The sequence below is a fragment of the Prionailurus bengalensis genome, chromosome E2 (assembly GCF_016509475.1).
Source record: "Prionailurus bengalensis isolate Pbe53 chromosome E2, Fcat_Pben_1.1_paternal_pri, whole genome shotgun sequence".
NCBI lineage: Eukaryota > Metazoa > Chordata > Mammalia > Carnivora > Felidae > Prionailurus > Prionailurus bengalensis.
The window spans coordinates 4,509,543-4,643,871 of record NC_057352.1 but is presented as its reverse complement, the minus strand read 5'-3'; the positions used below and the strand labels follow the sequence as shown (position 1 = coordinate 4,643,871).

General features: G+C 42.4%; 2 protein-coding genes and 1 pseudogene across 4 annotated transcripts; all 3 read right to left on the bottom strand.

Moving 5' to 3' along the window:
- Window positions 1-22,400: 22,400 nt before the first annotated feature.
- Window positions 22,401-107,129, bottom strand: LOC122494754 (zinc finger protein 708-like). Of its 3 annotated transcripts, XM_043600173.1 has the most exons (6): window positions 98,820-99,286; window positions 86,898-86,990; window positions 44,913-45,056; window positions 41,314-41,440; window positions 40,736-40,831; window positions 22,401-28,113 (listed from the first exon to the last, which is right to left on the bottom strand). In XM_043600173.1, the coding sequence occupies exons 3-6, from the start codon at window positions 44,925-44,927 to the stop codon at window positions 26,141-26,143; spliced, it is 2,211 nt and encodes a 736-aa protein (XP_043456108.1). In that variant the 5' UTR covers window positions 44,928-45,056; window positions 86,898-86,990; window positions 98,820-99,286; the 3' UTR covers window positions 22,401-26,140. The 3 variants fall into 3 exon arrangements, with proteins under 3 accessions (XP_043456108.1, XP_043456107.1, XP_043456106.1); XM_043600172.1 differs by lacking the exons at window positions 86,898-86,990; window positions 98,820-99,286 and adding an exon at window positions 106,932-107,129; XM_043600171.1 differs by lacking the exon at window positions 86,898-86,990 and having other exon boundaries at window positions 98,820-99,255.
- On the bottom strand, window positions 75,814-77,216 carry LOC122494759 (annotated as a pseudogene).
- Window positions 107,130-120,836: 13,707 nt separating the features above from the next.
- Window positions 120,837-122,021, bottom strand: LOC122494758 (vomeronasal type-1 receptor 2-like). The gene has a single exon (XM_043600180.1). It carries the CDS (start codon window positions 121,792-121,794, stop codon window positions 120,862-120,864), a length of 933 nt encoding a protein of 310 aa, XP_043456115.1. The 5' UTR covers window positions 121,795-122,021; the 3' UTR covers window positions 120,837-120,861.
- Between the last annotated feature and the right edge of the window lie 12,308 nt (window positions 122,022-134,329).

Below are 134,329 nucleotides of genomic sequence, written 5' to 3'. Positions count from 1 at the left end.
GGACTGTGCTCTTACCTGTAGGGCCTAACAACATCTCTGGGTAAACAGTGTTTAAATTGAGTTAAACTGCAGGATATCCAGGTGGTATTAGAGACTTGCTAGTTGTGGGGAAAGCTCCCACCCCATATTTATGACCAGAAGTCTAAGAAGTAAATTGTTCTGTATGTGTAGTAAGAGTAACACACAGGAGAGAAACGCAGTAGGGAAAGACAGGGTTTTTCCCTTCATGGAAAATAAACAATAGGTTTTTTCTTTTCTTTACAACTGACCAAAATAACTTAGTTCAAGAAAGATTTAGTGATCATCTAAATATTGGTAGGGTCAACATTTGAACCTGGGTACCTACAGCAACAGGAGGAATTGAAATGGCCTTCCAGAAAAAACACCTGTTCTTTGATTCTCTCCTCTGTTTGACAATCAATGCTTCACCCACAAGTCTTCACATGGAACCTCCATGGTCTGAGACTTGAGAGTGTACATTCCAGCCCTGGAAACACACATATGACCTGAGTGGGAATTTAATTGACTACTGAGGACCAGATACACAAGTCTGACTTCCAGGGTTAAAACACAGGAGAAGCCCAGCCTACATATGAGCCCACTTTCACATCTGTAGAACCAAGACCAGGGTCCCCCCCCCACAAATAATTCATGATCATCTGTGCTTTTAACTGCATTCTTGATGCACTCATAACTTTATTGAAGATGACAACCATAATTATGCACCCAGATTTTTATTCTCAAAGTACATTCCCAAAAACAGGCCCCACTGGCATCACCTGAGAACTTATGAGAATGGAAAATTGGGGGCTACAGCCCAGACTATTGAAATGGTGACATGGAGGGGAGCCTGGGTGGCTCAGTCGGTTAAGCGTCCGACTTCAGCTCAGGTCACGATCTCGCGGTGCATAAGTTCGAGCCCCGCGTCGGACTCTAGGCTGATGGCTCAGAGCCTGGAGCCTGCTTCCCATTCTGTGTCTCCCTGTCTCTCTGCCCCTCCCCCGTTCATGCTCTGTCTCTCTCTGTCTCAAAAATAAATAAACGTTAAAAAAAAATGGTGACATGGGAAAAATGGCTCAGAAATCTGAAGTTTTTACAAGTACACCAGAGGACCCTCATGCAAGATAAATTTTACAACCTGTGCAGTAACTGAGTCACAGGTCATCCATGAGTTAAGTAACTCTTTGAAACCATCTATTTGTGGCAATGTTAGTGATATCACACACACACACGCACACACACATGCACACAACATGCACATTTTCTTTATTCATAAGTATATCTGACCTTATCATAGGTTCTTCTGGCTTTTTTGTCTTCCATGTCTTACTTCTCTCAAGACCCTCCCTGAGCTTCCTGAGATCACCCCCCAAATACACTGGTCTTCACATTCTTTCCTCAAAATAATCCAACTTAGAGTAAATGGGAATTTATTCAAATATTTCATCAAATAACATTTGAAACACATATAGCCAAGCCTGAATAGATGCTATAACTTGTAATAGAGTTGAATATAGAGTTCTTCTCACTATTAATCTGCATTTAATGATTTTTACTATAACAGCATGACCAATCACAGGCTTAAGCAGCTCTTCACGCCCAGCCCTGAGGAATTAGTCCTCCATTTGCATACATGATAAAATTATTGTGAATCTGGGTAGGCCTGCTCTAAATTTCAGGTTGTTTCCGGAACATCTGATTCCAGTCCAAGGCATGGTGTCCTTTGTGTCAGATGCCTTGAAATACTTCAGGCAACACTGACCATTCCCAAAATTTCATGTGTCCACCTGTGTTACAGATAAGTTGTTACTTAGAGTTGTGACATGGCAGTGTTCTTCTCAATGAGATGAAGAGAGAAGTGCCTTAAAGGGAAGACCTTCCCTCTGAAAAAGGAGTGGTTGGAAAACACATTCCCTAAGTCCCATCAGATTTACACTCCGTCTTTGCTGCGTGCAACACAGTTTGGTGGCTGACAGTGGGGCAAGCATCTTTGGCCATGAGAGAGCAAGTGTGAGCACAATGTCTGCAGGTGGACAATACCACAAGGAAGAAATAGAAAAACTAGAGCACACCGTAAGGTGTATGAGCCACTTTATCAGATATAAGCATCTACCTACTCACTGTATACATAACCCAAATGATGCATCTTCTTTTCTATAAGTACACATTGGCCTTTTCATGGTATAGCTGAACACAAAGTAGCAATTACCCAAAAATGCATCATTATATTTCTTTTTTTAAGTTTATTTATTTATTTTGAGAGAGGGTGGGTAAGGGCAGAGACAGAGAGAGAGAGAGAGAGAGAGAGAGAGAGAGAGAGAGAGAGAATCCCAAGCAGGCTCCGGGTTGTCAACACAGAGCCTGACACAGGGTTAGATCTGACAATGGTGACATCATTACTTGAGCTGAAAGCAAGAATTGGATGCTTAACCAACTGAGCTACCCAGGAACCCCCATTATTATATTTCAGTTATGCCAATGTTAAATGTGAGCATAGCCTGCTGTCCAACTTCATGGTCTCAGTTTCCACAACTGACAGAAATGCTCCACATAGGATGGGATAAAAATAAAGTATGAGGTGAATGAACATAGGGGCATCTAGCCTAAAAACTAGGTGGACTGTCCAAGGCAGAAATGTGCGCTGATGAACTGCCCCCCAACTCATCAGTACCTTGCACAATCCTCACAGTAGAACACCCATCACGGGGCTCAAGCAGAACTGAGTTTCCTGCCAGCTGTGGATCAGCTTCACTGGAATGTCATCCATCTACAGTGGATCAGACTGGTGTTGGGGTTCTGTGCCTAAGATTCTAGTGCTTTGTGGAAGGACAGCACACACCTCCTGATCCTGCCAGCGTCCAGAAGGCTTCCTCATTTCCAGCATCTACTCTGCCATGTGACATGGGAAAGCTATGCCCACAACGTTTCCATCTTCCAGCAACCCCTCTCCATCCACTGCCACCGATGTTAGCCTGAAAAGTACAGTAATCTCTGTCATCCAACATCACCTGTCCTCAGCACTGCAACAGGGACATATGAAATCATGAAGAAAGGATCTGACTTCTCTGAAACCCACGTCGTTTCCCAAGTCTCCATCTCTGTCACATTTGCTGATCACACGTAGCTTCCTAAGCCCTTTCAGTGACTAAAAGAGACTCCCTACCATTTGTGTCCCACATTTCAATAGTTCTCCATATTTGCTTTCAGTAGACCTATGTTCCCCTCAAAGGATACCATCATTATGTTTCATCTGCCTTCATAACTGTCTCAGTGCCAAGTGCCTGAGTTAAACCTGTGGCCCATTGACACCTCTGTCCTCTTATCTCAATGAAGAGGTGACAACATTGTATTTAAATTTTAAATATGACCTCCAATGATCTGTTTAAAGATCATTGCTCAGAAAAATTCCAAACTACTCATGAGAACCTACAAGGACCTGAGTGACTGATGTGGAAGGGGGGCAGCTGAGATGCATAGGCTGCTGGGATTTGGAGATGAAGAGACATAGAAGAACTGGAGATGATGTGGAAAGAAAACAAATAGAATTTACCTTCCCAGGTTCAGAGTCAGTAGTGTAGCCCAGGGACAGATGTCCTGTTTCCACAAGCAGAATTCATGCCAATACTTCATCTGGATGATTTTCATCTCCGACCTGGGCAGTAACATTACTCCCAATGGAATACTGTTATCTTCCTAAGTATAGTATAGTTGCTACATATTCAGCACTGTCCCATGTTTGTTCACTTGAAAGAAATATCAAAACAACCCAAGATGAACACATATTATCTATATTATATGTTTTATATATGGTATTATGATAAAATAAGGTAGAGAAAAGAAAATGTTATTAAGAAAACCATAAGGAAAATAAACTTACAGTACTCTACTGTAAAAAATATGCCTGTCAGTGGACATGCGCAGTTCGAACCCATGGTGTTCAAGGGTCAACAGTACTTTGTCATTACAGTCTCTTTACTACAACCTTGTTTAATGTGTAGTGGGTTAAGGTTGGTACAAGGAAAACATTCATTACACATCAGTGTTAACACATGAAAATCCATTCGGGTTTACTAATTAAAATATATCAAATTTGGGGCACCTGGGTGGCTCAGTCAGTTAAGTGTCATCGGGCTTCAGCTCAGGTCATAATCTCGTGGTTTGTGGGTTCGAGCCCCGCATCAGGCTCTGTGCTGATGGCTCAGAGCCTGGAACCTGCTTCAGATTCTGTGTCTCCCTCTCTCTCTGCCCCTCCCCTGCTCTCTCTCTAGCTATCTCAAAAATGAATAAACACTAAAAAATGTTTAAAATTTTTAAATAAAAAAATTATATATATCAAGTTCATTGTGAGCTCAAGCCCCACATCTGACTCCGTGCTGACAGCACCGAGCCTGCTTGGGATTCTCTCTCTCCCTCTCTCTCTCTGCCCCTCCCCTGCTTGCTCTCTCTCTTGCTCAAAATAAATAAATAAACTTTAAAATATATATTATAAATATAAATAAATATGAATATTTGTAATATTTATATGCATATAAATCACTGCAAAATTACTGTAGGATCCTTGGTCAAAATACAGACTACAAGCATTCAACAACCAGTCTTCTTCCTCTGATGTAATGATCTGAGAGTTATGGTTCCCTTGGTTTTACTTTTCACATTCCAAATATGTGTTGATCAAACTATTTATGTTCTCAGTAAGGTTTCTGGTCAAGAGCAGTCTATAATAACAGTTAAATTTGGGGAAATCAAGTGCAATACACCTATTTCAACTGCACAGGGGTAGAGCCTCTAACCATGCATTTTGAAGACTCTCCTAAAAATGATCTAAGTGTTTTAACTTTGGGTTATTCTCTACAATAAATATTATGATTTAGATTATTGTCTTTAAAGTGGTAATAGGCTTAGTGCTTTTCACTATGAATTCTCAGATGTTTATTCAGAATTTCTTTTTCATTATATACAGTGCCAATTTTTTACATATTTGAGGTTTTTAATGCTATATGAACCTCTTCTATTCTGAAATGTATATTTAAAACAAAAGTATTCCCCTATTCATTACATTTCTAGGGTTTCTTTCCAGGATACACCCTCTGATGAGTTGATGTTGAGTTCCATGGAATGGCTTTGCCACATTCTTTACATTTGTAAGTTTTGTCCCCAGTAAGCACTCACTGATGTTTACTTAGGTTGTAGTTTTGGTGAAAGGCTTTGCTATAGCCTGTATATTGGTTGGATTTCTCCCAGGTACATATACTCTGATGTCAAAGAAAATTTAAGCAATGGTTAAAAGCTTCACGAAATTCCGTACATCTGTAAGATTTCTTCCCAGTATGTGTTTTCTGATGTTAAGAAAAGCTTGCGTGCTAATTAAAGGCTTTGCCACATTCTGTACATTTGTGAGGTTTCTCCCCAGTGTGAAATCTCTGCTTTTGAGTGAATTTTGAAAACCATTTAAAAGCTTTGCCACATCTACATTTATAAATCTTTGATAAGGATACAATGACATACAAAAAAGCTTCAGCTTTGATAAAAGACTTTCTGATATTTCCTTTTTTTAATTAAAAAAATTATTTAATGCTTATTTATTTTTGAGACAGAGAGACACAGAACTTGAGTGGGGGAGGGGCAGAGAGAGAGAGAGGGAGACACAGAATCTGAAACAGGTTCCAGGCTCTGAGCTATCAGCACAGAGCCCCACGTGGGGATCAAACTCACAGACCGCGAGATCGTGACCTGAGCCAAAGTTGCACGCTTAGCTGAGCCACCCAGATGCCCCTGATTTAGACTTTTGATCTTCATTTAAAATTTTCTGACATGAAGAAAAGTTTGAATAATTAATCCTTCCTGTATTTGAAATGGTTCAAATCATTACTTTCAGCATGGACCAGGTGACTTTCCAGAAGGTCCAAATTTCTTCTCAGAGAATATGTACATTTAAGAAATGGAGTTGGGTCTTTGTGTTCATAAAGACATTGTTCTGCAAACATACCTGTCTTAAAGCAGGGTTTTGCCCAAAATGTTTTCTACACCCCATCTCTTGTGGCAGTAAGGAGTCCATCATAGAAGTTTACTTATACCCATAATAACCTTCATTCTGCCTTTCACTCCCTTCAATCACTTTCTCTATCTTTCATGAACTGTGCTTTCTTAAAGTCACAGCTTCCATATCTTCCCAATAGCACTTTATGGAATAAATCTTCTTTGCCTGTCTTTGTCAAAACTCCCAGGTGTCACAGCACGCCTGGGAGGCTCAGTTGGCTTTGAGCATCCAACTTCTGCCTACGTCATGATCTCGTGGTTCATGGGTTCAGGCTTCATATCTGGCTTGGTGCTGACAGCTTGGAGCCTGGGGCCTGCTTTGGATTCGTGTCTCCCTTTTTCTCTGCCCCTTCCCTGCTTATTCTCAATCTCTCTCTCTCTCTCTCTCTCTCTCTCTCTCTCTCTCTCTCTCTCTTTCTCTCTCTCTGTCTCAAAAGTGAATAAACATTAAAAAAATTATTGGGGCACCTGGGTGGCTCAGTCGGTTGAGCATCTGACTTTGGCTCAGGTCAAGGTCTCACAGTTCATGAGTTTGAGTCCTGTGTCGGGCTCTGTACTGACAGCTGAGAGCCTGGAGCCTGCTTTGGGTTCTGTGTGTGTGTCTCTTTCTCTGCCCCTTCCCTGCTCATGCTCGCTCTCTCTCTCTCTCTCTCTTCTCTGTCAAAAATAAATAAACATTTATTTTTTAATTTTAAAAAAATTATTAAAAAAAAATCCCAGGTTTCATAAGAAGACATAACTGAGAAATTACCTAAGAAATTATCCCACTTACTACACCTACCTGTATATACTTTAAAATGCTAATGTAAAAAATTCATATCCATCATAGGACATCAGGAAGATGGAGAAAAGGGCAGCACCGGGACTTTCCTCTTCTGTGGAGATACAAACTCACCAAATTGCCTTTTTGAGTGCTCCAGAAGCCTGTTGGGAGAACACAGCACCTCCAGGCTGGCACAAATGAAGAACCACCAGTTTGAAAAAAGAAAGAAAATCTGTTACCCTTGCTCACCAAAGCTGCTCTCTCTCCCTGGCACTCTCTGACAAGACCATGAGAAAACTCTCAACTCTGCTCAGGAGAGGAAGATATGAGTGATGTGTGTGGGCAATAATCTGGCTTCATGGCGGCTGCCCATGTCATGCATGACGTGGAGGGCTGAGGGAATGGGAACACCCTCTTGATGCATTGTATTGTCCACCCTCAGAACAGGTAAGTACTCGTTCAAACACCAGCGAGACTGCAGAGCTGAGCAACGTCAGGAGAGGGATGCATGGTGTGCACCAAACAAGAAACGACAAACACTTCTTTAATTACACCCAGACATTACACATCCCAGCATATGTTTGACGGGCCCCAGACTTACTACACAGTGGCTGTTATTTCTGTTCTCCATAGAAAGCAAGTGCATATATCCTGGGACCAGAGGCCGGTTTTTAAATTCCCAAACCTCAGCAAAAGATCGCAAGGCATACACGGAAACAGAAGAACGCGGTCCAATCAAAGGAACAAAATAAAACTTCAAAACTGGCTCTCAATTAACAAAGAACTATTAATTACCTGAGAAAGGATTCAAAATAACCATCATAAAGGTGCTCACGAAGGAAGAGGAGAAAGCAGACAGGTAACTAAAATGATATCTGGTAAATTATGCATGACCAAAATGAGAATCAAAGAGACAGAAAGTAAGTATAAAAAAACAACCAAACAGAAATTGGGAGCTTGAAAGTACGATAACTGAATTTAAAAGTACACTAAAGGGTCAGCAGACTCGATCAAACAGAAGGAAGAATTAAACAACTTAAAGACCCCTTGGGTTTTTTTTTTAATTTTTATTTTAATGTTTATTTTTTGAGAGAGAGAGAGAGAGAGAGAGAGAGAGAGAGAGAGAGAGTATGTGAGCAGGGGAGGAGCAGAGAGAGAGAGGGAGACACAGAATCTGAAACGGGCTCCAGGTTCCCAGCTGTCAGCACAATGCCAGGAGCGGGGCTCGAACCCACGAGCTGTAAGATCATGACCGGAGCCGAAGTCAGAGGCCCAACTGACTGAGCCACCCAGATGCCCCAAATCATACGTTGAGGGGAGCAAAGTACATGTGAAAAAGGACAGAGTCTAAGGGACTTATGGGACACCAAAAGTGGACGAATATATTCTGAAAGTCCTTCCCTTTCAGAATATATATGTTAAAGGGACCCCCCTAAGGCGAGGAGAGTGAAAGGGGGCAGAGAACTTACATAAAGAGCTACTGGCTTATCCTTCTCACAACTGTGGAAAGAAAGACACATATCCAAGAAGCTCAGTGAATTTTAAGTAGGATAGATGTCAAGACATGGGCACAATGGCACATTATAATTAACATCAAAAATTGCAAGTGAGGGGCACCTGGATGGCTCAGTCGGTTGAGTGTCTAACTTCAGCTCAGGTTATGGTCTTGTGGTTAGTGAGTTCAAACCCCGCAGTGCACCGTCTGCTTCCAGAGCACAGTCCACTTCAGATCCTCTGTCCCCCTCTCTTCGCCCCTTCCCCACTTGAGCTCTCTCAAAAATAAACAAACATTAAAAAAAAAATCACATGGGGCACCTGGGTGGCTCAGTCGGTTAAGCCTCCGACTCCAGCTCAAGTCATGATCTCACGGTTGGTGGGTTTGAGCCCCGTGTCGGGCTCTGTGCTGACAGCTCAGAGCCTGGAGCCTCTTCAGATTCTGTGTCTCTGTCTCTCTCTCCCCCTCCCGTGCTCGTGCTATGTCTCTCAAAAATAAATAAAATCGTTTAAAAACTTTTTGTTAAATTTTTAATTAAAAAAATCACAAGTGAAAAGAGAATTTTGCAACAGCATGAGAAAAGCAACTTATCTTGTGCAACAGAGCTCCTCTAAGAATATGAATGGTCTCTCAGCAGGACTTACATGAAGAAGTACATGAGATAATATATTAAGTACTGAAAGATCAGAAACTATCAACCAAAGGTGGTGCATTTGGCCTTTTGTCCTCCAAAAATAGAGAAATGAAGAATTCCCCAGGTAAAAACCACTAGACCTGCCCTACAAGAAACATTAAAGGAAGTCTTTCTGGTTAAAATGCATTGACTCCAAACAGTAACTAAAACCACATGATAAGATAAAGCTCTCTGGCAAATGTAACTGTTTACACAAAGATAGAAACCTAGAATGTTTTATTGAGGGAACACAAATTGCTTCTTTTTATATGACAAAAATTTAAAAAATAAAATGAAAGTATAAAATGATGTATCGAAATTATAGACTACACCACATAAAAGAGAGAATTGGGGTTATTGGTGACATAAAGTGGGTGCAAGGATGGACAGGATAAGTAGTAGAGTTGGTTTTTTTTTTTTAATGTTTATTCATTATTAAGAGAGAGACAGAGTGCTAGCAGGGGACGAACAGAAAGAGAGGGAGACACAGAATTCAAAGCAGACTCCAGGCTCTGAGCTGTCAGCACAGAGCAGGACGTGGGGCTCAAACTCATGAGCCACGAGATCATGACCTGAGCTGAAGTCAGATGCTTAACCAACTGAGCCACCCAGACATGCCAAGTAGTAGAGTTTTGTATGCTACTGCCAATATCTGGTTAAAATGGTTTCTTACAGCTTTGGGAGGTTTTAAGTAATCCCCATGGTAACCAAAAACAAAACAACAACAACAAAAAACTGTAGAAGACATAAAAAGGAAATGAGAATGGTATCAAGTTATGTCATTACAAACATCAAAGAAACATAATGGGACACAGGAAGAAAAGAAAGGTGGGATAAAATAGCTACAAAAAGTACAGAAATCTATGAGAAAACAGCAGCCATAGTCCTTCCCTTTCAGGAATTACTTTGTACGTAGATTAAACTCCCCCACCCCCGCATTAAAAGGCATAAATCGGGGGCGCCTGGGTGGCGCAGTCGGTTAAGCGTCCGACTTCAGCCAGGTCACGATCTCGCGGTCCGGGAGTTCGAGCCCCGCGTCAGGCTCTGGGCTGATGGCTCAGAGCCTGGAGCCTGTTTCCAATTCTGTGTCTCCCTCTCTCTCTGCCCCTCCCCCGTTCATGCTCTGTCTCTCTCTGTCCCAAAAATAAATAAACGTTGAAAAAAAAAAAATTTAAAAAAAAAAAAAAAAGGCATAAATCGGCTGAGTGAGTAAAACACAAGATCCAACATCCTCCTGGCTATAAAACAGTCACATTAAATCTAAGGACACACATAAGATGCAAGTAAAAGGAGGTAAAAGCATATTTCTGGGGCGCCTGGGGGGCTCAGTTGGTTAAGCATCTGACTTTGGCTCAGGTCATGATCTCAGTGTCAGGCTCTGTGCTGACAGCTCAGAGCCTGGAGCCTGCTTCAGATTCTGTGTCTCCCTCTCTCTCTGCCTCCCCCCTGCTCACTCACTCTCTCTCTCTCTCAAAAATAATGAATAAACATTGAAAAATTTTAGTATGTCTCTCATGATGGCATCAGGTGTTGTGATGAACTTTCTGAGCGGTTCATACAGCGAGCAGCTTCCCCATAGGTAACCTGTTGTGGTAATTTTTTCTCAGCTTCAACTTGCAGAGCTTCAAAAAAGGAAGTTTTAGTTCTCATGATTCCAAGGCAAAAAGGAAAAAGTTCAAGACGTTAATTTGGGGAGTTGTTGCTAGATACTGGAAAAAAACTAGAATTCAGGATTTTTTAAGGACTAGCAGAAAGCTCCAGACAGAACCCACAGGGATGCTTTACCACCTTCCATTAAAAACAAATAAATAGGGGCGCCTGGGTGGCTCAGTCGGTTAAGCTTCCGACTTTGGCTCAGGTCACGAAATCATGGTTCATGAGTTTGAGCCCCGCGTCAGGCTCTGTGCTGGCAGCTCAGAGCCTGGAGCCTGCTTCGGATTCTGTGTCTCCCTCTCTCTCTGCCCCTCTCTCACTCGTGCTCTGTCTCTGTCTCTTAAAAATGAATAAATGTAAAAATAAAATTTTTTTAAAGGACAATTCGGGCAAATGGAAACCAAAAGAGGGCATGGGTGGCCATACTTATATCAGACAAATATACATTAAGTTCATAGAGTGTCAGAACAGAAAAACGACATTATATGTAGATAAAAGAATGAGATTACCCAGGTACTAGAACAATTATGTGTGTACCTAACACCAGAGATCTCATATATGTGAAGCCCAAAAGACAGAAGTGAAGCAAGAAATACACAGCATCAGCACAGTAGCAGAGGGTAATACCTCGATTTAACTGGATAGAAGGACCACATTCAAGTCCAAGAAGGAGAGTACTTGAACAATGTTATAGACCAATTACATATAATGGACGTAACACAGATCACTCCACCAGGCAAGAACAGAATACACAATCTTCTCAATCACACATGGAAAATCCTCTATTAGAGACAATCTGTTTGCCTTCAAAACAAGTTAACAAATTTGCTTAGACCTTCTTGAATTTTTTTTTTTTTAAGTAGAGGCTTGAACTCACAACCCTGATATCAAGACCTGAGCTGAGATTGAGAGTCAGATGCTTAACCAACTGAGCCACCCAAGTGTCCCCAAAACAAGTTAACAAATTTAAGATGATGAAATCATACCAGTGACTTCTTTGACCACCACATAAAGAAACTAAGAGTGAATAGCAGGTGGAAAACTGGAAATTCCACAAATACTTGGAAATTGAACAACGCACTCTGAAACAATCAATGGGTCAAAATGAAATTAAAAAAAAAATAATAACCAGTAAATACCTTGAGACTAAGGAAATCAAATGCAATATATTCACACATATGGAAACCAGAGAAAGTAATTTTAAGGAAACAGTGGAGTGAAAAGGCAACCTGAGAAATGGAAGGAAATTTTTCGCAGAGCCTCCAGAGCATAATGAATTAACATCTAGAATATACAGAGAACTCTTGCAACAACAAACACAAAGCAACTAGCATAATTAAAAACTGGACAAAGGATTGAATGGACATAATCCAAGGAAGGTACGCAAATGGACCAGCACAGGAAAGATGCTCAAAATCCCTATTCATTAGAGAAATACAAATCAAACAGTGAGTTGTCACTTCATACTTGTTCACCCCCACTATTAAACAAGAACAAAAAAGCTACATGTGTTGGAAAGGAAGAGGAGAAATTGGAACCCTATGGACTGCTAGAGGAAATGCAAATGGTGCGACCACTATGGAAAACAGACTGGAGTTTCCTCACAACTTTTGAAATCATGTTATCGTGTGATCCAGCCATCCCACTTGAGACTATATAATCAAAAGAATTCAGAATAGGATCCGCAAGAGATATTTGCACAAGCAGATGGGCAGCAGCATTATTCAGAAAAGCTAATAATAAATGCAAGCAACAGAAATGTTCATGAATGGATAAAGAAAATATAGCATTTAAATGCACTAGCATCATATTCAGCTTTGAAAAAAGAAACACATCTTGTCGTTTTATACAACATGGTTAAAAAGTGATGATATTATATTAAGTGAAATCTATGAGTCACAAAGAGAGATACAGTATGATTTCATTTAAGTGGCTAAATTAATGTCTTGAACCTCATGAAGAAGGGAGGAAGGAAGGAAGGAAGGAAGGAAGGAAGGAAGGAAGGAAGGAAAGAAGGAAGGAAGGAAGGAGGGAAGGAAGGAAAGGGAGGGAGGAAGAGAGAAAGAGAAGGAAGGAGGGAAGGAAGGAAGGATGGAAGGGAGGAAGGAAGGAAAAGGGGGGAGGTAGGGAGAGAGAGAAGGAAGGAAGGAGGGAAGGAAGGAAGGAAGGGAGGAAGGGCAAGCAAGCGGCTTAGAGTAGAGACAAATGTGGAAGTGGCTGCTTTAACAGATATGGAGTTTCAGTTTTGCAAGATGAGAAAATTCAAGAGGTGGGTTTTGCAATAATGTAAATACACTTAATACTTCAGTTAAAAACTGTTAAAATGGTAAATTTCATGGCATATATTTTGGACCACAATTAATAATAATTTATGACACTTAAAATTGATACAGAGATAAAAGTTTAACAAAATGACGTTCAATTCAAAACGGTGTTTCTCTCCCAAAGAGAATATGAATTCATTCCCAAATAGTTGACGACATTAATTCTATTATGACAACTCACCCGGGATAAAACAGGATAAAACAACCACCGACAACTAACCAAAAAACAAACAAACAAAGTTAAGTCATGAAACAACAACGTACGGGTAATATTTACACAAATAAATTTACACATAATTTTATTGGCAAGTGACATATGGCTGACTGCTATTTGAATTAAACCCTACACTGTCCTCAACTGCAATGAAAATTGTTATTCAAGATTACAAAACATAGATAAAAAACAAAAGCACAATTAATTAATGATGTGGCAACTATCATTAAAAAGGAAGCTCTGGGGTGCCTGGGTGGTTGACTCAGTTCACCATCTGACCCTTAGTTTCAGTTCAGGTCATGATCTCACAGTTCCTGGGATTGAGCCCTGTGTGGGGCTCCATGCTGACAGTGTGGATTATGCTGACAGTGTTTGGGATTCATGCTCTCCCTCTCTCTGTGCCCCTCGTCTGCTCATGGGCATGCGTATGTTCTCTCTCTCTCTCTCTCTCTCTCAAAATAAACTTTAAAAAATAGAAAGCTTTGTTATTGGATTGCAAAACAAGATTAAGTAAAATGTTAACTGAAAAAATTCTGAATAAAGCATACAAAGGATCCTTCTAGATACCATAAGTTTAAGATTTTTCTTAATGTTTGTTTTTGAGAGAGAGAGACAGACAGACACAGAGCGTGAACAGGGGAGGGGCAGAGAGAGAGAGGGAGACACAGAATCCTTAGCAGGCTCCAGGCTCTAAGCTGTCAGCACAGAGCCTAACGTGGGGCTCAAATTCACAAACTGCAAGATCATGACCTGAGCTGCAGTTGAAGGCTTAACCGACTGAGCCACCCAGGTGCCCCTAACCATAATTTTTAAACTGAGTGGGCACTCAAGAAAAGCAAGCATTTGAAACAGTAGCATGTTATATGCTATAAATTGCTCAGAAAATTCTTTTCACTGAATCATAAAATGCGCTAATAAAAATTTTACAAGCACTAAATGACACTATAGAATGTTATTAGAGACACTCCCACTTTTACACAGAATGCCAAGGCTGAAATTCATCCTTTACAAGCAACAACAGGGGCACGTCGGTGGATCAGTCATTTAAGTATCTGACTCTTGATTTCAGCTCAGGGCATGATCTCATGGTTCCTGGGATAGAGTCCTGTGTCAGGCTCTATGCTGACAGTATGGATCCTGCTTGGGATTCTCTCTCTCTGTCTGTTCCCTGCTCATGCTTACCTGCTCTCTCTTTCTCTCTCAAAATAAATAAACTTTTTTTTTTTAATTTAAATAGAAGTAACAGGGGCACCTGGGTGGCTCAGTAGGTTGGGCATCTGACTTTGGCTCAGATAATGATCTCACAGCCCATGAGTTCAAGCCCCGCATTGGGTTCTGTGCTGGCAGCTCAGAGCCTGGAGCCTGCTTCGGATTCTGTGTGTGTCTCTCTCTCTGCCCCTACCCTGCTTGCACTCTGTCTCTCTCTCAAAAAAAATGAATAAACATTAAAATTTTTTGAAAAAAAAAAAGGGAATGTGAGTTTTGTTACAGATTCTTTAATTTTCAATCCAGTATTGTCCTCATTAGAGAAGAGAGGCTATTATAGAATTCTAGAAAATAATTTCCCCAAAACATTGTTATTTGAGGAGTTTGAATGGAATGATGTTTTCTTAACATTTATTTATTTTTGAGAGAAAGAGAACACAAGCAGGGGAATGTCAGAGAGACAGGGAGACACAGAATCTGAAGCAGGCATCCCTTTTTTAAAAATTTTTTTAATGTTTATTTAGTTTTGAGAGAGAGAGACAGAATGTGAGCAGGGGAGAGTCAGAGAGAGAGAGAGAGAGAGAGAGAGAGAGAGAGAGAGAGAGAGAGAATCTGAAGCAGGCTCCAGGCTCCAAGCTCTCAGCACAGAGCCTGACGCGGGGCTCAAACTCACAAGCCATGAGATCATGACCTGAGCCGAAGTCAGACACTTAACTGACTGAGCCTCCCAGGCGCCCCCAAGAGCATGCAACTCTTAATCTCAGGGTTGTGGGTTCAAGCCCCATGTTGGGCATTGTGCCTACTTAAGAGGAAGAGACAAAGAAGGAGAAGGAGAAGGAAACAGAATCCCAAGCAGGTTCAACACTGTTAGCACAGAGTCAGAAGTGGGGCTCGAACTCACGAACCGTGAGATCATGACCTGAGTCAAAGTTGGAAGCTCAACTGAATAAGCCACCCAGGACCCCTTGAATGGAATGATTTTTATGGCAATTATGGGTTCTACTAGAATATGAAAAATGGAAGCTACAATCCTTTTTGAACATTTACTATTACTACATTAGTAGTGTAACAATTTTTATAAGTTAATGCAAAAAAAAAAAACCCACCAAAATAATTTGAGAACAACATAATACTTTTTCTCCTTTACGACAGTATTTTACCAAACAACCAATAAATTGAAGAAACTAGGTTTTAACCAAGATTATCTGGTCTAGAGTTTATCTAACATGGCACACACATCTATATACAGAGACTACCTTAAAGCAATGTTCTGTAGGGGGCAGGGGCAAGCTGCCCCAACATGGGACATTTTGGCATGAAAATTTTGGGGGGGGGGGATAAAGGCAACTGACACCCTGTGGGCCCAAGAAAACCTTTTTATCCTCTCCCTTTACTATGTAGAAGAATCTAAACTGGGGATCTTTCAAAGAATAAGTATTATCACCAGAGACAAATTTTATCTGAGTGACTGTGTGAAAGGGCAAACATCTAATTACCAAACATCTGCTTTTATTATAGCCCTGTGAAGGGCATTTCTCCACCGCGAGGTCCCAGACCCTCCTCCTTAGTTCAGGACGACATATATACCCCATTTTGCCTGATAGTCTTTGGGATTTCTGTGTCTGTGAGGGTTCCTTATACTTATGAAATTTAATTTGATCTTCTCCTGTTAATCTGTCTCATTTCAGTTGGATTCTCTGTCCAGGTAGAAGGACCTGAAAGCGGAAATAAATTCACACTCCCTGAGAGTATCCACACACAGTTGGTCCAATGAAGCCACCAGCATTGATCTTGTCAGTTCAGATGAAAGAATGCACAGGTCATACTGCCCCCAGGCACAGATGTACCAGCCAAGGAACATGTAGTCTCGACTCAAGAGATAGGAATGTAACCCCACTAGTTTACAAGGGATTAATCAGCACTACCTTGCAGATATAACTACCAGATGCATCCAATAAAACCTTTAACATAAAGAAAAAAGACACTTTTCTGATTCACGGTTTTTTGAGATGGAATACACCTCTATGATATCAGGTAAAGTGGCAGCAGAAGTTATCAAGCAACATCTCCTAACATGGCCTCAGGGGTCTCCAATCGATGGCATCCACCTTTTCAATGCCAATGAACCAAACTATGCCCTTGGGCTCTCTAAGCAAGAGAAATTGATCACAAACCAAATTGAAGTTTCAGGCAAGGTTTCATTGCATCTTGTGCCTGAGAAGAAGGGACGCAGCACAAAGGAAAGTGTCACAAGGGACACAGCACAAAGAAAAGTGTAGAGGTCCGGGAGAGTCCATCTTGGCGCACGCTGGTTTGGACCAGTCTTTGCCAGTGTTCATAGAAAGCATCCTCCCTCTGAAGTCCTGCAACATAAACTACTCGAGATGCAGAGTTTTGTTTGTTTGTTTGTTTGTTTGTTTTTGTTTTTTTCCCTAATGGAGGGAGTCAAACAATGTTGGATTTCATGGTCAATGTTAAGGGGGCCTGAATCTAGCCCATGCTCTGTCTCATCAGAGGACTATTGAACTCAATTTTCCCCTTAAAAGCCTTCACTTGCAAGCCACTGGGGAGTTCAAGACTTTTGAGCATTAGCTCCTCCTTCTCCTGGGTGGGTCCACACAAATAAACAGCTTAAATTGGTTCACTGCAAAAGGCCAGTGTATGATTTTATGGCTTGCTGCACATGGTGGACAAACTCATTTGCTTTGGTTACTATTTTGGTGAGCATAAAGGGAACCCAGTCCCATGTGGATGTTCTGCCCATGATCCATTGGCCCCTACCAGTGGGGGCATCTCAAGGTCCCATTGTGAGAAGGGAGATGAATCATTTTCAGAAATACCAAATAAAAGCTGTGCAGTCTAATTAATAATAGGTTTACAACCTATTGGAAATATGTACAGACTCCCCCCTCCCCCCACATTGGAGTCCCAAATGCTTAGACACTTCACTTCCTTGTTCTTCTTCCCCTCTCCATTTAGTGGTCTTATTTTTGTGGGTTTTGCAATAAGCATGAGCCAAAGAACAGAGGGAGGAGGGACTGAAAGTCCCTGTGTCACCTCAGAGAATGCACCCTTTTTTGAATCAGACTACTTTTTGCCCTACCTGGGCACAAGCAACTTTGGGTAAGGCTGTAACCTCTGTAATGCTCAGCCAATGAGGAACCAGGGGAGGGACTTACCTGTAGTGCTCAGCCAATGAAGAATCAGGGGAGGGACTTGCATGCTAGGAGATAAACTGTCTGCTGTGACTGCGCCCTGTGTGCCTATCCCACAGAAACCACTCTTGCAAGTACCTTGAGTAAAGCCTTTCTTCACTGTGATCTGAGTCTCCTCATCCCTCCTTTGACTGGGTTGACGGCTTATTTCTCACACCATCCAGGAACTCCCTAGAAACTTGTTCTGGGGACAGTTTTGAGACACTCACCACTGAGCAGATCTGGTTGATATATGGCGCTTTTTTTTTTTTTTTAAAGAGATCTGCTATCATTTTTCTATTCCTTTTTTTTCCACTTTCACTTTAGGCCATAAAATCATACCATTTCTATTATTTGTGATGAGCTGGGGGACAATAGAAGTGTTCGAATTTAACTTATCCTAATAGTAAGGCAATGAAGTGCAATGGAAGGCTGAATGCTAACTGTAAATGGTTTTTTTGTAACATAATATTTCAAACCTGCTTAAATCCAGAGAGATTTTCTTATTACACAATTTGATTTGCACAGCAATAAAATATTAGATATATAACAATACAGATGAAGAAACAAGAATTTAATTTGTAGTGAAATAATTATTAGATACATAAAGTACACATAGTGAAAACAGGTCACAGTAAAGTGAGACGTCATTTTGCTCGGTCACTAAAGCTCCTGACACGTCCAATATCGTACCATCAAATTTATCGTTCTTGCTGACAGAGCAGAACACAAAACAAATATGGATCCCAGAGCTGACTTTCAGAGTTTCCAGCATAGATAACTCACTACAGTGATCCAATTTGGAAATCAGTTGGGACCAACAAATCGCTGCATGAAGGAGTGAATGAGGTCCTTTATCCTTAATGTCACCAGCTAGGATTATTATGTTTCTTGGATTTTGTTGAAAGGATTTCGTATTTTCTCAAATACTGAAGAGAAATATATTTCACCTCTGAGCCCTACACTAGCATTTATGTGCTTTAGTCTTCAATATAGAAGAATAATGAATTTTAAATTTTATTTTATACATTTATATAGTCTAGATGGTATTGGCCTGAGGAATATAACTGCCCAAGCTGTACAACATTCAATCTTAAAAATAGGGCACCTGGGTGGTTCGGTCGGTTAAGTGTCTGACTCGATTTTGGCTCAGGTCATGATCTCAGGGTGCTGTGAGATTGAGCCCTACATCAGATTCTCTCAGCCCCTTCTCCCCCCTCTAAAAATAAATATTAGAAAACTTAAAAAACTAAAAATAATGGGGTGCCTGTGTGGCTCAGTCAGTTAAGCGTCCAACTTCAGCTCAGGTCATGATCTTGCGGTTTGTGGATTCAAGCCCTGCATCGTACTCTGTGCTGACAGCTCAGAGCCTGGAGTCCGCTTCAGATTCTGTGTCTCCCTCTCTCTCTGCCCCTCCCCTGCTAGTGCTCTCTCTCTCTCTCTCTCAAAAATAAACATTAAAAATTTTTTTCAACTAAAAATAATTCTAAAAACAAAAATAGATTCAAGAGAAGTTACTAGGAAATGCTGACATACTATATATATATATTTTTTTTTTTTTTTTTTAGTTTGCTATATCCCATCATATGGAGGAACAAATGTAATGCGTTTATAAAGGAAGGGTTTTCTTAGGACTCAAATATTAATTTGTAACCCTTTTGCATTTGTTCTGAAATAGACACACCAGAAAGGTCACCTTCCCAAAATTGTGTCCGTTTGGCCTCAACCTACAAATATGTACCTAAGCAAAACTTTAAGCCAGAAGTAATTGTTCTATTTTACAAGTACAAGATAAAATTTATAATTAAACCATCACAAAACAAAACAAACAAAAAAAAAAGATTTAAACGGACTATGCATCAAAAATTTAGTTTTAAGGAGACCATGAAGGAAGATGCGAAATAACTTGACTATGGTGCTTTCATTGTCCAGTGAGAGAAATAAGGCATCGGACTGGAAAAACCTCTTTTGATAAACAGTTAGTATGTGATGACACCAGACATTTTTTATTAGAGTTTCATCATAAACTCATTTTGGTGAGGACTTGTACTCTTCTGGTTTCAGAATCTAAGAGGCTTTGTGGTTCTGGGTCTGTGCTTGTGTTGTTTCTCGACTGGCAATGGGGACTGTTTCTGATGTAACTCCCCATGTGCAGTCTATTAGCCGCATGTTACACAATAGGCTGGTGTTCAGTTAGGACTCTAATAAAGGATGATCATTTTCCTTTGGAATACTGCATGGCCGCCATACGCTGTAGAGTCAGGAAAGAACAGATTGCAGGTCTGTGGCAGAGATGACTCTTCCTCTTAGAAATTTAAAAGTCTTTGGGCGCCTGGTGGCTCAGTTGGTTGGGCGACTGACTTCGGCTCAGGTCATGATCTCACAGTTTATGAGTTCAAGCCCTGTGTCGGGCTCTGTGCTGACAGCTCAGAGCCTGGAGCCTGCTTCAGATTCTGTCTCCCCCTCTCTCTGCTCCTCCCATGATCCTGCTCTGTCTCTCTCTGTCTCTCAATAATAAATGTTAAAAAAAAAAAAAATCTTTTTAAAGAAATTTAAAAGTCTTGGCGTGCCTGGGTGGCTCAGTTGGTTAAGCATCCAAAATTGGCTCAGGTAATGATCTCACAGTCCATGAGTTCGAGCCCCACATTGGGCCCTGTGCTGATGGCTCAGAGCCTGGAACCTGTTTTGGATTCTGTGTCTCCTTCTCTCTGCCCCTTCCCCCTTGTGCTCTGACTCTCTCTCTCTCTAAAATAAACATTAAAAAAAAAGAAATTTAGAATTCTTCAGTCTTGCCAATGTAAATGCTTGATGCATTCTGTACATGAGATTCTGAATGAATCCCAAGACAAAGGACATTAGCTCTTCTCATTAGACAGGGACAGAGTCAACAGCACCCAGCAGCCATCCCACAGGGATTCCCATTCATGTCACAAATAATTTAGTTACTCTCTCAGGGGAACCATAGAAGAATCAGCCACTTAACATGCTGAGCACTTTGAATTTAGGCAGGCTAAGTGCAGAGAAAACCAAGACACAAAATATAATGAACCAATTCCAGGAGCAAATTTTTGCAGGAGCAACATCACTCTAGTTAGCACATTCATTCACAGCTAAAACCCCTTAGGTAGTGTTGAGCACCTAAACCCACTAGGAATCAAAATAAATCACTAAAATGGGGAAAAGGATGGAGACAATTGTTGGAGACCTTCCAACAATCTGGTGGGAACTCGTGTTTAACACACATGGAGAACATGTTTGCAATATCTAAATAGAGTTGTACTAAGGATGATTTGAATGCTCAAGTGGCCTGAATGAGGACCCTTGAAATACTTAATGTGTGTACTTATGCATCCACCTCCAGAGAGCCATCTATTCAACTAAACAAATCGAATGGGACACATATTTTGACTGCTTCTTGTAAGTTTTTTTTAAAAAAAAAAACACTAACAAGATAGTATCAATGCAGTAAACAAATAAGGAAGCCTCTGAAATCATGGCAAAAACTGAGCTCAAAAAACCAACTCCTCTAGAAGTACTTCCTACTGCTCCACCATGTTTTTTTTACTTGAAAAGGAATGTCAAGAAATGAGGCATTTAAGTCAAATCCTGCCAGAGAACAAGGATTCTTGTTGCCTCAAAGATCCTTCTAGCTGGACTAAGAATCAAACTGACATGAGATAGGTTAACAGACCATCAAATTTAATAGGTGTATATACAGGGAATCCACAGAGGTGGAAATTCCAAAGACTGTCAGGCAAGATGAGGCACATATGTCATCCAGAACTAAGGAAAAGGGGGTAGGTGTCTGGAGCTTCCTAGGAAAGGAATGCACTTCACAGGGTGATAAGAGTATATATTTGGTAACTAGAGGCTTGTCCTACCTCACAGATGTGTCACTCAGATAAACTTTATCTTGGTTAGTAACTCTTACTGTGGGAAAAGCCATACAACTTAGACTCTTCTGTGTGGTTAAGGGAGGGGGAAAGTTCTCTTGAGCCCACAAGTTCAAAGTACCTTCACCTCAAATTATCAACGGGACAAAGTGGCATATTGTGGCTGAGAGGAGGGGTGAGGGCAGGCGGAGCAGGTTGTCCTAAACCACTTCAGTTCCCCCATCTGCAACTTCTATGGCAGTTCACATATTAAAACTTGACCTGGTAGATTTTTCACACCCTCGATCTGGTACTTTAGTCCTGACAATAGGTCAGTTTAATTAGTCAAAGTTTCACGAGGCAAGGATTCAGCTGTATTTTCAAACTAAGCCTTGTAGTTTCAAGTAGTGTTATTAAATGAGGCATTTATATGAGAACAAATCAACTATTGCTAATAGTCACTGAGAGTTTCTGAATTCTGGAGGCATCCCTTAGGGAGAAAAGATAAATGTTTCAATTTGTTTACAAGGTAGGTTTTGTGAAACTCCTGCAAGTCAGTTAAGAGAAAATGTTTGCTTAAATGTGCAAAAAACACAACTATTTTTTAAAGGTTTTATTTAAATTCCAGTTAGTTAACATACACTATATTAGTTTGAGGTGTACAAGTGATTGTATAATTCCATACAACACCCAGTGCTCAACACAAGTGCGCTCCGTAACTCCCACCACTTATTTAACCCGTGCCCCCACCCACCCACCTCTATTCTGGTAATCATCAGTTTCTTCGATATAGTTAAGTCTATTTTTTGATTTGCTTTTTTCCCCATTTGCTTGTTTCTTTATCACACACGACTGAAATCAGACGGTAGTTCTCTGATTTTTTTCGTTTATACAATACTCTACCTCCATCCAGGTCAGTGCAAATGTCAAGATTTCATTGCTTTTTATGGCTGGGTAATATTCCGTTGTGTACATAGACGGTATCTCTCTTATTCGTTCGTTAGTCAGTGAACACTTGTGCTGGACTGTTTGAATCAAAAATGCTCACTGCCACTAATTCTCCAACTTCAACAATTCTGTGCCTTAGAAAGAATCAGAACACAGAACTATACTCATCACGGGCTGACTGAAGACAGGAAGGTCCCTCACAGCAATGCATCAGCTTCCCTAAAACGTCACCCTCGTAGAGTGGATCTAACCATAAATGGGCTTATATACCTGGGATATTAGTGCTTTGATGAGACCAACCACAGCACATGACTTGCTGATCCTATTAGTGTCCAGAAGGCTTCATCTCCAAAATTTACTCTTATATGTGACATTTTATAGCTAGGCCCACACCTGTGCACCATTCATTACCCCCTCCTCCATCCACTGTCACTGATCTGTGTCTGGGCAATCACAGTAATCGCCATCCAAAATCTGTTCTTCAGTAACACACAATTCGACTGAATCATGAAGATAAAAGATGAATTTCTTAATCCTCAGAAACTCACCCCATTTCCAAAATCCTCATCTCTGTGACATTTACTCATTAGATGACACCACCAAGAGCTGCCTATGACTTTGGTGACAAAAGGGAGCCACCTCCAGTTCCCTTGCCACATTGAAAGGGTACCTCACATTTTCATTTCATAGGTCTTATCTCTCTAAAGATGATGTCATGGTCACGTTTTACTTATGTTCTCATTCCACATCCCAGTGCTAAATGTCTGAATTAATACTGTGTCCCACTGGGGGCACCTGGGTGGCTCAGTTGGTTGAGCAACCGACTTCGGCTCGGGTCATGATCTTGCAGTTTGTGAGTTTGAGCGCCGCATCGGGCTCTGTGCTGACAGCTCGGAGCCTGGAGCCTGCTTTGGATTGTTTCCCCCTCTCTACTCCTCCCCAGCTCACGCTCTGTCTCTCTCTCTCAATGATGAATAAACGTTAAAAAAATAATTTAATAAAAAAAAAAGTACCACGTCCCACTGGCCAAACATCTCTATGATCGCATTTAGGATTTCAGTGAGGACGTTCTAGCCACCAACACAGGGAGAAAAGGTTTTTGATGCCTATGCAGCTGGAAACAAAAATGAGGAAAAACAGAACTGGAGATCTAGAGATAACTAGGAAATAAAACAAAATAGAAGCTTTATTTTTTGAAATGCAGAGAGTCAGTTGTGTAACTCAAGTGTCTTCTCTCCACAGGCAGAATTTATGCCAATTCTTCATCCTGTTATCTAGCTCTTACCTGGGGCTATATCACTCCCATTGGAATGTTTCCCTACTTATGGGTATCTACTACTCAACCAGTATTGTCATACATACATGCTTACTTCATGTTAAGTATCAAAACATTCCCCCCTTATGACTGAGGGCACATACCTTTATTTGGGGCCATAATGTGGTGCTTTAGACTCCCTGTGCAAGGTCCAGATTGGGTCATTGACTACAATAGGTTTAGGTAAATTCTGTGGGAATCTTCTCTAAGGGTCACACAAGGGGAAAAGTTGAGGGGGGGGGGGGGGAAGAAGTTATATCAGAAGTTACACTACGGGTCGCCTGAGTGACTCAATCTGCTAAAGGACTCAGATCATGATCTTAAGGCTTGTGAGTTTAGCCCAGGTTGGGTTCTGCCCTGCTGGCACAGAGCCTGCTTGGGGTTTTCTGTCTCCGTCTCTCTCTGCCCCTCACCCTCTCTCTCTCAAAATAAATAAATAAACAATACAAAAAAAAAGTTACACTAACTTGTGACTCTACAGGGTGTTATCTAGGGACCATACTAGTGAGAAAAGGCCGGTGTTAGTTCAAGTCCCTGCGAAACTACTGGCTATACAAAATGGCTGCCAAGTGGCACCAACATGGAGTCCTTGAGCTAAACGGTCTATAATACCTCTAAATAATCTATAATATATCCGTGTACTATCCCACTAGTCCCGAAAAGGAGAAAATGATACAATTGAGAAACTAGGGAAAAAATAATCACACATTATTTAAACTTTAAAGCCACTGAGAAAATGGATTTCTAGGTGTATTATTCCACTCCATTACAAATACGTGATAGATATCATCAGTTTCCTACAACCTTAAATAAAAATGAGATAGGTTAACATTGGTGGTGGGATAATACTTCATTCATTACACGTCCATGCGAACACGTTAAAAACCATTATGTTTTAGTAACTAAAATATATTAAGTTCACAAATAGACTAAGTAATGCATTCCAAATCCACTCTATAACCCTTCTTCAAAATACAGAATACAGGCATTCAAAAAGCATTGGTCTCCTGATATAATGATGTGGAAATAGTACTTTCCATAATTTTCAGGCCTGAGGTCCTTCTTTAAAAATGTCTATCTAAAAATCATATGCCGTTTGGGGGAAGCATTTGCTATCCTTTCTGACATCTGCGAGGATTGATCCATTTCAACCACATCAACTGACATTCTCTACATCGAATTTTAGCTGTTAAGATATGCCAGTATTTTACAAGACTGCCATGTCTTTTTTCTTAAATACCAGTTGGTAAAATGAAAAATACTTATCATATTCGGGAAAGGTTTTACTTTGAATAAATGGAGAAGATTGATGTTCTGAACACCTATCTCATTATAAGCATAAATAGCATCTCCATTTAGATTTTCTTCATATTGTACATCAGACTGTCCTCCATCTTCCATGAAAATTTAGGTATGCAGGAGTCCCACCTAATGAAGGACATCTCATATCTTTGATGCATCAACAACCAGCCACATACTTTCACACACCCACTAGGAATGAATTCTGCGATTTGAGAGTAGAAATACAATAATACTTGCTAGTCAAATATCTCAGGGTCAATGTAAGAAAAAAAAAACACATTGAAATTAATTATACCTATGCAAAAATCCATCCACTTAAGCTTTTGAAGCATATTAGCATATATATTATCTAAGTGTTTAGCTTTGTATTTTTACTTATAATGAGTATTTTGATGTAATGTCTAAATAGGTTGACTGACATAATGCTTGCCACTTGATTTGTCACCTCTATTGACATTTGATATTCAATTAAATATTTTCCTAAATATTTATATCTTTCAAGTCACTTTCCTCTATGCACTCTGGTGTTTGCTAAAATGTACATTAAAATGAAGGTCTTTGCTCATTCATTACATTTTCAGGGATTGAATCTGGTGTGCATTTGGATTCCGGTTAAAGGCACTGCAACTTTCTCTACATGTTACGGTTTCTAAACTGTTAAGATAGCTATGATGTTGAACAAATTGTGAGTTTCGGCTACAGGATTGCCACATTCTTTACTTCTGTAATGTTTCTCCTCAGTATAAAGTCTGTGATGCTCAGTAGGGTTGAGCCTAAAAGTCTTACCAGATTCTTTACATTGGTAAATTTTTCCTCCAGTATTAATTCTGTGATGTTGAATGAGGCTTGACCTCTGATTAAAGGGCTTGCCAAATTCTTTGTATTTGCAAACTCCTCTCCAGTATAACTTCTCTGTTCAGGAGTCAGGGTTTAGCATTGCTTAAAGGTTGGGCTACATTCTTGACATTTGTATGGTTCCTCTCCAATAGAATTCTCTGATGTGGAGTAAGGGCTGAGAAGTCCTTAATAGTTTTCTCATTCTTTAGATTTGTAAGGTTTGCTCCAGTGTGAATTCTGTGATAATGAGTAAAGGTTAACCAGAGATTAAATGTTTTGCCACATTCTTTACTTTGGTAAGGTTTCTCTTAAGTGTGTATTCTGTGATGTTGAATAAGATGTGAATACTGGATAAAGGTGTGGCCACATTCTTCACATTTGTAAGGTTTCTCTCCAGTATGAATTCTGTGATGTCGAGTAAGGTTTGAGTGCCTGTTAAAGGCCTGGCCACATACTTTACATTTGTAAGGTTTCTCTCCAGTATGGACTCTGTGATGTCGAGTAAGGTATGAGTGCCTGTTAAAGGCCTGGCCACATTCTTTACATTGGAAAGGTTTCTCTCCTGTATGAATTCTGTGATGCTGAGTAAGGTTTGAGTGTCTGTTAAAGGCCTGGCCACATTCTTTACATTGGAAAGGTTTCTCTCTAGTATGGATTCTGTGATGTTGATTAAGATGTGAGTGCTGGTTAAAGGCCTGGCCACATTCTTTACATTTGAAAGGTTTCTCTCCAGTATGAATCCTGTGATGTCGAGTCAGGTTGGAGTGCTGGTTAAAGGACTGGCCACATTCTTTACATTGGTAAGGTTTCTCTCCAGTATGGATTCTGTGATGTTGGGTAAGGTATGAGTGATGGTTAAAAGCTTGGCCACATTCATTACATTGGTAAGGTTTCTCTCCCGTATGAATTCTGTGATGCTGAGTAAGGTTGGAGTGCTGGATAAAGGCTTGGCCACATTCTTTACATTGGTAAGGTTTCTCTCCAGTATGAGTTCTGTAATGGTGAGTAAGGGTTGTATGCTGCCTAAAGGCCTTGCCACATTCTTTACATATGTAAGGTTTCTCTCCAGTGTGAGTTCTGTAATGTTTACTAAGGATTGAGTGCCATTTAAAGGTCTTGCCACATTCTTTACATTGGTAAGGTTTCTCACCTGTATGAACTCTGTAATGACCAACAAGGGTTGCATGCTGGGTAAAGGCCATCCCACACTCTTGACATTTGTATGGTTTTTCTCCAGTATGGATTCTGTGATGTTCAGTAAGATGTGAGTGCCTGGTAAAGAGTTTTCCACACTCATTACATTTGTAAAGATTCTCTCCAGTATGAATTCTGTGATGTTGAGTAAGGCTTGAGTGGTGGATAAAGACCTTGCCACATTCGTTACAAATGTAACTTTTCTCTCCAGCACCGATTGTCTTATGTATATACAGTCTTGATGACTGACTATACATGTTCCCAGGTTTATTACGTCTGTAGGAGTTTTTTCCCACATGCATTCTCTGATGATCAATAACATTGGAGGTCTGGTTAAGAGCTTTGTCACATTCATTATATTTATAAGGATTCTCTCCCATATGCATACTCTTATGTATAATAAGGTTGGAGCCTTGATAAAAGACTTCCCATTTATTACACTCAAAATGGTTCTCTGGAAAATGAGTAATCAGATGTTTATTAACATTTGACCCCTGGATAAATATCTTCTCAGATTCACTGTATTGAGCAATTATGTTTTCATTGAAAATGCTCTGGTAGTTTTGCAGGGTCGACTCCTCGGTGAAGGAACTCTCAAACTGATACCACAGAGCGCTTTTTTCTTCATTTTTAAATCCCTGATTTTCAGAAATATTGGACTGAAAGGTCAATGCAAACCTATTTTCAAAATGGTTCAAATAATTATTTTCAGCCTGGACTAGGTAATTTTCTAGATTTTCCAAATTTGGATTCTGCATATACGTATCTTTGATCATTGGATTTGAACCATTGCCTACAGAAACACAAGGCTTTGCAGAAGTCGTTGACTTAAAAAGGGATGTCGTCCAGAATGTTTTATATCCTTCACCGTCTGGGGCAGTGAGATTCTCATAATGGGCAGTTATCTCTGTTTGGATACGTCCTTCGTATCTCGGATGCTCTGCACTCTCTCCATCATTGTCCCAGTCTATCATTAAGTGTAAATTCTCAAGGGCACTCTGTTTATATCTACCCAGTGACACATTCTGAAAACAAGATTCTATGCACGGCTTTGGCAGCAAGCTCTGGGTGTCATTTGAAGATACGGCTGAAAGAGATCAAATAACAGAAAAATAAAATCATTTTTATCCAACTACTGTCAGATAAATACACTGACCAGTTCTAACATGCAAAATTAAAATCGATCGGAGAACTTCAGCAAGACGGTTGAGAAGCAATCATCAGGACCTCATCCTGCCGGCACACAGAAATTGGCATATAACGTGCTGACCACGTAGCCTAAGAGATCATTCTGGAGTACCGTCACCTGTAGTACACGTCGCTTTTCTGTATGGCAAAAAGTCAGAAGGACCGTTTGAGAACAAAATTAGCAGAAGGAAGGAAGGAAATCTAAACATCAACCACAAATGAACAAAACAGGATATAGCAAAAAGTGGACAGTGTCAACAAGAAAAGGAGCTGCTGTTCAGAAAAGATCAACAAACATGACAGACCTGTAACTAAATCAGCGAAGAAGGACAGAGAAGACCAAGTACAATCAGAAGTGAAAGCAGACACATCAAAACTGATGACAGAGGGGCGCCTGGGTGGCTCGGTCGGTTAAGCGGCCGACTTCGGCTCAGGTCATGATCTCGCGGTCCGTGAGTTCGAGCCCCGCGTCGGGCTCTGTGCTGACAGCTCAGAGCCTGGAGCCTGCTTCAGATTCTGTGTCCCCCTCTCTCTGACCCTCCCCCGTTCATGCTCTGTCTCTCTCTGTCTCAAAAATAAATAAACGTTTAAAAAAAATTTTTTTAATAAAACAAACTGATATGACAGAAACAAAAATAATTATAAGAGGTGACCATGCCCACAAATAGGTATCCAAAAAAAAAAAAAAAAAAAAAAAAGAAAGAACCTGTGTATATGGGGTGCCCGAATGACTCAGTTGGTTAAACATCTGAAATGGCTGAGGTCAACATCTCAGGGTTGTGAGACAGAGGCCCACCTGGGGCTGCCTGAGGAGTGTGGAGTCTGCTTAAGATGTTCTCCCTCTATCTCTGCCCCTCCCCTGCTCTCCCACCCCTGTACTTTCTCACTCTAAAAAAAAATTAAATTAAATTAAATTAAATTGACTTCTGGGGAGCCTGGGCGGCTCAGCCAGTTTAATGTCTGACTCGGTTTCAGCTCAGGTCATGATCTCACAGTTTGAGGAGTTCCAGCCCCATGTTGGACACCATGTTGACAGTGCGGAGCCTGCTTGAGATTCTCTTGTCTTCCTCTCTCTGCTCCTCCCCAAGTTGCACTCTCTTTCTCTCTCAAAATAAATAAACTTAAAAAAAAACTTACTTGTAAAAAAATAAGTATAAATTTCAAAAGATGTAACATACCTGACTCCATCATGGAGAAATATATAAAAATAAAATAAAATAAGAAATATATATAATTTTTGAGACAGGGACAGAATGCGAGCTGGGGAGGGGCAGAGAGAGAGAGGGAGACACAGAATACAAATCAGGCTCCAGGTTCTGAGCTGTCAGCACAGAGCCCAACATGGGGCTCAAACCCACGGGCCGTGAGATCATGACCTGAAGTCGGACGCTTCACTGAGCCACCCAGGCGCCCCTATATATATATTAAAAAAAAAAAAATCTCAACCTGCCAACAGCTAAGTAGATTAGATTGATAAAGAAATGTTATTTTTCTTTTAAGCTTATTTATTTGCTTTGAGAGGGAAAGGAAAGTGGGGGGAGGGGGCAGAGAGGGAGGGAGAATTTCAACCAGGCCCCAGGTTGTCAACGCAGATCCTGATGCAAGGCTCGAACCCAGGACTCGAGATCATGACCTGAGCTGAAGTCTGATACTTAACCAACTGAGCCACCCACAAGTCCTACTAAAGAAATTTCCACAAACTTTCAACAATGAAAGGTCCTCTGCCAGATGATTCATTTAATGAGAAACAGATGAAACAATGAGAAAGTGCTTCCAATCTCCTCCAACATTTCCAAGTGAAGATAAATTATCAAAACACTCTCTGTGACACAACAATCACCTGGTTATCAAAGCCAAAGGAAGACACTACAAGTACACAAGATTACAAAGTACTACCTGTGAGGAATATTCAATACAAAGTCCACAATAAATTAAAGCAAAATGAATCAAAAGCACACTTCAATATTTTACAACATAATCAAGTGGGAATTCTTCCTGTAACTCAAGGGTGTTTCAACTTACAGAAATCAAGAAATTTAAGACTGCACATTAACCAAGAGAAGATCAAACAGGACACGATGCTCTTAATTGTCGCAGAACAAGAGTGTGTGAGCATATTGGAAAGCGTTTCATGATTTACAACACTCAATAGTAGGAACAGAAGGAAACTACCTCAACCTAATAAAGAACACAAACGTACAAAAGTTGAAATCTAACATATTCAAAGATAAAAGACTGAAAGTTTCTCCTGTGTGATCATAAACCAGGTAAGGAAGCAACTTCACCACTTCCGTTCGACAAAGTACTGGAATATTCTAGTCAGTACAGTTAGGCAAGAAAACATACAAAAAAGGAATCCAATATAAAAAGTAAAACTATCTGTTGACAGATGACATCATCTAAGAAAATCCTCAAGAATCCTTATTTCTTTTTTTCTGTTATTTTATTTTTTTTTGGTCATTCCTTGTATTGTTTATTTCTGCTAATTTTCCCTGCTAGCAAATCCATTTTCAAACTTTTTTATGCTATAAATGCTTATGTTAAGAAAAATTTCAGCAGCACCTGGGTTCAGTCAGTGAAGCATCCAACGTCAGCGCAGGGCATGATCTCACAGTTCATGAGTTCAAGTCCCGCTCCATGCTGAGAGCTGGGAGCACGAAGCCTGCTTCAGATTCTGTCTGTGTCTCCCTCTCTCTCAATCAATCCCTCCCCAGCTTGCGTGCTCTCTCTCTCAAAAATGAACAAACATTAAAATAAAAAAAAGAAAAATTTCAGATAAACAACGTAACACTACACTACAAGGAAGTAGGAAAAGAACAGAGCTGAGATTTAGTAGAGGAAGGAAATGACAAAGAAAGATTAAAAATAAATAAAGATCAGAATAAGCAAAAACGTAAGACTGAAAGTAACACGATTTCCATCAAAATCCCAACGCCATTTTTGGCAGGGAGATCAAAGTCTGTCCTAACATTTATATGGATTTTACAGAATGACACATACACAGAGCAATCCTGAAAATACATCGAGATCATGTTGCTGGCAGCACACTTCCTGATTGAAAGCAACTACAAATCCGTACCTATAAAAATAATGACCTACAAAGATAAAGAGAAGCATAGAGTAACGGAAACACGTAGGTGAGTCACATGCGTACTTCTCCAGTGTTAACGTGTATGAGAACAAAGTGGCAATCTTGTTAAAATTCATATTCTGCTTTGGATTTGTAGGTGGGTTCCAAGTCTCCACATTTCTTATAAGCTTGAAAGTGATGCCAACCTTTGGCTCATGAGCCATATTTTTGGGGGAGGGGCAGAAATAGAGTCCAAAGCAGGCTCCAGGCTCTGAGCTGTCAGCACAGAGCCCAACGCGGGGCTTGAACTCATGAACCACGAGATCATGAACTAAGCCAAAGTCGGATGCTTATCGGACTGAGCCACCCAGATGCCCCAAGAGCCACAGTTTTAGGTTCCAAAAATAAACATAAAAAAAGAAGAAATCATGGATGACTGTGAACTTAAAGACTACTGTAGAAATTACAAGGTTTTTTTTGTTTTTTTGAGACAGAAAGAGACAGAGTATGAACGGGGGAGGGTCAGAGAGAGGGAGACACAGAATCTGAAACAGGCTCCAGGCTCTGAGCTGTCAGCACAGAGCCCGACGCGGGGCTCAAACTCACGGACCGCGAGATCATGACCTGAGCCGAAGTCAGACGCTTAACCGACTGAGCCACCCAGGTGACCCTAGAAATTATAACTTCTAACGTCGAGAACAGAAACAATGGTTCTCGAACATTTCCTACACACTGTATACCATTATAACACTTTTTCATAAACGTACCCATGAATCCACAGTAACCTATGAGAACTGTTCATCTTTCAAAAGACTCTCTTGACAAAACTTCAGTAATAGCAGAACCTGAGTTTTAGCCCAGACTGCCTGCCTGTGAATTCACCTAAGAGAAATACGCAGACCGTTGTACAGACACAATCTTCAAGGAGATTCACAGGTTTCAAAGTGACCGTGGGAATGGAAACACAATTAAACCACAGAACTGATCCACTATAAGAGGTAATTGAGGATAAAACATAAAATACAAAAATTACAAATTTCAAGAAAGGAATAAAAATGGGGTGCCTGGGTGGTTCAGTTACAGCTCAGGTCATGACCTCAAGGTTCGTGAGTTCAAGCCCCCACACTGGGCTCTGTGGTGATGGCTCAGAGCCTAGAGCCTGCTTGGGATTCTGTGACTCCCTCTCTCTTTGCCCCTCCCCTGCTTGTGCGCTGGCGCTTTCTCTCTCAAAAACAAACATTAAAAAAAATTTTAATAATAATAAAATAAAATAAACCATGTTTTTAAAAAGAGCATGCTCTAATTTCTAGCTAAAGCAATACGTGACTGAGCACAGTGTTCACAGAAAAGAATTAAATGTCAAATTAGTTTCTTAGTATGAATACAGGAAAACATAATAAATAATAAAAAATAGAATATAAGGAGGGGCGCCTGGGTGGCTCAGTCAGTTGGGCAGCTGACTACAGCTCAGGTCACGATCTCGCCGTCCCTGAGTTCAAGCCCCGCGTCAGGCTCTGTGCCAACAGCTCAGAGCCTGGAGCCTGCATCTGATTCTGTGTGTCCCTCTCTCTGTCTCTTCCCTGCTTGCTGTCTCTCTCTCAATCTCAAAAATAATAAACGTTTTTTTTTATTTTAAATAGAATATAAGGAAAAATATAAAAAATGGAATACAAGTAAAAACATAAAAATCTTGGTAAATCCAAATCCCAGTATCTACATTAGACTATTAATTCTTCACCTAATCAAATTGTTACAGTAAAGTGTGAATAACTTGGATGATGCCACTTCCAAGAAGCAAAAACACCAGTAACTAAAGAAATCTTTTTTTAATGTTTGTGTATTTTGACAGAGAGGGAGAGAGGGTGGGTAGAGACAGAGAATACCAAACAGACTCCATACTCAGCATAGAGCCCGACGTGGGGCTGGATCTTAGGACCCCGAGATCACAACCCGAGTTGTCAAGAATCAGAGGCTTAACTGAATGAACCACCCTGTCCCCTAAAGAAATCTTTCTTAGTGTTCTTCTCCAATTCAGAAGGAAGAAGTGAAATGTAGCAATTAAACTATATGGAATTGGATATACTCCCTGAACAATTATTTCCATATTCAAATTAATTTTGAACACGTCATTTTGTGCAAACTGTTCTAAAAATCCCTGAGCAAGTTATATGAGCAACAACTAATATACAGCCGAACAAGGAAAACAGAGATGTTATACAATTAATAGCTAGGTAGACAAGACAGGATTTGCCTGGAGAGATTCTCAAACCAAGATACATGAGATTTAAGAGAGATAACTTCAATACAATGTAGAGAAAATTATTCCCATTAGGGATCTCTTAACATTTTTGTTTGCTAGAAAACCATCAATTTTTTAATATATTTTAGAGAAAGACAGAGAGAGCGTGCAAGCAGGGAAGGGGCAGAGAGACAGAGACAGAATCTGAAGCAGGCTCCAAGCTCTGAGCCATCAGCACAGAGCCTGATGTGGGGCTTGAACTCATGAAAAGTGAGATCATGACCTGAGCTGAAGTCGAACACTCAACCGAGCCACCCAGGTGCCCCTAAAATCATCAATTTTGAAATTTGGAAATTATCTCTTTTGATGCAATATTCCCTTTCTTACTGAAGATCTAGGTACAAACACCCACAAACATAGGCACACGTGAACTTCTTTCTAGTTAGTTCTGGGACTCCAAAACCTATCTTTAGCTTAATATAACCTATTGCATTCTGCGCATATCAAAATCAGAAAAATCTGTGTTCTCTATGCTCACAGAAACAAGAGCAAAGAAAAATAGGAAAATTTTATAAATAGCGATGGAGAATTCAGTCGGTATGGCTTAGAATTCTTTTAATTTCAAAAGCACTCTCAACAAACCACTACAAGATCACAGTAGGAGTCTTGGTCAAATACCCATTATAAGCATTCAAGAGTCTTTCTTGGGGTGCCTGTGTGGCTCAGTTGGTTAAGTGTCTGACGTCGGTGAAGGTCATGATCTCATAGTTTGTGACTTCGAGCCCTGCATCAGGCTCTGTGCTGTCAGGGGAGAGCCTGCTTGGGACTCTTTCTCTCTCTCAAAATAAAATAAACTTTAAAAAAATTAAAGAAATAAAAGAGAATCATTCTTCTTCTGATAGAATGATCTGTGAGTTCTGCTTCCCATGCTTTACAAACGGAGGCTAATAATCAAGTACATGTGGATGTACGATAATTTCACACCCTTTTACGGGAAGAGTTAGCCAATCTTTCCTCAGATATTTGTGAAAATTTCTTTATGTCAACCACATAATTAATATTCTTGACTTCCACAAATGGCCATTTTGAAGACATCCATATTTTGATGCAATTCCCATGTTTCCTACTTAAACAGCAACTGGCAAAACTATTTAAAATTCTGAGTTTCTTGGGGCGCCTGGGTGGCGCAGTCGGTTAAGCCTCCGACTTCAGCCAGGTCACGATCTCGCGGTCCGTGAGTTCGAGCCTCGCGTCAGGCTCTGGGCTGATGGCTCAGAGCCTGGAGCCTGTTTCCGATTCTGTGTCTCCCTCTCTCTCTGCCCCTCCCCCGTTCATGCTCTGTTTCTCTCTGTCCCAAAAATAAATAAACGTTGAAAAAAAAAAATTAAAAAAATAAATAAATAAATAAAATTCTGAGTTTCTCTGTCTTACTTTAGCGCAAAGAACGATGCCCTGAACACTTACTTCATGCTGACTTTGTCACTCTTACACGTCAACCACAAACAGGATCCCCATGTGGACCCCCCTTTGTACAGTCAGTATACACGACAGCCTCCTTGATCTTTCATGGAAAAGTAGGTACGAAGGTGCCTGGGTGGATCCGTCAGTTAAGCATCTGAGTTTGGCTCAGGTCATGAGTTCAAGTCCCCCAGTGGGTGAGCATAAACCCCACTTCTCTCTCCCACACTCTCTCTGCCCCTCCCTCACTTGTGCCCTCTTTGTCAACAAAAAAAAAAAAAAGGAAAAAGAAACGAAATGTAGGCATGAGCGTCTTCCTCAACATAAAAGAGCCCCTCAACAATCAAATCATTTTGCATGCACAGAATTAACACAGGCATAGCGTGAGATGATTTCAGAGTAAAAGTAGGGACACCTGGCTGGCTCAGTGTGTTTAGAGTCCAACTCTTGATCTCAAGCTCAGGTAATGATCTTGGTTTGGGACATGGAGCCCAAGGTAAGGTAGCTCCCCAGGATGTTATTACCTCTTGTTGAAAACTTTTGATCAGGAGTTAACAGCTTTGCCACATTCTTTGCAGTTTAGCGTTTTCCTCCATTATGTGTTGTCTCATGTTCAGAAAGTCTGTAGTTCTGTTTAAAGGCTTTGTCACATCATATTTTACATTTGGCAGCCTTCTCCCCACTACGTTCTACTTCGGGTTGGAAGTTTTGAGAAGTACTTTACTGCTTTGCCACGTTTTGTAGATGTGTAATATTTCTTCCCATTATAAAATCTGTGCTGTCGGGGAGCTGGGTTGGATCTGATGGTAAAGTGTTTGAATCTTGATTTCAGCTCAGGTCATGATCTCAAGGTCCGGAGATCAAGCCCCACAATGGGCTCCATCTTAAGACGCTGCTTAAGATTCCCTCTCCCCCCACCCGACTTGCGCACACGCTCTCTCTTTAAATGAATAAACGAGTAAGTAAAATCTCTGCCATTGAGTGGGTTTTGAAGTTAAAGGCTTTGCCAAAGTGACTATATTTGTAAGTCTTCTCTTTAGTAAGGATACAGTGGTACATAGTACGATTTGAGCTTTCGTAAAAGACTTCCCCACATTTATTATTTTTATGTGGGCTCTTTGCACACTGAGTTCTCTGATGTTTATTAGGATTTGACCCTTGATTAGCATTTTCCCAGATTCACTGTATGGGTAAGTTATGTCTCCATTATAAATACCTCACTAATTACGGAAGATGCAGTCCTCACTAAAGATCTCCCTATGTTCACAACACACGAAAACTTGCTGCAAATTAAGTATTATGTGGTAACTATTTAGCAGTGAAATCTGGTTAAAGATGCTACCACGTTTACCAAGATTAGAGACTTTGGAACAAGGGATTATGTGTTAGTGGAAGAATACGAAACCCACTGAAGAGAATTTCTCAAATCAATCATATTTAGAATTTTTATCTTCATTTTGAAATGTCTAACATTTCAAAAAAAAAAAAAAAGTCTAACATTTCAAAATGTCTCAGTGAATGATTAATCCAATTTTATGTTTGAAATGGTTACTTTCAGTACGGATTGGGTGCCTTTCAGATTTTCCAAATGTCCTTTAAGAGAATGTGTATGTTTAAAAAATGGATTTTGGTTCTTGTGTTCAAAGACATTGCTCTGCAAATATAACAGACTTAAAGTGCAGTTCTCCCAAGTGTTTTACACCCTTGATCTCTTCTGGCAGTAGGGATGTCATTATGGATAACTGTCCCAGCTTGGTTATATCCATCAGAACATCCTTTGTTCCCTTTCCCAACCCCCATCATCATCCCTGTCATTAAGTATAAATACTCAGGCAACAGCTTCCATATTCCCAGCACTCTATAGAACAAATCTTCTTTGCCTGTCTTTGCCAACAAGCCTAAGAGGTTATAGAGAGACACAATGAAAAGATACAAAACAGGTTATCTCACTTACTAAACTCATATGCATGGTCATTAAAATACTGATGTGCAAAATTAACCCCCATCATAGGACATTAGGAGAATGGAGAAATAGGAAGCATCAGGACTTTGATCCTCCATGGAGACAAAATTGACCATATTACCTTTTTTTCAGTGCTCCAGAAGCCAGTTAGGAGAACACAGCACAAGCATTCAAGTATGAATGAAGAAGAACCACACTGAAGGGACAAGGAAAGTTTTTGACAGTTGTGCACAACAGCTGCTCACTCTCCCTGGCACTCCGTGGGCAAGACCGTGAGAAAAGTCTCAACTCTGCTCAGGAAAGAAAGACGTAAGTGGGAGCAATAATCTAGCTGCTTTGCAGCTGCCCGGGGGACTTGTTTTTTTGTCACGCGTGACATAGAGAGAATGAGAGAACCCAATGATACACTGTGGTGGCTGCTGAGTCCCAAGGCGAGCATTTGTCCAGACATTGGAGAGACTACAGAGCTGAAGACAGAGAGGGGAAGGTATCACAGGCTCTAAAGAAGTAACTCCACCTCTGTAAACTGAAAAATTAACAAAAACTCAGACAACACAAATGCCCAGAATACATGTGACAAGCACCAGGATTATTGTGATTTGGGTTCTCCTGTACAAATCAAGTTCAGGAGAATGGGCTCAGAGGCTATTTCTTTAATTCCCAAATGTGAACAAAAGATCACAAGGCATACAAAGTAGAAAAACTACTCCAATCAGAGGAATAAAATAAATCTCCAAAACTGGCCCTAAATTAAAAAAGAATTCAAATAACCATCATGAAGATGCTCGTGGGAGGAGAGAAAACAGGGAACTAAATGATGTCAGGAAGACTATGCATGGCCAAAATGTAAACCCAAAGAGATGAAAAGTATAACAATCAATCACCCTAGAAACTGGGAGCTGAAGGGTATAATCACGGAATATAAAAATACACCACGGCGGGGCGCCTGGGTGGCGCAGTCGGTTGAGCGTCCGACTTCAGCCAGGTCACGATCTCGCGGTCCGTGGGTTCGAGCCCCGTGTCGGGCTCTGTGCTGACAGCTCAGAGCCTGGAGCCTGTTTCCGATTCTGTGTGTCTCCCTCTCTCTGCCCCTCCCCCGTTCATGCTCTGTCTCTCTCTGTCCCAAAAAGTAAATAAACGTTGAAAAAAAAAAAAATTAAAAAAAAAAAAAAAAAAACAACACCACGGGGTCACCAACAGATGTGATCCAGCAGAAGAAAGATCAGATTAACTGAGAGACCCCTTGTTGTCAATGATCTATTGAGAGGAGCTAAGAACAAGGTGGAAAAGGACAGAGTCTAGGGATTCATGGGACACCACCAAGTGAACCCAGAAATACATTAAGGGAACCTCATAAGGAGAGGAGAGTGAGAGGGGGCAGAGTTTACAGGAAGAACTACAGGCTTCTACTTCCAACATATGTGGCAAGAAGAGACAAATTCAAGAAGCTCAGTGAGTTCTAAGTAGGATAAATGTCAAGACATGAACCCACTAACACATTATAATTAATCTATCAAAATTCACAGGTGATCAGAGAATTTCAAAACAGTATGACAAAGGAATCTCATACAAGGGAGCTCCTGTAAGATTATTGGTAGGATTCTCAGTAGACCTTAGGGGAAGAATATTATACTATTAGGACAATTCATGTATACAGGATACAACATTCAGTGAACACTAACCAAGGGAAAAAATCAACGACGTGTGTCACGAAGTATGTGTGCACGATATTTATACAAATACATACATAATTTTACTGGTAAAGTGCATAAAGTGGATTCATACTTGAGTTAAACTCACAGTATCTTAAAATCTAAGTTGAAAATTGTCATCCTACCACAAAATACACAGGCAAAAATGAAATCACAACTAAATAGTGTTGTGGAAGAGCCCAACAAAGGAAACACATTATTCACAACTGTAAAACCATAATAAGACAAAATTTACCCCAAAAAAATTCTACATAAAAAATAGTTGAGGGGCGCCTGGGTGGCTTAGTCGGTTGAGTGTCTGACATGATCTCGGGTCATGATCTCGTGGTTCGTGAGTTCAAGTCCCATGTTGGGCTCACTGTTGTCATCATAGAGTCTCCTTCAGATCCTCTGTTCCCCCACCCCACGCCTCTCCCCTGCTTGCATGCTCTTTCTCTCTCTCAAAATAAAATAAACTTAAAAAAATTTTTTAAAAATAGATGAATTTTTAAAAGGCAACCTTCTATATAACTGTAATTTTAAACTATGACTGTGTACCCCTAAGAAAATAGCATTTCCAATTACTGGTAGGACTTCCTCAATGGTAAAATGAAAAACAGTATTCATTAAAAGCAACCATGTAAAGTTCTAATGAAGAATATTATGAATAAGCACTGAAAAGACATTAAAAAATTGTATTACGTTATTAGAATATTCCTCCTCTTACACAGAATGTGAGGCTATAATCCATTCTTTAGAACCAAGCAGACAAAATAAACCTATTTGTAAATAATGAAACCACCAGAGCTGTAAAATATGTTGACAATCACTTTATGAAAAATAAATATTGGGGATTAAATTCAGAAACATTCTGAGGAAAGTAGAAGAGAAACCTATAATTGGTTATTTTTTACTGAAGTAAAATTACATTATAAAAAAAGCTTTTTAAAATATGGCAATTTTACTAATTATCCACCTTACTTCTTATAAGCATATGCCAATGGCCTATCAGAACTTTCGATCTAAAAATTCAGAGATTAACAGAGCGCCTGGGTGGCTCAGTCGGTTGAGTGTCCAACTTCAGCTCAGGTCATGATCTCATGGTTTGTGGGGCTGAGCCCCACATCTGGCTCTGTGCTGATGGCTCAGAGCCTGAAGCCTGCTTCAGATTCTGTGTCTCCCTCTCTCTCAAAAATAAATAAACATTAAGAAAAAAAAAAAAGGCTTTTTAAATTTAGTGATTAATCTCATATATAACTAATCAGAAAACGAGAACACAAATGACAAAATCACAAGAACTTCTTATCATATAAAATTATAAAATGATGCAATTATTAAGAAATATGGTGATAATTGAGAGACTTTATGATAGGCTGTGAGTTCTAAGCTCTAAATGTTGGAGCTCCCCTAGGGCATTAATTTCTGTAGGAATTCTGGGATACACATAGATGCATTAAATTATTTCACCATTGAGGAATGGAATGCAGAGTGAAAATTCCTAATTTTAGTTAACAGAAAGACAAATGAACTTTTGACGTGAAATAAAGGATTAGATTTTCTTATTTTAGGGAGGTGCTTTGTTATCTGATGAAATTACTGAGTCTCAGTTTTGTATGATTAAGATTAAAGCCTCCATAACATTGGAAAGGTTAAACAAGAAAACATGTGGTATCTGTCTCCGGCGTTCTCGGAGTTTATGCACCAAACCCCAATATGGCCACCACTATCCTGACACACTTCTCACATGAGGCAAAACAGAACCTAGAAATAGCTTAGAATAGAGTTCGTCAGAAATATGGAAACTTCCCCAGGGCCCTGAAAGCAATGGAGAAGCTCTCAGAATATGCAGGCCCTCACACTCCAAGGGGAGTCTCCTCCTGGCCCTCACTGTGGACATGATGGACCACCACTGGAGCTGAAGGAGAATTCTCAAAGAATGTAAGAGCCGGAGATGTTAGATAGCAGATGGCTCGTTGTGAGAGACCTAAAACTAGCTAATTTCCATTCAAGGAGAGCTGCTCAAACCACATTTTAAGGCCTATCTTCCTCCCTCACGACTGGTCCTCACCTCTGTCATCTGCTTCACTCATCCCCACCTACCTGGGGGTGTGGCTATGGTTTCCTTTTCGTTCACATCACACAGCTCCTTCTTTTCCTCCAAAAACATGACCAGGTCTGGCTTTGACACAGCAAGACCTGTTTATTAGAGAAAAGGAACAGAGTATTGACGGGGATTGTAACTTTCGACCCACTATTGTGCTCAGCGGACGAGAGAGGCCACTGTGTAGAATTTTAGGAAATGATTTTCCAAAAGCCATTGCCCACAAGTCCCTTTACAGCATGCAGGAAGGATTTCCAATGTTCAGATCTTGACCTCCACTTCCAAATACTAGATACAATAAGAAGGAGAACTTGGAGTTAAACATGTGGGAGGTACCATTTTATGCCATTCAATGTTTACAATTGCCGCTAATTTACAGAAATGAAGATCTTACATGAAAGGGGAGGCTAAAGCTGAAAAGGAAACATCAGGAAGGTATTTCTCTACATCTACAAACCCCTACTTCTTTCCCTCACTGCAGGGATCTGAATCCCAGTCATGCAAAGAGGAAGCTTTTTCAAAGGAAGGAGCAAAACCCTGAGTGTGGTTTGGGAAGTCTGGAAGGAGTTATCCTCACCCAAGAAAAGGAGGTGTCCGTAGTTCTCTAACATCACATCCCTGTACAGTTCCCACTGAACGACGTTCAGGAATCCCCACTCGTCCTGAGAGAATTCTATGGCCACATCCCTGAACGTCAGCAGTTCCTGCAATGAATACCACAGTTACCAAGTGACCACAGGCAGAGGTCATAATGGTACCTAAGATGAAAGGGGGAGTTAATGTCACCAGCTGGACCCCAAGACCTGACTTTCACTGCTTACCTGCTTGTTCCCACTGACCTTAATCCCTCAATTTCCTTTACCTCTTCTTTCTACCATCTTCTACTTCAGGCAAAACCCCCCATGGGCTCAGTCTCCTATGGGAAAACAGAAAGTATCCAACAAAAGGTAATGACTGCCCCGAGGAAGAGCTTGGGCTGGCCCAATATGAACTCAGCCCCTGACTCACACCTATTGCAGATGGACTAACGAGTAACCCAAGGAGTGACAGTTGCCATTACTCACCTCTACATATGAGGGCAAGGCTCTCCTTTCTCAATATCCACCCTAATCTTAAATAAAAGGAAACCGTTCCCCATTCCTCAGTGAGCCTCTGTTCTGGAAATTATTCCCTTTCTCCTAATTTGCTGAAAATCAAGTTTCCTTTATGTGACAACCCCAGCTGGTGTAGTTTCTCTCTGTGAGTCAGCAAAGAATGAACTCATGTTAGTAGTTATATTAGGAGAGCTGGTTCTGGCCTAGGAGAATTTCTCGCTTTATGCAGTGATTTTTAAGACAGTAATATGTTCTCATGTATTCTCTAATTTTGAGATAACAGGCTGGTATATGATTCACAAAAACATTGTAAACACTGTGTGTTTACCCAAGAGGATTTGTGAAATCAAGGCATCAATACAGGAATACGCATTTTTAAATACTGCATTTGTATCATATAAAAGCTGTGTCTATTTCTTAGATGGAAAGTTTGAGTGGGTTACAAATATGCTTACCAAATTCTAAGGTGAATGAGAATTTCACTACAGTGTATTAAAGATCTTGTTCAAATGCAGGTTCCGTTCAGGACTTTTGCGGTGGTATCTGAGTCTGCATTTCTAACAAGGCATTAGCCTTTGGGCCAAGGGATACATTTTTGAATAACAAAGGTAGAACTCCAAGGCAAGAATTCTTGGAGGACTGGTAACTGAATGGGTTTTATGGCAATTACAGGTTCTACTAGAATAGCAAGAAAGCCAACAATTTTTTCTGAGCATTTCATACTTAACAGTGAGCATCTAAGTTTCTCGTAAACTAATGAAATATAAATAATAATACTCTAAGAGAACAAACTCGTTATTCTTTTATTTTCATGGAGTATCTTGTCAAACATCCAATATACAGAAGGGATCAGGTTGTAACCCAAGTTATCTGCCCTACAAGTTATCTGCCCTACAAGTTATCTGCCCTACAGTTGATCTAAAATGACACACAGGTCAGTATACAGAGAGGACCCTATAAAATTGTTCATAAAGGTGTTAAACCTGAGGAGTGATGGAAACAAGCAATCCACACAAAATTGATGTACCTTTTTACATTTCCTGCACACATCCATACATTTATTTAGAAAGTAATTAAATACACATTAAAAATGACAGAGTAGAAAACAGTCATGGTGACTTAAACATTTTCAATGACAATAAAACTCATCTTTGTGCCTGACAATGCTTCTTTTATTCACAACGGCAAGACGAACACACAGAATGAAATAATTGTTATATCTGAGTCCAGTATGGTGATGGATAGAAGCAGTAAACTGTTCACCGTTAGCCCAGAAAGCTGCTCTCTAGCCTGCATAGATTCCTTAAGGATCAAATACGTGCTGGTTGCTGCATTCTTACAGGGTCTCGTGGCTGCTTATACATCTCATCGATGGCTAGTATGAAATGAATGAGAAGCACCAGAAAAATCTTGCAAAAGTAGCTTTCCAAGTAGAAATTCCAAGAAACACTGATGATCTAATACTCCCGTGTCCCCTCCCACTCGAGCACTTTGCAGATAACCCCCAGCTGCATACAGCCAACCTGCAGCTCTTTCTGCCCAAGGTTCCTGTTCCCAAGCTACTGAAATATAATTAGTAACATGCACCATAAAATGTCTCAAGAATTGTTTCTTGACAGTTGTGCTCAAGGATCCCACAACATAGTATTTCACCGAAGACTTTTCCGAAGACTTTTGTTTCAATCCTCCTTTTTGATCTATTTCATGATTTTAAGACACTCAAACATGTTAATTCTGTGGTTCTTCTTTTGCTGAAAACACAAAGTAAATAGAAGAGGATGCCTGGGACAAGAGCATAGAGTAAAATAGAAGCCTACAGGACGGAGGTCTGACTGAATTAGAACCTCCATTCCCAGAAGTCACTATCTCTACCACACAAGTGTGTAAACTGAGGCGATGTGGGTGGGCCCGGGAACCAGAAGTCAAGAAGAATTCTTGAGACACAGTCATTACAAAAAGCTGCTTCCATTAAAGCATGGGGACAGGAACTGCACTGAGACAGTGAAGAGAAATAATCGTCTACTTTTAAGTTCTGGGGATGAAAGAAGCTTGTACAGGAATTTTCACATGTTAAAGAGGACTTAAGGGATCCTGAAGGTCTTGCTATTGTCAAGCTAAGGTTGTTGTTGTTTTTTTGCCTCTACCTGCAAGTTGCCAGGAAATTTTATTGTATCTACGTTTTTTCCGCCTTTGTTCTCCTTAACAGAAACTACAAGCAAAGAGAAACTCAGGAGAAAAAAGTTTCCAGTTTAAATGTGATGGTTTCTGCACATCGCTCAGCAAATCCATCTAAGGTCCCTTAGGAATGAAACGAGGGAATATGTGAATGAAATCTGGTGGAGAACACCACGCCAAGTTAAATGACGGAACATCAGCTGTAAGGAAACGATTTGATGTGTCCGAAGGTCACATGATCACTGGCGTGTTCTTGTGGCTCCCTAACAGTAAATCAGAAGATAAATCTAATTATGAAAAAAACCAGTGGATTTAATCCCAATTTCAATCACATATCGTTTCCATGTCCTATAATAGCTGGTATATTTTAAATACAGTAGCTTTTTCACATTCTAAAGACCAAGCCTGCCCTTTTTTATTTGCAGAAGTCTCGGAGTTATTCTGGGCCTCATATCCATCTTGTATTTATGTTCATTTTCTTAGTCTGGGATCTACACAGAGCTGATAAAGCATCCAAAGTGGACCTAAATGGGAAGTGTTTTTTTTTCCTTGACTGAAATACCAGGGCCAGACCCCATCAGCAATAGGAATTTTGAACTCCCCAATTTCCCCTGGGGATCTGTCACAAGGAATATTTTCAATACTTGCAGGACTTTAACTCCAAGTGACAACTGTCGAGGCCCTCCTGGAACCCAGGTCGCAAAGGGGACAGAGAAGGCTCTGGGATATATTGGAACAGTGTTCTAAAGACCTAAACTTGAGTATGATTTTTGAAAAGGTTTAAAAAATCAGGTGAAAACAAAGCAGAAATATCAGGACAAGAGGAACCAACATTTGCAATTTCTAAAAGCACAGAATTTCAGGAGAGAAAGAGGACGCGGCTTCTGACGTGGGACGCCAGGCTTACCTGAGAACTGGCCATTTTCTTCTTCTTCCACCTCGTCCGCTAGATTTCTTGCTCGGTTGATTTCAGCGATGAAATCACGGTTGCATCAGGAAGAAAATGCCTTTAAAGCCACCAACACAGCCTCTTCACCAGTTAACTGCACGCCTGCAGGCAGGACATTGTAATGCAAAAACGGCCCAACTTCCTAGTCCTTTGTGTCCTGAGCTATTCAGGAACTCTGAGCTCCCACTTGGAGACCTAGCTCTGAGTTTCCCCTTCTCTGCTGGCAGGGGGCCTCTTCTCCCACAGACACCCCCAAATTAGACTGCAGCATGGGAACGTGTGCTGCACGGACCTCACCTTCCCCAACTCCTACAGAGGAGACCCCATTACCTCTCCTTTAGCCAAAGCCTGCACTCAACGTTCATAAATTAATGGGAAGCCGCCCCGCGTAACCCTGGCCTCATTCTGAATCACCTGATGCAGTTAATTAAAATAACAGTTGGGAGGCGCGCCAGGGTGGCTCCGTGGGTTCAGCCTCCAACTCCTGATTTCGGCTCAGGTCACGATCCCAGGGTCGTGGGATCCAGCCGGTTGTGGGTTGCACGCGGAGCAGGGAGCCTGCTTAAGATTCTCTCTAGCTCTGTCCCTCCCCCACTCACGCTGTCTCTCTCGCTCTAAATTAAGAAAAAATAAAAAATAAAAAAAAAACACTTGGGGCGCCTGGAGACTCAGCTGTTTAGCGTCCCGCTCTTAATTTCAGCTCAGATCATGATGCCAGAGTGGTGGGATTGAGCCACGCGTCGGTCTCAGCTCGGAGCGTGGAGCCTGCTTAACATTCTCTCTCGCCCTCTGCCCCTCCCCCCCCCCGCCTGCGCATGCGCTCTCTCCCCTCCCTTAAAAAAAAATACCGTGCGTGTATAAAAATAAAACAAATAAAAAATCGCTATCCTTCCCACCCACACCAATGGACAGAATAGGAGGGGGAGGGCAGCTGATACCTTTTTTCAAACTCCACACGTGACCCTATTGGGAAGCATTTGGGGAGGTGACCAAGCAAAAATCAGTAACCATGGGTATTGTTGTCACCCAGATTTAAATCCACGCCCCCTCCACTGATCAGAGTTTCTGGAGATTTACACATTCTCCCTCTTTTCTCTACACGAAGGGAGACACTCATTCAAATGCAGCCTCCCCTTATACATGCAAATGCCTCTTACAAAAGGAAATTTACACCAGGTTTCAGAGCTTTTCATTTGTCTGCTGGATCTTTAAAATAACCAGCCGAGAATAATCCTTAGGGCAAAGAGACATATTTTGTGCTGACAAAATGCTTCACCCCCCCCCCCTTCAGTAGGGAAGTGTTTATTTTCCTAAGTCACTGCCAGTTTTCCAAAGCGAACGTGTATTTTCCACTCCCATCAGTAACACACGGGAATTCTAAATCCTCCCAATTTTCGTGTTAATTTGGGGTTATCCTTTTTCCTTTATTTTAGCCTTTCCAGAAAATATTCAGGGCTTTCTCACTGTAAAATATGAAGTGATCTTACTACAGCTGTCGAATACGCTTAAAAGCATAATGCTGAACAAAAATCAAAATGACTGCATTAAAGCATCAGTAAGTCTTGACATTAAACGAAATACCAATTTTTTCCTCTCTTCCACAAACCTCCCCTCCTCCCTTTTCATTTAGCCTTTTTCTTCAGGAAGCCGGTACCACCCAGAAAACCTGATGAACAAGGCAGGCAACACAAACAATTCCTGTCGAAACCGGATGGATCCTGTATTTCCCTACAAACCCCCAGCCCCTGCCTCTGGGTGGGCTTGCAGCTCTGAAGGCCCTAGCCAGCCTCAGCCTCCTCAGCCTCCCAAAGCAAGAAAGCTACTGTTCCCCAACTCTGTCTTATCCCAAACTCTGTCTTCACGCTATTATTTTTGACTCTGAAGCACAGAGGTCAGTTTTTGAAAACAGAATGAATGTGGAGAGGAAAACATTTTTCTCCATCTGTTCTCTCTTCTTTGGTGGGTCTAATAATTGCAATGATGTAAGACAGGTTCACAAAGGAAAAAAACTAATTTCTTAATTATGGGAACCTCAAAGATACCAGGCTCAAACACAGGCAGCTGATGCTTATATGCCATTTTGAATTAAGCAGAAGGGGGTAGGGATTTAGAATTTCAACAAGGTGGAAATACATTCACAGGAAAAAGAAAACAAATATTTGTTACACGTTTGCCATGCCAGGCAAGCAATTATTTATGATATAAAAAGTTAATCTCAAAAAAAAAAAAGTTAATCTCTGGTATTAGCTCTTTTCCTGGTAGAGAGGTCCCTCATCTAATTTATTCTTGGGATGTGTATCAGCCTCAGAAATAAAGGAAATCCTTCCTTATGCAGCAACAAAATAAACTCAAAGCACCTTTTCTCAAGTTAAATAAGCCACACACAGAAAAATATATACTGTAGGAAATCACATATATGTGGAATCTAAAAGAGACAAAAATTATAAAAGATTAGCATGTTCGTTGCCAGGGGCTGAGGACAGGGAAATACTCGGACATTGATTCAACTGGTCCAAGATTTACTTAATGCAGGATGAGTAAGCACTGCACGTTTAACATCTCGATGACCAGAGCTCATACTAGTGTGTTGTATGCTTGAAATTTGCTAGGAGAGGCTATCGAAGTGTTCTCACTGATGTGGAGAACAAAGGCAAAAGAAAAAATACTATTTTCTTACGACTCACAGCCCACTGACAAGTCGTTGAGACGGGCAGAGTGGCTTTTCCTCCAGGAACTCACCTGCCTCAATGTGGACACTTTGCCAAGGGCAAAAGGCAACCTTTGTGTGACATTAGCCCCACTCCAGGATCCTGTAAATTCTCCTTCAACACATAAAAACCCTTTTGGAACCTTCCTTTATCTCTACTCCCCAAGTCATATGGTAGCAATTACCCTCCAAGCTTCTGGCCCACTGATATACATCTGAAGGGTCTCATGACTGAGGCTTCACTAGACAGTAATAAATGACCTTTTCCTAATAACATCTAGACCCTCAAGTTCCTTGAAACCTTGCTTCCAAATTCCTCAGAGACTTAGGCTGTCCCTAACCCCCTCCCAACTTGAAAGTATATCCTCAGCCACTCCTACTAACCTCAGTGCAGCTCTTTCTGCCCACAGGTCCTGTCCCCAAGCTTTATTAAAACCACACTCTTTGCACTGAAGACCAGAATTCTTTCTTGTCTGTTCACTCCCGAACCCCAACATTTTCATAGCATCACCACACACACACACACACACACACACACACACACAAACAGAAAATCTTTTTTTTTTTTTTAATGTTTTACTTTTATTTTTGAGACAGAGAGAGACAGAGTGTGAGCAGGGGAGGAACAGAGAGCAAGACACAGAATCTGAAGCAGGCTCCAGGCTGTCAGCACAGAGCCTGACGCGGGGCTCGAACTCACAAACCATGAGATCATTACCTGAGCCAAAGTCAGACCCTCAACCGACTGAGCCACCCAGGTGCCCCCACACAGAAAATCTTAATTGTGGGAGGTATGGGATGTTTATTAGATCTTTTGTGGTAATGACTTTGTAAGCAGGACCCAAGGGTGCAGGAGCACCTGGTTCCAGTGGCCCCAGACAGACCCAGTTCTGCCACTCATGGCTGACCAAATCCAAGGGCAAGACAGAGGACTTTTGCTGCCTCAATTTTGACCTCAAACTTCCTCACTGGGTTCTTTCCAGCTTGTCTCCTGGCTCAGGAGGAAGGCCCTGAGGACGAAGTAACCCTCAGGGGAACTGGAACTCCCCCTCAAGCCACAAGCACTGCCCTGAGCCAAAAGACCCCACCCTGGACTGACTCCCAGACAATGACAGATTTAACCTTCACTGTCAACCTGCAGGCACCCACTCACTTTTGCCCCCCTGTTTCCCTTATATAAACCTGGAAGTATTTCTAGCACATTGGACACAATCTGAGACATTAGTCAGCCATCTTCCCAGTGTCTGCCTCCCTGAAATAACTTCCTCTCATGTTTCACCACCTCTCATCTCTCTGCCTTTGGATTTTGTCAGGAGCAAGTGACCAAACCTGATCTGATTGGGACCCTGGAGACACGTGCTCTTGCACCCCATCCCTGAACGCCAGCTAACAGCAGAGCAATAAGTGGTGGCAAAACCAGAAAGGGATTTTCGTCAGGGAGGCCAACACCGAGAAGGCAGTGCACGGACATCTCAGACACGGTCTCCAAATTACCGGAATAATCCTCAACCTTGAAAAAGGAAATAGATCCTTTCAAATTAAACAACACACTTCAAATGTGAGGACATTATGCTAAGTGAAATAAATGAATGAGACACACAGACACTGAATCTACTAACGTGACTAACCTAATGGAGTGAACCTCATGAAAAAAGGAAGGAATGAAGGAAGGGAGAAAACAAGGAATGTGGCAACAAAAAAGTAAGAAAGGAACAAAATGTAATTGCCTGGGGTTTAGAATAGATACAAATGTGGAAGGGGGCGTCTGGGTGGCTCAGGAGGTTAAGCATCCAACTCCTGGTTTCAGCTCATGTCATGATCTCAGGGTTCATGGGTTTGAGAGCTGCATCGGGATCTGTGAGGATAGTGATCTGTGAGCCTGTCTGGGATTCTCTCTCTCTCTCTCTCTGCCCCTCCCTGGTTCATGCGTGCTCTCCCTCTCTCTCTCTCAAAATAGATTAAAAGTAGTTGTGTAACTGGTATTCAGTTTCATTTTTGTAAGACGAGAAATTCAAAGGGATTCATTTTGTAATAATGTAAATATTCTTAACACCACAGTTCAAAATGGTTAAAAAGATAAATTTCAGGACTTAGGTTTTCAACCACAATTAAGAGTAAAATATACGAGCGCCTGGGTGGCTCAGTCGGTTAAGATCCGACTGAGCATCCAACTTCGGCTCAGGTCATGATCTCATGGTTCGTGAGTTCAAGCCCCACATTGGGCTCTGTGCTGACAGCTCAGAGCCTGGGGCCTGCTTTGGATTCTCTCTCTCTCTCTCTCTCTCTCTCTCTCTCTCTCTCTCTGTCTCTCTGTCTCTCTCTCTCCCTCCCTCCCTCCCTCCCTCTCTGCCCCTCTCCTGCTTGTACTCTCTCTCTCTCTCTCAAAAATAAATAAACATTAAAAAAAAAAAAGTAAAATATAAAACCTAAAGCTGAAGGGAGTGTGGGTGGCTCAGTGGGTTAAGCATCTGACTCCTGGTTTCAGCTCAGGTCATGATCCCATGGTGCCTGAGATGTAGCCCCAGATTGGGCTCTGTGCTGACAGTACAGAGCCTGCTTGGGATTCTCTCTCTCCCTCTCTCTCTCTCTCTCTTTCTCAATCCCTCTCTGTATCTCTCTGGCATGCACGCATACTCTCTGTCTCTAAAAAACTAAACATAAAAAAAAAAAACAAAAAACCCAAAACCTAAAGTTGATACAACCAAGTTGAGTTTTAAAACATTACCTTCAATTCAAGAAGTTATTTCTCTCACAAAAGTCATATACGTTCATCCATAAATACATAATGAACAAAACAACCACTGACCCACTAACCAAGAGAAAGAAACAAGGTGAGTCATGAGCAAAGAATGTATGGGTAATATTTATATAGAAAAATACATAACTTTATTGGGAATTGATATATAGCGGATTTCAATTTGATTTAAACCCTACACTGTGGTAAAATGCACTGAGTTGAAAACTTATGCACAAACATAAAACATAGATAAAAAAAAACAAAAAAAAATTAATTCATGTTATGGAACCTATCATACAAAAGAAAGCATTGTTCAGGAATTCTAAAACAAAAATCAGACAAATTTTAGACCTTGAAATTCTGCATAAAACCAATGTTTTAGGTGCACTTGGGTGGCTCTGTAGATTGAGCGTCCCACCCTTGATTTCAGCTCAGTTCATGATCCCACCAGGCTCCAATGATGGAGCCCACGTAAAATTCTCTCCCTCCCTTTGCCCCTCCCCACGCTCATGCAGGCTCACTCCCTCTCTCTGCTATGGGGCAGAATAGTGTAATATTATGCAAAGGCGCTGAATGAAACAACCTAGTGTATTTGGAACATAAACATGAAGAAATAGTTAAGTTTTGAAAGAATAACAAACCTTCAAGGACATATTTTTAAAGTTTATTTCTTTATTGTGTGTGTGTGAGAGAGAGAGAGAACAGAAGTAGGGAGGGGCAGAGAGAGAAGGGGAGAATCCTAAGCAAGCTCCACACTGTCCGCGCAGGTCCTGATGCGTGGCTCAAACCAAAGAACCGTCAGATCATGACCTGAGCCGAAATCAAGAGTCAGACACCTAACTGATGGAGCCACCCAGGCACCCCCAAAAACACTTTAAAACGGAATTGTTATCTCTAAGGAACTGTTTAGAACCACACGTGTTATCCAAAATACTCTGTAAGGTTTTAAATTCACAAATCATGCATTTGCGGGGCGCCTGGCTGGCTCAGTTGGTTAAGTGTCTGAATCTTGGTTTCAGCTCAGGTTATGATCTCACGGTTTGTGGGTTCAAGCCCCACATCTGGCTCTGCGTTGACAGTGCAGAATCTGCCTGGGATTCTCTCTCTGTCCCTCTCCCACTCTCGCTCTTTTGTTCAAAATAAATAAACTTAAAAAAAGAAAGAAAGGAAAAGTTGGCTAAAAAAGAGCTGAAGGTACCTTAGGCTCTTAAATTTGTAACATTCATTTTTCCAATGTCCTGGTTCCTTACATTAATTGTGGAAGCAAGGCTTCTAGTTTTGTTTAGGGGTATTCATTTGCTGGATTGAATACTGAAAATTTTAGCCATCTTTTCTCTAAGGGTGAGAACAAATTGGTCTGCAAAGTTCATAATGTCCAGTTCCATCTTGGTCCTTGTAACTAAAAAAGAAAGATCCTGGATCAGTCCATTTATATAACATAGTTAAATACTACTATATGGGTGAATTCCACATCTAAAGACCAGAATTTTGTTTAAAGAAACGTTGGACTTGGAAACAATCATCAAAACTAAAAGGAAACTGATGGAATGGGAGAAGATATTTGCAAATGACATTTTAGATAAAGGGTTAGTATCCAAAATCTATAAAGAACTTATCAAGCTCACCACACAACAAATAATCCAGTGAAAAAAATGGGCAAAAGACATGAATAGACACTTTTCCAAAGAAGACATCCAGATGGCCAACCAACATATGAAAAGATGTTCAACATCACTCATCATCTGGGAAATACAAATCAAAACCTCACACCTGTCAGAATGGCTAAAATCAACAACTCAGGAAACAGCAGGTATTGGCAAGGACGTGGAGAAGGGGAACCCTCTTGCACTCCTGGTGGGAATGCATATTGCTACATACATATATATTCGGCAATCAAAAAGAATGAAATCTTGTCATTTGCAACAATATGGATGGAACTAGAGTTATGCTAAGCAAAATAAGTCACTCAGAAAAAGATAAATATCCTATGATTTCACTCATGTGGAATTTAAGAAACAGAACAGATAAACATAGGGGAAGGGAAGGAAAAAGAAGATAAAAACAGAGGAAGGCAAAGGACAAGTGACTCTTAAATACAGAAAATTAAGTGAGGGTTGCTGGAGGGGTGTTGGGTGGGGGGGATGGGCTAAATGGGTGATGGGTATAAAGAAGGGCACTTGATGGGATGAGCACTGGGTGTTATAAGTGATGAATCACTAAATTCTGCTATTAAGATCAAAAAAAGAAAAAAATCACAATTCCCTCTTAATTACAGAGAACAAACAGGGTTAATGGAGGGAGGTGGGTGCGAAATCTGTTAGATGGGTGATGGGCATGAAGGAGGGCACTTGTTATGACAAGCACTGGATATTGTATGTTAAGTGATAAACCACTGAATTCTATTCCTGAAACCAATATTCCACTGTATGTTAACTAAATAGAGTTTAAATGCTGGGGAGGAGAGGGAAGGAAAGAGGAGAGGTAGGGGAAGGGAAGGGAGGGGAAGGGGGAGGAGGAGGGATAAGTGAAGGGAAGATGGGGGGGATGAGAGGGGAAAAGAAGGGAGGGGAAGGGAAGGAGAGGGGAGGGGAGGGGAGGGGAGGAAGTTAGACTTCATTGTAATCATCATGAAGGGATTCATAGGGCTTTTGTGTACAAGACTGAATTTTGTTCCGATCCACAGGATTGGGAAAAGCCATTATAATTGATAGGTGGGGTCTTCCAGGGACGCTTCTAACATCTTGCCTAAAGTTAGCAGTCTTTCTTTAGGCCCTATTTATGATGCTCCCACTGGATGTTCCCATCCAGTGTATGTCCTGGCCCTCACCAATAACCAGGTCGTTGAGAAACCAGGTTGGGAAGGTTGGATCACCATGTTAAATTCTTCACCAATTATGGGCATCCTCAGTCACTTTAGGGAATTCTTTCACTGTGGCTCCAAGTTCAGCCTTACTCCAGAGAACGTAAGAAACTTTGGGTCGACCTAGGTCCTCAGAGGACTCATCTTTAAAGGGGCAGGTTTTAACAGGTTCAGGAGAGGAGGCAGCAGAGTGAACTTCAGAGGAAAAGGAAGGTGCTGCAGCAAAGGGATGGAAGGAGAGTGGAGATGTGGAAGGGAGAGGACACAGGAAGATGGTACTGGAGGTGGGGCCTGAGCACAAGTGGCTTCCTAGTTAGTATCTGTTGACATCGCAGGTGGGGGAGAAGGCTAAAAATCAGCAACTCTTTTTTATCCTTTTAATTGTTTGCTCACCTTATTTCATTGAAAAATTATATATATGTTAGAATGAGGCAATATTACATTCTTGATAGGGTTTGGAACCTTCAAAATACAAAAGTAGAAATCCTATTCCGTCTTGTTGATTTCAGAATCATAGTTGTGCAACTCAGCTTTGATTAAAGTAACTTTGGAAAGTTCAAAGAATCCAGTAATGGCGACCGGAGTTCTCAATTACCTCTGGTTAAATCCGTCCAGATGCCCAAGCAGAAGGAAAGTATTTTTTCTTTTTTTGAGAGAGAGTGAGAGAGGTGGGGGAGTGGAGTTTGAGCCAGGGGCAGATACAGAGGTAGACAGAGAATCCAAAGTGGTCTCCACACTGACAGCAAAGAGCTGGATGCAAGGTTCGAACTCGAGAACCATGAGGTCATGACCTGAGCTGAAGTCAGACACTTAACCCACTGAGCCACCCAGGTGCTCCAGAAAGTATTTTTTAAGCATAAGGAAGGTGTCTATTCCTTCAGCTGGAATAGAGGAGTAGCACCCATGAGCAAGATCAAGTCCACCCCTTCCTGTTGGGTCTGCAGACGACTACCAGTGGTATGGAGAGAGAGCTCCTCCTGCCAAACCCCCCGACTCTATTTTAGTGAGGTATCCCATTGCCAATTTTCACAGTCGGAAAGGAAAATCTGCTTCTTTCAGGAGACTGGCAAGTGGTGAAGATGTTGGACTTATGTCCAAAGACTATCTACAAAGTCACACAGCAAGCAGGGAGTTTCTAAGGGGGAGGCACAAGGAACTAATGAGCACTAACGTGCAGGGGAAGAATGCTATAGCGCTGAATGATTCTCAATATGATCTCCAGACTTGCTGGCATCAGAAAAGGCCACTGCCTACCATGGTCAAGTTTGATCTTCTAGGAACTTGGGGTTCCTTGTCTCCCAGGCATCAGTGGTCTGTTGAAACCTCAAAGAAGCTACAATTAGTCAAGGTATAAGCTAGCGAGCAAAGGTCAGTGGGTTATATGTGTGCAGCCACTGTAGTGCTTAGAACAGTTATAGTCTGAGAAAGACTGTATTTGGACAATAACATAGATACGTTATTAAGTGTTCATTAAGCTCTCACTCTATGCACACACACAGGTTACATGGTGCTGTGCTGGGAACCTCAGGAACATGTATGTGAGTTAATCTTCATCATACTTTTGGGCTTGATAATAGGTGTCCCATATTTCCCCAGAATACAGATGCTGGGCTCTGCCTTTCTGTTTGTTTTGTTTTTTCCTTAACACTGATTATATAAGATTGAAGCAAAATATGGATTAGAGGAAGATACAAAAGCCTGAACTGGAACTTAAGAAGTTCAGACTGTTGACTAAGAATGAAATTGGCGGGGCACTTGCATAGCTCAGTCAGTTGAGCATCTGACTTTGACTCAGGTCATGATCTTGGGGCTTGTGTGTTCAAGCCCCGCATCAGGCTCTCTGCTGTCAGCTGGAGACTGGAGCCTGCTTCGGAACCTGTGTCTCCCTTTCTCTCTGCCCCTCCCCTGCTCATGCTCTGTCTCTCTCCCCCTCTCAAAAAAAAATAAATATTTTTTTAAAAAATTGTTTAAAGAATCAAATTGCCATGAGATAGACCCGGAGAACGTAAAATCTGAACTGTATGTACAGAGATTCCACACACACGTAAAAATTGCAAAGACTGACAAAATAAATTAATACGTATTTGAGGAGAAGAAGAAAAGTAGGAGCCTGGGACTTTAAAGAGAAGGCAGGAGATGAAAGATGAAAGAGAGGAAATATTTGGTAAACAAATATTCTCTGAGCCACTCAAAAACAAATAGGGCATAGAGGACTTTGCTCCAACGGGCCATACTAGGTTCCTCGCTGTTAATCACACCTAGTTGAGGTCACAGTATATTTGTGTGTGGTGACAGCAATCATCCTGGGGCAGTTTCTCTATCTAAATTCTTTTTAGGCAATGAAGCGGGAGATAAAGACATTTCCTGAATCTGTTGGATGCAGATTGCTTTTTAACTCAAAATGAGCTTTCTGCCAAAGCGGCCTGTCATGGCGCAGCCTGGGCTTGGTCCATACAAACTGGAGGATATTGTGTGGAATTAAATACAGCACACAGAAAGAAAAAAAGAATACTGCATGAAATCATATAGAATCTTTAAAAAGTTCAAATCATCAAAGCAAGGATTAGAGTATTAAAAATGTTGAGATAGTGGTCCAATGAAAATGTGAAAGTTAGGGACGCCTGGGTGGCTCAGTCGGTTAAGCATCCAACTTTAGCTCAGGTCATGATCTCGTGGTCCACGGATTTCAGCCCTGCATCAAGCTCTGTGCTGACAGCTCAGAGCCTGGAGCCTGCTTCGGATTCTGTGTCGCCCACTCTCTCTGCCCCTCCCCCACTCATGCTGTCTCTCTCATTCTCAAAAATGGATGTTAAGAAAAAAAAAAAAAAAGAAAGGAGGGGCGCCTGGGTGGCTCAGTCGGTTAGGCGTCCGACTTCAGCTCAGATCACGATCTCACGGTCCATGAGTTCGAGCCCCGCGTTGGGCTCTGGGCTGATGATGGCCCAGAGCCTGGAGCCTGCTTCCGATTCTGTGTCTCCCTCTCTCTCTGACCCTCCCTCGTTCATGCTCTGTCTCTCTCTGTCTCAAAAATAAATAAACGTTAAAAAAAAAAAAATTTTTAAAAAAAAAAAAGGAAAGAAAATGAGAAAGTAGTGGGAACCGTCACTAAAATGGAGTCAGGAAGTTTCAGCAGGGGGAGCTCTCAAACCCTATCACTCATAGTCAATGGCAGATCCAAAGAGAAGGTCTTGACCTTCCACAAACTTGACCTTGGAGGTAGCTTATACTCTACTATTCCAGCCACAGGAAGAGATGTTTTTCTCATTTCTCCCAGCCAACAGCTCAACCAATGAAAACCCACTGTCCTTCAAAATACCAATTTAATCTAAAGGACTTTGAGTTTATAACAGACTTCCCAACTTACTCCTGTCTCTTCAAAAAAGCATGTCTCTTGTTTCTTCCTTGGACCTGCCTATGGTTTTGCCACAGCCCATACATATATCCTTAATTACAATTCTTTGTTATTCCCAAATAAACCCTTCTCCTGCTGGTAAAATAACTGGTAGGTTTTTTTCTTTTTTTTAATGTTAATTTATTTGTGTGTGAGAGAGAGAGAGAGGGGCAGCACAAGGGGGTAGGGGCAGAGAGAGAGGGAAACACGGAATCTGAAGCAGGCTCCAGGCTCTGAGCTGTCAGCACAGAGCCCGAAGCGGGATTGAACTCACACCCCTCGAGATCATGACCTGAGCCGAAGTTGGACGCTTAACCGACTGAGCCACCCAGGCGCCCCAGTAATATTCATTTTTGAAGTTAAATGTTACAAGGTTCACTCATGCTGATGAGTAAGTAGTGGACTTCTCCTGTAACAGCAGAGTGACTATAATGTATTGGACACTTGTAACTTGCTAGGAGAGAGCATCTAAAGTGTCCTCGGCACACACAGAAAATTCTTCACTCTGTGGGCTGAGGGATAGGCTCATTAGGTGGATTGTGGTAATCGTTCTGTAGGCAGATAAGGTTAGGGGTCTACAGAAAAAGGAAGACAAGGCATAGATTTCCTAACATAAGACAAGTCCCTTTAGACCCCCGGATCTATACCAGCACTACTTATCCAAAGCACATGTTTAGTGAACGTCCTGGGATATGTCAAAATTGCAGAAAAGTAGACATCAGTAGTTAATGATTTTAAGGCAGCCAAATGTAAAAACAAATATGCACTACCAGGCCAGGAGATAGTCTAGTCATAACAGAGATAATAAACCCACGGCAAAACTTCCACTGCTGTTTCCAAAGTAAAGATGGGCTTCACACACATTCTTGAATGGTTTTGGGGGAATTAAACCCCTCTGAGCATCCAAATACCAGACTGAAAGAGCCACAGAATGGATGATGACCACCCATGGTGGCCCTGTGACTTCAATCAACCAGGATCTGGACTCTTGCCAACGTGGGATGACTTTTGAGTGAGTGTATACTAAAATGTCCTTTGCCAGACCCCTTCATAAATATGCATATGCCACTAGCTTAAAACTTCCCCCAAGTCTTTTGTCTGGGGGAGTCGCCATTTTAGGAAATGTCCTTGGGGTTCTCCTTATTTGTTGCAAGGAAAACCTGTCTTTTTCCTATTCTTTGGCTTGGTGGTGTCTTTTGGCTCAACCCCCACCAAAAGGTGAAACCACATTCGGGTTACAATTTAAGAATATATACGGATATTTACTTTCTAAACCTTCAACAATAACTGGATATTCAAGAATGGAAAAGAAGATGCTGAAAGAGGAAACACAAGAAGCAGAGAATTTAATAAAAAGGACAGAAACTTAGGCACCAAAATATGTAGTTCTCTGTTCCTGTATATCTGCACTTGGGTTTCAGCAAAAAGTGAGTACTTACTTTGCAGTTGGGAATAGGCAGCCAAGCAAATTTCTGATCTCCTTTAATCTGTTTGTGTGAAGGTAGAGCCCAGAGTGGGGCCAGACCTGGAAAATTTTCAGAAGGTAGATCTGGGTGGGGCTATGGGGGATAAAGGTTCTAGGCTTCTATCTCCCTGCTTATGGTATATTTCCAGTTCTGTCTTCCTGACTTTGTATAGGGGACAATGACATTTTAAGAGCTGCCCTAAAATGTGCTCCTGTTGATTATTTTGAAATTAAAGACACTTACGAAACAGCCTACACCTTGGGCACCTGGGTGGCTCAGTGGGTTGAGTGTCTGACTTGGGCTCAGGTGATGATCTCACTGTTCATGGGTTTGAGCCCCACATCAGGCTCTGTGCTGACAGCTCAGAGCCTGGAGCCTGCTTTGGACTCTGTGTGTGTCTCTCTCTCTGCCCTTCCCTGCTCGTGCTCTATTTCTTTCTCTCTCTCAAAAATAAACAAACATCAAAAAAAATTAAAAAGAAAAGAAACAGCCTATGCAAAAAGAACACTGACTCACATTTAATGGCAAAACAGAAACATCAGTCTCCATGTAATAGATACCTTTCCAGCACCAAGAGGTTAAGAAACATTCTGTCACCAAAGACAGAAAAGAGCTGAGGTCTGCATAAACAAACCTTACTTTTCATTAATTTATTACCACTACACAATTTCCATTTAATTCCTTACTACCTGAAGGCCAAAACAGCGGTTTCCTTTATGCTGTCAAATCCTCACAGACTTATTGTCTCTTTCTCTATGAAGTATAAAAACTATTTGCATTGGTTATTTCTATGGGTTTCAATTTCATTATTGGGCTTTTATGCGCATGTAATTAAACTTTGAGATTTTTGTCTCCTATGACTGGTCTCAGTCAATTTGATTCTTAGACCAGCTAAAAGAACCCTGAATGGTAAAGGAAAATTATTTCTCCCCAACAACGTTTTCCCTAAAGTCCTAAATAACTTAAAGTGCAGGGTTGAATATCTGTTCAAGCCCATCTATAAAGAATTAGCAATCTATCTGCATACATGATGAAATTCTTTTCCATCTGGGTTAAGTACATTCTAAATTTGATCACCTTTTTTTAACACCTTGTTTCAGTGCCAAAGGTGATGGCCATTGAGTCACATCCTGGGACACACTGGAGGTAAAAATGGTCATTTTCAATGACGAGTTTGTGTCCATTCGTGCTAAAGGCGATTTTGCTTTCAGTGGCTACAGGAGAGCTCTGGTTAATAAGATGGAGGAGAAGTGTCTACAGAGGCAGGACTTCCCTGAATTTATTAGAAATGACCTCAAATCAAAATTTGTATGTACTATCAGACTCTTTCCTTATTCCTTCTTAATGCATGAGATACAGTTTGATGCCTGATGGTGGGTAATCCTATTGAGGCCATGAGAAATCAAGGATAAACACAGGGATGCCCGGGTGCGTCAGTCAGTGAAACATCTGACACTGGTTCAGGTCATCATCCCACCGTTTGTGAGTTCGAGTCCTGTATTGGGTGAGCTCAGCCCCACACTGGGTGAGCCCCCCTTGGGATAACTCCCACTTCTCTCTCTCTCCCTCCCTCTGCATGTCGCTCAATTGCTCCCTCTCTTTCTTATTTAATACAAGTGTTACTCTTTTCTTGGTATAGCTGAACAGAAACTAACAGCTACAAAATGAAATTATTATATTTTCATTCTATCAATGTTAAATGTGAGCACCACCTGCTACCCACCACCATCATAATATTGGTTTAAACAACTCAGAAATTATTTCCACTCCATACCCAACATGTGTAAGGGCAGCAAGAGCTGTGAAGGAACATGGAGATTTCTGGCCCAAGATTGGGTGCGCCGTTTGAAGCAGAAATGCTCACTGCCTGCTCCTCAACTAATCGGTCCCTGGCACAGAGCCCAGACCATGAGACGGTACGAATCACGGGGCTGAGTGGGAGTGAGGGACACACCTGCCAGCAACGTCTGCATCACTGGAAGGTCATCCATCTACAGCGAATTAAACCTATGTTGGGGTTATGCACCTGGCATACTGGTGCTCTATGGAACCACTGCACTCACCTTGCTGATTCTGCCTGTTACAGTGTCCAGGAGGCTTCCTCATCTCTACCATGTGACATTTTCTTTTTTTTTTTATTTAAAAAAAAATTTTTTTTAACGTTTATTTTTGAGACAGAGAGAGAGTATGAACAGGGGAGGGGCAGAGAGAGAGGGAGACACAGAATCTGAAACAGGCTCCAGGCTCTGAGCTGTCAGCACAGAGCCCGACGCGGGGCTCGAACTCACCGACCGTGAGATCGTGACCTGAGCGAAGTCGGACGCTTAACCGACCAAGCCACCCAGGCGCCCCTGCCATGTGACATTTTCAAGACATGTCCACGGTATTCCCATCATCCAATACCCCGCTTACTATCCACTGTCACTAATCTAGGCATGAGAAAGTTCAGTAATCGGTCACTTGACAGCATCTGGCCCTCAGTAACATCCAGGAATTCATTTAAGTTATGAAGAAAACAGGGCACCTGGCTGACTCAGTAGAGCACACAACTCTTGATCTTGGGGTTGTGAGTTTGACCCCTACATTGGATGTAGATAGAGATTACTTAAAATCTTTAGGGGCGCCTAGGCTGGCTCAGTGGGTTAAGCATCCGACTTCGGCTCAGCTCATAATCTCATGGTTCGTGGGTTCAAGCCCCTCATCAGGCTCTGCACTAGCAGTGTGAAGCCTGCTTAGGATTCTCTCTCTCTGCCCCTCTCTCACTTGCGTTCTCTCTCTCAAAACAGATAAAACTTAAAAAAAAAAATGTGAGCCCTGGTTAAACTTTTTCTCAGATAAACAGCATTGGTCTGATCTCTCTCCATTTATAAAGGCCCTGGTACGTTTTTAGGTTTGAGTCCTCACTGATGTGGTTTGAAGTGTTGGGGATGGAGCCAGTGGCCAAGAAAGAAATCTAGAGTTGTCTTTGGTGCAAAAAGTTGTTTTCATTAAAGCACGGGGACAGGACCCATGGGTAGAAAGAGCTGCACCGGGGTTGATGGGTGACTGATTATATACGTCCAGGTTGGAAGGGGGTTAGGGATAGCATTAAGTCTCTAAAGAATTTTGGAAGCAAGGTTTCTAGGACCTTGAGGGAGCTAGCTGCTGTAGGAAAAAAGGTCATTGACCACTGTTTCGTAAAAACTCAGTCATAAGACCCTTCAGATGTATATCAGGGGGTCATAAGCTTGGAAGATAATTGCCAACATAGATCTTGGGGTGGGGGTGGAGATAAAGGAAGCTTCCAAAGGAATTGTTATATGTTAAAGTGGACTTACAGGGGGTGCTTGAGTGGCTCAGTCGGTTAAGTATATGACTTTGGATCAGGTCATGATCTCACTGTTCAAGTTCCAGCCCCACGTTGGGCTCTGTGCTGACAGCTCAGAGCCTGGAGCCTGCTTCAGATTCTGTGTCTCCCTCTCTCTCTGCCCTCCCCTGCTCGCACTCTGTCTCTGTCTCTCAAAAATGAATAAACGTTAAAAAAAAAACTTTTTTTAAAAAAATAGACTTACAGAATCCTGCGGGGGGGGGGGGGGGGGGAGGGGGCAGATAATGTTAAGCTACAATTCTCTTTTTCCCTTAGCAAAGTGTCAACATCAAGGCAGCTGAACTCGTAGAATAATGTCGCTCTGCTTGTTTCAAGGACTTGTCAAGGGGCTGTGGGCAGTGAAGAAATTTTTTAATTGCCTTTGTTTCCCCCATTACTCCCCCTTAACAATCTTTACCCTTAAATCTGTGATGAGGGTGGAAGGTCTCATCTTCTGTAGCTTCTTCCTGCCAAATAAGGGACGTAGAGATGTCCCTACCTATGAGTCAACACTGGTCAGCTGGGGACTTATATATATATATATATAGGAGTTACAAAAGCCAGAGGCAGCTGAGTCCAAGGGAGACCGCATGTATGGACCTTCCCGAGTGGAAAGGATCATCTGTCAGATTGAAGCTATGGCAGTCAAAGAGCCTGGGCACCAGGTGGAGGAGAGACATGGGAGAAATCAACAAAACCTGATTAGAACACCAACAAGAAAAAGCAGCTCAAAAAAGAGTCCTTTGATAGTTGACATAAATCTTCTTCCAATCCAAGAGTTTGACCAATCGTTAAAGGAAAGAGAGGGATCATTTAAAGGGCCAACTTGAGCATTCACATCTGTTAGAAACCCAGAAATACGTTTGTAGTAATCTGGAATGTATGCCCAGCACTGTCTTTGTGATAGCACATGTCCCCGTTTCTGCAGCAGTTAAAACATCTAATGCCATTTTATCTTGTAAAACTGCCTTATGCATTTGTGTCCCTTCAGTATTTCACAGGGAAATGCTACTTTGAGTGTCATTTAAGGCTTTGACCACGTACTTATTTCCACGTAGCAAACAACATCCTCCAGTCCCAAAGAGGGATCAAAGGTGGTCATACCAATGAAACAGAACATGTCCACTGTTGTTTTACACGTAGAAGGTCGGCTGGGTTGCTAATGGTCCATGCGTCCAGGCAACACCCGAAGTACAGGGGCTTCTCCAGCCTGGGTGAAGCCATGGCCACAAGTTAGAGCCACACACACACTGGGTCCCATTCAGGGCTCATCATCTAATTCTGGGCCCCCTTGAACTACAGTTAGGATATCACGGGCCAGGGAGGGTGGGGGATGGGTACTGAGGAGGGCACCTTTTGGGATGAGCACTGGGTGTTGTATGGAAACCAATTTGACAATAAATTTTATATATTGAAGAAAAAAAAAAAAAAGAATATCACGGGCCATTTGGTTTTGGAGGGCCACCTTTCCAGAGCACTGTGGATACCAGGCCAAAAGTAAACAGCAATTAGTTTTTTAAGGCCTGAGCTGTTTGCTAAGTTATCTGTACACTAAAAAGGATGGTCTGTTGTCATTCTGTGGAGACCAAAGTCATCCAGGTCTAGGGACAATTTCTCCTAGCAAGGTTTTTGTCACCTCGATGGCCTTTCTACTCAAATGAGTGGCCTGGTGTAAACCTGATTTTACCTTCCATTGGCTATTTGGTGGGGGTGGGGGGGGGGGGATAAAGATTTTTCCCTCATTATTAACAAGCCAGTCCTGTGCATTTTTTGAACATACTCGTTCCTGGGCTATGTGAATGTTTCGGTGTTGAATAGACTGGTGTTATGGACTTTATTGGAGTTAGACTGGTTTAAGACTTAGCATTTGTTTATTTGGTGCTGCCCACTTGGCTGCAGGGCCTGCCAAATTGTTTCCTTTAGATCCTAAGGTCCTATCTTTTTGCTGTCTTTTGAGGCGAGTAACAGTCACCTCCGTCAGCAGGTGTACAGCCTCAAGAAGAGTCATCACTTAGGGCCCCTGTTTGACTGGGGAGTTGTTATGACTTGATTATAATCCCCTTTTCTTCCAAATTGGCCCATGTAAGATTAGGAAGGCACACTTAGTTTATTTTGAGGTCCTATGCCAATTTTAAAGCACAGACGAGTGCTGTTATCACCGCTTTTGGGGCAGATCTATTTGCCAGGAGGGCTTTGGCTTCAACAGTTTGAGTCAGACTGACTACAGTCTATCCAGCTTTTCCTATGCCCTTTTCTCCCATGAAACTTCTGCAGGGGCGCCTGGGTGGCTCAGTCGGTTAAGCGTCCAACTTCAGCTCGTGTCATGATCTCACGGCTCATGAGTTCGAGTCCCACATCATCAGCACTGAAAGCAGTGAGCCTCCTTCAGATCCTCTGTTCCCCCCTCTCTCTCCGCCCCTCCCCCGCTCGCGCCCGCACGCCGCTCGCTCTCTCAAAATTAAACATTAAAAAAAATAAAGTTTGACAAGTGTTAGGTATTATTTGAGGTATATCTAAGAGCATAGCCTGGTATTTAGTAAGTCGACCTCCCATCATCCACTGGTGGCCTTTGGTCTCAAAGCACTCTGGCCCTGATGTGGAGTCATTATTGTCAGGGACTGTCCCACTGTTAAGTTTCAAGGCTTCTTCTACCAGGAGGGCTGTTGTGTGCTTGGATAAAGCCTCTATTTGGAATTGTACATCAATAGAGGTGGTTCCTGGGACAAATAGGACTAAGGAATAAAACCATCAAGAAGCCCTCTTTGAAGTCTAGCCTTATCAGTATCCTAATTATGAGGAATCACTGACAAGTGGGAGAAGACTTGTCTCAAGAGATCAGGGCATCCCCAAGTACACCATCCAGTCCAATCATAAGGAAAGTTTAGTCATCCATTATGCCCACAAGTCCATAGTTAACCCCATAGAGTGGGGTATGCTCTGGCTTTTAAGGAGAAATTTTTCCATTCCAGCCACACAGAACTGATCAAGGTGATAGCTGAGTGACATAATTATTGAGGAATCTATCCCATTTTCCAGCTGTTCACATATTCACATATCCACAGGGTCCTGTTATCCCCAGAGAATAATAGGCATGAAGACTGTCTATACATGAGCTATTGTGTCAATTTCTCTGAAGTTCACCTCAAATTGTCCGGCCTGGGCAAACAACAAACAACCAGAACTGAATATCCGTAAAGATCAGTTATTGAAACATAGTTTTTTCTCTCCATAATCACCCTAATTTCCAGAGAGAGCCAAATGAGGCTCTCATTTGTTTTCATTTGTTTGACAAACAAATCCAATTTTTAACAAACTTGGCCTATTATTTACATAAACTGAGTAAGAATAGTCATTGACCATACAGATCTTTTAAAATCTTTTTACTTAGGGGCGCCTGGGTGGTTCAGTCAGTTAAGGTCCAACTTCGGCTCAGGTCATGATCTCACTGTTGGTGAGTTCAAGCCCTGCATCAGGCTCTGTGTTGACAGCTCAGAGCCTGGAGCCTGCTTTGGATTCTGTGTCTCCCCCGCTCTCTGCTCCTTCCCCACTCGTGCTCTGTTCTCTCTCTCTCTCTCTCTCTCTCTCTCTCTCAAAAATAAACATTTTAAAAAGTCTTTTTGGGGGGCACGTAGGTAGCTCAGTTGGTTGAGCATCCAACTTTAGCTCAGGTCATGATCTCACAGTTAACGGGTTCAAGCCCCACATCGGGCTCTGTGCTGACAGCCCAGGGCCCGGAGCCTGCTGCAGGATTCTGTGTGTGTCTCTCTCTGCCCCTCCCCTGCTTGTGCTGTCTCAAAAATAAACATTAAAAAAAAAAAGTTGTTTTTTTAATTTGCTTTACTTGAACTTCTCATGAGGAATCTAGATTGAACTTTTAGTAGCCTGTCTAGGCCAGAAGCCAAGCCAAGTACTTGCCACCAAACATGCCTGCAATATCTATAGATTTGGGTGGATTCCTCTGCTCAAGATCCCCAAGATATCCTCAGATTCCTGCACTGGCCAGGAAGTGACATTCTCTACTCACATGGTGAGGCTGCTGGGAACTTTGTAAGAAGGTATCAGGCCAACATCCCCAAGAGGCACCATTGGCTCCGTGTTTCATAAAGTCAACATCAATTCCTTAAAGCCATCTAGTCATATCTGAGTCTATGCATGTCTCTCAAATATGACATTCCAGTCAAAGCTTTGGTAAAATAACCAATGTTTCCAATGGTGTCCTGTTGCAAGGAGAATAGATTCTTTATGGAACTTTTGCAAATAACTATGACTGCCAAGGAAGAAAGCATACTCACTGAGACTTTTTGAATTTCAGAGGGTTCAGGTAGAGAGAAAAGTTAAATGCTTCAATTTTTTCACAAAGGAATATTTTATCATATTTTTGTCAGTCATAGATACCTTAAGAGAAAGTTTCCTTAATCTGGAAGAGCAAACATTAGAGAACCAGCAATGTTTCAAAGAAGAGTCATAAAAACTAATCGCTTTTTTTAGTTCATTTTGTCCCATGTTACTAATTCTTCAATTTTTTTAATTCTTTTTTTAACTTTTTTTATTTATTTTTGAGACAGAGAGAGACAGAGTATGAACAGGGGAGGGTCAGAGAGAGAGGGAGACAGAATCTGAAACGGGCTCCAGGCTCTGAGCGGTCAGCACAGGGCCCGACGCGGGGCTCGAACTCACGGACCGCGAGATCATGACCTGAGCTGAAGTCAGACGCTTAACCGACTGAGCCACCCAGGCGCCCCACTAATTCTTCAATTTGAATGCAACCTTTTTAGTTCTGGAAATTCTTACCCATTTGAGTTTTAAGATCTTACAGATATGTATTTGTCCTAAAAGTCCTTTTTATGAATCCCCTTATATGCTCTGTAAGAGCACTGGAACAATTAAAATGACAAGGACCCAGAAATTGACATTGTTAAAGAACTGAGAGTTCATTATAGTGCAACTGACAGGGAAAGTCAGTGATTTCTGTGACACAGAACACAAACACCTCCATAACCTGCACATCTTGATGACCTTAAACTACAACATACCAACGAAACAAGATTAATTAGTCAAAAAGATTCCCTTTAAGATCTAAATCTTGGGGAAGTTTGTTAAAACCTAAGAAAGTTTTAAAGCACATGCCTAAATAGGATTAGGATCACCAAAGGCCTGATAAAGTCAAAACACAGAAACTGGTTTTTCTAGGCTGACAAAGAAAAAGAAAACCATTTTGTTTACATTTTCTTATCAAGAGAAAACCAACAATCCAGGAAACTTTGTCTTTTAAACAAGAGAGTAAACAGAATGTGCTTTTTATTTTTTTTTATTTTTTAAAAAAATGTTTATTTATTTTTGAGAGAGAAAGACAGAGCACAAGTAGGGGAGGGGCGAGAGAGGGGGAGACACAGAAGCAGAAGCAGACTCCAGGCTCTGAGCTGTCAGCACAGAGCCCGACGCGGAGCTCGAACCCACAAACTGCAAGATCATGGCCCGAGCTGAGGTCGGATGCTCAACCAACTGAGCCACCCAGATGCCCCAGAATGTGGTTTTTAAAAATCTATTCATTTCAACTTTAGTCCATCCTGACCACACATAAAATTCCTTTCCAAAGATTTCTCTTCACAAACCTTCTACAACTTTCCTTTGCATTCAGATTTTGTCCCAAGTCATTGCTCTCCAAACAACCAGGACAAAATTACCTTCAACAAAAATGTATTTTCATTCCTTACATTTTTCTTACACATCTCATCTCCTACTTTTCTACATACAGAGTTGCTTCCTTTATTTCCATCAGTCTTGATTACATTTAGCAGAATGTAGCATTCTTAGGAACCTTAGTCTCCAATGGGAACTAAGTAGTAACCAATTGTGAACTGTTATACCAGAATTCTTTAGATGGAAAATTCATGAATCAATCAAACAGAAAGCACATTTACCAACAGACCCAAATATCCTTAGTCTCTCAGCAAGAGAAAGTCAACAGTAGATACACCTTATGTTTAGTAATCAATGCCTTATCCTATTTGGAAAACACATAGATAGAAATCCAATGAATTCAATCCAAGGAAAGTTTTAAAGTCTCAGGTTACCAAAAACTTTGAAAGCTATCTTAACAATTACCCATGAAATCTTTGAGACAAAGTCAACCGTTTTTTTTTTTTTTTTTTAATTTTTAACGTTTATTATTGAGAGACAGAAAGTGAGCAGGGGAGGAGCAGAGAGAGAGGGAGACACGGAATCCGAAGCAGGTTCCAGGCTCCAAGCTGTCAGCACAGAGCCTGACACAGGGCCCGAACTCACAAACCCCAAGATCATGACCTGAGCTGAAGTCGGACACTTAACTGACTGAGCCACCCAGGTACCACAACCATTATTTTAAGTCACCTTTTTATTACAAATTGCAACAGAGAACACGAGCTTATATGACCTTTAGTAAACATTGGTGGAATGAAAGTGTCATATTTAATGATGATAACTCTAAATTTAGACATGTCTATTTTAATTAAACCACAAACTTAAATTTGAATACAAAATTATGTTCCACCTGGGTGCACACAAAAATCCATCAATTTAGGGGCACCTGGTGGCTCAGTCAGTTAAGTGTCTGACTTTGGCTCAGGTCATGATCTGGCAGTTTGTGGATTCAAGCCCCACATCGGGCTCTATGCTGACAGCTCAGAGCCTGGGGCCTGCTTCAGATTCTGTGTCTCCCTCCCTCTCTGCCCCTCCCCTGCTTGTGATCAGTCTCTCTCTCAAAAATAAACATTTTTTTAAAAAGTCAATTTGTTCCCCATTGTCAATTTTTACCTGGGACACTGGTGGGGAAATCTGAAGTGGGTGGCCCAAAGGGGATGCTCTTTGCTCCCTGACAGCGAGGGTAAGAGGAGAAGGCAATGGGTGCCAGAGACACCACGGATGGTATAGGAACCACTTACACAGACCGCACTCCAAGTGGTACAGAAACAGGAGGGAGAGGCAGAAGAGGCGAGGTGCTGCCAGAAGGCAGAGAAAGAGGGCTCCCAGTTCTAAACCTCAGCCGATTGGACAGATGAGCAGATGCCATGTTTTTTTCTACCAAAATGGAAATATGCCATCCATGTCAGGCTGGAGAAGACAGGGAATTTCCCCAAAACAAAGGGAGTTTGGGGAGCTGTTTGGGAATCTTTCTGAAAGTCCGCATCCAGAGATACTGACTCCAATTATAGCCATTAGCCTGGAAAATGAACAGGAGAGAAGCCTCCACATCTTTTAAGAGGAACAGTGAGAGCCAGCGTCCCATTCATTAGGGATGGCCTGTGTTTTGTCCAGCAACCTGGACAAAGCCTGTTTAGGCAATTATCCTCCGATATGTCAGGAGGGAGTTAACTGGCCTGGTTACTGACCAGACACGTTTTGCCAGAGCCTCTTAGTTCCGGATCCTGACTTACAGCCCTGAAGGCCTGGACCTAGGGTAACTGTCCATTTGCACAAGAGATCTAACTGATAAAGCCCATTGAGGCCATGCAGTGTTACAGATCAGTCCTTTCCTAAATTTTGTAATCCAGATTGTTTCCAGTGGGTGAAAAGGCATTCCAAGGGAAAGTCCCTGGGAACTGAAGAAGAGAGAAGGTCCATTACGAAGAAAAGGGGAAGGGGAGGCAGAAGAGACAGAAGTGCCACCAGAAGGCAGACAAAGAAGGTTCTAAACTTCATCAGCTGGGACAGATGAGAAGGCACCATGGTTTGTTTGGTTTTGCTTTTTTCCCACCAATGTGGAAATATGCTGCCCATGTCAGGCCGGAAAAGGCAGGGAATTTCCCCAAAACAATGGGAGTTTGGGCACCTACTTGGGGATATTCCTTAAAGTCCCCATCCTGGGGTAGACTAACCACACTTGGCCCCAGTTGTAGCCATTACCCCCGGAAATGGATGAGGGAGAAGCCCCCCCCCCCCAATACAACAAGGGTAACATGAGTCTGTTAGGAGGAGGAACAGTGAAAGAGGGCAGCGTCCCCCTCGCTAGGGATGGCCTGTTTCCTCCAGCAACCTGAGTTCTATTAGAAGGAGGCCTATTTAGGTAATTATCATCCAATATGTCAGGAGGGAGTTTACTGGCATGGCTAATAACCAAACACATTCTCCAACAGGCCCTTAGGTCCGGATCCTCCTTTACAGCCTTGAAGGCCTGAACCTAGGGTACACCTCCATCCATTCACCCAGTTTCCTATAGAAGAGATCTGATAGATCCTACTGAAGCCATACAGTGTTATAGATCAGTTCTTTCCTAAACTTTGCAATCCAAACTGTTTCCAGTAGGTTAAAAGGCATTCCAAGGATAAGTCCTTGGGAACTGAAGAAGAGAGAAGGTCCATTACCAAAAATCCCACCCAGCTCCTGGTGTCGAAAGCAACTGGCGGCATCCTTCGAACGAAAATCACTATTGATCACTGCCTACCATAAAGGGCCCGTAGGAAGGATGCTAGTCTCCCCCCATTCCTCGTTGCACCCTAGGCTACAGATGGGTGCCTGTTGAACGGACTGAAGTACCGTGCCTTATGGTGGGCAAGCCTTCTAGTGACGGCTGCACTACTGCTTTCCTGTGAAGGCTGTGCTGTTGTTTTTATTTTTAATCTTTTTATTTATTTAATTTATTTTTATTTAAATTTTTTAATTTATTTTTTTAATTTACATCCAAGTTAGTTAGTATATAGTGCAACGAAGATTTCAGGAGTAGATTCCTTAATGCCCTTTATCTGTTTAGCCCATCCCCCTCCCACAACCCCTCCAGCAACCCTCCGTTTGTTCTGTATATTTAAGTCTCTTATGTTTTATCCCCCTTCCTTGTTTTTATATTATTTTTGCTTCCCTTCCCTTATGTTCATCTGTTTTGTATCTTAAAGTCCTCACGAGGGGCGCCTGGGTGGCTCAGTCGGTTAAGCGTCCGACTTCAGCTCAGGTCACGATCTCGCGGTCCGTGAGTTCGAGCCCCGCGTCGGGCTCTGGGCTGATGGCTCAGAGCCTGGAGCCTGCTTCCAATTCTGTGTCTCCCTCTCTCTCTGCCTCTCCCCCATTCATGCTCTGTCTCTCTGTCTCAAAAATAAATAAACGTTAAAAAAAAAAAAAAAGTCCTCACGATCAAAGTCATATGATATGTCTTTCTCTGACCAATTTCGCTTAGCATAATACCTCCTAGTCCCAACCACGTTTTGCAAATGGCAAGATTTCATTCTTTTTGATTGCCGAGTAATACTCCATTGTATACATATATACCAAATCTTCTTTATCCATTCATCTATCAATGGATATTTGGACTCTTTCCATACTTTGGCTACTGTCGATAGTGCTACTATAAACATTGGGGCGCACATCCCCATTCAAAACAGCATACCTGTATCCCTTGGGTAAATACTTAGTACTGCAATTGCTGGGTCGTAAGGTAGTTGTATTTTTAATTTCTTGAGGAACCTCCATACTGTTTTCCAGAGTGGCTGCGTCAGTTTGCATCCCCCTGTGCTGTTTTCTAACCCATAGAAAACGCTAAAACAGTTTTACAAGGGGAAATCACCCAATTCGGTAGTCTAAGTAGTTAGCAGAGGACACTGATGGAAAACGGTAAAGATAGAAATCCATCATGGTCTAAAAAACATTCCATCACAAGTAGTCTTTACAAGCAACCTCTCTAGGAAATGGCCCCCACTTGGGATTTAACTCAATCGGGTACTGGTTTCGGCCGGCTCCCAGGGCAGGTCCTGCAGCCAGAAGTAGCTAGACCAGGGATGTGGAGAGGATCACATTAGAACCATGAGGACTCACATAGGAGTCTTAAGACTGGCAGCAATGCTAGTCACAAGTGGCTGTCCCGTGCCCAAGACAGACAACTTTGTATAAGGAAAGGAATACAAAAGAGGGCATCAAGTTTCTGAGCCTTATTACCATCGCGGCCAAGGTACTAACTTCCAGCCAAAAGGCAGGCTTTCTCCTCCATAGGGTAGCCACGGGCTAGATAGAGGATTGCAGCATGAGCAATCCACAGGAAAGTGTTCCAATAGACCATACTCCTTGAAAGGCCCCTGAAATGAAAGTAAAGGAAGAGAAAATAATGCTCCTCAGGTTTGCACCAAGGCTCAGAGTCCAAATGAGAAGGCTCAACCCCACATTAGGACACCAAATGATGTGGTTTGAAGTGTTGGGGTCCAGAGCCAATGGCCAAAAAAGAATTCTTGAGATGTCTTCAGTGCAAAAAGGCGATTTCATTGAAGCATGCGACAGGACCCATGGGCAGAAAGAGCTGCACTGGGGTTGTGACAGATGACTGATTATGTACATTCAGATTGGGGGAAGGTTAGGGATGGCATAAGTCTCTACGGAATTTTGGAAGCAAGGTTTCCAAGACATTGAGGGGGTTAGCTTTTGTGTAAGAAAAGGTCATTTACCACTGTTTAGTAAAAAATCAGTCATGAGACCCTTCAGATGTATATCAGAGGCCATATGCTTGGAGGATGATTGTCAGCATATATCTTGTAAGGTTAGAGACAAAGGAAGTTTCCAAAGGAATTTTTCTATGTTAAAGTAGACTTAACAGGATCCTGGGGGGGGGGGGGGGGGGCCGGATAATGTTAAGCTAAGATTCCCCTTTTGCCCTTAGCAAAGTGTCAACATCCAGGCAGCTGAGCTCCCAGAGGAAGGTCACTCTGCCTGTTTCAATGGGCCATAAGCAGTAAAGAAATTTAATTTTTCAGTTGATTTGGTTTCCCACATCACTCACTAAAGTTCTAGTTTTACTACACAGGTAAAGTTCTTCATGATGATTCATTCTCTGACGCTCAATGAGCAATGATGAATGGTTCAAGATCATCCCACATTTACGATGTTTATAGGTTTCTTTTTTTTTTTTTAAGTTTATTTATTTTTGAAAGTGCGAGCAAGTAGAGAAGCGTACAGACAGAGAGAGGGAGACAGAGAATCTGAAGTGGGCTCCACACTGATGGCAGAGAGCCCAACAACAGGCCTGAATTCACGAACCACGAGATCATGACCCGAGCTGCGTTAGACACTTAACAGACTGAGCCACCCAGGTGCCCCTAAAGTTTATAGATTTCTGAACTAGGAGGGATTATTTGTTGGTAAAAGACTAAAGAACCCTCACTAAAGGGTCTCTCAAATTGATTCCACTTAGCATTTTTAAATTACTGCTGTTCAGAAATATTTGACTAGATAAGTCAACCCAACCCTATTTTCAAAATGGTTCAAAGAATTATTTTCAGCATGCACTGGGTACTTTTCCACATTTTCCAACTTTTCTTTCCATGAACTTGAATGTTTTGATATTTGGTCTGAGTCTTCTCGTGCAGTAACACACTGTTTTGGAAAAGTAGCCAACTTACAAAGGGAATTTTTCCAAAATGTTTTATATCCTTCATCATTTTTGGCAAGAAGATTCTTATTGTGGCCACTTGTCTCAGTTTGGATATGTCCTTCACAAAATCCCTGCTGTCCTTCACTATCTTCATCATCGTCCTAGTCTATCAAGTGAAAAATCTCAAGGCCACTACTACATGAATGTCTTCCCACCGAGACTCTGCAATGAAGTTTCTATGCGTGGTTTTGGCCGGAAGGCCTGCATGTCATGAGAAGATAAAAGACATCAAATAACACACAGAAGAAAACTCATTGCCCTTACTACTCGCAGATGAGTATACTTAAAAACTCTAATATGCAGGGGCACCTGGGTTGCTCAGTCCATTAAGCGTCTGACTTTGGCTCAGGTCATGATCTCATGCTCATGAGCCCATGTTGGGCTCGGTGCTGACAGCTCAGAGTCTGGAGTCTGCTTTGGATTCTGTGTCTCCCTCTCTCTCTGCCTTGCCCCCCACTTGCTCTCTCTCTCTCTCTCTCTCTCTCTCTCTCAAAAATAAACATTAAAAAAATTTTTAACAAATAAATAAACTCTAGTATGCAAAGATAAAATCAATCCAAGAATGTCAGCAAGATAATGGAGTAGGAACCATGAGGACTTCATTCCTCATTGGAGACATGAATATATACACAATATATAACCAAAGAGCACTTTTGGGACTCCATAAGCCAATCCAGAGGTCACAACAAGCCATCAAAGGTGAAATCAAGCATAGTCACATTGAAAAGGGAAGGAAAGTTTGTCACATGTGCCCATAAGGGTTGTCTTCCTTCTCTAGCACACCACGTGATGACTGTGAGAAAACTTTCAATCCCTCCTTTTTGCCTTGGAGACAAAGAGAATATTGGACAACGTGTCCCAATCTGTGACTTTTCGTGCAAGTGCGTCAACTTACTTCGTTTTGCATGGCACAGAGTACAAGACAGAATGGCAGATACCATGAATGCACCATTAGTTGTCATGAGTCAAAAAGGCGAATGCTGTGTTGGCACCGGAGAAACTGTAGTCCTGAAGATAGACGTCAGGGGGAGCGAGATATCATTCGTGCTTAAGAGAGAGAAATTTTTGGTTGCTGGGAAGTTACACGTACAACGACCAAACGGGTGTGAGCAGATGCAATTATTCTAGTCCAGCTGGCTGTCACTGGTGTGCTCCTGAAAACAACCACGTCCACAAAGACTAGAAGACATAGCTCGCTTAAATTCCCAAATCTCAACAAGAGATCAAAAACCATACAAAGAGGGGCGCCTGGGTGGCTCAGTCAGTTGAGCGTCCGACTTCGGCTCACGTCATGATCTCACGGTCTGTGAGTTCGAGCCCCATATCGAGCTCTGGGCTGATGGCTCAGAGCCTGGAGCCTGCTTCCGATTCTGTGTCTCCCTCTCTCTCTGCCCCTTCCCTGCTCATGCTTTGTCTCTGTCTCAAAAATAAATAAAAACTTTAAAAAAAAAAAAAACATACAAAGAGACAGAAAAACATGGCACAGTCCAAAAACCAAGATACAGGGGTGCCTGGGTGGCTCAGGTGGTTAAGCGTCCAACTTCAGCTCAGGTCATGATCTCACGGTCTGTGAGTTCGAGCCCCGCGTCAGGCTCTGTGCTGACAGCTCAGAGCCTGGAGCCTGTTTTGGATTCTGTGTCTCCCTCTCTCTCTGCCCCTCCCCCACTTGCTCTCTCTCTCTCTATCTCTCTCGCTCTCTCTCTAAACTAAATAAACATTAAAAAAATAAAAATAAAACCGGAGAGGGGCGCCTGGGTGGCGCAGTCGGTTAAGCGTCCGACTTCAGCCAGGTCACGATCTCGCGGTCTGTGAGTTCGAGCCCCGCGTCAGGCTCTGGGCTGATGGCTCGGAGCCTGGAGCCTGTTTCCCATTCTGTGTCTCCCTCTCTCTCTGCCCCTCCCCTGTTCATGCTCTGTCTCTCTCTGTCCCCAAAATAAATAAACGTTGAGAAAAAAAAAAAAATTTAAAATAAAAAAAAATAAAACCGGAGAGCCTGAGTAGCTCAGTCAGTTAACCATCCGACTTCGGCTCAGGTCATGATCTCACAATCCGTGAGTTCGAGCCCCGCATCGGGCTCTGTGCTGACAGCTCGGAGCCTGGAGCCAGTTTCAGATTCTGTGTCTCCCTCTCTCTATCCCTCCCCTGTTCATGCTCTGTCTCTCTCTGTCTCAAAAATAAATAAAGGTTAAAAAAAAAAAATTAAAAAAAAACAAAAAAACAAAAAACAAGATACATCTGCGGAAAGTGGCTGTAGGCAATGGGCATCTGTATTACTTGGTATACAATTCAAAATAACCATCTAAGTGATGATTAAATAGCTAAGAGTAAATAAATCAATTAAATAAAATATGGAAACTATTCTGGAAGAGTATGAAAATCAAGGAATGAACAAAAAATGAGAGCTAAGTACAATAACTGAATTTGAAAATTCACTGGAGGCATTAATTATGACTTGATCAAGCAGAATAAAAAACTAAAAAACTTGAAGACAAGTTATTAAAATTATCATGTTAGATAAAAAAAATAATAAAATGTGGGCATGGGACGAATGCCTGAGGGACCCGTTGAACACCATCAAGTCAACCAATATATGCATCAAGGGGACCCAAAACAGTACTGAGAAAGAAAAGGGGGCAGAGAGCTTGTATGAGCAATTAAGGACTTAAATGTCTCTCCTCTGCAGAAAGAAACAGACCTACAAAATCAAGAAGCACAATGAATTCCAAATAAAATAAACTAAAAGGCGTCCACACAGATACACAATACGATCACACTGTCAAGTATCACAAACAAAAAGAAGATTTTAAAGGAACAAGAGAGAGCAACTCAGAGGATACAGGAGAGTTTTTACAGAATGATTGGTGGATTTCTGAGCAACAACCTTATATAAAGAAAACCATCTATAGTCTATTAATAGTCATGAAGGAAGGAGCACCTGGGTAGCTCAGTCAGTTAAGTGTCTTTTTTTTTTGGCACAAAATTAATGTTTGTGTCATATTCCTGGATCCTTCACCAATGTTACATGAGGAAAAAAACAAAAGCAAAATAAATGAAAAACTGAAATCAGAATCACTAACGTTATCAAGTAGGGAAACAAATAAATTAAAATCTAGCAGCCATCAGCAAGAGTACAGCAAAGACAATGCTGTAAAAAGAAACAAAGAAAATTGCTAGAAAACTATATGCATCATACTCTTCCAAACCAGCAAAATATGCTCCTGCATACAATGGAACATAAGCAGAATTTTTTTCCCTTTAAGCTATAGAAATGCAAGTTCTTTTTTAAATATTGTGGATGCGTAAAATGTGTTTATAATGGTAATTCTACTAAGCTATTACAGAGTGGGCCAGGAACACATTCATGGATTCTGGGGATGATGTGTACCGTAATTCTTTGATTGGGATAGTGGACACTCTAGCCAAACAAACAAACAAAAAAAAGCGAACACAGAAGTACAAGACAAAGGCGAATGAGACTTCTCTTATATCTTAGCAACATTTAGATGGAAATCAAATTTAAATGCAGTCCACTCTGCTTTGGAAGAGGCTTTGGTTCAGCTCCCAAATCTCAACTGCTTGACGCAGTCTCCTATGAGAATACTCAGAAGGTGTCTTCTCAAACAACAAACCTGTTTTTAGTGGTGGAGCCAGGCTCTTACTAGCTGTGTCTGCATGGGACTGATAACCGATCACTATCTTTGGAGGAAGTCCTCACCTTTCCTTGTATGCCCTCCCTATATGTGTAACAGCCTCTCTGTTTTCACATTCAGTGGTCCATATTGCTCTCTTGTCACCTTTAGCTCTAACGTTGACAACAGCTCCACATACATCACCGCTGGAGTCATCAAAAGATTCTCCAATAAGGCACGGCAGTGTCTCTAGCCAAAAGCCATCCAGATCACTTCGTCTCTGCCGTTCGATGTAATTAACCATCGTCCTCCTCGTTTGATTTTTCTCATCTTCCCACACAGGCTCAATACCATCCTTAAAAAGTGAGTAGTCACAGCCAGGCATTAAATTACTAGACAACTGGATGTGGTTGTACAGAGCCCAAAAGTCTTCAACGGTATCAAACTTAGGTTTGCTTGCCAAGTTTTGCTTTTATCATTTTTAAGGAACCAGAGTGCCCATCTGTTCTGTAAAGGAAGTTTAATACAGTGTTCTGAGTTAGCAGCCTCCTGATTAGATTCTGTTTTCTCTTCTTCTGAAGGGGGGTGGAGATTAGGAGTAGGGGTGGTTTCCGGTTCCACAGTCGCCATCTTGTGTCTGATCGGACACAAGTCACATCAAGTGTCTGACTCATGATTTTGACTCAGGTCATGATCTCAGGTTCGGAGTTCAAGCCCCACATCGGGCTCTGCACGGACAATGTGGAGCCTGCTTGGGATTCTCTCTCTGCCCCTCGCCCTCTCACTCTGTCTCTCTCCAAAGAAATAAATAACATTTTTTAAAAATAGTGGAGGAGCGGGACCCCTGGGTGGCTCAGTCGGTTCAGCTTCCGACTTCATCTCAGGTCATGGTCTCAGGGTTCGTGAGTTCAAGCCCTACATCGGGGTCTGTGCTGACAGCTCAGAGCCTGGAGCATGCTTCAGATTCAATGTCTCCCTCTCTCTGCCCCTCCCTGCTCATGTTCCATCTCTCTTTCTCTCTCTCTCTCTCTCTCTCTCTCTCTCAAAAATAAATAAACATTAAAATTTTTTTAAAATAAAAAAAATAAATGGAGGAGGAGCACCTGAGTGGCTCAGTCAGTTAAACATCTGACTTTGGCTCAGGTCATGATCTCATGGCTTGTGAGTTCAAACCCCACATCAGCTCTCTGCTGACGGTGCAGAGCCTACTTCAGACCCTCTCCTCTCTCTGCCCCTCTCTCTCCCTCTCAAAGATAAATATTTGTTTAATGTAGCATACGCACACCATGAATACTTTTCACCTTTGGAAAGGAAATAGATTTTGTCACATGTTACAACTTAGATAAACCTTGAAAACATTATTTTAAGTGCAATAAATGACTCACAAAAAGTCAGATACTGTAGGATTCCACTGAGGGGAGACAGATGGTCGTGGTGGTTGCTCAGAATAAACGCTGAGTACTTATTGAAACACTGGAGAGACTACAGCTGCAGACAAACACCAGGGACAGTAATGTATCATGGGCTCTAAACAAGAAACAACAAAGCCTTTTTTAACTAGGATATTACAAAAACACAGACATTACACATCCCCAGATTAGGTCTGACAGGCCCCAGGATTACTAGCGTAGTTGACTGTTATTTTTTTCTGCGGTACAAAGCAAGTACATGAAGCCTGGGACCGGAGGTTTTTTGAATTCCCAAATCTCAGCGAAAGATCACAAGGTATACAAAGAAAGATAAAAATGTGTTCCAACCAAAAGACCAAAAATAGGGGCGCCTGGGTGACTCAGTCGGTTAAGCGTCTGACTTTGGCTCAGGTCATGATCTCATGGCTTGTGGGTTAGAGCCCCGCATCAGGATCCATGCTGACAGTGTGGAGCCTGGAGCCTGCTTCAGATTCTGTGCCTCCCTCTCTTTCTGCACCACTCCCTCCTCCCCACCACATTCGTGCTCTGCCTCTCTCTCAAAAATAAACAGACATTAAAAATAAATAAATAAATAAATAAATAAAAAGACCAAAAATAAAACTAAAAACTGGCCCTAAATAGAGAATATTAATTATCTGACAAAGAATTCAAAATAACAATCATAAAGATGCTCATGGAGAAAAATGAGAAAACAAATAGGTAAACAAATCATATCTGGAAAACTACTCACGACCAAAATGAAAATCCCAACAAAGTATAAAAAACAACTAAAAAGAAACTGGGAGCTGAAGAGTTCAGTGACTGAATTTAAAAATACACTACAGGGGCGCCTGGGTGGCTCAGTCGGTTGAGTGTCCAACTTCATCTCAGGCCATGATCTCACAGTTCGTGAGTTCAAGCCCCGTGTTGGGCTCTGTGCTGACAGCTTGGAAGACTGGAGCCTGCTTCGGATTCTGTGTCTCCCTCCCTGTCTCTGTCTGTCTCTCTCTCTCTCTGCCCCTGCCCTGCTCATGCTCGCTCTCTCTCTCTCTCTCTCTCTCTCTCTCCTCAAAAATAAATAAACATTAAAAAAAGAAAAAGAAAAAGAAAAATATGCTACAGGTTCACAAGCAATATTCACCAAGGAAAAGAAAGAATCAGACATCTTAAAGGCCCCTTGTTTTAAATTCTCCATTGACAGAAGAAAATATGGAAAAGGACAGAGCCTAAGGGACTTGCGGGACACTAAGATAGGGAGCAATTTATTATATATTAAGGGGTTCTCCATGAAAAGAGAGAAATGGAGAATAAAACTTACATGAAGAGTTAATGCCTTCCACTTCCCACATTTACGGGAAGAAAGAGACAAATTCAAGTAACTCAGCAAATTCAAAGTAGGATAAATGTCAAGACAGGAACACAGTGGCACATCATAATTAATTAACCTATCAAAAAGCACAGGTGAATAGAGAATTTTTAAACAGCATGACAAATGTAATTCATCATGTACAAGAGAGCTCCTACCAGATCATTAGCAGGGCTCTCAGCAGACCTAATAGGAAGAGGTACGTGGGATAATATATTCAAGTGCAGAAAGATAAAAAATGTCAACCAAGAATGCCCTACCTGGCAAAACTGTTCTTCTACTATGGAGAAAAGAAGGCTTTCTCGGGTACAAACCCTGGAAGTTTACCACTAGATCTGCCCTACAAGAAATGTTAGAGAGAGTTCTTCTACTTGAAGGAAAAGGATTCTAAACACTACAACCACATGGAAATACGGAGTTCTCCGGTAAATGTAAATATTGCCACAAATACACAAACCTGAATACTGTAATGAGGTAGCACTAATCAATGTTATTTCTGCTATTAAAATTGTTCTCAACCAAAGCATAAAAATCATAAATCTAGGTTACAGAGTACACAACATAAAAGGTAGAGTGTGGGATGTCGCTGACATACAGTATGTGCAGGGGTGGTCCTAAGTAGGAGATTTTGAAGGCAATTGACAATACCAATTTTAAATGGTTTGTAATGCTCTTGGGGCACCTGGGCCCCAACCAACTGAGCCAAGTTGGTTAAGTGTCAGACTCTTGATTTTGGCTCAGGTCATGATCTCACAGTTCAGGAGTTTGAGCCCCACGTGGGGCTCTGCTTGGGATTCTCTCTCTCCGTTTCTCTCTCTGCCCCTCCCCTGCTTAGGCTTATGCTGTCTCTCAAAATAAATAAATACACTTTAAAAAAAGAAGAAGAAGAAGTTTAAGAAACTCCTGAATAACCAATGGGTCAAAAAAAAAATCAAAAAGACAATCAGAAAATATCTGGAGACAAATGAAATAAAACATAACACACTAAAATGTACAGAATTCAGAAAAAGTCTAAGGACATAATCTATGGAACAAAAAGATGACCTGTGCAATAGAAGGAAATTTTTCAAAGAATCTAGCGGATAAGGAGTTAACTTGCAGAATGTAGACAGAAGGCTTGCAACATGAAAAATACGGTATAATTAAAACATGGACAATGGATTCAGTAGACATAAACCAAGGTCACAAATAGACAAGCATTTGAAAGACACTCTAAATCACTAAGTATTAGAGAAACACAAATCAAACCACAGTAAAAACCACTTCACGCTTATTAAGATGCCACCATCAAACAACAAAATCAACAAATGTTGGCTGGGACAAGAACCAGAACCATTCTACACTGCCGGAAGAGCTACAAATGGTGCAACCACTATGGAAAACAAACAACATTAACACGTAACACAGCCACCCCACTTCTAAAGATACAAGGAGAAGAAATCAAAGAATCTATAGGTATCTCCCAAACCGAGTTTATTACAGCACTATTTACAAAAGCCAAGTAACAGGGGAAGCAAGAGAAATGTCTTTGTATGGCTAAATAAAGGGAATGTAGCATATATATGAACTGGAATATGATTCAGGCTTGACAAAGAATAAGATGTTATCACAGCATACAACACAGGTAAAACCTGAGGGCATTATGTTAATTAAAATAAGTTGAGGGGGGCCTGGGTGGCTCAGTCGGTTGGACGTCTGACTTCAGCTCAGGTCATGATCTCGCGGTCCATGAGTTCGAGCCCCGCGTCGGGCTCTGTGCAGACAGCTCAGAGCCTAGAGCCTATTTCAGATTCTGTGTCTCCTGCCCCTCCCCTGCTCATGCTCTGTCTCTCTCTCTGTCTCAGAAATAAATAAATGTTAAAAAAAAAAAAAATTAAAAAAAAAAATAATAATTTGCTCCAAGCATTAAGCTGTGTTTTTCTTTGGTTCCCATAGAAATGCCTCTTAATAAGTAATTACCTGATTGCTTGCACAATATAGGCTTAACTTTAAGAGTCTGTTGCAGGACCACTGAAATGAGACAACTGTTCAAATGAACTAACCTATTCTGAAGATGAAGACTGGTTCATAAGGTATGAAGTAAACTTCTACCTAAGGTCCAGAGCAGAGCTTAAACTCCAGCTGGAAGGAAACCATGTTGATCTCTGATGTTTTTCTAAGGAAAATTGTGTCAAAAGGGGAGACTGTGCAATTGCCACTAACTCCCTCCCAACCTATAATGCATGTTCCACTAAAAGACAAGTTCTAGGTTTTATAGACCGGTACTATTCATGACAGTCCTACACCAAAATCCATCCACATGCCCATTTAGAGTAAAATGATGCAGGGCCCCTGGGTGGTTCAGTCAGTTAAGCATCTGACTTCAGCTCAGGTCATGATCTCACGGTTCGTGAGTTTGAGCCCGCGTCGGGCTCTGTGCTGACAGCTCAGAGCCTGGAGCCTGCTTCAGATTCTGTGTCTCCCCTCTCTCTCTCTCTGCCTCGCACTCACTTGCTGTCTCTCAAAAATAAATAAACATCAAAAAAATTTTTTTAATTAAAAAAAGAGTAAAATGATGCAATTAATTGTTTGATATTCACACAATGGAATTGGACCCATCCATTCTAATGAATGATACACAATAACGTGCAGGACAGATAAATCCACAAACAACACGTGGAAAGAAAAAAACCAAACAGAAAAGAGTGCCTGTTGCCTGATTGTTTATATTTTATATAAAGTATTTATATAAAGTACAAAAATGAGGACAGCAATCTATCACCTTACATGTAAAAAGAGAGCCTAGCTTTGGGGGAAATTATACTGAGGAGCTAAAGAAAAACTTTACAGGACCAACAATATTCTCTTTCTTGATCTCAGTGGTTTTTAGAGATTTACTCAGGTTGCAAAATTCCAGTGAGCTGTTTACCTACGAGTTGCATTCTATTTTTTTAAAAAACATACTCATTCCAGGGGCATCTGAGTGGTTCAGTCAGTTAAGCATCTGACTTCCGCTCAGGTCGTGATCTCACAGTTCGTGAGTTCAAGCCCCGCGTTGAGCTCTGTGCTTACAGCTCAGAGCCGGAGCCTGCTTTGGATTCTGTGTCTCCCTCTCTCTCTGCTCCTCCCCTGCTCGCTCTCTCTCTTTCTCTCTCAAAAACTAAATACAAACATTAAAAAAAAAAAAATCTATACCGCCTATATCCTAACCATCACAATGTCCCAGTACTTATAAAAAAGGAAGAAAAGGTACAATACTAAACTTGGGGAAAATAATCTCAAGTAATTTGAGGTTTAAGGCCCTTGGGAAAAGGGATTACTGGTGATGCCACCCCACTGCATTAACAAGTACAGGTGACCCTTGAACCATGAGGGGGTTGAGGTCCCCAGCCCCTATGCACCTGACCATGTATAACTGACTCCCCAACACTTAACTTCTAATGGCCTACTTTTGACCAGAAACCTTACTGAAAACATACACAATCAAAGATAGCATGTATGTTATATATGGTATTCTTACTATAAAGGAAGCTCAGGAAAAGAAAATGAAAATAAAACCAGAAGGAAGAGAAAATACATTTACAGTACTGTATTGTAAAAAAAAATCTGACTGTGAGGGTACCCACAGTTTAAACCCACGTCGTTCAAGGCTCAACTGTACTTTGTGTTACTGTCTGGTTACCTGCAGCCTTGATGAAGGTGGGGTGGGCTAAGTGTTACTGTCTGGTTACCTGCAGCCTTGATGAAGGTGGGGCGGGCTAAGGTCAATGTAGGGATAACCCATCATTTATTACACATCAGTGTTAACACATCAAAAACCATTCAGTGTTATATTCATTAAAACATATTAAGTTCAGGGGCGCCTGGGTGGCTCAGTCGGTTAAGCATCCGACTTCAGCTCAGGTCATGATCCCACAGTTCATGAGTTCGAGCTCCACATCGGGCTCTGTGCTGACAGCTCAGAGCCCGGAGCCTGCTTCAGATCCTGTGTCTTCCTTTGTCTGTGCCCCTCCCCCACTCACACTCTGTCTGTCTGTCTCTCTCTCTCTCTCTCTCTCAAAAATAAATAAACGCAGGGCACCTGGGTGGCTCAGTCGGTTAAGCATCTGACTTCAGCTCAGGTCATGATCCCACAGTTCATGAGTTCGAGCTCCACATCGGGCTCTGTGCTGACAGCTCAGAGCCCGGAGCCTGCTTCAGATCCTGTGTCTTCCTCTCTCTCTGCCCCTCCCCACTCACACTCTGTCTGTCTGTCTCTCTCTCTCTCTCAAAAATAAATAAACGCGGGGCGCCTGGGTGGTTCAGACGGTTAAGCATCCGGGGTTGGCTCAGGTCATGATCTCATAGTTCACAAGTTCGAGCTCCACATTGAGCTCTCCTCTGACAGCATGGAGCCCGCTTCAGATCCTCTGTTCCCCTCTCTCTCTTCCCCTCCCCTGCTTGTGCTCTCACTTTCTCTCTCAAAAATAAATAAACATTTAAAAAAAACACACTAAAGAATCAACACAGACTTGACCAAGCAGAAGCAGACATCTTCGAAACATCTTGTTTTAAATGATCTATGAAGAAAAAAAAGTATTTTTTTAATAAATTATCTATGAAGAGGAGCAAAGGAAAACGTGGAAGAAGGGTCTAAGGGACTCATGGGACACCCACAAGTGGACCGATATGCAAGTGGACCGATATGCACACTGAAGGGACCCCAGAAGGAGAGGGCAGGGAAAGGGAGCAGAGAGCTCTACTGAAGAACGCCTTGTACTTCCCACCTTCCTGGGAAGAAAGAGACAAATTCAAGGAGCTCAGTGAATTCTAAGTAGGATAATGTCAGGACAGGAGCACAGTGACACATTATTATTAACCTAGCAAAAACCACAGATGAAGAGAATTTTGAAACAGCTTGACAAAAACAGCTCATCTCGTACAAGAGAGCTCCTATCAGATTAGTAGCAGCTTTCTCAGCAGACCTTATAAAAAGAAGTGCATCGGATAATGTATTCAAGGGCAGAAAGATCAAAAAATACCAACCAAGAATACTGTATCTGGCAAAACTTTTTTCAAAAATGAAGCAATGGGGTGCCTGGGTGGCTCAGTCGGTTGGGCGTCCGACTTCAGCTAAGGTCATGATCTCATGGTTCATGAGTTCAAGCCCCGCATCCGGCTCTGTGTTGACAGCTCAGAGCCTGGAACCAATGGAAGCTTTCCCAAGTAAACACCTCTGCCCTACAAGAAACATTAAAGGGAGTCCTTCTAGCTGAAATAAAAGCATTCTACACAGGAACTAAAATCACATGAGAATATAAAGGTCTCTGCTAAATACAAATATCTGCACAATGATGGAAACCTGTAGTGTTGTAATAAGGTCGCGCAAGTTGTTTTCATTTCCGATACAGAATTTCTTTTTTTTTTTTTTTTAAGGAAATTCAGGCCCAGCACAACACCCAAGGCGGGGCTTGAACTCAGGACCCTGAGATCAAGACCTGAACTGAGCTCAAGAGTCGACACTTAGTGGATAGAAGTAGAGTGTATTGTGCTAAGCAAAATAAGTCAGTCAGGGAAAGGTAAGTATCATATGATTTCACTCATATGTGGAATTTAAAAAACAAAACGGATGAACATAAGGGAAGGAAAAATAAGATAAAAACGGAGAGGGAGACAAACCACAAGAGACTCTTAAATATAGAGAACAAACTGAGGGTTGCTGGAGGGGAGGTGGATGGGGGGACAGGTTAAACCAGTGTTGGGCATTAAGGAGGACACTTGTTGGGATGAGCACTGGGTGTCATATGTAAGTGAAGAATTACTGGGTTCTAGTCCTGAAACCGTATTTGAGGAAATTAATTCCATTACTATGACAACCCACTTAGACATAAAACATTCACTGACCACCAACCATGGAAAGAAAGAAACAAGATGAGTCACAGGCAAACTATAAATGGGTGATATTTATACAAATACATAATTTTATTTATTTTATTTTAGTTATTTATAATTTTATTTTATTTATTTATTTTTTATTTTATTTATTTATTTATTTAATTTATTTGTTTTATTTATTTATAATTTTATTTATTTATATAAGGACATACAGCTGATGAATAGCTGAGTTGAACCCACACTGTCTTAAAATATACTGAGATGAGGGGCTCCTGGGTGGCTCAGTCGGTGAAGCGTCTGGCTCTTGATTTTGGCTCAGGTCATGATCTCACGGTTTGGGAGTTTGAGCCCCGCGTCAAGCTCTGTGCTAACAGTGTAGACCGTACTTGGGATTGTCTCTCTCCCTCTCTCTCTGCCCCTCCCCCACTTGTGCGTGCACACCCTCTCAAAATTAACAACAAATATATAAATAAATAAAGTTGGGGGATTAAATTCAGACACACTCTCAGGAAAGAAGAAAAACCTGAGGATTAATTTTTCTTGAAATAAATTACGTGTCTGAACAACACATTTTTTTTAATATGAGACTTTTTTTTTTTTAATTTTTTTTTTCAACATTTATTTATTTTTGGGACAGAGAGAGACAGAGCATGAACAGGGGAGGGGCAGAGAGAGAGGGAGACACAGAATCGGAAGCAGGCTCCAGGCTCCGAGCCATCAGCACAGAGCCCGACGCGGGGCTCCAACTCACGGGCCGCGAGATAGTGACCTGGCTGAAGTCGGACGCTTAACCGACTGCGCCACCCAGGCGCCCCTTTAATATGAGACTTTTACTAATTATGCAACTCATTTCTTTTTTTTAAGTTTATTTATTTATTTTTGAGAGAGAGAGAGAGAGAGAGAGAGAGAGGCAGAAAGGGAGAGACAGAATCCCAAGCAGGCTCCACACTGTCAGCACAGAGCCCAACACAGGGCTCGATCCCAGGAACCTTAAGATCACAACTTGAGCCAAGATCAAGGGTCAGACACTTCACGGACTGAGACACCCAGGCACACTTTATGTGCTCTAAGTTCTAAATGTTCCAGCTCCTGTATGGCATTACCCTATGTAGGAACTCTAGGATACAAATAGAAACATTGAATTATTTAACAATTGAGAAATTGGAACACACTGAGTTGCAATTTCTACTGTCAGTCCAGAAAGAATAAGGAAACTGTGAAGGGAAATAAAGCATTAGATTTTCTCATTTTAGGGAGGTGCTTTGTTATCTGGAGAAATTCCTCAGTCTCAGTTTTGTACAGTTATGTTTAAAGCCTCCCTAAGACTGGAAATCAAAAAGCAGAAAACAGGTGAAATCTGTCTCCACTGCTTCTGGGATTTCTGCACCAAATCCCCATATGCCCCCGCATCCTCATACACTTCTGACGGGAGGCAAAACAGAACTTAGAAATGACTTAACATAGAGACCCTCAGAAATACGCACAGATTTCCGCAGGCCTCCAAAAGCAATGGAAAAGCACTTAGATCATGGAGGCCCTCACCATCCACGAGGAGGCTTTTGTCCATGCTGCGGACGTGATGGACCATCACTAGAGCTAAAGGAGAATCCTCAGAGGATGTAAGAGCCTGATGAGTGTTGGACAGGAAGCGTCCCTCTGTGACAGCAAGAGAAATACACCTACCCTTCTCAAACTTATTTCTATTCAAGGAGAGCTGCCTAAACCACAATGTAAGGTCTACCTTGCTCCTTGACATTTGAACCCTTCCTCTGGCATCTGCTTCATTCATGCCCACCTACCTGAGTGTGTGGCTACCTTCTCCTCTCTCTTCACATCCCTGAGCTCCTTCTCCTGCTCCAAAAAGATGACCAGGTCTGGCTTTGACACAAGATCTGTTTATTAGAAAAAGGAATATGAGTATTGCTGGAGATTCTAACTTTCCATCCACGACTGTGCTCAGTAGAGAAGAGAGGACACTGTAGAATTCTAGAAAATCTGAAAATAGAACTATACTACCATCCAGCAATTGCACTAGGTACTTATCAAAAGGATACAAAAATACAGACACAAAAGGGCACACAAACCCCGATGTTTATAGCAGCACTATCAGCAGTAGCCAAAGTATGGAAAAAGCCCAAATGTCCATCAAGTGATGAATGGATAAAGATGTGACATGTGTGTGTGCATGTGCATGCGTGTACACACACACACACACACACACACACACACACACACACACACAGAGGAATATTACTTAGCTATCAAAAAGAACGACATCTTGCCATTTGTAACGCCATGAAAATGGAGCTACAGTGTATTACGCTAAGAAAAATAAATCAGACAAAGCCAAATATCATATGATTTCACTCGTGGAACTTAAGAAAGAAAACAGATGAACATATGAGAAGGGGAGGGGAGAGAAGAGAGGACAATAAGCCGCAAGACACTCTTAATAATAGAGAACAAACTGAGGGTTGACAGAGGGAGGTGGGTGGGGGGCGGGCTAGATGGGTGATGGGGAGGGCACTTTGGTGGGATGAGTACTGGGTGTTGTATGGAAGTGATGAATCACTGAATCCTACTCCTGGAAGCAACATTGCACTGTACGTTAACTAAAATTTAAATTTTAGGGGCGCCTGGATGACTCAGTCACGTAACCATCCGACTCTTGATTTCAGCTCGGGTCATAAATCTCACAGTTGGTGAGTTCAAGCCCTGCATCAGGCTCTGCACTGACAATGCTAAGCCTGCTTGAGATTCTCTCTCTCTCCCCCTCTCTCTCTGCCCGCCACCCCAAGAATAAATACTTTTTTTTTAAATAATAATAAAGTAGGGGCGCCTGGGTGGCTCAGTCAGTTGAACGTCCGACTTCAGCTCAGGTCATGATCTCACAGTTCGTCAGTTTGAGTCCCGCGTCAGGCTCTGTGCTGACAGATCAGAGCCTGGTGTCTGCTTCAGATTCTGTGTCTCCCTCTCTCTCTGCCCCTCCCCCACTCATGCTCTGTCTCTCTTTCAAAAATAAATAAAAATTAGGGGCGCCTGGGTGGCGCAGTCGGTTAAGCGTCCGACTTCAGCCAGGTCACGATCTCGCGGTCCGGGAGTTCGAGCCCCGCGTCGGGCTCTGGGCTGATGGCTCGGAGCCTGGAGCCGGTTTCCGATTCTGTGTCTCCCTCTCTCTCTCTGCCCCTCCCCCGTTCATGCTCTGTCTCTCTCTGTCCCAAAAATAAATAAAAACGTTGAAAAAAAATTTTTTAATAAATAAATAAATAAATAAATACATAAAAATTTAAAAAATAGTAATAATAAAGTAAAATTTGAATTTTAAAAAAAGGGAAAAATAAATATTCACCCTAAGCCTAAATAAAAGGAATTCATTCACTCTTGCTCCGGAGTCTTGGCTTTAGAAGTTATTCCCTGTGACCTCCTTATTTGCCACAAATAAACTTTCCCTTGTGTTGGCAACTCTGCTTGGTGTCGTTTCTGTCTGTGACTCACCAAGGAGCAAGTTCACTTTAGTTCACTTACGAATCTGGCAATCCACATGTGTCTTTCTCAGGTTCTGGTCTCGGTTTCCCTGGTTCCCAACAGATGAAGCAGCGGTCAGCACAAGGTCACTCTGGCTAAACCTGTTCAAGTTACTGTGGCAGGAGGCAGATTCCTTGGGGGACAGAGGGGGCGCTCACTCTTCACGCCTATGGCTGCCAGCCTGGTGTTCTGACGGCCCCTGAAATCCAGTGGCCATTCTGAGTACTATTACTCGGAAGGATTTCTGCTGGGATAAGCCATACCAGGTCTGGGGCACAGCTTTAAGAGGTAAATGGGGAGAGCTGTCCCACAAAGTCTGGGCAAGACGGCATTAACGCTCAGAATACCCGGGGAAAACTGAATACTCATGCAAGTTGAGTCTAGACATCCCCGGAAGATCACAGGACCCAGCCATTCACAGGCTTGGGATGGTCCAACCTTGCAAAATGGGAGTGACCCAGCAGAGAAGGGGCTAAGGTCTGAGACTGAAATCTCCATCCCACCTGGTTGTTTGGTGGGCTTCTTGTTCCCAGCTTAAGTCTCCACCCTGAGCACTTCCCCCTTTCCTTCTAGCCCCAGACAAAGGAGACAGCAACTCCCTGGGTCACTGGAAGCGGGCACTTGGAACAAGTAAGAGCTCTATTTAACCGGTTCAAAAGACAAACGCTTATATGTGTGTGTGTGTGTGTATGTGTGTGTATATATTAGAATGTCATATATGTGATACATATATGCCAAATGTTTTTCACATTCACATATCTGGGATCATTTTTTGTAAACTAAAGTTTAAGCTTGTTGGTTTCATTAAAATAGGCAGTTCTTTGGGGCGCCTGGGTGGCGCAGTCGGTTAAGCGTCCGACTTCAGCCAGGTCACGATCTCGCGGTCCGTGAGTTCGAGCCCCGCGTCGGGCTCTGGGCTGATGGCTCGGAGCCTGGAGCCTGTTTCCGGTTCTGTGTCTCCCTCTCCCTCTGCCCCTCCCCCGTTCATGCTCTGTCTCTCTCTGTCCCAAAAATAAATAAAAACGTTGAAAAAAAAAAATAGGCAGATCTTTTGGAGTTATCAACATCGAAAATAAGAGATAATTAACCTTTGTTCTACCTGAATTTACTAGTCATGTTCATGTCGTATCTGTTACAAATTGTCACCAAAAAGAACTTAAAATTCGGTCTGTCCCATAGTTTTCATGGGTAATTGTTAACGAGTAAATAAGTTCAATAAGTAAAAAGACTGATAGGTGAATGTTTAAATAGCTTACAAAATCTTTGATAATCTAACACTTTGAAGTTTTGCTCAAGTAAATGATAAATTGGTTTGAACTCACTGGATATCTAAGTCTTTTCCAAAGAAGACAGAATACTGAAACACTGATTATTAAACATTAGGTTTATCTGTTCTTGTTTTATTAGAGAGAAACTAGAGATAAATTTGGGTCTGGAAGTACACGTTTTATGCTTTATTAAAAGGTTCTCGGGGCGCCTGGGTGGCTCAATCAGTTAAACATCCGACTTCGGCTCAGGTCATGATCTCACGGATCATGGGTTCGAGCCCTGCATCAGGCTCTGTGCTGACAGCTTGGAGCCTGGAGCCTGCTTCAGATTCTGTGTCTCCCTCTCTCTCTGCCCCCCTCCCTTGTTCATGCTCTGCCTCTCTCTCTCTTTCTCTCTCTCTCTTAGAAATTAATAAACATTTACATTTATATATATAGTTCTATCAAAAAACTATTCTAGAAATTATGACATATGTTCATAAATTTGCCAATCTAAAGAATTCTGGTGCAACAGACAGTTCACAATTGGGTAGTACTTATTTTTTACTAGAAATTCAGGTTTCTAAATGTTAAAATTCTTTTTTTTTTTAATGTTTTTACTTTATTTTTGAGAGAAACTGAGTGTGAGTGGAGGAGGGGCAGAGAGAGGGTAGTACAGAGCTCAGTGTGGGACTCGAACTCACAAACCGTGAGATCATGACCTGAGCCGAAGTCGGACGCTCAACCGACTGAGCCACCCAGGTGCCCCTAAACGTTAAAATTCTGGGGGCACCTGGGTGGCTCAGTCAGTTAGGCGTCCGACTTCGGCTCAGGTCATGATCTCAGTCTGTGAGTTCAAGCCCCACATCGGGCTCTGTGCTAACAGCTCAGGTCCTGGAGCCTGCTTCAGATTCTGTGTCTCCCTCTTTCTCTGACCCTCCCCCGTTCATGTTCTCTCTGTCTCAAAAATAAATAAACGTTAAAAAAAAAAACCAACTTGTAATTCTGATATGTGTAATTGAGACTGCTAAAAATGGTAAGGAAAGCAAGTCTATATGGAAGGAAAGTAATATGTGTTTTGGTAAGAAAGGTAATGACAAATAGGATTACATTTTTGTTGAGGGAAGACTGGTAACTACCAAGCATGCAGAAATTAAATATGGCAAGGAAATTCTCAGACCGCCAGAAGCCATACACACACCTAAACGAGTGGCGGTGGTTCATCGTCGAGTCCTCAAAAAGGAAATTCAGAGGGAACAGAGGAAAATAATTTTGCAGATGCAGCACCAAAAGGACACCAAAGTCTGGGGAGATTCTGCCTTTTCCAGTAACTCCCTCTCTACCACCATGTAAGCTCACTCCGTCCTGCTTCCACAATGAGATAAAAGAGGCTGTAAAGCTGGGTTATCGATGGTTCCCACCAGCCAGAGGATGGATGATGAATAACCACTGGAGAATCCGGGTACCTAAGACTGCTGCAGACTCCCTGAAGAGTGCACCTGCCTCAACCCACCATGGTAAGGAAGCCTTATACCTATGGTTACTAAAGATTATGAGCACCCCAACGATGAAGGAGGTCACCGAGAAAATAACAAATCAATGTGCCTACTGTAGGCAAACAATGATAAACCAGACCTTTGGTACACCCTTTAGTTAGAGAAACTCAAATCCAAGGGCAATGTCTGGGGAGGGTTGGTGAAGGGACCTTAGTGTAAGGCAAATTGCTCCCAGAGGGTTCAGAGGGTTCAGATACCTTTGGGTGTTTGTGGATACATTCACTGGATGGATTGAGGCCTTTCTCTGTGAGGCAGAAAGGACCTTAATAATTTAAGTTTTGTTAATGTTTGTTTATTTTTTTTTTTAATTTTTTTTTTCAACGTTTATTTATTTTTGGGACAGAGAGAGACAGAGCATGAACGGGGGAGGGGCAGAGAGAGAGGGAGACGCAGAATCGGAAACAGGCTCCAGGCTCCGAGCCATCAGCCCAGAGCCCGACGCGGGGCTCGAACTCACGGACCGCGAGATCGTGACCTGGCTGAAGTCGGACACTTAACCGACTGCGCCACCCAGGCGCCCCAATGTTTGTTTATTTTTGAGACAGAGAGACAGAGAGACAGAGAGAGACAGAAACAAAGCACGAGCAGGAGAGGGGCAGAGAGGGAGACAGAATCCAAAGCGGGCTCCAGGCTCTGAGCTGTCAGCACAGAGCCAGACGTGGGGTTTGAACTCACGAACCACGATATCATGACCTGAGCCGAAATCAACAGTCTGACACGTAACCAACCGAGCCACCCAGGAGCCCCAGAAAGGGCGTTAATAAGGGGGGAAATTCCCTGATTTGGGTTGCCAAGGTCAATCTAGAACGACCTTTTTGATTTATATCAAAAATCATTTCTGAGGTAGCCAAGCCCTTAAATATCAAGTGGAGGTTACACTCTGCCTGGAGACCTCTCAGTCTTCTGGGAAGACAGAATGGGCTAACAGCACCCTAAAAAGACTCTGGCAAAGTCGTATCAGGAAACACAGGAAAACAGGTTACAGTTAGTTCCAATAGCTCTCACCAGAATCAGAGCAGCCCCAACAGGCAAACTGAAAGCTCTGCCCATTTTCTCTGGGGTCAGTGCACAGCCCTTTTCAGATCCTGTCTCCCCCCCACCCCCACCCCAGCTCGTGCTCTCTCTCTCTCAAAAATAAGCATTTAAAAAAAAGTTTTTAACTTAAAAATAATAAAATAAAGAAACTAAAAGCTCAGCCCATTTGAAATGACGTATGGGAGAACTTTCCAAAATGCTCCACCTGCCTCCCCCCTCCAGAGCCAGAAGTCAGGCCATTTAGCAAATAATTAATCCCCAGCAGGTGATGGAGAGGTTTCCTCCCACTACCCACTGAAACTAAGCTTCACTCAAATGAAACTGGAGACTGATGTACCTCAAAATATGGAAAAACAGGGATGCCTGGGTGGCTCAGTCAGTTAAGCGTCAGGCTCTTGATTTTGGCTTGGATCATGATCTCATACTTCGTGAGTTCGAGCTCCGAGCTCTGCATCAGGCTCTGCACTGACAGTGAGGAGCCTGACTGGGATTCTCTCCCTCCTCTTCTCTCTGTCCCTTCCCTGTTCACCCTCTCCCTCTCCCTGTGTCAAAAATAAACTTTAAAAAAAAACTTGGAAAAGTGGGTCACCCCATTTTTACCCTGACTATACTCTTGGCCAGCACCCCACCCAGTACTACTAACCACATGTTCTTCCTTCAAATTAGAAGGCATCCTACCTTCTCGAATCCACCAGATTAGAGTAAAAAAAGTACCTACACAGAGGCCCAGGGAGCCAGAGCACCAGATGACAATATTCCTGCGAGCAACTCACTGACCTGAAACTTCTGTTCTGGAGACACTCTCAAAATAAGGAGAACCTCAATGGATAAAGGTCCTCAAATTTAAAACATAATAATCTCAGGGTGCCTGGGTGGCTCAGTCTGCTGAGCATCTGACTCTTGGTTTCAGCTCATGTTATGGTCTCGCAGTTCATGGGTTCAAGCCCTGCACCGGGATCTATGCTTACAGTGCGAAGCCTGCTTGGGATTCTCTCCCTCTCTCTCTGTTCCTCCCCAACTTGTGCTCTGTCTCTCTCAAAATAAAGAAATACACAAAATTTTGTTTAAAAACAACAACAAAAGGGGTGCCTAGGTGGCTCAGTCGGTTGAGCGTCCAACTTCGGCTCAGGTCATGATCTTGCGGTTTGTGGGTTCGAGCCCCGCGTGCGGCTCTGTGCTGACAGCTCAGAGCCTGGAGCCTGCGTTGGATTCTGTCTCCCCCTCTCTCTGCCCCTCCCCCGCTCACACTCTGTTTCACAAAAATAAATAAACATTAAAAGAAAGAGAGAGAGGTGCACCTGGGTGCCTCAGTCAGTTGGGCGACCGACTTCAGCTCAGGTCATGATCTCGCGGCCCGTGAGTTCGAGCCCCGCGTCAGGCTCTGTGCTGACAGCTCAGAGCCTGGAGCCTGCTTCAGATTCTGTGTCTCCCTCTCTCTCTGACCCTCCCCACTTGCACTCTGTCTTTCTCAAAAATAAATAAACATTGGGGCGCCTGGGTGGCGCAGTCGGTTGAGCGTCCAACTTCAGCCAGGTCACGATCTCGCGGTCTGCGAGTTCGAGCCCCGCGTCAGGCTCTGGGCTGATGGCTCGGAGCCTGGAGCCTGTTTCCGATTCTGTGTCTCCCTCTCTCTCTGCCCCTCCCCTGTTCATGCTCTGTCTCTCTCTGTCCCAAAAATAAATAAACTTAAAAAAAAAAAAACATAAACATTAAAAATAAATAAACATTAAAAACGAGAGAGAGAGGGGCGCCTGGGTGGCGCAGTCGGTTAAGCGTCTGACTTCAGCCAGGTCACGATCTCGCAGTCCTGGAGTTCGAGCCCCGCATTGGGCTCTGGGCTGATGGCTCAGAGCCTGGAGCCTGTTTCCGATTCTGTGTCTCCCTCTCTCTCTGCCCCTCCCCCGTTCATGCTCTGTCTCTCTCTGTCCCAAAAATAAATAAACGTTGAAAAAAAAAAAAAAACGAGAGAGAGAGAGAGAGAGAGAAAGAGAAGAAAAACATAATCACTATCTGTATGATACTAGTTCTGTTCTGATTTCTTCAGCCTTACTGGTTGCTGCCAGGCCCGTTTAACAGATTAAATCACTCTCTCCATGAGGGGTAATAAATACCACAGCTTATTGTTAATACACAGCACAATAATGTTCTAGCCCCCTCTTCCTCTGTTCTGATGCCACAATGAACACTCTCTTAATGTGAGTTCTTGCCACTATTATCCTGGAGATGCCAAAAGCTATCAACACAGTGGACCATCCCTGGGGGATAACTTCCCTAGTAAACAGCAGTAAGATCACATAGCAAAAGGAAACTAACAAAAAATACTGCTCTTCTTGCTGTTTGGACCTTGCACACTTGCATCGAATTTGGTACAATTTGTGTCCAAGCTCAGAGACCATAAAGTTACAAACGGTAGTAACACGAGGTTACCTGAGCTTGGGGACCCACAAGCAGATCTAAAACTAGCTGAGGGAGGGCGCCTGGGTGGCTCAGTCGGTTACGCGTCCAACTTGGGTCATGATCTCGCGGTCTGTGGGTTCACGCCCTGCGTCAGCTCTGTGCTGACAGCTCAGAGCCTGGAGCCTGCTTTGGAATCTGTTCTCCCCCTCTGTCTGCCCCTCCTCCACTCATGCTGTCTCTCTCCATCTTTCAAAACTAAATAAACATGAAAAAAAAATTCTTTTTAAATCTAGCTGAGGGGAAATTCTGCTCCTCAGTCAATCCTTATGACATGCCCATGCCCAGCAGGAAGTAGCTCCAGGATGGACCTTCTGCTGGTGCCCCTCGAGAACGAGGGGCAGAATGAAACCAGAGGAGGGATTTGTCACCAGCTAGACCCTACTGCCCACCTGCACGTCCCCAACGAAACCTTATCCCACATTTTCATTCAGCTCTTCTTTCCTGCTTATCTTTCAATTTGGGCAAGAGACCTGATGGGCATAGCCTCGCATCATGGAAATGGAAACTTCCAAACCTCAAGCAATGAGTGCCTTGACAAAGAGCTCCAGTGCCCCGGCCACCGACACCAGCGTGAGCTTAACCTCCAAATCACACCTGCAGATGGACTTTAGGGTGACTGACAATTATCTTCACCTCATTATAATACTAAATCTCCACCCAAGGAGCACAAGCCCCATTGATGTAACATACAAAGTACAGACCTGTTTCCATATGGAATGTGCATGGCCTTATGTTCACCTCTACCTAATATGACAAGGCTCCCCTTTCTGAACATCCATCCTAACTCTAAATAAAAGGAACCCACTCAGCCTTGCTTGGGAAATCAAGGCTTCAGAAGTTATTCCCAAGGATCTCCTTATGTGCTGCAAATAAAATTCCCTTTGTGTCACAACTTTACCTGGTGTAAAGGTAAAGTTCGTCTTTAACTTTGTTAAAAGTCACTCTGTGACTCTTACCTGGTGTGAACTCGTGTTACTTTGATTATATTAAGGACAACTAGTTCTGGCTTACATATGTTCCCTGCTTCATCCATAAGATAATTAAGCCAGTAATATGCTCTGATGTATTCTCGAACTCTGAGTTAAGAGGATGGCGTCTGGTCCACAAAACCACTATATATACTGTGTTTACCCAAGATAAATTGTGAAATGAAGGCATCAACACAGACATACACATTTTTGAGTACCGCATTTCTATCATAGAGTATATGTTGTGTCTCTTAGATGGAAAGTTTTCGTGGGTTACAGATGTACTTAGCAAATTCTAATGTGAATGTGAATTTCACAATAATGCACAGACATCTTCCTGAATGAAGATTCTGTTGAGTTCTGGGGTGGGATCTCCATTTCTTTCCAGGCAGTAGCCTGTGGGCTAAGGGATACATTTTTTTTTTAATTTTTTTTTTAACCTTTATTTATTTTTGAGACAGAGAGAGACAGAGAATGAATGGGGGAGGGGCAGAGAGAGAGGGAGACACAGAATCGGAAGCAGGCTCCAGGCTTCGAGCCATCAGCCCAGAGCCCGACGCGGGGCTCGAACCCACGGACCGCGAGATGTGACCTGAGCTGAAGTCGGACGCTTAACCAACTGAGCCACCCAGGCGCCCCAAGGGATACATTTTTTAATAACAAAGAGGTAGAACTCCAAGCAGAATTGGAGGACTGGGAACTGAAGGCATTTAAACGCAACTGCAGGGGCGCCTGGGTGGCGCAGTCGGTTAAGCCTCCGACTTCAGCCAGGTCACGATCTCGCGGTCCGGGAGTTCAAGCCCCGCGTCAGGCTCTGGGCTGATGGCTCGGAGCCTGGAGCCAGTTTCCGATTCTGTGTCTCCCTCTCTCTCTGCCCCTCCCCCGTTCATGCTCTGTCTCTCTCTGTCCCAAAAATAAAAATAAACGTTGAAAAAAAAATTAAAAAAAAAAAAAATAAATGCAACTGCAGGTTCTACTAGAATAGCAAAAATGGTCCAACAATATCAGTTACTAGATGACATTCTAACGATTTTTTCATAAATTAATGCACAAATAAGTATTAATAATCTAACAGAACATATTATTCTTCCTTTTTTATGAGAATATTTTGTCAACCATCCAGTACATGGAAGGGATTAGGCTTTAATCCAGGTTATCTGCCCTAGAGTTGATCTAAAATGACACACAGGTCAATATACAGAGAGGACTCCAAAGCAATGTTCATGAAGGTGTCAAATCTGAGAAGAGTGATGGAAACGAGACAGGATCCATACATGTAAAAAGCAATTATATACACATTAAAAGTGACAGTACAAAACTGTCCTGGTAACTTAAATTAAGAAACATTTCCAATGGCGTAAAACTTATAAACCCACGTGTGGATGATGTCTTTTAATTACACTATGAAAACACACAGAACGCTATAAAGAAAACAGCTATATCACATATATACACACATATATATATACACACACATGTATATATATAAAAACTTCCTAGAATTTGAATAAAAATTTGGAAAAAAAAAAACAGCTAATGCTTTTGAGTCTAGAATTGCATTAAAAAATTTTTCAATAATCATTTATGCTATGTTAGGTTTTAGAAGTTTATGGCACTAAAACATATGTCAATTTATGTGATTCTTTTCTTTTTCTGAAAATACAAGGAGAGCGTGTCTGAGACATGAGTGCAGAGTAAAATGCAATAAAACGGAAACTTGCAGGACAATGGCCTGAATTATTCAGAAACACGGTGCCAGAAGTGTCTCCAGAGGACACAAAAGTGAGAGTCTTCATTTTCCAACAGAAACTACAAGACGAAGAAAAGAGCTTGCAGTTTAAACGCGAAGGCTTCTGCACGTTTCAGTAACTCCACCGAACCTCCTTACGAACGATGTAATGGAAAATATCGATGCTGTAGAGGAGGACCCGGTCAGAGAGCAATGAGCCAAGGAAAAGAAGTTAATTAACATCAGCCGTAACGAAGCAAACCGGTACCAGTGCCTAAGGCACACGGAAGGACACATGATCACCGCTGTGTTCTCGTTCCCCCAAAAAGTAAATCAGAATATGAATCTAATTACTAGCAAACTGTGGGATTTATACAAATTACAGCCACACGGAGCTCCCACGGCCTGTAACGTAATCGTGTATTTTAAATAGAGCATCTTTCTTTCTTTCACATTCTAAACAGGGAAGACTATCTCTTTTCCAGAACTTTCCGAGTTATTCCGGGACACTTATCCATTCTGCTTATTTAACCGCATTTTCTTCATCCTGGTCTACCCAGAGCCGTTAAAGCATCCAGATGGGACCTAACGGTGAAATGTTCCCCTTGCCCCATCTCCCAGGACTCGGCCCCCTCCGCAACAGAAAACTTTGGGATTCCCTGTGGATCGGTCAGAGGGGACATTTTCGATACACGCAAGACAGGAGTTCGAGTGACAATTGTTCACGTCCTGCTGGAAGCCGGGCTGGAGGGAAGGGAAAGAGGGCGCTGGAACCGAGGAGGGTTTTCTAAAGCGCAAAATGTCAGTATCCTTTTAAAAAAGCTTCCTAAAAATAGGTAAAAACGCTCACAAGGCAGGAACGGGAGAACTAGCGTAATCAACATTTGCAAAAAAAAAAAAAAAAATTTTTTTTTAATTGAGAGCGAGCGAGCGCGTCCACGCGTGCGCGCGCGCGCGCGAGGAAGGGGCGGAGGGGGAGAGCGAGAGAGTCTCAAGCAGGCTCCACGCTCAGCCGCGGCCGGACGCGGGGGGAGGGGGCTCCAACCCACGACCCCCCCGGGGCCGGGGCCTGAGCCGGAATCCAGGATCCAGAAAGCTCCACCGACTGGGCCACCCAGGCGCCCCCGACCTTGGCGACTTCTCCTTGCACGGAATTTCGGGACAAAGAGATGACACGGCTTCTGACGTGGGCCGCACGGCTTACCTGGGACCCAGCCATTCCTTCTTGTTTGTTTTTTGGGGTTTTTTTTTCCTCTCCTCGTCCTCCAGCTCTCTTTCTCCGAAGGCACTGGCGGAGAAGTCGCAGCTGCGCCGGGAGAAAATGCCTTCAGAGGCACCGGAAGGGCGTCTCGGCGGCGGCAGCAAACCGCTCGCCTGCAGGCAGGACGCCGAAATGCAGAAGAGGCCCCACTTCCTGGTCCTTTGTGTCCTGAGCTGTTTCAGAAACTCCCTGAGCTCCTACTGGGAGAGCACCCCCTGCCTTTCTCCTCCTCTGGGTGCCACAGTAGGCCCTGAGTCTGTTCCGACGGGCTCCCTGCAGGGGAGGGGAGGGGAGGGGAGCGTGGCCCCCTGGCAGGGGAGGCGGATGCCCACGCGGGCCGCGCTCCACGAGAAGCCAGCTCGAACCAGACAGGCCCAAGATGGCGGGTGCCATGACAGGAAACCCTGACCAAATAAGGAAGAAAAGGCGCGGAAACCCTGCTTGCAAGAAATTCCCACCCCAAGTAATAAATAGCCCACCCCCTAGTTAACAACTGTCAATCACCCTTGGAAACCCAAAGCCCAGGGCCCCCCGCTCTCTCCCCCCTCCCCTCCCCCCCGGGGATCTCTTACTCTCACATCTTGAGAGTGTACTTTGTTTCAGTAAGCTGTCCTGTTTGTGTCACTCATTTGCTGTGCTGTATGTGTCCCTGAATTCTTTCTTGGGACCCTTCAGCAATCTATTTGGGATGGGCTGGGCTGGAGAGAGGCCCCAGAGACCACCCGGCGACTTCCAAGGGGCCTCATTTCCTACCGAGGCCCCCAAGTTCTGCAGCGCAGGAACGCGTGCGGTAGGGACCTGACCGGCCCTCCCCGACTCATGGAGAGGAGACCCTGTTACCTCTTCTTGAGCCAAAGCCTGCACTCAACTCCCATAAAATGATGGGAAGCTCTCGTGCTTAACTCTGGCCTCACTTAGAATCGTGGAGAGTGCTTCGTTAACACAACACTTGTTTCCACCCACACCAAGTGACCGAGTGACGGAATCTGAGGGGGTGGGCAGCAGCAGTAATGCTTTGGGGAGCCCCACGCGTGATCCTACCGGGAAGCATTTGGGGGGAGGTGACCAGGCAGAGCACGAGGATCAAGCCTACGGTTGTTGTCCAGATTTCAATCCATGCTTTCTCCATTGATCAGTTTCTGGAGATTTGCACATTCTCCCTCTCTGGGCTCTACAGAGGGAGGCATCCTTACAAATAGAGCTTTCCTTTATAAATGCAAATGCCTCTTACAAAAGGAAACCAGAACTTCGGATTTCAGACTTTTTCCTTTGTCTGCTGTTTCTTTAAAATAACCAGCCTAAAATAATTCTTAACGGAAGAGGCGCATGTGTTCGGGTGACCAAATGCTCCCCTTCAGTAGGGAAATGTTTATTTTCATAAGTAACTGCCAAGCAGCTTTCCAGAGTTGAATGTAGCTCTTCCACTCCCGTTAGCAGGATATGAGAACTCTAATTCCTCAACGTTTTCACTGGAATTTGGTGTTGTCATTTTTTTTTTCTTTATGCTAGGCATTCCAGAAAATAGTAAGTGGTTTCCCACTGTAAAATATGAAATGGTCTCGCTACAGTTGTCCTGCTGATTGGGATGAATGTGTAGAAGAGGAAAACTTTTCTCTTCCTTCTAGATTCTTTGGCTGGTCTAATAATTAAACTGACATAAGACAGATTAAGGGCGCCTGAGTGGCTCAGTCAGTTAAGCCTCCAACTCTTGATCTCAGCTCAGGTCTTGACCTCAGGGTCATGAGTTCAAGCCCCATGTTGGGCTCCATGCTGAGTGTGGAGCCTACTCAAAAAAAAGAAAAAGAAAAAAAGAAAGAAAGATTAATCACAGGAGAAAAACAAATTTAATTTCTTCATTACAGAAACCTCAAAGATAGGAGGCTCAAGGACAAGCAAATGATACCTATTGGCCATTCTGACCTAAGAAGGGGTGGGGGGGAGGGGGGAGGGATTTAGAATTTCAAAAAGGGGTTAATAAATTCATAGTAGAAAGGAAAGAGCAAATGTTGGCAAAGGTTTTCCACACCAGGCAGGCCAATCTTGCTGATAAAAAAATTATCTCTGGTATTAGCTCTCTTCCTGGTTGAGGTCCCCTATCTAATTTCTTCCTAGCAGTTAACTTAGAGGCAAAATCACATTACCTGAGCCTGCTGGGTCCTAATTGCCTTCAGCTCAAAAAAATCCACATGCAAAGTGATTTTTTTAATTCCTTTATTTTTTTAAGTTTATTTATTTATCTTGAGAGAGAGAGAAAGAGTGAGCGGCAGAGGGGCAAAGAGAGAGAGAGAATTCCAAGCAGGCTCTGCACTGTCAGCACAGAACCTGATGTGGGGCTTGAACTCACAAACTGTGAGATCATGACCTGAGCCAAAACCAAGAGTCAGATGCTCAACAGACTGAGCCACCCAGGCACCCCACAAAATGATTTATTTTGACATCACATATTCTCTCCTCCAATGAATAAAAACAGTATTTTGTGTGCATATATATATATACTCCTGAACATTCTTCTGAAGTTGTGTGTGTGTGTGTGTGTGTGTGTGTGTGTGTGTTCAGCCTCAAAAGTGAAAGAAATATTTCCATTTGCAGCAACAGGATGTATCCAGAAGACACTTCGCTAAATTAAATAAGCCACACACAGGAAAAAAACAATTCTGTATGTATATGTGGAACCCATAAGAAGTTAAAATCATAAATCTGAAGATTAGCATGTTTGTTGTCAGGCGCTGAGGGTGGAAGAAATAGAGATGCTAATCAAATGGTACTCAGGCAGGTTAAATAATTATCAGAGTTCAGCTACACGGCCCTCTTACTCAATTGCAGACCCCAACAGGCCACACCAGAAATAGGGGCGCCTGGCTGGCTCAGGTTGTTAAGCGTCCGACTTTGACGCGGGCCATGATGTCACAACTTGTGAGTTTGAGCCCTGTGTGGGGCTCTGTGCTCACAGCCTGGAGCCTGCTTTGAATTCTGTGTCCCCCTCTTTCTCTGCCCCTCCCCTGCTTGTTCTCTCTCTCTCTCTCTCTCTCTCTCTCTCTCAAAAATAAATTTTAAAAAACATTAAAAATTTTTTTAAATTTTTTTTTTCCAACGTTTATTTATTTTTGGGACAGAGAGAGACAGAGCATGAACGGGGGAGGGGCAGAGAGAGAGGGAGACACAGAATCGGAAACAGGCTCCAGGCTCCGAGCCATCAGCCCAGAGCCCGACGCGGGGCTCGAACTCACGGACCGCGAGATCGTGACCTGGCTGAAGTCGGACGCTTAACTGACTGCGCCACCCAGGCGCCCCTAAAAATTTTTTTAATACAACCATAAAACAGACAAGACCATTTCACTCGTGTTCTAACTGAAGCCCATTGTTCCTATAGCACAGTCTTTAAGGCACTGATGAAGATGTTTTGAAATGACCAGGACATTCCAATGGCTGGGGCATAAAAGCCCTGATGGCAACGGAATGCCTACAAGACTTCCTCCCCTGTGCTGCTCGTGATCAGGCGCTGAGCACATACCAGCCCCCACGCATGACCATGTGCTCCCTGCCCGTTCTCGCGCAAGTGCCCCCCTGACCCTCTCCCTATAAAACACTAGGTGTCCATCCTGTTAGCAGAGAAGCCAGTTGTTAAGGCTTGCGTCTGCCTCTCCCCCCCCCCCAAATAAATTTCTCCCTTTCTCTTTGCCCTATCCCTTGTCTCTTGAGTTATTAACTTCTCTTGTGAGGAGGTGATGGGAGTTATTTCAGCAACATTGTTGGCAAACCCAGCCGGGAGCTGCCCTTTACATTTGTCCAGCCCTGTAGGGATTTCCTGGAACAGAGCACTTGGCCATGGCAGTGCACCTGCATGGCAGGCTTACCTGTCCATTTCCTGAGCTAGGAGCCACGCTAAATAGGTCAGTTACAAGTCTAATACACATCATTGTGGCTATAATTAATAGTGTATTGTACACTTGAAATTCACTAGGAGAGGGGCGCCTGGGTGGCTCAGTCAGTTGGGCGGCCGACTTCAGCCAGGTCACGATCTCGCGGTCCGTGAGTTCGAGCCCCGCGTCGGGCTCTGAGCTGATGGCTCAGAGCCTGGAGCCTGCTTCTGATTCTGTGTCTCCCTCTCTCTCTGACCCTCCCCCGTTCATGCTCTGTCTCTCTCTGTCTCAAAAATAAATTAACTTAAAAAAAAAATTAAAAAAAAAAAAAGAAATTCACTAGGAGAGAACATCTTAAGTGTTCTCACCACACATACACACAAATCTTAAGCTATATGAGGTGAGGGGTAAGATCATTAGCTTGATTGTGATAATCATTTCACAATGTATATTTGTATTCATGTTTTAAAACCTGAGTAATGGGGCGCCTGGGTGGCTCAGTTGGTTAAGCATCCGACTCTGACTCAGATCATCCTGTTGCAGTTCATGAGTTCCAGCCCTGCCTTAGGCATCCTGCTGTCAGCACAGAGCCTGCTTTGGATCCACTATCCCCCTGTCTCTCTGCCCCTTCCCCCTCAAAAATAAATAAATATTTTATTATTTTTTAAGTTTCTTTTAATGTTTATTTATTTTTGAGAGAGAGACAGAGAGAGACAGAGCATGAGCAGGGGAGGGGCAGAGAGAGAGAGAGAGACACAGGATCCGAGCAGGCTCCAGGCTCTGAGCTGAGAGCATAGAGCCCAACACAGGGCTCAAACTCACAGACTGAGAGATCATGACCTGAGCCAAAGTCAGGCACTCAACCAACTGAGCCACCCAGGTGCCCAAAAATAAATATTTTTAAAAATAATTTTAGGGGTGCCTGGGTGGCTCAGTCGGTCGAGTGTCCAGCTTCAGCTCAGGTCATGATCTCACAGTTTGTGAGTTCGAGCCCCGCGTCAGGCTCAGAGCCCCGCTGTCAGCTCAGAGTCCGGAGCCTGTTTCGGATTCTGTGTCTCCCTCTCTCTCTGCTCCTCTCCCACTCCTGCTCTGTCTGTCTGTCTGTCTCTCTCTCTCTCTCTCTCAAAAATAAATAAACATTAAAAAAAATAATAATAATAATTTAAAACTAAGACTTGAGGGGCGCCTGGGTGGCTCCGACTTCGGCTCAGGTCACGATCTCACAGTTCATGGGTTTAAGCCCTATGTTGGGCTCTGTGCTGATAGATCAGAGACTGGAGCCTGCTTCAGATTCTGTGTCTTCCTCTCTCTCTGGCCCTTCCTCTCTCTCTCTCTCTCTCTCTCAAAAATAAACATTAAAAAAAATTTTAAAAAAAACTAAGACTTGAGAAACTATAGGATGTTCAGAAAGAGGAAATAGGGTGCTGAATGGGTAGGCTCTCAAAGCACAGAATTTAATAAAGACAAATTTAGGCACCAAAACATACAGTTCTTTGCTCTCATGTATCGGTAGAGCACCTACAACCAAGCTGTTATAACCAAATGAAGGGGAGTTTGCTCCTGGGTGAGTCACAAGTAGAGTACAGCCTACACCAGGGGGAGTTGTCACACAGAGGAAACTTTATTTGCAGCAAATAAAAAGATCACTGGGAGTAACTCCCAACGCAGTGACTCCCTGGGCAGGGGTGAGTGGGTTCCTTTTACTCAGGGTTAGGACAAATAGTAAGAATGAGGAGTTGTGTCATGCCATGTAAAGGCAGGCAGAGGTTGCACAAGTATGCTTAGAAAACATGCCTATGCGTGCATCCTATGTTAGGTTCCTGAAGCCTGGTCTCCTAGGGCGGAGACTTTAACATTATAATGAAGCCCAGGTAACCCTCAGACCAGGGGAAGGGGTGATGAGCTGAGTGAGTATGCCTGCAAACCCAGTGCAAAGTGAACGGGGCCTCGGGCCCCTTATCTCAGGAAAGGAATACAGGTCCTTGCTTACTTTTCAAACAGCACTGGAAATATGTGCCACTGATTTATCGTCTCTGATATGGTAAGGCTAGAGACTGGTACTTTCTGTCTTCCCTTTGTTCCCTTAAAATCCTCAACTACTGAGGTTTTTGCATTGCTCTGTAATTCTGACACCGCCTAGGAAGTTTTGCAGGAAGTATGCTAGACCAAGGAGAGCCTGTGATCACAGAAAATAGCTGGGGACTTAAAAAAAAAAAAAGACTCCCCTTTCTCTTGCTGGGGACCCCTAACTCTTGCTGCTTATAATGCAGGAGGAACTGCAAACCAAAACTCTCACCCCCTCTAATCTGTTCAGTGAGGGGAGAGATGAGGGTGGGGCCAGGCCTAGACAAAGCTTCAGAAGAGAAGGCATCTGAGTGGGGCCTGGAGGGAGAGCTCTCTAGGCTTCTGATCTTCCTGCCTAGGGGGTGTCTGTCTTCCTAACTTTGTGTAAGGGACAAGGGTGCCCTAAAATGTACTCCTTTGGCATACTGTGTTGAATTAAAAGTGATTTATGAAACAGCAAATGCAAAAACAACATTCTGACCCCCCCCCCCCCAACATCAGTCTCCAGAAAGCAAGAAATCAGTCTCCTATGGGAAAGGTGCCCTCCCAGTTCCAAGAGATAGAGACATTCTTATCACCAGGGGTAAAGAATTTAGAGCTGAGAAGTCTGTATAAACAAACCTTGTTACTTTTCACTAATCTACTGTTCCAGCCCAAATTCTCTAGAGAATTCCCTTACTAATTGAAGGCCCAGACATTAGTTTTCTTTTTTTTTTTACATTTCTTTATTTTTGAGAGACAGAGGGAGACAGGGCACAAGTGGGGGAGGGGCAGAGAGAGAAGGAGACACAGAATTGAAGCAGGCTCCAGGCTCTGAGCTGTCAGCACAGAGCCTGATGCGGCGCTCGAACTCACGTACCTCGAGATCATGACCTGAGCCAAAATCGGACGCTCCACCGACTGAGCCACCCAGGCGCCCCTCTTTTTTTTTTTTTTTTAATGTTTATTTATTTTTGAGAGAGAGAGAGAAACAGAGCGTGAGTGGGGGAGGGGCAGATAGAGAGACACAATCTGAACAGGCCCCAGGCTCTGAGCTGTCAGCACAGAGCCAGATGCAGGGCTGGAACTCACAAACTGCGACATCATGACCTGAGCCAAAGTCGGACGCTTAAACCACTGAGCCACCCAGGTGCCCCCAAGTTTTCTTTATCATGTCTATTTCTCACAGATTTATGGTCAAAGAGACAATAAATCTATTGACCAGCTAGCATAATTATGAATGGTAAAAGAATATTATTCCTCCGCACCGATCATTTTTACCATAAGATCATAACATAATTGCAGTGTTCTATGGCTCTTCCTGCCCACTCCAAAAAAATAAGCCATTATTTGCATACATGATGAAATTCTCGTGCATCTGGGTAAAGCATATTCTAAATCACAGGGTCTCTTTGTAACAAGTTTGTTACAGGGCAATGGGTGATGGCCATTGTGTCAGATGCTACGAAAGAGTACCAGCGATGTTCTCATGTGTCCACTCGTGGTATAGGCATATATTTTTGCTTAGAGTGGCCACAGGACAGAGTTCTGGTGAATGACATAGAAAAAGTAGTGCTCAGATAGGAAACCTGAAGGACTCCATAAAAATCTGCTTTTTGCTCCTTTTCCTGATTCTATTTTTGCCAGGACCTGCACCCCCAAGTTTACGCATGCCTCATAACGCAAATAGTGTACGTCCTCCTTGTAGGGGGCAAGGAGCTAATGATTTCTTTGGAGTCCTGCAGCACAATGGATAACACCTAAGGAAGGACCAGGTAGAATGACCAGAGGAAGTCATCACGTGCATATTCAAGACAGCCAAAGCTAGACATCTGTGCCCTTGTGTTTGTTCTAACCAGTTCCCGGATGCCAAAGAGGACATGTAAACCAGACCACAATCCTCAAAAAAATTCCCAGGCCCCAAGCAAAGGTAAGACACTTTCTCTCTCTCTCTCTCTCTCTCTCTCTCTCTCTCTCTCCCCTTTCCTTTCTGAGTCTTATAGATACCGTCTGTACCTGCTCTCTCCATACCTTCAATAAACTCTGGTCTCACCTCCTACTGGCTCGGGTTTGATTTCTAACCTGTGCTTAGCCAGACATCCTGCTGGCTGGTGCTGCGGGACCCCTTCGCGGGTCCTCGGACCCAGCCTACCTGCATCATCATGGCGACCACGAAGGGACAGTCTGAGGAACGGCGATACCCCAAAATTGAGTCTTCGCGGCACAGTGTGGCTTTTGGCGGGGGGGGGGGCTGGTAAATTCCTCCTTTGGGAAAGAGAGTCGATTTAATGCCGATGTAATTTCTGTCTCCGTGCTTTAATGTGTCTATTCTCCAGGGAAGAAGGGGAACTGGAAGAACTAGTCTGGGAACCTGTTCTTACTGCTGCCCACTCTGCTCTGAATTACTTCGGCCTGCTCTGACATGCCATAGTGTGCAGTCCCCTTGGGAACCCAAAGGGGGAGTGGTGGGCCCTGGGAGCACGCACCAGGACTCCTCAGTTTCCCACGCTAGAACCTGGGAACCTAGACAACCGCTTGGGGGTTACTACCCTCTTTAACTGGCTTGGGATTTAAACTGGCTTTCACTGTAACTGCCAGCTCTCTTTACCCAGGCTTTGGGACAATTTCTAGGTTATTAGTTGGTGTGAGAGACTGAGTCACTCAGCTCCGAAGAAATGGGACACTTGCTCCTTCCCACCAAAAAGGTGTTCCTAGGTGACTAAGGAACCAAGGGAAAGTGTCTGAGGTTATTCCTTGATGCACAGGGAAATCCCCCCTGCCATGAAAATTAATTTCTGGATCACCAGTGGATGCACACGTAAGACGTGTTCGTTTTGTGCTCTGAGCCCTCACATCATGTCGGAGAAGTCACTGTCCCAATTTCTGTTGACAGAAAAAAAAAGAAGTTCAATAAGGAGAGCACTTGAACCGTAATATACAACAATTAGCTATAACAGACATAAACCGAGGACGCCACTAAACTACACTAGAATACATCATGTCCTCAATCAGACATGGAACAACATTCTCCAGTATAGATAACCTGTTTGTTCACAAAACAAGTTAGTTTTTGTTTGTTTGTTTGTTTGTTTTTGGTGCAAAAAGGTGATTTTATGGGAACAGGACCCCAAGGCAGAAAAGAGCTGCCTACAGGGGCATCTGGGTGGCTCAGTCGGTTCGTTCAGCATCCGACTTTGGCTCAGGTCACGATCTCGAGGTTCGTGAGTTTGAGCCCTACATCGGGTTCTGTGCTGACAGCTTGGAGCCTGGAGCCTGCTTCAGAATCTGTGACTGCCTCTCCCTCCGCCCCTCTCCCACTCATACTCTCTCTGTCTCTGCCACTCAAAACATAAATGTTAAAAAAAAAAAAAAATTTTTTTTTAAAAGAAAGAGCTGCCTACAAAGCAAGTATTAACACATTTAAGAAGATTGAAATCATATACTTCTCTTTTATGGCCACAGTTGAATGAATCCAAAAATCAAGAGCAGATGGAAATCTAGAAACTCCCCAAATATGTGGAACCTGAACAACACATTCTTGCCCAATCAATGGGTTGAAAAAGAAATAAAAAAGGAGGGGCACCTAGGTGGCTCAGTTAGTTGAACATCTAACTTTTGATTTCAGCTCAGATCATGATCCCAGGGTGGAGGGATGGTGCTGGGTGTGGAGCCAGCTTGAGGTTCTCTCTCCCCTCCTCTCTCTGCCCCTCCCCTGCTTCATGTAGGTGCACACTCTCCCTCTAAAAATAAATAAGAACTAAAAATAAATAAAATAGGATATAAATAAAAATAAATAAGAAATCAAAAAATATGTTGAGATGCTTGAAATGAGACACAATATACCAAAACTTATGGGATTCAGAGAAAGTAATAATAAGGGTGAAGTTTAAAGTAATATATGATGGGGTGTCTGGGTGGCTCAGTAGGTGGAGCGTCTGACTTCAGCTCAGGTCATGATCTCACAGTCCGTGAGTTTGAGCCCCGCGTCAGACTCTGTGCTGACAGCTCAGAGCCTGGAGCCTGCTTTGGATTCTGTGACTCCCTTTCTCTCTGCCCCTGCCCCGCTCATACTCTGTCTCTCTCAAAAATAAACATTAAAAAAAATTTAATAAAAAAATTAAAAACTTAAGTGACATATGCTTACATCAAAAGATAAGATATCTCAAGTGAACAACATGAACTTTTACCTCAAGGGAGTAGAAAAATAAGAACAATCTAAGTCCAAAATTAGCAGGAAGAACATAATTTTAAAATACAGCAGAAAAAAAAAAAATAAAATGGGGTATGGCAAAAATAGCAAAATAGCAATAAAAGAGTTTTTTTAAAGATCAAAATTGACACAGCCTTATATAGATTAAGAATAAATGAGAGAAGACTCAGCTAAAATCAAAAGTAAAAACATGGGGCGCCTGGGTGGCGTAGTCGGTTAAGCGTCCGACTTCAGCCAGGTCACGATCTCGCGGTCCGTGAGTTCGAGCCCCGCGTCGGGCTCTGGGCTGATGGCTCGGAGCCTGGAGCCTGTTTCCGATTCTGTGTCTCCCTCTCTCTCTGCCCCTCCCCCGTTCATGCTCTGTCTCTCTCTGTCCCAAAAATAAATAAACGTTGAAAAAAAAATTTTAAAAAAAATAAAAAAAAAAGTAAAAAAAAAAGTAAAAACAGACACGTTATAAATGATGCCATAGAAATAAAATAATTTTGAGGGAAGATGAACAATTATATGTCAACAAATGGATATTAAAAAAGTATGTAAAAATTTCTAGAAAGATACAACCTATCCTGGACTCTGTCTTGACGAAATTAAAACAAACAAAAAGTCACAACAGATCTATATCTACTAGGAAGATTGAAAAAGTAATTAAAAAAAAAAAAAAACAACTTCCAACAAAGAAAAGTCCTGAGCCAGATGAATTCACTAGATCAGTCAAGCAAACAGCAAGTAATAATAATAATAAATAATAAGTAAATGATGTCACCTCTCATCAAAGACTTCCGGAAGTGGAGTGTAATTTTATAAGGCTAGTATCGGCTGATATCAAACCCAAACAAAGACACTACAAAGAAAATTACAGACTACTACTCATGATGAATACTGATGCAAAAGTTCTCAAAAAATATATAACAAGCTGAATTCAAAAGCACATTTTGAAATTATACACCACAAACATGTGGAAATTCTTTTTGGAATTCAAGGGGTGTGTTGATGTAGGGACATTAAGAAATCTAAGACTTAAGGGGCGCCTGGGTGGCTTAGTCAGTTAAGCATCCAACTTCAGCTCAGGTCATGATCTCATGGTTCATGAGTTCGAACCCCACGTGGAGCCTGCTTCGGATTCTGTGTGGCCCTCTCTCTCTGTCCTTACCTCCCTCTCTATCTCTCCCTCTCTCTCTCTTTCTCTCAAAAATAAACATTAAAAAAAATTTTTTTTAACGTTTTTTTTTTATTTATTTTTGAGACAGAGAGAGACAGAGCATGAACGGGGGAGGGACAGAGAGAGAGGGAGACACAGAATCAGAAGCAGGCTCCAGGCTCTGAGCCATCAGCCCAGAGCCCGACGCAGGGCTCGAACTCACGGACTGTGAGATCGTGACCTGAGCTGGTCGGACGCTCAACTGACTGAGCCACCCAGGCGCCCCCCCAAAATTTTTTTTTTTAAGAAATCTAAGACTTAACAGAATTAAGGTAAAAAAAAGAAAACCCACGTGATCATATCAATGAATACAGAAAAGGAATTTGACAATATTCGACATAATTTAATGATACAAAAAAAAAACCACACACACACACTCCACAAATTAGAACTGGAAGGAAACCATATCAATATAGTAATGGCCATATATGGAGAACATGGGAAGACAGAGGAAAATCCTAGGCTCACCTCATCCCACAGACACACCTAGATGACAGTCACATCAGTGTCAATAATCCAGAAAACAATCCTAAAACTGTTACAGCAGACTCTACAATTAATTAATTGTAGAGAGGAGGCCACATCAAAGAAGGTAGGAATGCAGGTGCCTGGGTGGCTCAGTCGGTTAAGCATCTGACGTCAGCTCAGGACATGATTTCATGGCTTGTGGGTTGGAGCACTGCTTGGGATTCTGTCTCCCTCTCTCTCTCTGAGCCTCTTCCCCCACAGCTCACACTCACTCTCTCTCTCAAAAATAAATAAACATTAAAAAAAAAAAAGGGTAGGAAGGGTGGAGTCCTGGGCGGTGGGTAACCAAACTAGCCAGCCAGATCAACAACAAAAGGGAAGAAGACCACACACATAGAGGAAGGAGAGGAACAGACCCCACACCAGGCACGCCAGACACAGCGGACCTGCACTGAGAAGATGATTCCCCTGACGTCTGGCTTTGAAAACCAGACGGGCATAACATCACAAGTTTTTACAGTCAGTGGGGCTTAACACTGGGAGCCTTAAAAATTGGCAGGCTGGGCTCTGAGACAGCCGGAGGGCAAAACAACAAACAATCCTGCCGAAGCAGCATACTAGGAACAGTTTGAAGAGCAACTCAGGTGTAAGGGAAGGAAGTTTATTTACTAAGCTCAGAATCTTTAGGAAACTTCTCTAAGATGTAAAGTATGATGTCATATACATAAAACATGGGGAGGTGGGTAAAAATTTAGTGCTTTTATTTTTTTTTTCATTTTTTTAAATGTTTATTTACTTTTGAGAGAGCAAGAGAGAGAGACAGAGTGGGAATGGGGAGGGGGGAGACAGAGAGGGAGACACAGAATCCGAATCAGGCTCCAGGCTCCGAGCTGTCAGCACAGAGCCTGATGTGGGACTGGAACCCATGAAACGTGAGATCATGACGTGGGCTGCAGTTGGACATTTAATCGACTGAGTCACCCAGGCGTCCCCAAAATTTAGTGCTTTTAGAATGGGGGGCACCCAGGTGGCTCAGTTGGGTAAGTGTCCGACTTCAGCTCAGGTCATGATCTCACAGTTCGTGAGTTCAAGCCCCACATCTGGCTCTGTGCTGACAGCTCAGAGCCTGGAGCCTGCTTCGGATTCTGTGTCTCCCTCTCTCTCTGCCCCTCCCCTGCTCGTGCTCTGTCTCTCTCTCTCTGTCTCTCAAAAAATAAACATTAAAAAAAATTTTAGAGGGGCGCCTGGGTGGCTCAGTCGGTTAAGTGACCGACTTCGGCTCAGGTCATGATCTCACGGTTCATGAGTTCAAGCCCCACTTCAGGCTCTGTGCTGACAGCTCAGAGCCTGGAGCATGCTTTGGATTCTCTGTCTCCCTCTCTCTCTGCCCCTTCCCTGCTCGCACTCTGTCTCTCTCTCTCAAAAATAAGTAAATATTTAAAAAAAATTTTTTTAATATTTATTTTTTATTTTTTTTAATTTTTTATTTATTTTTGACAGAGAGAGAGAGAGACACAGAGCATGAGCAGGGGAGGGGCAGAGAGAGAGAGGGAGACACAGAATCCGAAACAGGCTCCAGGCTCCGAGCTGTCAGCACAGAGCCCGACGCAGGGCTCGAACTCATGAACTGTGAGATCATGACCTGAGCCGAAGTCGGACGCTCAGCCCACTGAGCCACCCAGGCGCCCCCAAAATTTTTTTTTTTAATTTAGAATGGTTCAAGCATGAGTGACCATCAACCTAATACAGACTGCTGTGTGAGTAGGGTGTGTTACAAATAAACCTAATGGTAAACACAATCAAAAACCTGTAATAGAGGGGCGCCTGGTGGCTCAGTTGGTTGATTAAGCAACCGACTCTTGATTTCAGTTCAGGTCTTGGTCTCGCGATTTATGAGTCCCAGCACTGTATCAGGCTCCAGGTACTGACAGTGCAGAGCCTGCTTGGGTTCTCTCTCTCTCTCTCTCTCTCTCTCTCTCTCTCTCCCTCTCTCTCTCTCTGCCCCTTCCTTGTGTGCACTCTCTCTCCCTCTCAAAAATAAACAAACTTAAAAACAAAAAAGAGAATTTAACTTAGTATTACTCTCTATTATAGTTTCTAACTCTGAGGAAAGATGATATAAGATCCACAGAAATACTGTAGATACTATATTTTTATGAAACATAAACTATAAAATTAAGGCTCCAACACAGACATATACATTTTGAGTGCATGAAAAGTGTGTGTGATTCTCAAGTGAGAAAGTCATGAGGAGTTAGAAGTGTACTTCTCCAATGTTATATGTATAACAACGAACTGGAGACCTTGTTAATACTTATATTCTGATTCACAAATTTTGAGGTGGTTCCTGAGTTTCCACATTTTTTAAATTTTATTGAAGTAATCTCTACACCCAACATGGGGCTTGAACTCAGCACACTGAGATCAAGAGTCACATGCTCCACTGTGGCAACCAGGTGCCCCTCCACATTTCTACTTCTGGTCCAAGAGCCACACTTTTGAATAACAAAGAGATCAAAGAATCATGGATGACTTTGAACTGAAAGGGTACTGTGAAAATTACAAGTTCTTTTTTTTTTAACGTTTTATTTTATTTTTTGAGAGACAGCGTGAGCAGGGGTACAGGCAGAGAGAGAGGAAAACACAGAATTCAAAGCAGGCTCCAGGTTCTGAGCGGTCAGCACCGAGCCCAACAAGGGCTGGAACCCACAGATGCAAGATCATGACCTGAGCTGAAGCCAGACCACTCAACCAACTGAGCCACCCAGGCGTCCCCCTTTTTTTTTTCTTTTAAAGTAGGCTCCACGCCCAACATGGAGCTTGAACTCACAACCCTGAGCTGAAGAGTCACACACTCTACCAACTGAGCCAGTCAGGTGTCCTGGAAATTACAGGTTCTAATATCAAGAATGGAAACAATCCTTCTTGAACATGTACTATGTACTAGATATCGTTCTAACAGCTTTTCATAAATTAAGCCATAAAATCACAAAAATGATCTATGAGAGCAATAGTGGTATTATTCTTCATGACTCAAAAGAATATCTTGGCAAACTGTCAGTAATTGTAGAACCTGAGCATTACCCCAGATTATCTGACCTCGAATTTGTCTAAGTGGAGCATACAACTATAGAGGACAACCCTAAAATAATGTTCGTAACAGGTTTTGAAACTGAGTAAAGTATTGGAAAAAAGTTAAGAAGATACCAGTACAGAATTGATCAATTAAAAAGAGATAAAAGACACTAATAGTTAAATTTTTAAAGATTAAAAATGGCTGGCTGTCTCACTTGGTAGAGCATGCAATTCTTGATCTGGAGATGGTGACTTCCAGCCCCACATTGGGGGTAGAGATGACATAAAAAATAAAATATTCTTCAAAAATTAAAAAAGATATATGGGCCTATGTGGCTTAGTTGGTTAAGCGTCCAACTTTTGATTTTGACTGAGGTCATGATCTCACTATCATGAGATTGAGCCCCACACAAGGCCCAATGTGGAGCTCAGAGCCTGCTTGGGATTCTCTCTCTCTCCCACTTTCTCTCTGCCCTTCCCCTGCTTGTGCACTCTCTCCCTCTCCAAATAAATAAATAAACCTTTTAAAAAATAAATTAATTTAAAAATTTAAAATATATTAAAAAGGGGTGGTGTCGAAATTTTTCATTGTCATTGAAATAAAGAATTTTTTTTAATTTTATTTTTTATTTTTTAAAATTTACAACCAAATTAGTTAGCATATAGTGCAACAATGATTTCAGGAGTAGATTCCTTAGTGCCCCTTACCCATTTAGCCCATCTCCCCTCCCACAACCCCTCTCGTAACCCTCAGTTTGTTCTCCATATTTATGTCTCTTCTGTTTTGTCCCCCTCCCTGTTTTTATATTATTTTTGTTTTCTTTCCCTTATATTCACCTTTTTTGTCTCTTAAAGTCCTCATATGAGTGAAGCCGTATGATTTTTGTCTTTCTCTGACTAATTTCACTTAGCATAATACCCTCCAGTTCCATCCACATAATTGCAAATGGCAAGATTTCATTCTTTTTGATTGCCCAGTAATACTCCGTTGTATATATATACCACGCCTTCTTTATCCATTCATCCATCGATGGACATTTGGGCTCTTTCCATACTCTGGCTATTGTTGATAGTGCTGCTGTAAACATGGGGGTGCATGTGTCCCTTTGAAACAGCACACCTGTATCCTGTGGATAAATACCTAGTAGTGCAATTGCCGGGTCGTAGGGTAGTTCTATTTTTAGTTTTTTGAGGAACCTCCATACTGTTTTCCACAGTGGCTGCACCAGCTTGCATTCCCAAAAATAAAGAAATATTTTTAATTGCTTGAAACTTATACATCTATTTCTGGATGATGATTTTTTTTTTTTTTTTTGGTCTAATAAACACACTCTGGAGACACACACTGATAGAACTAAAACAGCTATTGTTTCTGAGTCTTGTGTTTCTTTGAAAGTTTTTGTTTCATTTATCCTTTGTGCTGAGCTATATTTTACAGTCTTAAGACAGTAGAGCTTGGGCGCCTGGGTGGCGCAGTCGGTTAAGCGTCCGACTTCAGCCAGGTCACGATCTCGCGGTCCGTGAGTTCGAGCCCCGCGTCGGGCTCTGGGCTGATGGCTCAGAGCCTGGAGCCTGTTTCTGATTCTGTGTCTCCCTCTCTCTCTGCCCCTCCCCCGTTCATGCTCTGTCTCTCTCTGTCCCAAAAATAAATAAAAACGTTGAAAAAAAAAATTAAAAAAAAAAAAAGACAGTAGAGCTTATATTAACTATACAATTCTTGTTTTTGTTTTCCACAGCAAAGGAGAAGTGATAAAGAAGAGGAGGTCTCTGACATGAGTGCGGAATACAACAGAAACTTACAAGACCAAGACCTAATTAAAACCTTCACTTGTGGGATGGGGCACCTGGGTGGCTCAGTCGGTTAAGTGTCTGACTCCAGCTCAGGTCATGATCTCACAGTTTGTGGGTTAGAGCCCCATGTCAGGCTCTATGTTGACAGCTCAGAGCCTGGAGCCTTCTTCGGATTCTGTGTCTCCCTCTCTCTCTGCCCCTCTGCCACTCATGCTCTGTCTCTTTCTCAAAAACAAATATACATTAAAAAAACAAAACAAAAAAACCCTCCACTTGCAAAAGCCAGTATGTCTGGCCAACAGAGAAGGAATCCTTTATTAGCCAAGGCAAACTACAAGCAAGGTTTAACTGAGAAGAAATGGGAGTTTCCAGATTAAATGAGGTGATTTATGAGTATCTCATAGTATATCCCAAGATACTTATTTTTTAAAAAATTTTTTATTTATTTTGAGAGAAAGAGAGCAGAGGCAGGGCAGAGAGACAGAGAGAGACTGAGAATCCCAAGCAGTCTCTATGCTGTCAACACAGAACCTGAAGTGGGGCTCGACCTCATGAACCTCGAGATCATGACCTGAGCGAAAACCAAGAGTCAGACACTCAACTTAATGAGCTACCCAGGTGCCCCAGAAGTGTTTAGTTTTAATGAAGTTTAGCTTATAAATTGGGGTGCCTCGGTAGCTCAGTCGGTTGAGCGTCTGTCTTCTGCTCAGGTCATGATCTCACAGTTTGTGAGTTCGAGCCCCACCTCGAGCTGGCTGCTGTCAGACTGTCAGTGCAGAGCCTGCTTTGGATCCTCTGTTCCCCTCTCTCTCTCCCTCCCCCACTTGTGCTCTCCCGAAAATAAATAAATATTAATAAATAAATAATTTTTTTTAACGTTTATTTATTTTTGGGACAGAGAGAGACAGAGCATGAACGGGGGAGGAGCAGAGAGAGAGGGAGACACACAGAATCGGAAACAGGCTCCAGGCTCCGAGCCATCAGCCCAGAGCCTGATGCGGGGCTCGAACTCACGGACCGTGAGATCATGACCTGGCTGAAGTCGGACGCTTAACCGACTGCGCCACCCAGGCACCCCAATATTAATAAATAAATAATTTCATTCATGCACTGTCTCTAGTGTTTTACTTAAAAAGCATTCATTATATATCCAAGGTTATCAAGGTTTTCTCCAGTTATGTATGCAGAGTTTTGTTATTTTTCACTCTACATTTAGGTCTGTGTCCATTTTGAGTTAATTTTGGTTTTGCTATTGTTGTTGTTGTTGATTTATTTTGAGAAAGAAAGAGAGAGAGCAAGTAGGGGAGGGGCAGAGGGGGAGGGAGAGAGAATCCTAAGCAGCCTCCAAGCTGTCAGTGCTTGGAGCCAGCAGGACACGGGGCTCGAACTCACAAACTGTAAGAGCATGACCTGAGCTGAAACCAAGAGTCAGATGCTTAACCAACTGAACCACCCAGGTGCCCTGTTGAATTCGTTTGTGTGAAGGGTGTCAGGTCAGTTTCTAGATTCATTTTCCTTCACGCAGATATCCAGTTCTTTCAATACCATTTGCTCAAAAGACCATCTTTCCTCCACTGGTATTTTCTTTGCTTCGTTGTGAAAGATGAGTTGGCTGCATTTACGAGGGGTCTCTTTCTGGGTTCTCTATTCTGTTCCATTGATCTATCGGTCTATTCTTTTTTAAGTTTTTATTTTAGTTCCAGTTAGTTAACACACAGTGTTATGTTAGCTTCAGGTGTACAATATTCAACACTTCCATACATCCCTGGGTACTCATCACAATAAGTGCATTCCTCTAACAGGTTGTTCTTCCACTAACATAGTCTTGTGTTGATTACTCCAGCTTTATAAGTCTTGAAGCCACATAGTGTCAGGCCTCCAACTTTGTTCTTCTCCTTCCATACTGCGTTGGCTATTCTGGGTCTCTTGTCTCCGCACCTGGGTGGCTCAGTCAGTTAAGCGGCCAACTTTAGCCCAGGTCATGATCTCACTGTTTGTGAGTTCAAGCCCCACATTGGGCTCTGTGCTGACAGCTCAGAGCCTAGAGCCTGCTTCGGATTCTGTGTCTCCCTTTCTCTCTGCCCCTCCCCTGCTTGCACTCTGTCTCTGTTTCTCTCTCTCTCTCTCAAAAATAAAAATAAACATTAAAAAAATTTTTTTTTAAAAATGTGATATACTTAATGCCACCTAATTGCAAATTTGACAGGCTTTAGAATGGGGATTTGTGGTTTCCAGTTTCACATATAAGGATCTTGAAAGTTGCCATTTCAGGGGCGCCTGGGTGGCGCAGTCGGCTAAGCGTCCGACTTCAGCCAGGTCACGATCTCGCAGTCCGTGAGTTCGAGCCCCGTGTCGGGCTCTGGGCTGATGGCTCAGAGCCTGGAGCCTGTTCCCAATTCTGTGTCTTCCTCTCTCTCTGACCCTCCCCCGTTCATGCTCTGTCTCTCTCTGTCCCCAAAATAAATAAACGTTGAAAAAAAAAATTTAAAAAGAAAGTTGCCATTTCATTCTAACAAAAGGTAAAAAACTGAACAGATTAAAAATAACTCTTCTTGGACCCATAAAAGAAGGGAGGACATGGGGCAAACTGCTTTCCCCAAGACTGGATTGACAATTCCATATTTACATCATTTCTCTCTTCTCCCGTCCTACTAGAAGCAGCCAGGAGGAAACAGACTATTGTTTTGACACTTTGCTTACACCTTTCCTCAGCCAAAGATCCAATTCCATTGCTCACAAGGTCTACCCTGTATAAAACACCAGGACAGGAACACAATTCAGCCAAGTGCTTTCCATATTGTAACAGCAACACCTCTCCTCCAGCTTCCAATAAAGCGTTCCTCATGTCTGTCTGGGACCCCGCCAGAACTGCCTCTGCTGTCTGTATTTCCACTGAGGTGTTCTCAAGAAGACTAAGGTCCCCTCTACAGTCTCCCCTTCTCTTCTGAGCTGTCACCAGAATCGCCCTTCCCGGTCCTTTTGTGCTGATGCAGGCTTTTTCTACCCTGCTCTCCCACAGTCTTCCAGCCCCCATCCATCATGCTGTTCCCATGCCACAGGTTTAGGGATGTTTCACAGGTGTACCCCAATTCTCATTACCAATTTTTGTCTTAGTGTATTTCAGCTGCTAAAACGGAATGCCAGAGATCGGGTAGTTTATCAACAACAGACTTTTTTTTTGTCATAGGGGTAGAGGCCGGGAAGTCCGAGATCAAGACACTGGCAGATTCGGTGTCTGGTGAGAACCCATTTTCTGGTTTATAGACAGAATTTTCTGGCTAGGTACTCAGATGATGGAGGGGCAAGGGAGCTTCCCTAGGCCATTTTTATAAGGGTACTAACCCCACTCATGAAGTCTCTGCCTTCATGACCTACTCACCTCCTAAATGCTTCACCTCTTCATGTCATCAAGGTGGGAGTTAGGTTTTACCATATAAAATCAGGTGGGACACAAATATTCAGACCAGAGCAGGGTACCAAAGAGAAAATAGATTTTTCCTTTACTGCAGGAAGGTTCAAACACTGTAGATTTTTACTTAGTCCCAATAACCTTTAATTGGTAACCAAGACTTTCAATTTTGCCATGTTTTTTAAAAAAAAAATTTTTTTAACGTTTATTTATTTTTGAGACAGAGAGAGACAGAGCATGAACGGGGGAGGATCAGAGAGAAAAGGAGACACAGAATCTGAAGCAGGCTCCAGGTTCCAAGCTGTCAGCACAGAGCCTGATGCAGGGCTCGAACTCACGGACCTCCAACTCACGGACCATGAGATCATGACCTGAGCCAAAGTTGGACGCTTAACTAAGCCACCCAGGAGCCCCTAAAATTATTTTAAAATAGAACATTTACTTTAAAACTTTGCAGCTTATAATTACAGATAGCTACATTACAATATTTCCCATGTTTGAGACCATAGCCATTTTTTCCTTGAAGGTTATTTTAATGCCCTTTGTGATTTCAAAAACAAAATTCATCCTTAACCAGACTCATATCTTTTGCCTCCTCTATTTCTTCAAGCTTAATAGAAAATTCCTCCACAAATGTGTTTCTTTGGGTTGAAAATTCAGGAGTCCATCTTGAAACCTTTTTCTTTCTTTCTTTTTTTTTTAAATTTTTTTTTCAACGTTTTTATTTATTTTTGGGACAGAGAGAGACAGAGCATGAATGCGGGAGGGGCAGAGAGAGGGAGACACAGAATCCAAAACAGGCTCCAGGCTCCGAGCCATCAGCCCAGAGCCTGACGCGGGGCTCGAACTCCCAGACCCCGAGATCGTGACCTGGCTGAAGTCGGACGCTTAACCGACTGCGCCACCCAGGCGCCCCTTGAAACCTTTTTCTTGTCAACACAGCCAATTGGCATCAAGGTTTTACAGGGCAATCTTCCTTCTACAGACCCTAGAAATGCCTTTATTTTCCCCATGTACCAAATCTCTATTTAATTGTTGCTTCCCACCTGCTGTTCTTTTAAACTTCAGCCGTTAACATCTTTCTGTCTCTTCTTAGAGACCTTATTGCTCATTCTTCCACTGTTTACCTGAAAACATTTTCATATGCTAATCTACACCATAACCACAACTGTGTTTCTTTTTTTTTTAATTTTTTTTTTAACGTTTATTTATTTTTGAGACAGAGAGACAGAGCATGAACAGGGGAGGGTCAGAGAGAGGGAGACACAGAATCTGAAACAGGATCCAGGCTCTGATCTGTCAGCACAGAGCCCGACGCGGGGCTCGAACTCACGGACCACGAGATCATGACCTGAGCCGAAGTCAGCCGCTTAACCGACTGAGCCACCCAGGCGCCCCGCCACGACTGTGTTTCAAACCACCATTTACCTTAGGAGGTGAGGGACAAAATTTAAAGCAAGGCTTTTAATTTCTGCAAGAGCTGAAATGTAACGTTTCTCCTGCTTCACACCCAGCCATTGGCATTAACATCCAGGCTTCTCTTCCTTCTGGATGGATCACCCCACGTGCAATTCCTTTTTTAGGGAACTGTCCTTACAATTCCATGCCCAGTTAAGTTTTAGGAAAATTTAATACATCAGATTGAAACTGACACTCAAAAACATTTTCAGTATCTCACATACCTTCACGACTATTTTATCATTGCACGGACTCTGAATTTCTCCAGAGCAGTTTTTGATGAACTGCACTTATATAAGTAAGTACATAACACTTTATTTACTACCACTGCTAACATTTACTTATTATTAGGACATAATCACAGTCTGTCTTATTTACTAGTCTATCTATGATGACACTGGTTTATAATTGTGCTTGAGGGTTTGGGTGAGAGGATTTCATCAATGACTAAACACAGCCCCAAACAAACCATTTTATATTTTTCTGATGAGATCAGGGAATTCTGTCTTTCTTCCACAGCAGAAAGAGCAGAGCCTGTACACAGTGGGATTACGGCTCATGAGAACAAAGGGACTGACGGTCGGGAATCCTGTGGTGATTAGTATAGAGGTGGTCACCACCCACCAATTGGGATTATCACAAAGAGCCAGATAAACATAAAACACGAAGGAGAGGGTGTACAAAGATACAAAGGCGCTTACCAGAACAAGGATGGTGTGGATGGCTCTGGTCTCGGGGGAGGATCTTGGGGAGGCCTTGGTCCTATGAATGTGTTGGACCCGCTGCCTGTGCCTGTTCAGGATGAACACCATTGAGCCGCTGGCCCAGGACATGAGCCCCAAACATAAAACATCATGAAAGGCTATCAATGCTGTATACGTGGAGTCTGAGACTTTGTCGTGAAGCGGAGTAGGACAGAACATCATTGTGATGGTTTTGTTACTCCATCTGCCAGTTGCAAACACTGGAAAAATAAAATTTACCAGCATGTGGAGGACCCAGCAGAGGGTACTGAAGGACCCGATGTACTTCAGGGCTTTGGCTTTAAGCTCCGCCCACCTGGAGTTTCTGGGGCTGATGGTGATGGCCTGGAAGACACTCAGGAGACAAATGGTGCCAATGGTCACACCCCTGGCCACTCTGTGAATGTATAAAACAAGTTTGCATCCAAAATAATTGAGGAAATGTCTTAACCCAAAAGCTGCCATTGTCCTTGGGATTCCTCTGGAGAGAAGGACCAAGGAGTTGGCTACAGTCAGGTGCCTGAGAATTAAATCAGTTGACCTTGGTTTGCGTCCACTGAAGGCAAGGGTCACAGAATGATATAAGAGCGAGAAATTTCCCCAAACTCCAACGACTATCTGGAACAGGAAGATCATTGCAAATTTCAAATCCGCAAAGGCCATTCTGTCATTTTCCGAGAATTTGACATCAAAATGCACACGCAGAGCTTTTCTGTAAAAACATGAGTTGTGGGCTACATTTTTCACGGAAACAGAAATCCCCAAATCTCCATGCCCAGTTATTCCTCCAAAAAATCCACGTCTGTAATGTATTTTCTTGTGGAGAGATTTACCAAGTTTGATTTGTATCTTACCAGAGCACCTGCATGAGCCACTGTTATTAATGCTTCGCATAGCCTAATATTTATTTATTTATTTATTTTTTATTTATTTATTTTTGGGACAGAGAGAGACAGAGCATGAACGGGGGAGGGGCAGAGAGAGAGGGAGACACAGAATCGGAAACAGGCTCCAGGCTCTGAGCCGTCAGCCCAGAGCCCGACGCGGGGCTCGAACTCACGGACCGCGAGATCGTGACCTGGCTGAAGTCGGACGCTTAACCGACTGCGCCACCCAGGCGCCCCTAGCCTAATATTTAATACTCACAAATTTGTGAGCTAGAAACTAAAATTATTCTCCTTTTACAGACAAGGGGAATTTAGGTATGGGGAAGTTGTAGTGAGGGATCAAACCAAGGAAGCCCCATTACAGTGACACTGGTACTTAATATCATACCACACTCTCACAGCTACCTCATTTTGTTTTTTAATATTATGCCATCTATAATATTTCCACATTTTTTTTGTAGTTGTAGTTAAATACAGTCACATTTTAAATTTACTTTAAGAGTGCCTGGGTGGCTCTGTCAGTTAAGCATCCAACATTTTATTTTGGCTCAGATCATAATCTTGTGGTTCATGAGACTGAGCTCTATGTTGGGCTCTGCACTGACGGTATGGACCCTGCTTGGAATTCTCTCTCTCCCTCTCTGCACCCCCCTTTTCAAAATAAATATATAAACATTAAAAAAATTGTTTTGTATAAACTTTGTTGTAATAATTTGCCATTTGGTTATGTATTTATTTTATATTCTAACACTTTTGAATGAAAATTCAGTACTCTTAATGAGAGTAGATGCATTGAATGATTTTCTACATTTTGATTAGATTTATTTATTTTTAATGTTTATTTATTTATTTTTGAGAGAGAGAGACAATGCAAGAGCGAGGGAGGGGCAGAGAGACAGGGAGACAGAGGATCTGAAGCAGGTTCGGTGCTGAGAGTGCAGAGCCTGATGCAGGGCTCAAACTCATGAACAGTGAGATCATGACCTGAGCCAAAGTCGGATGCTTAACCAACTGAGCCACCCAGGCATCCCCTTTTTAAAAAAATATTGATTGATTGATTGGATTTATTGAACGTGGAAAAATATAAAGACATTAAGAGGAAAAACTTCATTTTTTGTCAGGGACTAAGTGCAATGGCAGTAATCACAGAAATTATTGCATGAAATTATAGTGTGCCCTAAATCATAGAACATGATATTACTGTAAGTGACAAAACATGTTAGGGTAGAAAGTAATTTAATACTCATTAGAGTATAGGTGACTATAACTTTATTACATTAGAAAAACTAATTGAAACTTTAACATTTGATTTGGGAAAGATATTAAAATGCAAAAAAAATTATGTGAAATGTGATTTGGGGTCATGAAATCTTTTGCATTCAATAAATTGAAATGGATGAGAGATGAGCAGAGAGAGCCTGGTAATAATATGGAATGGTTTTAAGCCAGAAAAAAATAACACAAGAAATATTTATGCTTTAAAATTGCTGAAGCCCCAATTGTTTTCCTGCTGTCAGAAACCTTCAACTCTGGCATCAAAGGACCTTTCTTAATTTCAGGTGACAAAATCATCTCATCTTGATCAAAAGACCACAGATAGGGGCGCCTGGGTGGCGCAGTCGGTTAAGCGTCCGACTTCAGCCAGGTCACGATCTCGCGGTCCGTGAGTTCGAGCCCCGCATCGGGCTCTGTGCTGACAGCTCGGAGCCTGGAGCCTGTTTCCGATTCTGTGTCTCCCTCTCTCTCTGCCCCTCCCCCATTCATGCTCTGTCTCTCTCTGTCCCAAAAATAAATAAACGTTGAAAAAAAAATTAAAAAAAAAAAAAAAAAAAAAAAAAGACCACAGATAGTTTCAGTAGACACACATTTTGCCATCTCCATTAAGGACATCACACACAAATTACAGAGAAAATAATTCTGTTTTAGCAATTGCAATTCAGCCACGCTGCTTCTGCTGGGAATTGAGCAAATAAATTAGCTCCATCATACTTATTATGAAGGTATTCTGAACAAGCCTCCCCAAAATGTGCTACTTTGGCATATGGATTAGTTGGAGCCAGAGTCTATAAAACCCAAAGACACAGAAGAGCTTTTACCTTCTCCTTAATGACCTGAAAGAATTTAGATAGGGAGCCTGGCCCAGTAAGGGAACTTTTGTCCGAGATCTTTTTTTCTGGAAAACCTATCTGTATGGCAGGGTGAACATCTGCTTACTGAACATCTGCTCTTGTCATTGTCCTGTCTATTACTCTCCTCCCTTTGGAAGCCCCAGGCTCCTATCTCATTCCTTGGCTCAGAGTGGTAAATAAACCTCCATTGCCTGACTTGTTCCCGGAGTCTCATATTCTTAGGGGGCCCGTGTCTGTAACTAAATTTGTTTTCCTTCGGGTGCCTGGGTGGCTCAGCCAGTTAAGCATCCGACTTTGGCTCAGGTCATGATTTCACAGTTTGTGAGTTCAAGCCCCACATCAGGCTCTCTGCTGTCAGCACAAGCCTGCTTTGGATCCTCTGACCTCCTCTCCCTCTGCCCCTCCCTCATTTTTTTGCTCTCTCTCTCTCTCTCTCTCCCCCACTCTGTCTCTCAAAATAAATAGACATTAAAAAAAAATTTCTCCTGTTAATCTGTCATGTTCATGTGATTATTAGATCAGCCAAAGAACCTAGAAGGGTAGAAGAAATTTTTTCCTCTCCTCCCCAACAATCATATGCACAGATTTTCCTGATGTAAGTATGGTCTTTTTGGAGTATTCTCTGTGAACTTTGCACATCATATTAATTATTAGATTAATTTCCAAATTACAGTCTTTGACTACATTAAAATAAAGATTTTTTTTGTAAGTAGGCTCCATGCCCACTGTGGAGCCCAATGTGGGCTTGAACTCATGACCCTGAGATCAACACCTGAGCTGAGATCAAGAGTCAGATGCTTAACATACTGAGCCACCCAGGCACCCCCCAAAATGAGGATTTTAATGCCACTTGGTCAAATCCCAAGAACCACTTTCAGTGAGGATTTCATTAACTTACATCAGCAGCTGTCTGGGGTTGCTGTTATAGGACCTGTAGCCTCCAGTCTCCCCACAAATTCAGCCCATGCCTCAGGACTTACCTTCCTTCTAGTGGCTTTGGCACTGGCTCAGTTTTTAGCCCCAAAGAACTGTTTTTTGAGACATGAGCTCCTACACAGATTTGTGATTCATCATCTTTCCTAGCAGATTCTGCCTCTCAACTGGAAATTGGAAGTCCTCAACTGACTCCCTCCTGCTACAAGAAAGTGGGCTCCATGTGAAGGTCCTGGCAGCCAGTACATGCAGGAGTGGGACAGCCAAACCCTGAGATATGTGTAGTGATGCTGAGACCTCCCCTCCCCACAGCACTGCAATTACCACTTCACCTATAGTGGCAGCGATGGTTCCCACTTGGGGAGCTGAGAATAATTCTGAAAAACATTGTCCTGGTTTTCAGTTCCTGGAAACGATTACAAGTTTCTAGTAAGCATTTCTAATGAGACCATTGGAGAGTTTGAAAGAGGCTCCCCCTGTGTCATGATCCTTGGGGGCAGACAAAGGCTCACTTGAAGTGGACAGGATATGTTGAAGTCTGAAGCATGAGGAACTGGCAGAGAAATATATATATATATATATATATATATATATATATATATATATGTGTGTGTGTGTGTGTCTCATTGGAGTGCATACTTCCCTAGGGAAATAGTCTATCCAAAATATAATTCTTTATTAATCTGCAGACCCCTGAGTACCACCATTATCTAATTTTAGGCAGAGAAATAGAATCTCACAAAGCACCTGAGAAGGGTTTTCCATTTGGCATGTGCAAAAGGAAGAACATTATACCAATAACTGACTTGAAAAACAAAACCAAGGGGTGCCTGGGTGGCTCAGTCGGTTAAGCGTCCATGTCCGACTCCTGATTTTGACTCAGGTCATGATCTCATGGTTTGTGAGAGTGAGCCTCATGTCAGGCTCTCAGCTGACAGTGTGGAGCCTGCTTGGGATTCTCTCTCGCCTTCTCTTTCTCTGCCCCTCACCCCCTCTCAGAAATAATATAAATAAACATTAAAACGAAACCAAAAACATTTGCTTCATTTGGCCAATTCAATAAAAATTAACTAAATGAAATAAAAATTTTCTGGGAAAATATGCTTTGCCATTTTTAAGTAGAGATAGAACTTTTTTTTTAATGTTTATTTATTTGTTTTTGAGAGAGAGGGAGAGAGCACAAGTAGGGGAGAGGCAGAGAAAGAGAGAGAGAGGGGGAAACACAGAACACTAAGCAGGCTCCAGGCTCTGAGCTATCAGCACAGAGGCTCGAAACCACCGATCACGAGATCATGACATGAGCCGAAGTAGGATTCGTAACCAACTGAGCCACCAAGGCTCCCTAGAGATAGAACTTCTAAATAATAAAATATCCATAGAGGAATGAGAGTTTATAAAGCAGTTTCTCACAAACAAACAAACAACAACAACAACAACAAAAAGGATAGGTTGTTTAACAGAAAGTTCTGCAACACATTTAAATATCAAGATGTTGCTATTTATTTAAGAGCATTGCAGAGGAATTAAATTTTCCAAACGAATTTTATAAATCAAATATAATACCGATACTAATACGTCACAAAGTTTGTAGCAATACAGTACCACAAAAAGATTCTACATAGGACTACATAGAAACAAGTAAAATATAGCAAACATACTACTACTAATATAATATAAAGATAATATATGGTTTCCTAGGACTTCTATAACAAATTTCCACAAAATTTGGTGGCATAAAACAACAGAAATTTGATCTGGAGTCCAGAGGTTCAAAGCTTAAGTGGCCAGTGGACCACGCCTTTTTTTGTTTTGTTTTGTTTTGTTTTGTTTTGTTTTGTTTTGCCCATGCTTTATCTGAAGGCTCTAAGGGGGAATACTTTCTTGCCTCTTTCTAGCTTCTGTTGGCTGCCAGAAAACCTTGGAGTTCCTCGGCCGACAGCTCCACAACTCTAATCTTTGTATATGTTATCACATGACCTTCTTCCCTCTGTGCCTTTACTTAGCCTTCTTACGAGACACCAGTCATTGGACCTCTGTCTATCTGAATTCAGTATGACCTCATCTTACCTTGATTTCATCTGCAAAGACCCTATTTCTAAATAAGGTCACATTCACAGGTTGATGGGGATTGAACTTGAAATATTCCTGGGGACACAATTCAAACCACAACTGTGATTAAGTGCATTTTATGTACTGAATTCAGGAACGATTAAATATGAGACAATCTACTAATAAAATTCCTTGTATTTATAGATAGGACACATCTATAAATCTATACACATAAATCTATACACATCTATACACATTTTGTGTATTTATAGACACAAAAGCATCCCTTGGCAGAATTCAACAAGTGCTAAATTAAAACACTCAAAATTAGGAATTGATGGATCTTTGCTAACTTGACAAAACTAAACATTCATTGTTCTCATGAGAATGAATTAGGAAGATTCCCACTAAGGTCAGGAATAAGACTAAAACATACACAATTACTTTATAGTCAGTTGATATTGCATTGAAGGGTTGGCCAAGGACATGTTAAAGTGGCATAAGAACTGAAACAAAGAGGGGCGCCTAGGTGGCTCAGTCGGTTAAGCGACCCACTTCTGCTCAGGTCATTATCTCACTGTTTGTGAGTTCAAACCCCACCTCAGGATCTGCACTGACAATTCAGAACCCAGAGCTTGCTTTCACTTCTTTGTCTCCCTCTCTCTCTGCCCCTCCCCTGCTGGTGTTCTGTCTCCCTCTCTCAAAAATAAATAAACATTAAAAAAAATTTTTTTTAAAGAACTGAAATGAATATATAAAAGTCTGTTAGCAAAAGATATAATTGTATATTTGGAAACAAAAGGAATTGATAGCAAAAAAATAACTTGGTAAACTAATATATTATTGACATACAAAAAAAAACAGGTATCTACAAATGTACAAAAAATAATAATTTACAAGTTACAATTGAGATGGGAATTACAGTTATTTAAAGAATAAAATAACACAATAAAATAAACTAGGAATAGAGGCACATGGCTGGTTCAGTCGGTAGAGTGTGAGACTCTTGATCTCACCCTGGGTGTAGAGCTTACTTAAAAATACATAAATAGGGGTGCTTGGGTGGCTCAGTTGGTTAAATGTCTGACTTTGGCTCAGGTCATGATCTTGTGGTTCATGAATTCGAGCCCCACATCAGACTCTGTGCTGACAGTGTGGAGCCTGCTTGGGATTCTCTCTCTCCCTCTCTCTCTCTGCCCTTACCCCATTCATGTGCACTCTCTCTCTCTCTAAAATATATATATATATATATATATATATGTATATATACATATACATACACATACACATACATTTATATATCATTATATATATTATTATATATTATATATATATAGTGTTTAAGTACTCAATATGTTTTTAAAAATAATAATAAATAAATACAAATTAAACTAGGGGTAAATCTAACAAAATACTTTTAGTATATGTGACAAAAACCATAGAAAATTCCTGAAATAGATGCATGTAGACATAAGCAAATAGAAAAATTACATCATGCTCTTGGGTAGAAAAACTCAATGTTATAAAAATCATCAGTTGTCCTTAAGCTGATTAAAAATGTAATTTTACCTCAGTACAGATACCATCAGTTAGTTCTCAGAACTAGGCATGTTACTGCAAAACTCTTATGGATGAAAATACAAATAAGGATAGCCAAGAGAACTCTAAAAAAAAAAAAAAAAAAGAGGGGTGCCTGGGTGACTCAGTTGGTTGGGTGTCCAACTCTTGATTTTGGCTTGGGTCATGATCTCAGGGTTATGGGTTTGAGCCCTGAGTTGGGCTCTGCACAGAGCATGGAGCCTGCTTAAGAGTCTCCCTCTGCCCCTCCTCCACTCGCACTCTCTAAAATTAAACAAACAAACAAACAAACAAATAAAAAGAGGGTAGCTAGCCCTATAAGATTCTATGTTGATCATGAATAGACTAACAGACAAATATTCAGAAATATAACAACATGCATAAGAGCCAAGAAACAACAAAACTACATTGTAGTTGGCATCATTAATATTTTTTTTTGCCTCAGAACTTGATGTTTCTTATCACAAAGAAAAATAAAATTCGATTTATTCTTCACATCCTGTAGCAAGACAAAGGCCCAATGACAGATAAACCTAACACAGCAAAAGAAAAAAGAAGTTTTTTATAAGGTAAATTATGACAAGTTTTGCCAGGATTTTAGTGTTTCTGAGAGTGGGCATGCCCCCAGACCTCTCTACTCCTGTACTGTCACTGTGTCATTCCCCTCGATTCTTGCTTTGGAAGTGGATAAAAAATGTTTGCTCTGATTCCTTCTTTTTTTTTTTTTAAGTTTTCTCTTTTTTTTTTAAGTTTTTTAAGTTTATTTATTTTGAGAGGGGGAGGGGCAGAGAGAGGGAGAGAAAGAGAATCCCAAGTGACGCAGGGCTTGATCCCACAAACCCTGAGATCATGACCTGAGCTGAAATCAAGAGTCAGACGCTCAACCAACTGACTGAGCCACCCAGGCACCCTGCTTACTTCTTTGATAGACTCAAAGAAACCTATATGCACATGATCCTCAAATGATCAGTCAATGGTCTTCTGCTGAGGAAAGGCACACAATCTCATACTCCCGGAAACACAATGTCTCTTGAGATAGGACACTTCTTCCTGAGGCCACAGGTTCTATCTCACATGTGATCAGAGGCTTTCACAGGCTCTACATGACTCTTCAGACCAGCCCTACCACAGAGGCTGAGCCTTGAAAATCTGACATCAGAAGGTGACTGATGAACACCAGTCATGGGTACACTCATCTCCTACAGGGATTCTGTTCTCCCTTAAGAATCCCTCCAGATCCACTCAAATACAATGAATTTTCCTGGAGATATCTACCTCTTGGAGATAGATTGGTAGGTTTGGACAGAAGCTTTCATCCTCCCTGGGACCCCTGCTCTTTCCACCCATCCTATCTAAAAGTATGATGTTCTAATCTTTCCCAAGAGCCCTCATCTCAAGGAATCTCTTTGTGTTGGTTTGAAACCTCAAGAGCTTCCTGGGTGGCATCTGAAACCAGACCCTGTGCACAGAGGACAAGGATGGATGGAAGAGAAAGGCAGGCCACTCCAGTTTGGTAGGTGGCAGATATAATAAGCAAGTGAGAATTTGCATACAAGGTTTGTCTTGTGCACCATAAAGTGAGCAGGCCTCTGCCCCTACCCACCAGAATCTTTCAAGTTTGGACAGAGACCTTAATAGGATTCAGTCACATACACCATCCAGATGGTCTCAACGACACATTGCCTCCTCAAGGCTGCATCCTTGAAAATGGTTCCTAGTACAGCGGGTTGAACATACATTCCAAGGACAAGGGAAGGGGTGAGAAGCCTCTGGTCACTGAGGGCCAGCCAGCTCTCATGTCAACCAGTGGTCACATCTTTTTCATGACCTCCCCCAACACTCTGTGACCATGTAATTGATTTAGTAAAGTGGGAAGAGCAAAGTGCAAGAGGCACCTTATGCTGGGTCATGGGTCTGGGGTTCCCTTGCCCGACTTAGGTCTCTGATTTACCCAAATATTGATAAATATAGCTTCCTCTCTAGGTGGTGGTAAGACAGTAGGAGGCTCAGTTTACACAAGAAGTAGAAAATGGAATCAGTGATGCATGAAAGCATGGAATCCAGCTGAAACTCATCCATGAGGTACTAGGTCTCTTTGGAAAGGAAACAAAGAGTCCTCCATCATCTGAAGCACACTGTGGCCTTGGACAGCTGGACACCGCTGATCTAATTCCATGCCTGCATCACAGAGCAACAGAGCAGACCCAAAGGATTCTTATGGGTGAGGTAGGGGACCAAAAGAGAAAATGATCCCACAGCCCCTGCCCTTCCATCCGCTCATACAGATACTGCCACCATCCTGGCCCAGCACAATTGCCCCACCCTTCTCCAGGACTCCCTACGTCCCCTTCCTCCTACCATGTCTTACCTACACTTTGGAATAACTTTCTAGTTATCCCGCTGATGTTAATCCTCACATAACCCAAACATCACCTGCATAACCCTTCAGCCTTTAGAAACCTCAGGTCTGACCACACCAGATCCGAGGTCATGAAAGTCTGAAGTTTTTCCAGGAATTTTTGCCAGTTCCCAGGGATTGGCAGGATCTCCACCATCCTTCATTTAGTTTTCCCTGAAAAACCTGTGAACCCAGGTACAGAATTCAGTCTCCCCTCTAATTATCTCACAAAAATAAAAGGCTTTTTTAAAAAGCCTCAGTGAGGGGCGCCTGGGTGGCGCAGTCGGTTAAGCGTCCGACTTCAGCCAGGTCACGATCTCGCGGTCCGTGGGTTCAAGCCCCGCGTTGGGCTCTGTGCTGACAGCTCAGAGCCTGGAGCCCGTTTCAGATTCTGTGTCTCCCTCTCTCTCTCTGACCCTCCGCCGTTCATGCTCTGTCTCTCTCTGTCTCAAAAATAAATAAACGTTGAAAAAAAAAATTAAAAAAAATATAGGGGCGCCTGGGTGGCTCAGTCGGTTAAGCGTCCACTTCAGCCAGGTCACGATCTCGCGGTCCGTGAGTTCGAGCCCCGCGTCAGGCTCTGGGCTGATGGCTCGGAGCCTGGAGCCTGCTTCCGATTCTGTGTCTCCCTCTCTCTCTGCTCCTTCCCCGTTCATGCTCTGTCTCTCTCTGTCCCAAAAATAAATAAACGTTGAAAAAAAAAATTAAAAAGCCTCAGTGAGCCCTTGAACTTTATGCACTGTAAGATGGCACAAAGGGAAATATCAGCATACTCCGTAGAAAATGATTTCATACACTCTTACGGTGATTTTTTCTTCCTTCCAAAGTTGCTTCTGCACTGCCAAGCCAATGAGAACTCTCAGCTCTCCCCTTTCCACCTATGCAATGTCCCCCATGCTGACCACTCTGCTCTCCCAGACCCAATGCTTTAATTCATTACCATTTTTACAGGGATCCATTTGCTTCTCCCAAATCATACCTGACCTACACACCCAAACTCATCCTGATTTGGAGACTGAGGGAAGCTTCTCTTAGCATAACACAATCTGTTGCGGGGGGGGGGGGGGATGTGTGAATACAAACACCATATGATCACTTTCGGAAACTAGAAAGAGTCCAAAATTTTAGCCAAATGGCAGGTGAACAAGTTAGTCTTCAAAGGTTTCATGGATGTGGGTAGAAGACACAAGACTCCTAGATCAGAGACAAGGGCTTTATTATTCACAGTACCACAGGTAACATAAGCTTGATATGTGCATTGGTTCCCTTTGGCCCCCAAGCTTCAAACCGATCCAGCTTTTGCCTGGAAACATTACCTTCATTTTCCTGCATGACAAATAAATCTGTTCTATGCCCCAAAAGGAGAAACCATCTATTTTCTAAGGCTGTTTTCTATATAGACTCCTTTGGGAAAATAGGAATAAAATCTATCAACAACTCTGTCCACAAGACACACAGAAACTTGAAAATCCCATGAGTATCAGCTCCTTCTTTCAAAGCATCATTATTTTTTTAAGATTTATTTTTATTTTTAAGTAATCTTTACACCCAACATGGGGCTCAAACCCACAACCCCAAGGTCAAGAGTCATATACTCTATCAACTGAGGCAACCTGGTACCCCACAGCTCCTTATTTCTGTATAGTTGACTTCTGGTAAATTTTCCCATGAGTATACCCCGCCATTGGACAGTGGCAAATCACAGAGAATAGGCTGATACCAAATTCATTAATCATTTGATTAAAGTTACTATCATCAGCGCCCCATGCAGTCAGATCAGGGAAGCCTGACCTCAGCAATACACTCAAAGTCCCAGATTCAACCACCTGAAAAATTTCATAAGCCATCAGGACATGCTTTGGGGAGCCAGGTGGTTTTCTCCTTAAGTGTTTGCATTGACCTTTATATTGAAGCTGTATCAGGGATTTGTTCTAAACAAGTATGGTAAGGTGACAGAAATGGAAATGAATGCCTTTGAAAAAAGAGTTTACTACTTACAGCTCCTGGGGAAAAGGAACACTTCACACCACACAAGACCCACAGGGAAGTACCAGGCAGGGTCAGTAGGAGTCTGAATGAGCAAAGGGAAAGCACCGCTCAGAGCATTTAGTGCGCTTTCTGTGGGAAGAAAGAAGAGAGGGAAATCAAACCACTTAAGATTGGCTAGTTTGAATAATTTCAGTGGACTCTGGAGAGTAGGTGTGGTCCCCAGTCATTCAGTACCCGGCCCAGGGGTGATTTAGGGCAAGGGTAAATATTGGTTTGGTATGTGAGAGTTGGTTAGGGCTATGGGCTCTGGAATGGCCGGTGGGTTTACACAGACGATTGTCACAATGTGAGGCAGTGGTTAGCTATCTCTAGGCGTTAACTAGCACAGAGCGGGACAGTCTCTAGAATTAGGAAAGCCTCGGGGCGCCTGGGTGGCACAGTCGGTTAAGCGTCCGACATCAGCCAGGTCACGATCTCGCGGTCGGTGAGTTCGAGCCCCGCGTCAGGCTCTGGGCTGATGGCTCAGAGCCTGGAGCCTGTTTCCGATTCTGTGTCTCCCTCTCTCTCTGCCCCTCCCCCGTTCATGCTCTGTCTCTCTCTGTCCCAAAAATAAATAAAAAAAAAAAAAGTTGAAAAAGAAAAAAAAAAAAGAATTAGGAAAGCCTCCAAGATGCCAAAGCATCATAAAGCACAGAAACTAATAATTTTTAAAACCTTGATTAATACATTTCACTTGGCCAGGGTTATTAATCCAAGTACACACTACTCTGGCCTGCAAGGAAGAAGTCTAGAACTATTTCTTCACTCATAATAACCATGATCGGTGAGTTGAGGCTGATTTGAATACCTTCCAGGGTCAGTATGTTGTTTCCTTAAATACTGGCAAAGTCTCTTATGACCACCCCTAAGGTTCATGTCAGCCTATGCTCAGGGGTGAGGGATGTCAATGAATGGTTTCCACATAAGAAGAAGAATCCCACGGATGTACACAGCATATGTACTTAACAAGTGTTTTTTTTTTTACTTTTTTTAATGTTTGTTTATTTTTGAGAGAGAGAGAGAGCAAGCAGGTGAGGGGCAGAGAGAGAGAGAGAGAGAGAGAGAGAGAGAGAGAGAAACAGAACCCAAAGCAGGCTCCAGGCTCTGAGCTGTCAGCACAGAGCCTGACATGGGGCTTGAACTCACAAACTGTGAGATCATGACCTGAGTGACGTCGGATGCTCAACCAACTGAGC

What these genes read in the sequence shown, in the direction of transcription:
- LOC122494754 (XM_043600172.1), bottom strand. An exon ending in CGGACACCTCCTTTTCTTGG is followed by an intron (nt 40,832 to 41,313) that starts GTGAGGATAACT and finishes TCTAATAAACAG; the next exon opens with GTCTTGCTGTGTCAAAGCCA. An exon ending in AACCATAGCCACACCCCCAG is followed by an intron (nt 28,114 to 40,735) that starts GTAGGTGGGGAT and finishes GATCTCTTTCAG; the next exon opens with CCGTATCTTCAAATGACACC.
- LOC122494758 (XM_043600180.1), bottom strand. Translation starts at nt 121,794, where the DNA reads ATGGCCTTTGCGGATTTGAAATTTGCAATGATCTTCCTGTTCCAGATA.